The 129,086-nt window shown below is 39.8% G+C and overlaps 2 protein-coding genes and 1 pseudogene across 5 annotated transcripts; all 3 read right to left on the reverse strand.

Moving 5' to 3' along the window:
- Nucleotides 1-2,495: 2,495 nt before the first annotated feature.
- Nucleotides 2,496-64,140, reverse strand: QSER1 (glutamine and serine rich 1). 3 transcript variants are annotated; one of them, XM_080687171.1, is made up of 13 exons: nucleotides 63,631-64,140; nucleotides 51,204-51,316; nucleotides 50,662-50,724; nucleotides 42,585-46,295; nucleotides 31,984-32,312; nucleotides 30,932-31,048; nucleotides 29,863-29,996; nucleotides 27,076-27,275; nucleotides 17,852-17,989; nucleotides 13,336-13,433; nucleotides 8,705-8,857; nucleotides 7,595-7,690; nucleotides 2,496-5,902 (listed from the first exon to the last, which is right to left on the reverse strand). In XM_080687171.1, the coding sequence occupies exons 1-13, from the start codon at nucleotides 63,828-63,830 to the stop codon at nucleotides 5,762-5,764; spliced, it is 5,493 nt and encodes a 1,830-aa protein (XP_080543297.1). In that variant the 5' UTR covers nucleotides 63,831-64,140; the 3' UTR covers nucleotides 2,496-5,761. The 3 variants fall into 3 exon arrangements, with proteins under 3 accessions (XP_080543297.1, XP_080543296.1, XP_080543298.1); XM_080687170.1 differs by having other exon boundaries at nucleotides 50,662-50,823; nucleotides 63,631-64,133; XM_080687172.1 differs by lacking the exons at nucleotides 42,585-46,295; nucleotides 50,662-50,724 and having other exon boundaries at nucleotides 31,984-32,189; nucleotides 63,631-63,895.
- A 12,329-nt stretch (nucleotides 64,141-76,469) lies between these two features.
- On the reverse strand, nucleotides 76,470-87,096 carry PRRG4 (proline rich and Gla domain 4; the record flags this gene model as incomplete). The annotated part of the gene is made up of 5 exons (XM_080687953.1): nucleotides 76,470-76,704; nucleotides 81,694-81,826; nucleotides 82,690-82,738; nucleotides 84,117-84,280; nucleotides 86,994-87,096. 5 exons carry the CDS (start codon nucleotides 87,094-87,096, stop codon nucleotides 76,470-76,472), a joined length of 684 nt encoding a protein of 227 aa, XP_080544079.1.
- A 154-nt stretch (nucleotides 87,097-87,250) lies between these two features.
- On the reverse strand, nucleotides 87,251-91,101 carry LOC308233778 (serine palmitoyltransferase small subunit B-like; annotated as a pseudogene). Its single transcript has 2 exons — nucleotides 90,887-91,101; nucleotides 87,251-87,390 (listed from the first exon to the last, which is right to left on the reverse strand). The product of its transcript is annotated as a serine palmitoyltransferase small subunit B-like (transcript).
- Between the last annotated feature and the right edge of the window lie 37,985 nt (nucleotides 91,102-129,086).

Consider the following 129,086-nt stretch of genomic DNA (forward strand, 5'->3'; position numbering starts at 1 on the left):
TAACGGAAGTGATGTTAAAGTGAAATCTGAAGAACTAAGAGATGGAGGAAGAATAGTTCAGTTGAGGGAGCAGGAAGGACTGGCGGCAAGAAAAAGCGTATGCATTTAAGGAACTTAAAGTTTATTAAGCCTGGGCCACATAGAGGAAGGGCAGTAAGGAGGACGGTGCTTAAGGGCTTTATAAACTGTGATAGAGTTTGGGTTAAAGGCAATGAAAAAAGGCCATGGAAAGGTTGTGAAGGAGGGAAGGACAGGAAAAAAGTAATTTTGGCTACAATTTAAGAAAAAAATTTCTATTATGTCCATTATTTCCTACTCTATTTTAACTGATTTTCATTGTTGCCTTATTCTAAATACTTTAAGGAACGAAATTAAAAGAACACCTATATTTAGTTTGGGTATAAACAGTAAACTCTCCATGTATCACAGGTAAATTATATGTAAAACTTAAGTTATTTTTGCAGAGTAACTTCTTGACTCCAGATTAACATCACAAAATAGATAAGGTTTAACAATAGACTAACAGGTAATTGTATCTTCCTTTTATTTGAAACCAGTCAGTTCTAAATTATTCATTTTAACTGAAGAACAGATATGTACATAAACTAAAATGATCAATAATCTAGTTTCTATTCCACTTTGGAATGTCCTCTTTAATTTTCATTTAAACATGGTATCTCTAAAACCTAGGAATTTATTTAAAGCCACACTACAGAAAAGGACAAATCCATAAATACGTAATCTTGCGATTTATCCCCATATTGGGAACTGAAAGCGTGTGTTAGGCTGAGGTCACAGACCTAGTAGAGAATGGTTTGTAATTTTTTTACAAGTTCATTTTTCTTTGACTTTTAAGAACAAAAATTATCAGTATTTTTATTATTTTTCTGCTAATAAAAACATTTCCACATGGAAAACAAAGAGTAGCAGGATTCCCTTTCAAATCTTCCCTGAGTCAGGTTAAATAACTGATTTTCATTGATACAAAAAATTTTTAAAATGTTTTTATTGATTTCAGAGCGAGGAAAGGGAGGGATAGAAACAATGATGAGAACCATTGATTGGCTGCCTCCTGCATGCTCCCTCCTGGGGAATCAAGCCCTCAACTTGGGCATGTGCCCTGTCAGGGAGTCGAACCTGGACCTCCTGGTTCATGGGTCGATGCTTAACCACTGAACCACACCAGCCTGGCTACAAAGTGTTTTTAAAAATACTAATAAAAAGAATATAAGCGTTAGCTGGTTTGGCTCAGTGGATAGAGCGTTGGCCTGTGAACTGAAGAGTCCTGCGTTCGATTCCGGTCAGGGGCACATGCCCAGGTTGTGGGCTCAATCCCCAGTAGGGGTCGTGCAGGAGGAAGCTGATCAGTGATGTTTCTATCTCTCTCTCCCTCTCCCTTCCTCTCTGAAATCAATAAAAAAATATTTTTAAAAAAGAACTACAAGACATTAACAAAACAGTGTAGTATTTCTATAATTTAGTTTTGTATGTGAATATATAGTTTTGAATAGTGGCTGTATTCTAAAATATTTTGTGGAAAATACTAAAATGAACAGCAATGTCAGCAACCAAATGGAGATATGTTACAGAATTTTAAAATACTTTTTGATAGAGATCATTGATTACATTAAAGTTTTAGTTTTGAACTGTGTAAAATAAATCAGGGAATAAGTTCTTATATAACCGAAACTAAAACATAGCAAAAATGCTGACAATATTTTTGCTTGAAATACTTAGTATTTTAAAATATTATTTGAAGGTTAAGGCAGAATCTTATTCTGAAAATTAAAGGATCAGTCAGGACACATTTCTTTTTTTACCTTTTAATAGAGATAATAAAAATATCTTGAGGGTAGCAGTTACTTTTAGCTTTGCTTTATTTTCAAATAAAAAAATTGGGTGAATTAATGGACTCATACACCTTTAGAGGTAGAAAAGGGCTAAAGGAGTTCTACCTTAACACAAACTCAGTTATTTTCTGATATTGTCAGCTGAGGTAGTATATAATTAATCAATATCGAGTTAATTTTAGAAAATCATGGGTGGATCATATACCACCTAACCTATCTAATGAAATGGTAATATTCAAATTAACTGTCACTCCGTCACAAAGATGGCAGCACCCAGTCCTCTCAGCCCCGCCTGAGTCCCCCAGTCCCGGGGGGGGCGGCCTCTGAGAGTGTGAGCGGCCTGGAAGAACGCTTGCTTTGTTGCCGTGGCAATGAGGCAAGCTTTCTGCGCCTGGCCGCAGATGGGCCTCTGGGCCTTGGAGAGCCTCTGGGCAGCAGGCACGGAGCGGCCAGGCCCCGCAGAGAGCTACTGGCGCACAGATTTGTGTGCAGGGCTACTAGTACCTAATAACTTTGTTTAGGACTCTACATGATACGTGTTGTATGAGAAATCTGTAACATGATGATGCTTTTGTATAATACAATACTTGTTTTCAAATATTAAAAAAATAGACCAAACCCCAAAACATTCTGATTTTGTTGTTTAAAAAATTGTTTTCATTTTAATGATCTGAGTTAGTAACATACAAATATACAAAATTGTCTTTTCACATTTCCATACATTGTATTATGGACCGCTTAAAACTCTGGATTGCAAATGCAGGTTTCTTTGTATCCTTAACTTCAATTATTGCCACTTATAAAAAAAGGTGATTTACAAAAACATGCATTTGAGAACACAGATGCTAAAAGTTGCACATGGAAGTTAATGTACAACCAGTAGTGTACATTGTTCATTTGTGCAGTTTATGTGTCGAATGCAACTGGCACAGAAAGTTACCCTGGGATATTTCACTCTACTTAAAAAGCATTTTTGAGCAACAGATGAAACTACAGTTTAAAACAAAAACTGTATTCTACATATACAATAAAATTCACAACTTGTACAGCTGAAGAAACTTTTGGGACCCAAAGCTGATTTAATAACCCTGCTGCTACATTGGTATATCTCCACAGTCATAGATTGGAAAATAGCTGCTCTAATGAAAATAAGTATGTATAGTAAAAGGAAAGGGAGACTAAAAAATATGAGGAACACTTTAAATAGTAGTAATGTATGAGTCTTTTATAATTTTCATTTTTAAATTTCAGAAATTGGAAGGTATTTCCATCATACTGTTTTCTAGGCCACTTCCTCAACCACTAAATCTGCACTATAAATAAACACCAACATATGATTTTTTATATTAAATTGTTTCCAGATATCTGTAGGTAAAAAAATCAAATCTTTCTTAAACATGTTTTCCTAGGTTGTGGCAACATGTGCTTTACCCTCTTTAACTCAATCTACAACCTAAAGTTATTTCTCTATTATAAATTTTAAACTCCCTGGCAAGGAATGTGAATGCTACCCAGCTAGATCTTTATTCAGCTTCTTAAAGGACTTGTGTCCCATAATAATTGTCCCACTTTCCCCTAAGGCCCAAGTTTGATGTAATCTCATGTAATATGGATTACATGAGGAAAAAAATGGTACAAAACAATGGGATCTCCTCCAGGCAGTATTATAGACTTGGCCTCTGATGTTATTGAAAACACTTGTTTTATTAAAATGAATACAACTGCAAACAGTTTGAGGATAACTGCAGTTGAAAAGAAAATGGGTGATTTTCTATAGGAAACATCTGTTTTCCATGGGCCTTATGAAGAAAATGTGGCTAGTGATTTCAAACATGTACTTCAAGTTACCTAAATGCAACACAGCTTCTAAAAAAATATAAATCATCAGTGATTCAGGCAAGAAAGCTGGGGGAGTAAAGATGTATACTTAAACACTACATTAGGAGATGTAGTTACCTACTCTATACTTTGAAATGAAACAATCCAATTCTGTCCAGAGTCAGTACCAGAAAGAGATATGGCTGCTTCCTACTTTTCTATATAACAAAATTAATTTTATGATGCTTTCACTTGCGGATAGTCTCTTATTTGAACTATCAAAATGAATCTAGGTTATTTTTGTTTTCAAAATAAGCTGCCTAAACTGGTGTTGTTTTTATAAAACTTTCAGAAATGAAACATTTAACCCTTGAGAGAAACCTTGATATTGAGTATCTTGTCTAATGGCAGGTACAAAGATTGTTGAATTAAGTATTATTGCTTTAAAGATAACCATCAGAAATAAATATGTAAGGTTAACTCCAATACTCATTTTTCACGCAATGCTACAATGTTGTATTCTCAAATCAAGTCACATGTTACCTTCAATTCTTTGCCAGTTTACTTAGGTTTTTAATTATAAGAAGTTAGCCTGTTATCTCAAAATGAAGACAATAGCAATAGCTACATAAGCACGTCTTATTTGGGCATTGAGCAGTAACACTGCTTTACTGATAGGACTTAAGGCACTAAATGGTGGTAAAATAAACAAAAGTATGATGATTAATAACTTCTTTAGAATCCTAAAAAAGGAGATCATTTAGAAGGACACTATTAAATCTTTTTCTCAAACAAATAAGGCATCCTGTTGGCAAACACAAAAAACACAAGGTCATGTTGAACCTAATACATTCACTGTCTCTCAGCTAAAGTACTTGACAGATTGACAAATGAACTAGCTCCCACAGCATGTGTAAAGGTTGGAAAGGCACCAAAAGGAGAGCTCCACCACGTCCAGTTCTAACAGTCAGGTGAGCTGTGTTTAACACTGCATGCATGTGGTCTAATTATAAATTTCATTCTTTAAAATGTATAATGTGGTTAATTTTTGTTTCAACAAATCAGTTAATCAAATGCTAGTTTAGTAAGAAATTTATTTTCATGAATCAGAAAATTACAGCAGTGTCTAACACAACCCCATTATAAAGCTAAACTAATTCTGGTACTGAATGCATATTCTGGAAAACACCAAAGCAAATCTGTATAAAACAAAAAAGGTTACCTCAAGATAGAATTCACAATTGAAATTCAATATATAACTAAATAAGATTTACTGAAAATGAAAAGTGTAGTACAGATACATCAAACAATTATAATCACAACATTTTCCTTGTGAAAAATACAACTAGTAGTGAAATAAAATGTACAATTGAAATTTTTTCCAAAGGAAAAAAACAGTATAAAAGAAAATACTTTTCTTCGAGATAAGGAAAATAGTATGTCATTGTTTTTTTTTTTATCACAATATAATTTGACACAAAAAGCAGTCATAGAATTGCACCAATTCCACATCCAGTTTCCTGAACATGTTAAGAGTAAAAGGAGTTTGTAAAGCAGAATGCAGTTTCTGAATTTTATATTTTAAATTGATATTCTCATACAGAATGTCATAGCACACCAGATCTGTTTACACATGTATAATACTTTCTGTTTTGTAGCCAGACATGAATATAAACATATGATTTCTGCCACCTTTCTTTCATTCTGGTGTTTAGTCAAAGTCAGGAAAAAATAAGCTACTTAAGTGTTATCTAATAATAAAGAAAAATTGTATTTAGTGCATGCTTCATCATTTGTCAAAAAACATTTCTGAAAATAAAACTCAGTTACCAAATGGTTTATAAAATAGAAAAATCATTCACTAGGATAAAAATGTGGTGGGATGTAGGTCCATTTTCGAAGGACTGACTTCCTTGGCAGCACCACTGTCCTTCAGCAGAGGTCAGGATGCAAGCAAGTTCTATGGCCAGAGCAGGAGTGCCTGCAGGAGACCACTGCTTGACATTTGATTAGCCAAGGCTCTAGACCCACTTTGATCACTCCCTCCAACATTTCATTAGTGCTACAAAATAGACAAAAAATTTCTGGAAATGTTAGGAGCATTTCTGCTGTACATGATTTAGAAGTTCTCCAAATTTTTCAAATAGGTCTTCTACCCATTTTACATTTTTCATACAAAGTTGAACAATTTCTTCCTGTCCTAAATCTTCATTTTTCTTCTGCACTGAAGAGATCTAAAATAAAGAGAATTGCCACATTAGCTTATACTTATCTCTATATATAAAAAGCCAGCGACTGGACCGCGGTGATGACTGGAACGACCAGTCCCTATGATGCCCACTGCGGCCAGCTAACCGGCCCCATCAGAGGGTGGGGTCAGCCGGCCAACTTCTTGCAGCCCCTCCCCCAAGCTGGCCTTTCCCCTGAGCGGCCTCTCCCACCCCGATCGGGGTGAGGTGGCTGGCCAACCCCCTCCATGGCCCTTCCACCCCTGCCCCTGATTGCCCCCCCACCCCAAAGGGGGCAGGGCTGGCCACCCACAGCCCCCCCCCCCCCCCCCGCTAGCCCTACCCCCGATGGGCCCCCATCACCATGATCAGCCCACAGCCCCTCCTGCTGGCCAGCCCAGACCCTGATCACCTCCCCACACCAATCAGGGGTGGGGCTGGCTGGCCAACCTCCCATGACCCTTCCCCCAGCCACTGACCCCCCATCAGCCCCTCCACCCCAATTGGGGGCAGGGCCCTCGGGCCAAGTGCCCACGGCCCCTCCTCCCAGCTGGCCCATCCCTGATCAGACCCTGATTGGGGCAGGCCAGCCGGCCAACCTCCTGCTGTCTCCTCCTCCCGACAGGCCAGCTCCAATCCGCCCCAATTGGGGCTGGGCCAGCCAAACCCCACCCGTGCATGAATTCTTCGTGCCCTGGGCCTCTAGTCACTTTATAAGCTCTTCATAAGGACTTACTATTTCTCTATCCTGAAAAGAGGATTTATTAATTCACCTATAAGTACTGATTTTTAAAAAATCCTTCCACGGAGAATAATTATTTCATATACATTTGAATGAAGCCTAATCCTATCATTTTTGGCTCCATGGGAGGAGCAAGGAAGAAGGCCAGGAAAAGTGGTTCAAACTTTTTAAATTCCTTTCAGTTGTGTTTACAGCAGAATGACAAAATTTGAGGTCAATTCTTCCTTTAAGATACTGTAAAAATAGTCAACATAGTTTGCATGACCACCTTTAATTTCTCCTTTGCTAAACAGAGGTTAGATTTAGGACATCTTTCAAAACCAGACCATTATGAAATACATTACACGTAACTGTGAGTAAACTTAACCCTTTTTAATTAAAAACAAAAACAAAAAAACACCTGAAAGTACCGTCTACATTTCAACCCTGTGGGAATTAACCCTTTATCCCATCCACAAAGTGGTAATATCATCAGATATAATTTCTAAGCAACTTAAATTATGATACTCAAAAGCTACAATTAAATTTTAACTATCATTTCTTCATGCCAAGGAACAAAACCCTATTTCTCTATAATTGAAAAGGATAGGGTCATTCTAGTGATAAGGAAAACAGTGAGATATCATATGTGACTGAAGTATATTAAAACAGGATCATTATACATTATGAGAAGAAAATATAATAAAGTACCATTTATTATGGCAATGTAAATCAAGCACCCACAACCTAAAACATTACCTATAGCTCCTTTGAGCGGCAGTGAGCCTCAGGTTAATCTGAGCACAACACATAACAGGGAGGCTAGGAGCAATCTTCTAGCCATTATTTACATAAGAATATAGAGACATACATTTTAAAACTATTCTCTTTAACACATTAAAAATACTATAGTGACAGTATCCTTAAAGCATGGAAAAACATACATTTCTTTTTTAAATAAATGAAAAAATAATTACCTCATCTTTACATATCAGATAAACATGGTATTTATAATGATGGAGTGAATGATACAAAGAATATAGCTGTATTTTCTCTGGATCAACAGCAAACTCCTGTAACAAGAAAACAGCTTAGAGATATATTTATTTCATGGAGCATCTGAGCTAAGAATACTTTTACAAAAACACTAGACCAAAAGTTTCAAAGGAAATATTAAAAGTAACTTGTATGTCTAGATATTAGCTCATATTAATAAGCTGTTATTAATAAGAGGGTTATTCAAAATGAGAATTTAAATTGTATTTTTAAACCTTCACTTTTTTCCTGAACATAAATATAGACTATTCCAAAATATTTAACCATTATAGAAAAGTTTAAACAGTGAACATATAAGATGATTTATAAAGTAAAAGAATCCTATAATTTCTTGATTCAGAGATAAACAGGTTAACAAAATGTTATATATTTCCCATGTTTTCCTCCATGTATAACATATATTTCTATAACTTCTTTTCTAGCCTAACTAAAACATGGATATCTATTTATTACATACACCTCCCCCCATATAAATTAAATGGGGGCGGGGAATTTTGACCCTTTTTTCACTGTTGTATTCTTAGTACTTAGAACTGTATTTGGCATACTACAAGCACTAAACAAAACAAAAAAACAACTTCACTGAAAGAAAGAATGAATCTATCACTTCTTTTTCTGAATGGGCATTAATTTAGACCATGCTTGAAAATGAATCAATTTCAATTTTAACAGTTGCAGATATGTGGTCAACATTGAATCTTATTAAAGGTGTGCACATTCATTTATCTGTATGCATTTGTATCCAATGACAAAAAAACTGTATAAAATATACATACAAGCATGGTATGTTTCCTTGCTTACGAGGCTATTTAAAAATTTTTTGAGCACTTACTATATGCCAGATACTGTGCTAGGTAATGGAGAGAAAGAATAATACTGAATCCCTGCTCTTTAGGCCAGAGCGGCTCATTCCTACCTGAAAATAATTCAAACTTAACAACAATATAGTAAAATATTTGCTTGCCTCAATGTTTTAATTAGAATTATATTAACAACTGGAAGAGGTATAACATCAATCAATATACACTTACTTGTGCAGATTTAATGGTTGTTTTAGAAGTCCTTAGAGTTTTCTTATTATAAGCTTTGCCATTCATTTTGATTTTAGAAACAGCAGATCCCCCACTTTTTGCTTTAGAGTCTCGAGTAATTATTGTTAGTTCAGGAAAACGTTCCAAAGCATTCTTTAAAATAAAGCAAAAATAACTGACATTAGAAGAAAACTAATTTATACTAATAGCTACTCAAATTTATTTTAAAAAATATAGAAACGTTTACATACAAGTACATATACACACAAATATATATGTGGGGAACACTGATTAGGTGGTATATATAATATCAAATACACACATACGTGGAGTGTTAAACATGGCCAAATTCTTTGCAGCTCCTCCCATCAAGATGGGAATCTTAACTATATTTATTGTGATCATTTTGCAGTATAGACAAATATTGAATCATTGCTATACACCTGAAACTAATACAATGTTGTATGCAATTATACCTCAATGAAAAAAAATGTAGATTCTATTTCCCCATCCCTTGAATCTGGGTCAACCTTATGACATGCTTTTAAGCAATAGCACATGACACTGTGGGAACTCCAGAATGAGGCAGAGAGTTCTTTGCAATAATGCCTTTCTGGCTTCAGTGTAGGGGAAAGAGGGACATATACAAATGCTTTTAATTTATAATGGGGTTATATTCTGATAAACCCATGCTAAGTTGAAAATACTGTAAGCTGAAAATGCATTTACCACTGCGCTACCGAGAGAGCATTGTTATTTAACCTTGTGACCATGAGGCTAAGTGGAATTTGTGGGTCCCTGCTGCTTCCCAGCATTACAAGCGAGTATCATACCACATATTGTAGCCCAAGAAAAGATAAAAATTCAAATCTCCAAGTACAGCTTCTACTGAATTCATATATATTTTACACCACCTTAAAGTAAAAAAATTAAGTCATAGGTTTCTTCAAAGCTCTACCAATTGAACCACTGTTAACACTCTGAAACTTGGTCAAGTCCTGGATCATGGCGAGAAACAAGCATTGTAATGTTCCTCTGGCTTCACCATTTCTCTTGCTTCTTTCGACTATAGGAAACGCAGTTGTGAAATAAGAGTGTAAAATAGAGTTTGATGAGTTTTCTGACCACAACGATATAATAGTTACCACTGATAATTTAGTGGCCGCAGAACCAATTCTAGTCCATTCTTTAAGTCACTGGCATATTTATGCCCTTACCTACTTGGCAAATCATCCTAACATGAAAAGCTACAAACAATAATTGAAGCCTGGCCGCAGTGCACTCAGTGGTTGAGCATCGACCTATGAATCAGGAGGCCAGGGTTCGATTCTCAGTTATGGCACATGCCCGGGGTATGGGTTCAATCCCCAGTGTGAAGCGTGCAGGAGACAGCCAATCAATGGTTCTCAAAATTGATGTTTCTAGTTCTCTCTACCTCTCCCTTCCTCTCTGAAATAAAAAATAATTGAGTATTTATAGCTAAATTTAACTAGTTTGAATAGTTTTTAAAAATTGAGCTACTAGTATTGTTTCATATTTTGATACTAAAAGTGTTCACATTATCTTTATTTTCCCCATTATGTTTATTATATAAACTAGAGGCCTGGTGCACAAATTCATACATGGGTGGGGTCCCTCAGCCTGGCCAGTAATGGGGGCCAGCTGGCCAGGGGGAGGTACTGCAGGAGGTTGGCCAGCCGCAGGAGATTGGCTGTGGGAGCACACTGACTATCAGGGAGCAGCTCCTGCATTGAGCATATGCCCCTGGTGGTCAGTGCGTGTCATAGCATTGGTTGTTCGGTTGTTCCACCTTAATGGTCACTTAGGCTTTTATATATATAGATTGTACTTCTCATTTGATAAACTCAACTGTTTTATAAAGTCACAACCTTTAAGGCCACTCTTTTCAAACGCCGTGTGAGTTCCCAAACACCTGGTATTGTGACCCCAACAATGCATTTTTAAACAGAAAACCTAATGTTTTTATATATAAGTGTAGGAGGGAACTAAGTTTCATTTAATAGACACAATAGAATTTTTACTATTTCCTACCAGAGTGAGCTATCACTAATTTCTAGCTTCGTTTTCTTAGATTATTTGTGTTATTATATATTTTGGTGTCTTCCTTATAAAACATGCCCAGGCTTGAATTATTCTTTAAAACAAATGGAATTTAAAGACCAAAAACATAAAAATAAATGGATTTTACATTTGGGAACAATGACTAGGTCAGTGTGGAGATGAAAGGAGAAAACTTAAATGCTCTTTCTAATAAGCACAAGATGCTAAAGATGACTGGAAGTAAATAGAATTCAGAGGAAAATAGATCATTAACTTTAAAGCCTTTAGGATTCCTGAAATTACTGGGATCATCATGGGAAGTGGTATTAATTATGTCTAAAGAACAGAAAATATTTTATAAGCTACTGTTTGTAATAATTTAAATCAAATCATTCTAAATTTTAGTACTGTTTGTATATTGTAGCTTAGAATTGCAAATGGCTATAAATGAAAATTATCAAAATTAACTAATTTCAGAATTAAAAATTTTGTTTTTTTCTGTGAAAATAAGAGTATCAAAACTAATTTTTCACTTGTTTATCATAAACTATTACATAAGCTTTAGATATCTACTAAATCTATTAAATTCCAAGTGGTAGCTTTATTTTAATGCAACTTATTAGCGAACTGGTTTGATATTTAAAACATGGTTAGCTAAAACTGATCACTGTTAAGATTTAATAAATCTTTAGAAAACACACATCTAAGAATATTCTCTTGTCTCTAAAAATATGGTATTTCCCAAAGGATATTTCATTTGAAGAACAGTTAAGTGGAAAATACTTGACTAGGAGTCAGTAGACCAAATTCTTAGTAATGAGCTTCTTACCAGCTTCTGACATTTTTTTCCCTACAAGTACATGTCAGTGAAGAATATAGGACTACTGGTAGGGTTTGGTGTCAATTAATTTTGAACTCAGTGTCAGAGCCTTAATTTTCACCTAGCTAAAATAAAATCAATTTTCACTTTTATGTGGAGTTCAGATAAAACAGTGATGTGAAAAAGCTATACAAATTACCCAAAGAAATTGAAAATTTAAGTCCACACAAAAACCTGCACATGGATGTATATAGTAGCTTTATTGATAATTGCCAGGATTAGGAAGCAACCAAGGTATCACTCAGAAGGTGAACAAACTGGTACATTCAGACAATGGAATATTATTCAGTGCTAAAAAGAAACGAACTATTAAGTTATGAAAAGACATGGTAGTACCTTAAATGCATATTACTAAGTGAAAGAAGCCAATCTTAAAAGGCTATATACTATATGGCTTCAATAATATGACGTTCTGGAAAAGGTAAAAAGAGATAGTAAAAATATCAGTGGTTGTCAGAGGTTGTGGGGGAGAGTGACTTGACAGAGCTCAGAGGATTTTTAGGGCAGTGAAACTACTCTATATGATACTATAATAGTGGGTACACATCCAAACCCATAAAATGTGCGTAATGTCAACTATGGAGTTTGGGTTATAATGATATGTCAATGTAGGTTCATCAATAATAAGAAATGTATCGTTCTGGCAGGAGATGTTGATAACTGGGGAGGTTATGTGCGTGGGGGGGCACATGGAAACTCAATTTTGCGTGAAACTTTTATAAAAAATAAATTTAATAAAAAGCAAAGCTATACAAATATGCAAAAAATATTCTCTGAAGATAGACTCAAATGCTTTTAGATGTTGTATGTTATACTCTGAATAAGAAGAGCTGGAGAGTTTTTGACAACTGGGTAGCTTCTGTGATAAATTTTCTGAGTTTAGATTAACTTACTGTTGCTTTATATTTCTGATAACCCCAAAAACAAGATATATTAACAGATATAATTAGATATATCTCCTACCATTATGTGAGGATTAATCTTCCTCAGATATTGGCTAAATAAGGCAAGGAAAGGGAATTTTGATGATCATGCTAAGAAAATGCTAATTCTAACTATAGATGAAATGTGAAAAATTTTAGAAGTAAAAAAGATTGGTATACAGTGGCAGTTTAAAAGAAATATTTTTGAAACATTTGGGCGTTGTTTTATAGAAGGAATACTAGGTAAATATATAAGCCTAAAAAATTAATTTAAGCAAGGAAAAGCAAACAATTAACATTAAGAATATGTTTAATAGGAATATAATGAACAACATAAACTGATGAACAAAAATAGATCCAGAGATATAGAAGCATCAAACAGACCGTCAAACCTCAGAGGGAAGGTAGGGGAGGGTGGCGGGGGGTAAGAGATCAACCAAAGGACTTATATGCATGCATGTAAGCATAACCAATGGACACACATAGGGGATGAGGGCCTGTACTGGGGGGGGGGGGGTGGGAGCAGGCTGGGAGTGGTCAATGGGGGGAAAAAGGAGACATGTAATATTTTCAACAAGAAAGAATTTTTTAAAAAAAGAATATGCTTAATAATAAAGACAAGCTAAAGACTCAATGAATAAAAATCAAATTTTTATTGGGTAAGGAAATTTTATAAAATGGAAAATGACTGTCATAAATTTCCTTCCTATTGTATTTAAGACTACGATTCACACTGAGTTTGCTAATAAATCATCTGAAGAAAATACCTTGAATGATTGATCCAAATGAAGATTCAAAAGAAGTCTCTTTCGGTTATCATTCAGCATGCTATCTATTTTTTTCATATGAGGCAAAAGTAGCTCATCTAAAACAAGATAAAATTTTATTATAACAGGATAAACTATCAACACAAAAACTTGTTAAAATCCAACTTTTTTCAAATCATTAATATATTGACATTAAATTAATTGGCTTATATAAAGTAATGCTTTTGAAAATTAGGACATGAAGTTTTCTGAACAAAAGCGAACTTGAAAAATAGGTTTACAATAGCCAAGTGAGAAAAAGCATGATCCTAGTATGAAAGGATTAAAAGTCCTAGGTTTTACCCTTCTCTGCCACCAGAATTGATTGGTAGCAGTGATTTGACAAGTAGGCAAGCTGTCTGATTTCTCCAGACCTCATTTACCATCTGAACAATAATAGTATTATAATTATTGGAAATTTATCTAACACTAGAGGCCCTGCACCAGTGGGGTCCCTCGGCCTGGCCTGCAGGATTGGGCCGAAACCGGCTCTCTGACATCCCCCATGGGGTCCTGGATTTGAGAGAGCACAGGCCAGGCGATGGACCCACCGGTGCATGATCGGGGCTGGGAAGGGATGCGGGAGGTTGGCCAGCTGGGGAGGGATTATGGGAGGGCTCCAGGGCGTGTCTGGCCCGTCAAGCTAACCAGGACTGGGGTTAGCTTGCTCAGTCCCGATCTGCTGGACCCCAGCAGCAAGCTAACCTACTGGTCGGAGCATCTGCCCCCTGGTGGTCAGTGCACATCATAATGAGCAGTTGAGTGGCCTTAGCATATTATTAGCACATTATGCTTTGATTGGTTGAACGGCCAACTGACCAGCTGTTTAGCATATTGGGCTTTTATTATATAAGATTATAAAATTTTCTAAAATACTGAGTATGATATTCTTTTTTTTAAAATATATTTTATTGATTTCTTACAGAGAGGAAGGGAGAGGGATAGAGAGTTAGAAATATCGATGAGAAACATCCATCAGCTACCTCCTGCACACACCCCCACTGGGGATGTGCCCACAACCAAGGTACATGCCCTTGACCGGAATCGAACCTGGGACCCTTGAGTCCGCAGGCCAACGCTCTATCCACTGAGCCGAACCAGTTAGGGCTGAGTATGATATTCTTAATTCACTGTAGTTTGGGGCAAAGAAAAAGTAGGGAAAGGCCCTGTCTTGGTTCTTGGCTGGTTGGAGTGTCATCCTGTATACCAGAGGGTTGTGGGTTCAATCCCCAGTTAGAGCATGTGCAAGAGGCAACCCATCGATGTTTCTCTTGTTTCTCTTTCTCTCTCTCTCCCTTCACCACCCTCTCAATCAGTAAAAAAAGCATGTCCTCAGGTGAGGATTAAGATAATTAGTTAACTTAAAAAAAAGTAGGGGAAGAAAAATGATCGAAATCCAGTTTTAAAAACATAAGAGAAGAGTCAACATAGTTATTTTAAAAAAGGAGAGAGTAAAAGTATAACAAGGATTCCTATCCAAAACTTTTGGCTTTCTTCTTCACCCCTCTGAAATGTTAAGGTCTTTTAAGTAAGCACCTTCAGAATCTAAGTTTAATTACTTTTGGTGTTGTATTAAATATTTTAGGTTATTAGATTATTTCTTTTTCTTTCTTTGTTTTTTTTCCTCTTTCTAATCCTCATGTAAAGACATGTTTTTATTGATTTTTTTTTAGAGAGGAAGGGAGAGGGAAAAACATCAATGTGAGAGAAAAACATCAATCAGATGCCTCCTTTCAGCTCCAACTGGGGATTGAACCTGCAATCTTTAGGTGTACAGGATAATTAATGCTCCAGCCAACTAAGCCACTGGGACAGGGCTAGACGATGATGTTTTGTAACCTTTAATGACCTTTCTGAAAATGTATATATAATCCTCAGGATCTAGTTTCTAATTTCAGAGATGAATAAAACCACTCTCTATATATTTAAAACACAAACTCAAGCACAGTGACCAGTGAAAGAACACTTCCTCTAATTAAAGAACAAGTCCTTAGTGAGGAACACTTTTTTTTTTTTTAAATATATTTTATTGATATTTTACAGAGAGGAAGGGAGAGGGATAGAGAGCTAGAAACATCGATGAGAGAGAAACATCGATCAGCTGCCTCCTGCACACCTCCCACTGGGGATGTGCCCGCAACCAAGGTACATGCCCTTGACCAGAATCGAACCCGGGACCCTTCAGTCCGCAGGCCGACGCTCTATCCACTGAGCCAAACCGGTTTTGGCGAGGAACACTTTTTAAGGTCACACTATAACACACCTGGTAGTTTTCTTTTATCTGTCTAGTAGTGATTAATTCTATTCAAATACTATGAGAATTACATTAAACAAAAACAAGTTTTACATATTTGTGAATAATTTTTAAATATAACCATTAAAATCTTTCCCCCTCATATTAAATGGAGAAAAATAAGAAAATAAGCAATATTACAAAATCATTTAAAATACAACTGTTGAGAAATGACCACTGCCAAGAGATGTGTATTTTTATGATGCAAGAAGTTTTGAGAGAGAAAAACATTTAATGGCAAAAATGCCAACCCAGAAATTAACTACTGTTTTTTGTTTTTTTGTTAATCCTCATCCAAGGATCTTTTTCCATTGATTTTTAGAGAGTAGAAGGTGAGGGGCAGGGGGGCAAAGAGAGAGAAACATCTATGTGAGAGAGACACATTGATTGGTTGCCTCCCTCAGGGATTGAGCCTGCAACCAAGGTACATGACCTTGACCGAAATGGAACCCAGGACCCTTCAGTCCGTGGGCTGACAGTTTATCCACTGAGCCAAACCAGCTAGGGCAACTGTGGGGTTTTAATCATGGTTCATCTACCACTAACTTGTTAACTTTAGGAAATACATTTAATCTTTTTGAACCTTAGTCTACCAAATAAATATTTTTGACTAAACAATCTCTGACTCTAAAATGATGTACATATTATTTTATCAGATGGTCAAAAAAGCAATGGGCCAGAAATTAGAAGACTTTTGATCTTAATTCTTTGCCACTTGCAAGTGTGGGCCCTTAGGCAAGTCACTTAACAACTCTGAGCCTCACTGTCTTTATCCACCAAAATGGATGTCCGAGTTCTTCTGGGATTGAAATGGAATAGCGTGGCAAAGTATGTGGAAATACTAAAACAATATATATTATTAGGCATTACTGTTGAAATGTCTTTTAATCTTATACCCGTTCAGTTCATTTTGATATAAGGGTAATGAAAACTAGCTCATTAATCCTTTCATTCCTTCTTAAAAAAAAAAAAAAAAGTATTGATTTCCGAGAGAGGAAGGGAGAAGGAGAGAGAGAGAGAAACATCAATGATGAGAGAGAATCACTGACTGCCTCTGCACACCCCACACTGGAGATCGAGCCCACAACCCGAGCATGTGCCCTGACCGGGAATCGAACCATGACCTCCTGGTTCATGGGTTGATGCTCAACTACTGAGTCACACCAGCAGGGCTCATTCCTTTTTTTAGTTGTCCTGGTAAAAACTAAAGTAGCTGAAGGCTAAATATTAGTGAGCAACATTAGCTATGTGAATTACAAGTTTATTTCACATATAAATTTTATTCCTATTTTATTATAATAAAAAATTACTGAAGGAAAAGTATAAAGAAATATTAATGAATGTAACCCAATGCATATACAGTTTTATTACTAATAGATTAGAAAATAATTACTCTGTGATGTATCTTTTACTAGACACAAATATACAGTTTTAATTTTTATACCATTATCTGATTCATCTTTCCAATTATTATTGGTATCTGGATCTTTCATGATATACATGAAATATTATGAGGATGATAAAGATTCTACAGTTGAGCCCTAACCAGTTTGGCTCAGTGGATAGAGCGTCGGCCTGCAGACTGAAGGGTCCCAGGTTTGATTCTGGTCAAGGGCATGTACCTTGGTTGCGGGCACATCCCCAGTCGGAGGTGTGCAAGGAGGCAGCTGATCAATGTTTCTAACTCTCTGACCCTCTCCCTTCCTCTCTGTAAAAAAATCAATAAAATATATTAAAAAAATAAAAGATTCTACAGTTGAAAAAACTATTGGTTAGTTACGTAATTTTACCATGAGTAGAAATCAATAAAAGTGCATCCAATATAAAGTTGTTCAAATATTCAGAAAAGTCATGAAAAGATATTACCATTTTACAGAATAAATACATACCATGGATTTGATTTTTTTAAAAATTAGTAAATAATTTTTAAATTTATCTTTTTGTTGAAAGTATTACAGATGTCCTCCCCCTTTCTTTCTCATTGACCTCCTCCCACCCTGTACCTGCCCCTCCCAGGCCTTCACCACACTACTGTCTGTGTCCAAGGGGTATGCATCATATCATTGATTTGTTAACAAAGTATAGGTATGTTACAAAAACCATATATTAAACACATAACTAAAAGACAAGAATAAAATAGATCCATAAAGTACTACCAAAAAAGTACTACTTAGCAGACTGTACCATTGCTCTTCTCTAAGGCTTGCATTGTGTCAGGGTCCAAAGCAATGCTAACAAGCAATTCCATGTAACTCTTAAAGGTTTCCTTCATTGCTCTTGTGTTCAAAAAACGAGTGACAAAGGGAGCTGGAGGATCAAATTCTGGGAGGGAGAAAAGATGAAACATTAAATATTCTTTCCTGACAACTTTAAAAAACAGGTTTCTCTATAACAAGACTGTATAAACAGATGAAAGGTTGTAGATAAAATTTCTCAAATTAAAGTGGTTCTCCGACTCTGCCTTTAAAAACACCCAGGTGAGAGAATTTGAAAGCTGGTTTACACCTCAATCATTGGAGAGCTTTTAAAGTAAAACAACCCCCCCCACACACACACACACAGATTGCTAGACTTATTAAAACATGATCTTTTGACAAGGGATGGAAGTTGCAATGAAGCTTAATTATACTTTATAAAAGGTTCCTAGGTGACTGAAGCCCAACACCAGTCCAGGCTCATCAGAATCTGTTTCTTCTCCCTGGGCCCTACCACAGACAGGAGAAGTACATATCAAACGCTTCTGCTATGAAGTGTGATGGTTATCTCCAGGAAGATCATCTATATAACTGCTTGAGTCATAAAATAAACTAGACACTTTTTCCCTATGGGACATCATTATTAAAAAAAGAATAGTGTATGAATTTTTAGAGAGGGGAAGGGGGCGGGGGAAGGAGAGAGAAACATCAATGTGAGAGTGCAACATTAATTGGCTGCCTCCTGCATGACTCCTACTGGGGACAGAGCCCATAATCCTGACATATGCTCTGATCAGGAATAGAACCAGCAACCTCCTGGTGCATGGGATGATGCCCAACCAACTGAGCCACACCAGCCAAAGTGGGACACCATTTTTATCCAAAAGAATGACTGACAGACACAGCATGCCTATTCAGACTGCAGCAGACATTTTCTTAAAAATCAATGAGGTGGCCTTAGCTGGTTTGGCTCAGTGGATAGAGCATTAGCCTGTGGACTCGATTCTGGTCAAGGGCATGTTACCTCGGTTGCAGGCGGCAACCAATTGATGTGTCTCTCTCACATCAGTGTTTCTGTCTCTCCTTCTCCCTCCCTCCCTCTCTCTCTAAAAATCAACGGAAAAACATACTTGAGTGAGGATTAAAAAAAAAAAAAAAAAAAAGGAATGTAGTGAATCTATCATATCAAGGAAAACAACTAATGGTATTTATTGCCAAGAATAAAATTTGAGCCCTGACCAGTTTGGCTCCGTGGATAGAGCGTCAGCCTGCGGACTGAAAGGTCCCAGGTTCAATTCAGGTCAAGGGCATGTACCTTGGTTGCGGGCACATCCCCAGTAGTAGGTGTGCAGGAGGCAGCTGATCGATGTTTCTCTCTCATCGATGTTTCTAACTCTCTATCCCTCTCCCTTCCTCTCTGTAAAAAAAAATCAATAAAATATATTGAAAAATAAAATAAAATTTGAGGTTTCAAGTAAAAATTAGAATTCTGGAAAAATTATATCTACCACTGTCCCAATACTTAAAGACTTCATCAATGAGAACAGATTAATAAATGTTATTTTTGATACTATAAAAATATGACATAAATGTAAGAGGTAAAACCATAAAACTTTTAAGAAAATATAGGAATAAATATTCATGACCTGGGATTTGGTAAAGGATTCTAAATATAACACTGAAAGCAGGTATAATTAAAAAAAAATTGGCTTCATTAGAATTTCAAACTTTTGTGCATTAAAGGACATTATTTAAAAAGTGAAATGTTGCCCTATCTGGTTTGGCTCAGTGGATAGAGTGTTGGCCTGCAGACCGAAAGGTCCCAAGTTCGATATGGTCAAGGGCACATGCCTGGGTTGCAGGCTGGATCCAACGTGCAGGAGGCAGCCAATCAATGATTCTCTCTTATCATTGATGTTTCTATCTCTCTCTTCCTCTCCCTTCCTCTCTGAAATCAGTAATAATAAAAAAAAAGTGAAATGTCAACCTACAAATTGGAAGAAAATGTTTTTAAATCATATATCTGATAAGTGTTAAATATCTACATAAAAAACACCCACAACTCAAAAACAAAAGGAAAAATGACCCAATTTAAAAATGTTCAAAGGATTTGAATAGATATTTCTGCATAGATAAGCAAATGGCAAGTACATAAAAAGATGCTAAACACCATTAGAGGTTAGGAAAATAGAAATCAAAACCACAGTGAGTACCACTATAAATAACAATTGTTGGTAAGGATGTGAAGAAATTGGAACCCCCATGCATTGCTGGTAGGAATGTAAAATGGGGCAACCATAGTGAAAAACAGCTTGGCGATTTCTCAAAAAACTAAACATACAATTGGCACATGACTCAGCAACTCCACTCCTAGGTATATACCCAAAAGAATGGAAAACAATGACACAAACAGATATTTGTATGCCAGTGTTCACGCAGAGGGGCAAACAATCCAAGTGTCTATCAAGAGATTAATAAACAAAATGTATATACAGTAGATAAACTTACAATGGGATAGTATTGGACCATAAAAAGGAATGAAGTTCCATTACGTGCTATAATATGAACCTTGAAAACATTATGCTAAATGAATAAGCCAGGTACACTTATATGAGGTATTTAGAATAGGCAAATTCATGAAGACAGAAAGTAGATTAGAGATTACCAGCAGCTGAGGGAAGGGGAGTTAATGCTTATAGTTACAAAGCATCTGTTTGGGGTGATGAAAGTTTTGGAAATAGTTGTGATAGTTACATAATAATGTGAATATAATTAATGCTATTGATTTGTATACTTAAAAATGGTTAAAATGGCAAATTTTGTTCTATTTTACCACAACTTTTTAAAATATGATGAAAATGAAATAGAACATGTACATCAGTGAGCAAATAAATATCTTCACGTGACCAATAAAAGTTATAAAATCATTCATGGATGAAAGATATATTAAAAAAGTAAGATGAACCAATAGATCTTTTTTTTTTTTTAAATATATTTTATTGATTTTTTACAGAGGAAGGGAGAGGGATAGAGAGCTAGAAACATCGATGAGAGAGAAACATCGATCAGCCGCCTCCTGCACACCCCTCACTGGGGATGTGCCCACAACCAAGGTACGTGCCCCTGACCGGAATCGAACCCGGGACCCTTTAGTCCGCAGGCCGACGTTCTATCCACTGAGCCAAATCGGTTTCGGCTGAACCAATAGATCTTAATGTAATAGATTGAAAAGTTGAAGAAACTACTACTTCTCAAGTTTATCAAATAAAAAATTTCCTTGAGCCTAAACCGGTTCGGCTCAGTGAATAGAGCGTCGGCCTGCGGACTGAAGGGTCCCGGGTTCGATTCCGGTCAGGGGCATGTACCTTGGTTGTGGGCACATCCCCAGTGGGAGGTGTGCAGGAGGCAGCTGAGCTGATCGATGTTTCTCTCTCATCGATGTTTCTAGCTCTCTATCCCTCTCCCTTCCTCTCTGTAAAAAATCAATAAAATATATTTAAAAAAAAAAAAAATTTCTGCCCTAACCGGTTTGGCTCAGTGGATAGAGCATCGGCCTGCAGACTCAAGGGTCCCAGGTTCGATTCCAATCAATAAAAATCAATAAAATATATTAAAAAAAAATTTCCGGCCCTAACTGGTTTGGCTCAGTGGATAGAGCGTCAGCCTGCGGACTGAAGGGTCCCGGGTTCGATTCCGGTCAAGGGCATGTACCTTGGTTGCGGGCACATCCCCAGTGGGGGGTGTGCAGGAGGCAGCTGATCGATGTTCCTCTCTCATCGATGTTTCTAGCTCTCTATCCCTTTCCCTTTCTCTCTGTAAAATATCAATAAAATATATTTAAAAAAAAAATAAAAAAATAAAAAATCAATAAAATATATTTAAAAAAAAAAAATTTCCGCCCTAACCGGTTTGGCTCAGTGGATAGAGCGTCGGCCTGCGGACTCAAGAGTCCCAGGTTCGATTCCAATCAATAAAAATCAATAAAATATATTTAAAAAAAAAAATTTCCTTGAGTAACAAATAAAAATATCTATAATTATCTGAAAAGGTAATTAAAATACTCCTCCCTGTTCCAACTACTTATCTATGTGAAGCTGAGTTTTCTTCATATACTTTAACCAAAATAATCCTATATAATAAAGAGGTAATATGCAAATGGTCGTTATGCCATGACCGATCACCAGGAGGGTGGGACAACAAGCTAAGAGTGGTGGAGAGCTACAGGAGGGCGGGGCAGTGAGCTATGTGCAGCGGAGAGCTACAGCAGCGGTGGGCAGGGTGACCAGCTACCCGTGTGCAGGGCCACTAGTATATAATAACAATGTAGAAGCAAATATGAAAATGCTACTCTTCTAAATACTGTTAACTTAGGAAAATACAGTTGTTAAAAAACTTAAGTTAATATCTAATTGGTTTATTTTAAATATTTTTAAAATTTGTTTTAACTGATATTTGGTAAATATAAAACCTAAGTATTTTGGAATCCTCACTATATCTAAAGATTATTAAGAAGTTTTGAAATAAATTGGTTGGAATGAAAGTCTGTAAATTTACATTTATTGTTAATATTTGCCTTCTTGCCCTGGCCAGTTTGACTCAGTGGTTAGAGCAGGGGTGGGCAAACTTTTTGACTCGAGGGCCACAATGGGTTCTTAAACTGGACTGGAGGGCCGGAACAAAAGCATGGATGGAGTGTTTGTGTGAACTAATATAAATTCAAAGTAAACATCATTACATAAAAGGGTATGGTCTTTTTTTTATTTATTTCAATAGTTTTATTCATTTCAAACATTTTAACAAGAAGAATGTAAACACTAATTATTATAATTTGAAACTTCAAAAAATGGAGGAATCATAGCACAAACATACCTTATATTGAAGATGGCAAAGGCAAAATAAAATTGCCTAACAAAGGAAAGGTACAAAAGCCTTTCAAATTAAACTTAAATATAATAAAATAATTTAAAACTAAAACAAATAGAAAAGAACAAAATGTGTAAACAGTAAATTAAACATTTTCTTTAGTGCAACTTCCAAATTATGCCGGGACGTAGATGTAGATGGCAATGTAGACTGGGTTGAAAGGTTTTTGGTCTTTAAAACATCAACTTCAGTGGGAACAGTGTTGTTGGTCTCCTTTTTAGCTAATGCTCTGATACTGTGCTCTCCAGGGGCGTGTCTCCCTACATCACCACGATAACGTGTCTACGCATTCCCAGGGTGATGTCAGGGGACGCGTCCACGGGCATTACAAGGAGCCTCTGGAAGATTGAGAGGTTGTTCCTTCTACTGAATGGGCGGATATAAATCCGCCCACTCAGAAGAAGGAGCTGCGGCCGTGTTTCCCGACGTTGCCATGTTAACACTGCTGCTGGTGAAGGAGCGGAGGTGAGAGCAAGAGAACCCTCCGTTCTTTCGGCTCCGCGGGCCGGATCCGGCCCGCGGGCTGTAGTTTGCCCACGGCTGGGTTAGAGTGTTGCCCCACAGACTGAAGGGTCTTGAATTATCGGTCAAGGGCAGGTACCTGGGTTGCAGGTTCCCAGGCTCTATCTCTGGTTGGGGCGGGAGGCAACCAATAGATGTGTCTCTTTCACATCAACGTTTCTCTGTCTCTCCCCCTCCCTTATACCTCTAAAAAAAAAGTCAATGGGGAAAATATCCTCAGATGAGGACTAACTACATATATTTGCCTTCTTTTTAAGTAGTACTAAAAATGTTTGCCTAACTTTAAGTGACACCTAGTGGTTACTCAATGAAAGAAAAATTTTGTTGTGATTGTCTTTTGGCAAATTTAGTGTATGCTTAGAACCCAAACCTTTGTATTCTAAAGAGTAAGTAGGCCTGGCCAGTGGTGCTAAGTGGTTAGAGTATGTAAGATCACCAGCCCAGCTGGGAGCGTGCAGGAGGCAACCAATCAATGTGTCTCTCTCACATCAATGTTTCTCTCTTTTTCTCTCCCCCTTCCTCTCTCCCTCCCTTTCAATCTCTCTCTTAAAAAAAATCAATGGAAAAAATGTCTCCGGGGGAGCATTAACAACAACAAAAAAGTAAGTAGGAATGCTAACTGCAAAAATTATGTATGCCTTCCATACATACTCAAAGCACTGAATTCCTTTATAAATTCGGATATGCACACTTCTAAACAACCATTCCTAAGTAGCTTTTAAAAACAGTACATTTTAAGTCAACTTTTGCACTGAGAAAGAATTTTTATGATGATTCTATTTCAATTCAAATAATCTCTAAGATTAGCTCCCAAGCAATTATACTTATGTCAGAAACCATTCTGGACATCAAACAGTACCCTCCAATACCCAATTCATCATTCAAGTTCTGCCAAGATTACAAACTAAATTTCTCAAATGTATCCCCTCTCTTCCCTCCATCCCTGCTGCCACAACTTAGGTTCAGATTTTCAATTTATATCTAAACTATGATGTCTTATAATTCAGTTTCAAAGTTCTCATGTTGTTTCCTACTTAAATCCCTCTAAGGGCTCTCCTTTGTTTACAGGATCCCAAGTTTTTAGCTTCAGCATGGCATACATGGTGTTCCTTCAACCTTTCATCTTTTCCTTCCTACCTTCAACTTTATGCTCTAATCTAGAAGGATCAGCAAACCTTTTCTATAAAGGGCCAGATAGTGAATATTAAAGCTTTAATGGTCATATGCTCTCTGTAATAACTACTTAAATCTGTGGCTGGAAAGCAACGGTATGAAATATGCAAATGAATCAAGTCACCCATTCTAGTGTTACTTATAGAATAGGTTGCAGATCCTATTTGGCTCACTGTCCAGAGTTTGCTACCTCTGCTCTAGACTACTGAACCATTTGAAATTTCTTGCCTATCGTAATTATACAATAAGTTTGATGGCTAATGAAATGTGTACTGACATTTTCTTGTGTTTTACAACTACCTGAGGTTTTATTTCTAATAAAGTAAATATTTATGTATAACCTACATAAATGCCCTTTGGTGTCTCCAACAGTTTTTAAGAGTGTACAAGGGTTCTAAGGTAAAAAAAAATTTGATAACTGCTGATGTATTTCAATTGTTTCATGTTATACAAGAGAAGTAAAGCAGAGAGGTTACCTAGCTTAGCCATGGGCAACTGGTTGGCTGGTGGCAGTATGCATTATAGTTATATAATATACTAGAGGCCCAGTGCACAAAATTCGTGCATGGTGGAGGGTGGGGGGCTCCCTCAGCCCGGTCTGCACTCTCTCCAATCTGGGACCCCTTGGGGGATGTCGGACTGCCAGTTCAACACATTATGCAAAGGAACTTGGCCTTGGCAGCATGGCGGTACCTAATAGCATTCAATGTTTTCAGTAATGTCTGATAGTTTTTCTGAGAGTTCAATGTCAAACCAAATAGATCAATCAACACTGCTTCTGACATCCTTCAGTAACTGTACAAAGCTCTTCAAAGAAGACTTTTGTGCCCCTCCCCAAAGTCACCTGTAAAGAAATATTAGCATAAATAAGAATGCAAAATTTGATCAATCTTATAGTTACAACAGAAATATATGGCTGGGGGGAGGGGGAGAAGAATAGCATTAATATAAAAATGTGACCAAAATTGTAACTCTAGACCCCTCCCAGAAAAGTCAGAAAATTGTCATAAGAGAATCATGATAATTAAAGCAAAGCTATTTCTTAATTCATTTTCCAAAAGGATATGTACACCTTTCCAGAAAGGCAACAGTTCCTCTGTGTTTATTTTCATATAGGGAATTTTAAATAGGAATTTACCAGTTGACTCAGACAAAGTCCTGTTTTTTAACTACATGGTATCAATTGAAGTGATCTATCATTAAACCTGACGTGACTGCCATGTTAGGTCACATCCCTTCATAAGAAATACGGAGCCTTACATTCAGTATGTTAAATGGAGCTGCAGTTTTAAAATCCGGTTTCTAAGAGATAAAAGCCAAAATGACTTATACATTTCTCTCCAGGGTTTACACAATACTCCAGGCATGGCAATTCACAAAGCAACTGGGATTTGTGTGAGACATGCTTGCTGCCTGCTCCCTACTCTTTCCTGTCCACAGATCTTCTCACCTCAGCCCGTCCTCCCACCCAGGCGGGCGGTCAGTCTTTGGGGACCTGCTTCCATGACCCCCTGTGCCCCAGGCTTCCTCTCACCGCCACTCCTAATGTCCACTCCCTACCATACAGGACTCCTGCTCGGGTGCATCGCGCCAGTTTTGAAAATACTAAGCGAAGTGCGGGGTGACCGTAAAATTCCACAAAACACGTCTGTCACAGGCGGGTCCAGGCGGTACTGTGCCGGGCTTCCGGGCACTGTCTCCACCTGCCCGGACCTGCCCCGAGGGGACTTTCAGACAGGTGATGCCCTCTGCGGGCCACGCCCCTCCCCATCTCTAGCACTAAACCTCAGCTCGCACCCCCGCCCATGGCCTGAGGTGAGGCTTTGCCCCCACCCACCCCTCCCCACCCCGAGCCCAGCCCAGCGACACCCAGAAGCCGTGGGCAAGTCACCTGAAGTCTTAGTGCAGGTTTCGCCGCGGCCCACACACCTGCCTCACCCACCTCAGCGCGGAATCCGCTGGGCACTGCCTGCCTAGGGCCCTGCAGTCTGTGGATGGACTGCCGGGCAAGGTGAGTGGCAGGGAGGCCGGGGCGAGTGGGGAGGCAGCGGGCAGGGGAGTCAGCACTTCTGGGTGAAGGTGGCCCATCGAGCCTACTCCCCATCCCCGCTGTGGGTGCTGCCATCTGGTGACGGTGTGTGTGGTGGTCAATTTGCATATTCCCGCTTTATTAGATAGGATAGTATAGTAGTATGCATTATCTAATTGATAAACATTCCATATATATGAACATATATATATATATATATGTATATAAACTATATGGAGTTTCAGAGTTGCTGCTTCTTAGGCTTATTTTACTCTTCTAGCATAAACACAAACTCAAAAATTTAGAACTAGAGGATTCTTAGTAAATCATCTGAGAACTGGCATTACTAAGGTCTTCTTCAGTTCATTGCTTTTTCTACTTCACAAGGCTATATGGTATGTGTGGGCAAACTGCTCAGGGAAAGTGAATTTATTTTTATAAAAGTCTAATTAGGTAGCTAAACCCCCTAAAAGATACATAAATATTGAATCTTCAGCATCACGGCTTCTCCCCATTTATGTAGAAAATATAAAGTAATTAAGGTATTCATTTCATGGAGAACTCACCCTCATCATTACTGCTAGAATGGATCTCAGGAGATGATGAAAATTCTTCTTTCCATTTCTTCCGTTTCTTTGGTGGTGGCTCAGCCTTTACTTTTAGCTGTTTACCTTTGGGTTTCATGGAAGGGGCTTTTGTAGTCGTAGTTTTTGGTGTTGGAGGATCAGAAGTTTTACTGCTATTACTAGGCTTCGCCTGAACAGTTCTGTAATGTTATAAACAGACTTCATTTACACACTGAAATCTTGTCAAATTAAAATAAACTAGACCAAAAGAAAAACCAAAACCAAAAGAGAAAAACACTGGAGAAGAAAACTTTAACTTCCTCAACAATAGCTCCAAAATAAAACCCAAGTCCTATACCTCTCCAATGATGAATCCCCCAAATTCTCTTGAAATGCATTCTTTAACTACTGACATTCAATATTCAGTTACTAAGGGTCTATTAATTCAATCCCTATTTCTCTCTCTTCACTACCCCCTTCCTTTATGAACCCATTTCCCCAAATATGAGGCTGTATAGCAGGTGATAGTAGGCTTTGGGAAGTAATACATGATAAACCCTTCAAAGCCACATCTAGCTGTGAACATAAAAAACTCTCACATGTGGTGCAGGTTTTGATGTGGAGACCCAACTGCATCTGTCCTGGAGCCCCTTAAGAAGATCTGCTATAGCCCAAGCCGGTTTGGTTCAGTGGATAGAGCAACAGCCTGCGGACTGAAGGGTCCTGGGTTCGATTGTGGTCAAGGGCACATACCCGATCTGTGGGCTCGATCCCCAGTAGGGGGTATGTAGGAGGCAGCCAATCAATGATTCTCTCTCATCATTGATGTTTCAATCTCTCCCTCTCCCTTCCTCTCTGAAATCAATAAAAATATATTAAAAAGGAGATCTGCTTTTTAATGCTAGAGATTTGAATAGATCAAATTCCATTATAAAAATAAGGTGGGCTGTTTCCAATAAGTTGGAATTTTAATCAAACTAGACCCTTCTAACAGTAGATTGAGAATAACTAGTATATCTCCTTTCCCATACAGACCACAGGGAATGTGGCTAGGTCAATTTTCTTCCAGATTCATGCTGCTGACAACTCAGTTACATTAATATGACGATAATTCTATTGTACACTTGCTTAGTAATATATAGGGCTTAAAGGTCTTTTTTTTTTTTCAAAATTTATTTCATTTCAAATTTATTTACCATTATCATTATCACTTTATGTATACAAAAGATTGTCTTACTCTAGGTCACAAAATGCTGGACTCAAACCTTGACTACAAATTCTTTTTCTTCTCACTATATTAGGGTGACACCAAAAATACTCAGAGAAAGAAAAGGATACCCATCCCACCCCAAACAGCCATGAGCTTCACAATTCCTGTCTCATTACTTCAAAAAGAATCAATTATTCCCTAGGGCTGAATTTTTAGACTTGTATATAATGGGGGGGGGGGGGGGGAAATCAGTCTCTAATTGATATAATTCTTTGTACAAGACATCACTAATAATAAGCTCCCAATAATTACAGGCAGTCCTTGGGTTACGTCGGACTCGACTTATGTCACTTCGTAGTTACGTCACCAACTCCCATTTACAGTATTTACATAAAAAAAAAAGTTCCGTCATTTCGACGTATGTACATACGAGCTTTATGTTTTTTATTATTTATTTACCACAAGTAAAGGTCAGGAATTGTTATCTTTTAAATTTTTTTTACTGTTTCACTTCATTACTGCTGTGTATGTGCTCCATGTGAGTGACGTAGGTGCTTATGTAGGTGGGTTCCAACGTATGGTGAAAATCGAGTTATGTTGCGCCGTAGGAACGGATCTCCAACATAACCCGAGGACTGCCTGTACTACACAAACATCTATAATAATAAAAGTGTAATATGCTAATTAGATCGGACATCCTTCTGGACAACTTTCCAGATGAAGCCGGGGCTGCGAGGGAAGCCCAGGTCCCAGGTGCCTGCTGGCGGCCAGAGGGAAGCTGGTGCCGGCAGCTGGGGGAAGGAAGGCCTATTCTTGTACGAATTTTGTGCATTGGGCCTCTAGTCTCTATATATAAGAGGCTAATATGCAAAGTGTCCCTTCAGGAGTTCCATTGGGAGAATGGAAGTTCGGTCACTCACTATGACATGTGCTGACTACCAGGGGGTGGCGCGGAACATGGCAGGCGTCTGCGACACACTGCGATCTCTCGCCGGCTACCTGGGGGTGGAGGTGACTGAGATGGAGGTGTGGTGAGAATGCGGGGTGTCTGCTGAGCTCGCTCTCACTCCCCCTGCTACCCTCCCCTGGGACGCAAGGGCTCACATGCCGGGGAAGCCCCTGTGCTCAGGTGCTGGGGACCCACGAGGAGCCTGCCTGGCACCTGTGCAGCGTCTTCCAGGTGAGCTGGGCTGCAGCCACCGGGACCACAAGGGCCAGTTGGGCTCCCCGTGGGTTCGCGCAGGAGCCAGTCTGCGAGGCTGACCAGGAGAGAGCGTGCTGCCCGCACGGTTTATGTGTGGCGCCGCTGGGTGGCCCAGAGGCCCACGCTATGCCCTGGCCCATGGCGTCTGGCCATATTCACCGCATTGCTGCATGGGGACTCGGGCACCGTGACTCAGGTGGAGTGGAGCGTGTGGGGAGCCCCGGGGCCAGGTGCTGCCCAGGGCCCAGAGGTCAGCTGGGACCTCCCTTCCACGCTGGACTCTTGTGTTTCGATTGCTGGCCAGGCCTAGGACTGTATCCACGCACAAATTTCGTGCACTGGGCCTCTAGTATTACGTAAAAAAAATAAATACCTGCTAGTTTGTGAAGGCTTACTTCTTGGCTTTTTGGAACACACTCTGACATATTCCTTTTTGTTTGTGTTTTCAATGAACTTCACATATATCCTTTTGTATTTACTCTTTGCATCTCCAAAATATCCAAGGTACTAAGGAAAAAAACCCAAAACACTTTGAATTACATAATTACACATTCTGTACATAGAATATTACTTTGTCAGCTTGAATGTCACATAACCATCCTTCATGTTTTTCAAAATGCAGCTCTGGGTAGGCTAATTTCACCCTCAATAAAAATGATCGTAGGCAAAATTTTTAACTGCAGGCTCATACATAGAAGCAATTTCATTTGGTTAATTATTACATGTTTACTAACTCAATGCTATTTATTAAACAAGTACTCATAAGTACAAAAGAATAACCTCTGTAAATCTTCTGGTAAAGTGGGCTAATCAACATTAGGAGACTCTGAGCCCATCTGAACTCTTAACTTCCACCAGCAAAAAAGATTATGACTCACTTTATTGTGGTGTTCTGAAACCAAAGCTGCAATATCTCCGAGGTATGCCTGTACTCTGTTATTCAAATTTTATGCAATCCTATATAATAAAAGGCTAATATGCAAATTGACCAAATGGTGGAACGACCAGTCGCTATGACGTGCACTGACCACGAGGGGGCAGACACTTAATGCAGGAGCTGCCCCCTGGTGGTCAGTGCGTTTCCACAGGGGGAAGTGCAGCTCAGCCAGAAGTCCTGAGCCAGGCTCACAGCTGGTGAGTACAGTGGCGATGGCAGGAGCCTCTCCCACCGCCGCAGCAGCACTAAGGATGTCTGACTGCCCCACGGGGAGTGGGCCTAAGCTGTCAGTTGGACATCCCCTGCAGGCTCCCGGACTGCGAGAGGGCACAGGCTGGGCTGAGGGACCCCCTCCCCCCAGTGCACAAATTTTGTGCACCTGGCCTCTAGTTTTATATTATACATGCTCAATATAAAATACGTTTAAATTTAAATCATTCTATATTTTCCACAGGATCACTGTCAAAAAAATAGGAAGGCTAATATAAACAAACATTTTGCTTACACTATTTGTAGCAGCAAATTCTCTTTGCCCAACTCGAATTTCAGGAACAAACTTCTGTAATAAAGCTTTTTGTACTTTCCAAATAGCTGGCGGTTCTTTTCCTGTTTTTAAAGCCTCCTATAATAAGCAGAATTAATTACATTTACAAACACTAGCAACATATTCTAGACTTATAGAATCTTAGTGCTAAAAAGAATCTTAAAAACCTATCTAGCTCAATCTTTTATCTTTTACCTAGATGAACTTTTATAATTCTTATAAGCTGGCTATTCAGTCTCTGCTTAAATTCTTCCAGATATAGGGAGCACACCAACATGCAAAGTAGCCCATTACCCTTTTGTATAGCTATTGGAAAATTTTTCTCTGGTGATATTTTCATATATTACTTATGCAATTTTATAACAGTAGATACATATTCAAAAAGACAATAAACAAATATGCTGAAATATTAACAGCAGTTAATTTTGAATGGAGATCATTTGAATTTTGTACTCAATGTACTTTTTAATGCTATTCCTTTCCACCCCAATTAAAAAATAAAACCAAAACAAACAAACATAAGTTTTCTTAAACATAGATAAAGTTTTCTTGTGTGAAATTGTAAAGTTCTACTCATGGTTCTATAATTTGAAATTATAAAAGTAAGTCTTCTAATTCTACTTTTACATGATATTCCTGTTATTTTCTTTAAACTTTAAAATTAGATAACCATTTTCTCAACCTCCTAATAGTATACAATTTGTTGAGAACCTTGAAAAAAAATTAACATTTCAAAATTGCTCTAATCGCTAGTACATAAATGTAACATATTGACTAGTCAGAAATACATAAGACTCAGATATAAGTTAAAATTATTTTAACTTATTTTCCTTTATACAATATCTGGTATATACTAGTGATCTTATTATTGAACAATTATAAAGAATAATTGTGAAAATATAACTTAAAGCATTTCAAGCTAGATGCATACTATTGAAGTCATCATGAAGGCTATCATAGTACATTCCCACTAAACTATACATAGTCTTTATACCTGTGAACATTCACATCACCTTAAAAGTCTCTATGTCTTCTATCTTTACCACAAACTCATCACGCTCTCTGTATTGGCCTTCTCCTCCACTTTCTGTGTTCTCATCATCTGTAAAACCTTCTATGGCAATAGTGTCTTGTCCTTTTGCAAATTGGTTTGAAGGAAGACCATCAAGTTCGATGGGCTTTGAGAGTTCTGTAGAGCCTTTATTTTCCAGGATATTTACTGCAGATGAAGTAGAGTAGAGAGGTTCTTGCTTAATTGTACCCACAGAGGTGGAGGAAGTAGTAGCAGTACCAGTAGTATTGGCAGTTAGGCTAGTAGTTACCACCTGTAGGGCTTCTGAAACTAGATTAAGCAAATACAAATAAATAATACAAATAATTAAACATAACAGTTTAAAAAGAAACAATTATTTTTGCCATTAAATTATTTGTAACGCCCGGCCTGTGTGGCTCAGTGATTGAGCATCTACCTATGAATCAGGAAGTCAAGGTTCCATTCCCGGTGGGGGCACATTTCCGGGTTGTGAGCTCAATCCCCAGTAGGGGACATGCATGAGGCAGCTGATCAATGATTCTCTCATTATTGATGTTTCCATCTCTCCCTCTCCCTTCCTCTCTGAAATCAATAAAAAATATATTAAAAAAATTACTTGAAACAATCAAAAACTGCAGTAAGAAATTAAAGAATGGTTGTTAATTTTCAATAATCAAAGTGGTGACCATTACAGACTGAGAACCTCCATTGACCTACAATGACCCTAAGTCCACTTAAGTAACATAAAGATATTTTAAAAAGAATAGAGACACAAAAGTGATGCAAGTTTAGTAAGGGTCAGCTGACCAAAGCTGTGAAATATTCCTAGAACAGCCAATTGTATGTAGGAAAGGAAAACACCACCCCAAAGTATTCTGAATCAGCACTAGAAGCTATAAAACAAAAAGGATTACAATGTAGTATGAAAAATCGTATGCTAACAAATAATTTACATGAAATGGACACATTTCCTAGAAAGACACAAACTACCAAAATAGAATCAAGAAAAAACTGAACATCTGGATAGAACAGTGATTTTCAACTACTGTGCCATAAGAATTCTGAAAACACGCCGTATTTAGTCAGGGGCACTGACCTCTTTTCCCTTAGATTATCAAATTTAAAAATGACAACAGCTGCACTAGCCAGTGTTACTCAGCGGTTGAGCTTCGCCCCATACACGAGACTCGATTCCAATAATTACAGGCTGTTGTTCCTTGTGATTAAGCCCCTATCCCAGTGGTCGGCAAACTCATTAGTCAACAGAGCGGCAAACTGCGGCTCACGAGCCGCAGTTTGCCGACCACTGCACTAAGAGGTCACCAGTTTGATGCCTAGGTTGCGGGCTTGATCCCTAGTAGAGGGCATGCAGGAGGTAGCCAATCAATGTTGATGTTTTCCCGCTCTCCCTCTCAAATTAATAAAAACGTTTTTTAAAATGACAACAGCCATCGGTGTGAACAAATCAAAATTATACCTATTTTTTTTGTCAGATCAGCAAGAAATATACTTTTTGGTGTGCCGCAGAATTTTAGTAATTAGTTTATGTATGCAATGAGATGAAAAAGGTTGAAAATTGCTGGAAGACCAATAACAAATAAAGAGAATAAAAGAAATTTTAAAACACCCTACAAAGAGCTCTGGCCCGTTTGGCTCAGTGGATAGAGCATCGGCCTGCAGACTAAAGGGTCCTAGGTTCGATTCCAGTCAAGGGTATGTACCTTGGTTGCGGGCACATCCCCAGTAGGGGGTGTGCAGGAGGCAGCTGATCGATGTTTCTCTCTCATCTGATTTTTCTGGCTCTATCCCTCCCTCTTCCTCTCTGTAAAAAAAATCAATAAAATATACTTTTAAAAAAATACCTTACAAAGATAAAGATAAGCACATGCCTAAATGGGTTCACCCAACAGTTAATAAGAATACTAATCCCTGCTAAACTCCAAAAAAATAGGAAGTACTTCCAGACTCATTTTATGAGACTGGTATTATTCCAATACCTAAACCAGACAAAAATACCATGAAAAAAAAAAAAAAAAAAACACTATAGATCAGTATCCCTCATGAAAGATCCCCCCAAAAAACTATGAGAAAATCTACCAACATAAAAAAGAATGACCCAAGTGGGTTTAATCCTAGGAAGGAATGCATGCTTAGTTTAACATCTGAAAATCAATCAATCATCATATTACTATAACAAAGTACAAAAACCAAGGATCATCTCAATGAGCACAGAAAAAGCATTTGACAAAATTCAGTATCATGAATAAACACTTTCATGATACAAATACTCACAACCTAAAATAAAAAATAGAAGGGAACGTCTTCAACCTGATAAAGGGTATCTATCTATAAAAAACCCAGTTGCCCTAGCTGGTTTGGCTCAGTGGATAGAGCGTTGGCCTGTGGACTGAAGGGTCCTGGGTTCCATTTCCGGTCAAGGCCACATGCCCATGTTGTGGGCTTGATCCCCAGTAGGGGGCGTGCAGGAGGCAGGCAATGGATGATTCTCTCTTATCATTGATGTTTCTATCTCTCTCTCCCTTCCCCTTCCTCTCTGAAATCAATAAAAATATTAAAAAAAAAAACACACCCAGTTAACATCACGCTTATTGGTAAAGGAATAATTCTGACTTTCAGTCTTATTATTTAAGACTGGCTGGTATGGCTCAGTTGGTTGATACATAAATTGGTTTCTTTATATGAAGTTTTAAAACAAGTCAAAACAAAAGTATAGTGTTTAGGGATGCATACACAGGTGGTAAAATGATAGAAGAAAAGCAAGGAAGTGATTGCCATCCAACTCAGTGATTAAGTCTAGAGGTTATTTTTTTAAAAATATATTTTATTGCCAAAACCGGTTTGGCTCAGTGGATAGAGCGTCGGCCTGCGGACTGGGAGGTCCCGGGTTCGATTCCGGTCAAGGGCATGTAACTTGGTTGCGGGCACATCCCCAGTAGGGGGTGTGCAAGAGGCAGCTGATCGATGTTTCTCTCTCATCGATGTTTCTGACTATCTATCCCTCTTCCTTCCTCTCTGTAAAAAATCAATAAAAATATATTAAAAAAATAATAATAATAAAAATAAAAATATATTTTATTGATATTATACAGAGAGGAAGGGAGAGGGATAGAGAGCTAGAAACATTGATGAGAGATCAGCTGCCTCCTGCACACCTCCCACTGGGGATGTGCCCGCAACCAAGGTACATGCCCTTGACCGGAATCGAACCCGGGACCCTTCAGTCCGCAGGCTGATGCTCTATCCACTGAGCCAAACTGGTTTCGGCAAGTCTAGAGGTTATGAGTTGGGTTTAATTTAATACTCAATTTATTTTTGTACTTTATGTGTAGAATTTAACATTATAAGTTTTCTTCTTTGCTCCACATTCTTGGTACATCCCATTGGTTTTAAAATACAATGCTCCACAGTCCTTTCTAAGTGGTTTGTCACTTCAGTTCTGGTTTCCTTTTTAAGCCTTTTAGAAGTTATAACAAATTATTTAGAAATTTTTAAATAAAAACTTATTTTTATTTCTTTATATCTTTCTTTTTTCTTTCTGCCTGGCCGATATGGTTCAGCTGATTGATACATAAATTGGTTTAATTATGCCAATCACTGTACTTTTGTTTATGTTTGAAAATTTCCATAATTAAAAGTTAAGCAAATTATTTTTTAAAAGAATGTATAACTTCCAAATTAGTTGAGGGAAAAATATACAATACTGTACAATGAAATTACTGCGTATGGTCAAGGAAATATGGCTTAAATAATGTCTGCTTAAAATAATTTAAAATTTTCAAATTTATGGAAATTCTTATTTGTGTTTTCCCTTTGTGTGTTATAGTCCATATGTGAGTTTTATTTCATAAGAAAAATGTTCTGAAAGAAAGAAAACAGAGATATGGAAAAATACACTAAATATGCTACCAATAACAATAAAATTAGTACGGCAATATTAAAAACAGAAATGGGAAATTAAATGGGGAAAAGAGATTTTATTATGATAAAAGAAATTTAACTATAGTAAAATTGTATGCACCTGATTACATAGGTTCAAAACATATCAAGTCAACAGTATTAGATAAATAATTAAATGTCGTTGGAAACTTTAACACACCTTTTTCAGGAATCAACAGATCAAGCAATCTAAAAACAAATAAGGATAGGGAAGATTTTAAAAAACGTTTTTATTATTAAACATTTCAAACATACACAAAAGTAGAGAATACAAACCCTCATGTTACCATAACTCAGTGGTAACAACCATGAACATTTTGGTATACTTCTTTCATCTACCCATTCATCACACATTTAATATGTGCTGGGATACTTTAAGGTAAGTTCTAGACCTGTCATTTACCTCCAACATATACACTTTCTTATAGAACCTAATGTCATTTATTACATTAAGTGAAAAATAAGATATAAAGGATTTAATGAAACCTATTACCACTTGTTACTCATGGAATTTATAAAAATTGACCATTTAATTTACCCAGCTACTAATAAAATTTCCATACATTTAAAGATGCAGACATTATTTAAGCCATATTTCCTTGATGACAATACAACAGGGCCACAAATTAGTAACAAAGAAATACCACCAACAACAACAAACACCAAAACCTACTAGGAAACAGGCGAAAACCACTATTCTTAATAACTTTTGGGTTAAAAAGGAAATCAAAACTGTAATGACAAACCATTTAGAAGGGACAGTGAGAGCATTACAAATTGAAACCAGAGGGATACAGTCAGAGTGTTGTACAAAGAAGAAAACTAACACTTTAATGCCAATAGTTAGAAAGTGAGCAAATACAAACATAAAGTAAGTATTATACTCAAGAAGCCAAAGAGCGAATATTAAATTGAACCCAGGGAACATAGGGGAAAAGAAATGATAAAAGCAAAAAATTAAGAAAAAGTGAGTAAAAAATGATAACAGAATAAAAAAAGTATTTAGGTTTCTTGAAAAGACTCATTAAATAGGTAAACTTTTCATAGACTGATCAACAAAAAGATTCAAATAATCTTTTGGAGCAAAAAAGAACATAATTACAGAAATAGAGGAGAATAAAAATTTATGAGGGAAGACCTGGCTAGGTTGCTCAGTAGGTTAGAGCTTTGTCCTAACACACCAAGGTTGTGGGTTTGAGCCCCAGTCAGAGCACATATAAGAAGAAATCAATGAATGCATAAACAAATGGAACAACAAATCGATGTTTCTATCTCTCTCTAAAAATCAATAAATAAAATTAAAAAAAAAATGGATGAGGGCCCAGCTGGCGTGGCTCAGTGGATAGAGCGTCGGCCTGTGGACTGAAGGGTCCCGGGTTCGATTCCGGTCAAGGGCATGTACCTTTGGTTGCAGGCACATCCCGAGTGGGAGGTGTGCAGGAGGCAGCTGATCGATGTTTCTCTCTCATCGATGTTTCTAGCTCTCTATCCTTCTCCCTTCCTCTCTGTAAAATATCAATAAAATCTATTAAAAAAAAAATTAAGTGAAAGGGATGATTTTACCAGAAAATATACCTTTCTTAAATTGACCCAGATAGATCAAACTACCTCAGGAAAATGGAAAGTCCCAGATATATTCTTAGAAAGTTTAACCAAATCCCTATATGTGGTAAACTTCAAAATATTCCTGAATACAAACAAGAATAAGACAAAAGAAAACCAATACAAACTAATTTCATTTATGAATCTAGGTTTAAAATCTATAATAATAAAAGCATAATATGCTAATTAGACCGGACGAAGCCAGGGCTGTGAGGGAAGCCCAGGTCCTGGGTGCGTGCCAGCAGCCGGAGGGAAGCTGGGGTCCGGTGCCTGCCAGTGGCCCGAGAGAAGCCCGGTTCCCGGGTGCCTGAGGGAAGCCGGTGCTGGCAGCCGGGGGAAGGAAGGCCTACTCTTGCACGAATTTCGTGCATCAGGCCTCTATTACCAAATAAAATACTAGCAACTTAAATCTTACAATGGGTTAAAAAAATTTCATCATAACCAAGTAGAGTAAATGGTAGAATTTTTTTTAAAAAAGGATTTAGCATTAAGAAATCAACTGAGCCCTAGCTGGTTTGTCTCAGTGGATAGTGTTGGACTGTGGACTGAAGGATCCTGGGTTCCATTCCAGTCAAGGGCACATACCTCAGTTGCAGGCTCTATCCCCAGCCCTTGGTCTGGGTGTGTGCGGGAGGCAACCAATCCATGTGTCTCTTTCACATCAATGTTTTTCTCTGTCTATATGCCCCTCCCTTCCACTCTGAGGATTAACCAAAAAAAAAAGGGAAAAAGGAATAAACTGAATTCATAGTTAAAAACTTTGTGACGAAGAAAACTCCAGGTCTAGATGGCTTCACTAGCAAATTCAGCCAAACATTTGTGGAAGAAATAATACTACCAAATCTTTTACAGAAAATACAAAAGAAGGGAACACTACCCAATTCATTTATGAAGTCAGCAATAACCAGATACCAAAACCAGACAAAGGTATTACAAAAAGGAAACTATATACTAATATCGATTGCAAACATAGATGCAAAAAAAATTAGAAAGTTGAACCCATTAATGTATTAAAAAAAGGTAAAAGTCAGTAGGGTTTATCCTGGGAATGCAAGGCCACGAATATATTTTAAAATCAATGTAACTCCCCATATTTGACAGACTAAATAAGAAAATTGCATGAAGTCCTGGCCTGGTAGCACAGTTGTTTAGAGCAGCAGTTGTCAACCTTTCGAACCTCATGGACCACCAGTGATCCGCGGACTACCGGTTGGTGATCGCTGGTTTAGAGGATGGTCCTAATACTCCAAGATTGCAGGTTTGATTGCTGGTCAGGGCACATATAAGTATCAACCAATGAATGCATATATAAGTGAAACAACAAATCGATGTTTCTCTCTCTAAAATCAATCAATAGAAGTATTTTAAAAGAATTTTAAAACAAGAAAATTGCACGATCATTTCAACAGATGAAAAAGTATTTGACAAAATTCAACCTTCATTCATTGTAAAAACTGTCAGCAATCTAAGAAATATATGGAACTTCTTTAATGTGATAAAAGACATACGGTTAACATCATATTTAATGGTGAGATTGAGTCCTTTCTGCCAAAGATTAAGAACATGATCAAGATGTCCAACTCGCCACTCTCATTAAACATTGTATAAGAAATCCTAGCATGTATGTTAAGACAGGGATAAAAAGGGCATAAGATTGGAAAAGGAAAAATAAATTATCTCTATTTGCAGATGCCATCATTTTCTACATAGAAAATCCTATGGAATAAAAAAATCCTAGAATAAATGAGTTGTGCATATTCACAGGATTTAAAATCTACACTGAGTGGCCAGATTATTTTGATCTCTGAATGCATAATAATCTGGCCACTTGTGTATATCCTATATAATAAAAGGCTAATATGCACATTGTCCCCTGGACCAGGAGTTCGACCAGCAGGCAGACCGGCCAACCGCCCATGTCCCTTGCCCCTGGCCAGGCTGGCCGGACCCCACCCATGCACAAATTCATGCACCGGGCCTCTAAAATACACACGCGTGCTCTCTCTCTCTCTCTCTCTCTCTCTCACTCTCTCTCTTTCTCTCTCTCTCTGAGTGGCCAGATTATTATGCATTCAGAGACCATAATAATCTGGCCACTCAGTGTAGAATAATAAAAGTGTAATATGCAAATCAATCGAACAACCGAACAGCAGAACTACCATCCAGACGACCTTCTGGATGAGCAGGCTATGACATGCACTGGCGCCAGGCCAGCCAAGGAGGGTGCAATGCGATTGGTCAGGGGGCCCTGCCATCACCCCATGATCGCCCCGCAGAGGGAGGCCCAGGCCAGCCAAGCAATCACACCCCACGCCTGTCACCCACAGAGTGAGGTGACTAGTGGCGGGGGGTGGGGGGTAGTGCCACATAGATGGCAAGCAGTGACAGCAGCGGGGGTGGGACCAGCTGTGGGCAGCCAGGGGAAGGAAAGCCCCAATAGGCCCTGATCGCTGGCCAGGCCTAGGGACCCTAACTGAGGGGTCCCAGATTGTGAAAGGGTGCAGGCCAGGCTGAGGGACACCCCCCTGTACGAATTTCGTGCACCGGGCCTCTAGTTAACATATAGAAGGCAACTGTATTTTTATGATCTACCAAGAATAACTGGAATTTGAAAACTTTTAAAAGTATAGTTTATAATAAATAGCACCCCAAAAAACATCCAGAATAAATCTAACAAAGCATGTACAGGATCTATATGCCAAAAACTATAAAAAAAGACTACTGAAAGAAATTTAAAAATGTTCATAAATTGTTAAAACTCAATAAATTGTTAACAGTTCTTTTCCTCAAAATGCTACAGATTCAAGGAAATCAAAATCAAAATCTCGGCAGGAGTAACTGTTGTAGATGCCAACAGTTAATTTGAAAATTTATGTGGAAAAGGAAAGGAACTAAAATAGTCAAAACAATTTTGTAAAAGACAAGTTTGGAGGACTCACACTGCTTTACAATAAAGCTACAATTAAAATAGTGTGGTATTGGTGAAACCATAAATACATAGGTCAATGTAACAGAACTGAGTCCAGAAATAGATTCATATAAATATGACCAATTGATTTTGACAAAGGTGCAAAAACAATCAATGGAGAAAGGATTGTCTTTTCAACAAATGGTATTGGAAACACTGGACTTCTATATGTAAAAAAAAAAAAAATTAACTTTGCCCTGACTGGTTTGGCTCAGCAGATAGAGCATCGGCCTGCGGACTGAAGGGTCCCAGGTTCGATTCTGGTCAAGGGCATGTACCGTGGTTGCGGGCACATCCCCAGTAGGAGGTGTGCAGGAGGCAGTTGATCGATGTTTCTCTCCCATCGATGTTTCTAACTCTCTATCCCTCTCCCTTCCTCTCTGTAAACAATCAATAAAAATATATTTTAAAAAATTAACTTCAACCCATATTTCATATCTTACACAAAAATATAATCAAAAGGCATCATAGTCCTAAATGTAAAATGCAAAACTTTCGAACTTCTAGAAGAAAACAGGTGAAAATTTCTGTAACCATGGGCTAGGCCAGTGGTAGGCAAACTCATTAGTCAACAGAGCCAAATATCAACAGTACAACGATTGAAATTTCTTTTGAGAGCCAAATGTTTTAAACTTAAACTTCTTCTAATGCCACTTCTTCAAAATAGACTCTCCCAGGCCGTGGTATTTTGTGGAAGAGCCACACTCAAGAAGCCAAAGAGCCGCATGTGGCTCGCGAGCTGCAGTTTGCCAACCACTGGGCCACTAGGCAAAAAGCATAAATCATAAAGGAAAAAGTGGATTTATTAGACCTCATCACAATTTAAAATGCCTGTCCTTCAGAATTATTTAAGGGCTGTGGGAATTTAGAAGACAGGAGCACTTATTCTGCCTGCAGTAACTTCCACAATGTGACTTTGAGAATGGTCTTCAAAGATAACCAAGTGTCTGCTGGGCTAAAAATGGAGAGGAGGTAGAAGAAAACCTGTTCAGACTCACAGGTCTAAGGAACAATGAGAAGTTCAGTTGTTACAGAAGAGGGAACATGGGAAGAATGGGGCAAGAGAGTAACATATGGAAAAGGAGAATTTTTACATATTATTTGTCTTTCTTCCCATTAAGCACCAACTAAGAAATCTTTAGAAATATACTACCAGATAGCTATGCTAATAGATTATGTGGGATAACATTTGTTTCATGTCACTTTAGTAGTTAAAGGCAGTTTCAAGTCTGGAAAGAAGCTAAGACACCACCACAAAACAAGGTTTAACGCTTGAAGCACCACTGTTTATACAAAAGAGCTAGACTAGAACTAGGCAACCTTGAGTTCAGATTCCAGCTCTGCCACTTACTAGCTGCATGAACCTGGGCAGTTCATTTACTCTGTTATATTATCAGTCTATTGGAGGTAACAATGCATAGCTCCCACCAGTGTTACTAGGTTCCTGGCACAGAGGTGGGAGCTATTTTACTATTTTAAATATTTTTTCCTTAGTATATTCTTTAAGATAGTAGTATTTATACTCATCAATTATTTACATAAGATAGTGTTTCTTAAAATAGTTCTTCTAAATGTTCCCTTAAAGTGATTTGGACATAGTTTGGAGCCAGCTGAAAAACTTCTTATATTAATTGTACATCCTGCATACAATATAACCATATTTAATAGTAAAATGTTAATCTTCAGGTAAAATTGGCATACCAAAAAAATGTCAGTTTATACTACAACAGGGCCCTCAATACAACGCCTCATATTCATAAGCCCACCTCAAGGTATCTCACATTAGACAAGTCTGGATAGCATACCATGTAAGTTAAGTTGCATGTGGTAAAAAGTCAAGGAAAAAACAAAACTACTCCATCAGAAATCTAGAAATTCCTACAGTCAAGGAACACTGGAAAAAAAAAAGTCCTTAAGGTACCTACCTGTGCATTTTGTCCTGAAAATTAATTTGCAGACCTGCTTCAAGCAAATAAAGCTTCAAAGCCAGTCTTACAGCCAGAAAAATAACAGAGTAAAGCCATAATTATAAAATCTAAATTTTAAAATTTTACCTGTTTCCTTTTTTTTATCAGAAGTAGCATCCAAAGTATTTAAGGTAGTAGAGGTGCTTTTATAAATATCATGACTGCATGCTCCAGAATCATCTTCATCAGATGAGAATGAAGATAAATGTTCTAAGTTTTTAAGTTCATTATCAACTTTTTCTGATGGACTGTTACCCCCCGTTTCAGACACTAAAGGTGTGGGTATTGTAGAAGAAGTCTTTGGAAATGGTGGGGGACAAAATGTACGAACAATCTGGGTCCCTGGTCGTCTAGTCCTGTTAGGCATTCGTACAGCAAGAGTGGAAAACTGCTGCTTGGGCCCAGATTTCAGAAAATCTAAGAAAGAGGCAATAAATCCTGTTTTGACTTCTGGCTGTTTTTCCTCTACTTCTTTGATCTTCTGTCTCATTTTTTCTTGATGCTGATAAACATCATGGCAGCCTTCTGAGGGAGGAGGAGGAGTATATGGCAAATATATATCTGTTCCCCTTGAATTTTGGCGTTTGCCTTGGATAGGTCTTTTCAGCTGTTTCAGATTACTGTTCTCTTCCTCTTTAGTTTGCCCTTTCCCTTTAGACTTTTTCTTCTGAAGGTTAAAATGCATTAAATCTTGGTTTTCTTCTTCAATCTTAACACTAATTGCCTCCCCAGGTTGGGCCATAGCCAATAGTGCAAGTGCACTCCTTGTCAGATTCACTGACACACCACTGTCATCACCCCCTAAGGTGAATTCACTCTCCGATGTAGCACTCTCTCCACTTATACTTCTACTACTGGAAACGAACTCTTGGTTTCTGTTATTATTTAATGAACTATCAACAGGGACTTCACAATCATCTTCAAAGTCATGACTGGTAGCAGGCTGTTTCTTGAATGGGCCAGACCTTTGCTCCTGGACTTCATGACTTGGTCCAGTCACTGGTGAAGTTAGTTTAGATGCTTTATTTTGACCTGGTGTTTCAATGTGCTGTTGATCAAGAGTCATTTTCGACTGAAGGGTAGGTACTGGTGAAAGGTTTACCGTAACTTGACTTCCATTTAAGGAAATATCATTTATATTCTGTGGCTTTCCTACTGTAGCTGTTATAGAGTTAAAATCTGAACTTACATGCCCAACATCTAATGACTGCTGAAAATGAGATTTAGAATCAGCATCTTCAACAGTTGGAATGGTTTCATTTGAAGTTGACTTGGAAAAATCAGAAGGTGTAACCCCACAAGCTGCTGCTGTAGCTGCTAAGATATCATCCACATTTGATAAAATATTTCTTTCATCATTGAGAAGAATTGCCTCTGGGAAACATATTGATCCAAGGGAAACAAAATGATTCTTTGAATCATGTTGATTTGTTTCATTAAAATGGCCCTTTGTTGTTAGATGTTGTTGTAAAGGTTTTGAAGACTCAGAGAGGTCCATTTTCATAATTTCAGAATTTTGAGTATGGAGTTGCTGCTGAGTATGATCACCATTGCTCTGAATAATATGACTATCCATTTGAAGAAAAGGATGCACTATTTGTTGAGGACTTGGAACATGATGTACTTGTAAAGATGCCTTTACCTGTCCTAAACCTGCCTGCAGCATTGACTGCTGAAGAATTTGTAAATCACAGGTAGAATCTAAAAGGATCTGTGTATTAGGAAGAGATGCCTGATGGCCCTGCCCTAAAGTATGATTTGGAATTTGAATCTGAGATGATGCATTAATTATTTGATCATGCTGCTCCTGAACTTTGACATCATGTACCTTATGTATAAGAGAATGCTGCTGAGAGACCTGCTGGTTTAGGTCTTTAGTACTCAATGTTATTTGTGGAGTTTGCATTAAATCAGTTGCCTTCTTAATATCAAGGGCTGCTGCACTACCGACTTGGCCAATTTGTTGGTTAAGTTGTGTCACCGAACCAACCATACTTTCTTCTTTTTTTGAACTTTGTAGAGCAATCCCAACAATGTGATCTTCAAGATGGGAGTTACTTCTGATTACGCTCTGAGAGTATCTGTCATCTGCCTTTGACACCTTATAAGTTGATTCTTGAACATTAATTTCCCCATCAGATAAGCTTTGGGTTGATGACTCAAGAGATACTTGTGGCTGTAATACCTGTAATTCTTGCATTGGAAAATCTTCTTTTTGCTTTGAAGATGTATACACATTTGAGTCAAGTTTCCTTTCAGCATAAGACTTTGGATCAGGGGAAGGTATGCTATTCTGTAATGTCTGACAATGAGTAGAGGATGTAAAAGATGATGACTGGATGGCAGGCAAAAACTTTTGGGACTGGGGAGATGATGACCCTGGAGCTTGAGCATTTTGGGAAGAGTGCATAGAAATAAAATTCTGGGTTGTGCTAGATTCTGGCAAACTCTGAGCCCGAGAGGCGGAAGAATAAGAAAGAGAAGGAGCTGTTAATGTTAGGGACTGCCCCGACGCATAGCTTTCTGAAGGACTAACAACTGACAAACCTTGTGATTGAGATGAATAATTAACCTGTGTCTGGCTAGCTGGTGATAAACCCTGAGAATGACCAGATGAATAACTTTGAGACTGGCTAACTGAAGATAGATCTCTTGTTTGAGCAGGGTAATTCTCATTTGTAACTGAGGATAACACCTCTTGCTGATTAGAAGAATAATTAAGTGTCTGATTTTCAGAAGTTACAGTCTGAGATGAACCAGAAAAAGTCAATGTTTTATACAAGGATGGCAACTTTTCAACTTTGCTGGATCTATAAACCTGTGAATGAACAATAGATGGCACATTATGTGGTTGTACTAAACCATAATTTTGGGATTGACTAACTGATAAAAGGCTTGGTAGTTGTGCTGTAGAATAAATTTGTGCTTGACCTGATATTACAGAACTCTGGTTATGTAAAGGTTTGGAATAGCTTAGTGTTTGCACAGGAGGAATTATACTTTGAGGTTTGGGGGTCTTAGTTGATGTGAGTGGTTGCTTTGCAGAACAGCTTTTTACTATTATAGTGGAAGGAGGATACCCTGATGATGGAATTACAGATGAATAAGATTGAGCAAGTTCCACTGATACCTGGGAGGTCTTCTGCTGCAGTCCTCCATTGCTCACCTGAGTGGACTCTCCAATTGGGCTACAGGATAAAGATGACTGCCTGCTTGTTTCCTGAAAATTAACTACATTTGCATTTGATAGATAATTATGTAAGGAATGCTGTGAACCAGTCAGTTGTGCCTGAATAGACTGGGTACCTGAAGGCCGCTGATGGTGTTTAATAACACTACATTCTCGAAGAGCTCTTTCAATGGAAGCAGTAGAATTAGTAAAAAGAGTTGAACTGTAGGCTTGAGGCATTTGCTGGGTTCCCCCAAGTGCTGAAGGCAACAAACTGAACTGAGGTTGTAAAAGATGGGGTGCAGACTCTTGAGCTGAGCGATATGTTGAGGACTGAGGTGGTACGCTATTACATAACACAGAACTGCCCAGGCGCTCAAATGCCAAAGCAGTTGGAACAGTTCCCTGGGAAGTTTTGATTTGTAGCAAAGGGTCATGAGGATTTAGAATTCCATTTGATGTAGTGTTAAAACTTGAATCCTGAAGCACCAAAGGTGAGGTGGTAGCAAAGTTTCTATTGTTGAAGGTGGTGGGATGCTGATAAGCAGAGAGGGCAGAAGGTGAAAGTGTTCCAGTGGTTGGCAAAGGTCCAGTAACGAACAGTTCAGTTGCTGCTGAGGAATGCATACCTATGTAGAGAATACGTGAAGATATTTATGCAATTACTACAAAAATACACTTATATTTATGTTTTCATAGTAGATACATATATAACATTTGCTCACTAAAAAGCATGTAAACAATACAAGGGTTTATAAAATGGAAAGTGATGGTTTCTAACTACAGTCCTACTTTTTAGAGAAGATTCTGAAAATTACATTTTCAAATAGCTAGCTTTCTTAAAGCAAAAGCAAAATTACAGTTATCAGCAAATCATACCTATAATTGTTATATAAATGTGATTATAAATAGTTAGACAAGGCCAATTAAGAAACCAGTAGCCCTAGCTGGTCTGGCTCAGTGGATAGAGCGTCGGCCTCCAGACTGAAGGGTCCCAGGTTCGATTCCGGTCAAGGGCACATACTTGGGTTGCGGGCTTGGTCCCCAGTTAGGGGCATGCAGGAGGCAGCCAATCAATGATTCTCTCTCATCATTGATGTTTCTATCTCTCAATCCCTCGCCCATCCTCTCTGAAATTAATAAAAACATATTTAAAAAAAAAAAAAGAAACCAGTAAAAATAAGTCCTGGCTAGGTGGCTCAATTGGTTAGAGCATCATCCCAATATGCCAAGGTTGTAGGTATGATCCCCAGTCAGGGCACATACAGGAACCAATGAATGCATAAATAAGTGGAACAACAAATCGATCTCCCCACCCCCTCCTTTTCACAATCTCTAAAAATCAATGGAAAAAAAAAAAACCCTTCAGGATTAACAAAAACAAACTAAAAATGCACAATCTCTAGTGATCAGTTTACCCAATGCAAAATAACAATGGACAAACTAAAATATTCATAACATTAAAATTGAAACTAAATTATCTACATTTAACATGATAAATAAATCTCACAATTACAGTAAGGTTAATACTGCAAAGTTTCTCTTATCAAAAAATATGCACTTTAAAAATCCCTTGCAATTCAAGTTTTTATGCCCTATGAACAATTTCTAATAACAACAGATGCATGTTTATCATAAAAGGCTAATCAGAAATTAATAAAGTACTGTCAAGAAGAAATTGTTAACATTTCAGGACAGCATTTTAGCCATACACAGCTAAAGTAAAAAAGTGTATGCCCTTCTCATCCAAAAGTTCCACTTCTAGAAATTTATCCTATAGAAATAAGTGGACACAAAGAAATTTGTACAAGATATTCATTACAGTTACTGTACATAATGAGTAGAAACAACCTAAATGTCCATCAATAGGGGATTGATCAAATAATGATGGCATATCCCAATAATATTATTGCTGTAAACATTGATAGGTGGATATATGTTTTGATATACAAAGATATAAAAAAGGGTAAATACCAAACTGTTAAATCTTCTCTAAAACGTGGTATTGTTGTTAGAAACTATCACTTTCCATTTTATATATCCTTGCATTGTTTACATGCTTTTCAGTAAGCTTCCATTAAAAGTATTTTTTTCCACTTTGGAAAAATTGGGGAAAACAGATTCTCTAGCCCTTTCAAAAACATTCTTCTCTTACTTCTTTCCATTAAATGTCAAAAAAGTATTATTACTACAAGGACAAAATATCTAGTTACACTTAAAAGAATAAATAACACTTAGAATTAGTGGTTAAAATAATATTATCATAGTAACTAGAAAGACTAACTGAATATGTAAAGTTATTCCAGGAAGCAAAAGATGAAGCTATTGTGTTTTTTAATATTCTGTTTTATTTTACACTAAACATTACCTCCTTGGAAGCAGAAAAGACATTGCTGAGGCATCTTAAGAAGCTCTATTAATGTAATTTACATCAGAATAAAATATAGTTTCCTATAGCTATCCTTTACAAATGTTTTCTCAAATATGCTATGACATTTCTTATTCTTTAAAATAAAACTTTAAAAACTAACCTTCCTGTTATCCTGCAAAAAATAAAACCATACAAATAACTGGGGGTGAGAAACAGTTGAAAAATAAAATTATGAAAATAAAATTTAAAAGTACCTATAAACGAACACAATACAGAGTGGGGCAAAAGTAGGTTTATAGTTGTATGTGAACGTTTATTCTTGTATTATTATTTACTAGAGGCCTGGTTCATGAAATTTGTGCACTGGGGGTTGGGGGTGGGGTCCCCTCAGCCCAGCCTGCACCCTCTCCAATTTGGGACCCCTTCGGGGATGTCTGATTGCCAGTTTAGGCCCAATCCCGGCAGTCAGATATCCCTCTCACAATCCGAACCACGGGCTCCTAACTGCTCAACTGCCTGCCTTTCTGCCCCTAACTGCCGCCCGCCGCCAGCCTGGTCGCCCCCAACTGCCCCCCCCCCGCTGGCCTGGTCACCCCTTACTGCCCCCCCCCGCCAGCCTGGTCGCCCCAAACTACCCCCCAATGGCCTGGTCGCCCCCAACTGCCCCCCTGGTCGCCCCTAACTGCCCCCCCACCCCCCCGCCGACCTGGTCGCCCCACGCAGCCTGCTGTTCAGTCGTCCTTCTGGTCGTTTAGGTCGTGATGGCCCCTGGCTTTTTATATATTAGGATTAATTATTGTATTATTTTCCATACAATTATAATACCTACTTTTGCCCCACTTTGTATAATGATTTTTATTAAATAGTGATTCAATCTGTTAAATTAAGAATAAATTTATATAACTTTAATGATGAAATCAGTCCTATGATTTTATTCTATCATATCAGCTACCCAGCTTGCAGTTGCTGACATAAGTGAAATTTAATCTTTCACCAAAAAATAAAAAGAAAAAGTGGTGAATGTAAATTTACTAAATGAGGGAGAATTCATTCACAATGTAAACATATATAAAATCATTACAAGGTATATTTTCAATATCTTATAATTTTATATTCAATAAAGCTAGAATTAAAAAAAGAAATCTAATCTCTGCTCCTCTCAAGTAGACAAGAACTACTGTTAGCCCTTAGACCAGGGGTGGGCAAACTTTTTGACTCGAGGGCCACAATGGGTTCTTAAACTGGACTGGAGGGCCGGAACAAAAGCATGGATGGAGTGTTTGTGTGAACTAATATAAATTCAAAGTAAAGGAGCGGAGGGGAGAGCAAGAGAACCGGATAGAACAGCCGGATCCGGCCCGCGGGCTGTAGTTTGCCCACAGCTGCCTTTGACACACAGGTTTGAACTACATGGGTTCACTTACATAAGATTTTTAAAAATAAATACTGTAAATGTATTTTCTCTTCCTTATGATTTTTCTTAATAACATCTTTTCTCTAGCTTACTTTCTTTTAATGTACCACATAATACATATAAACATATAAAATGTTAATCGACTGCTTACTTTATTGGTATAGCTTCCAGTCCACAGTAGGTTGTTAAAAGTTAGATTTTAGGGGAATCAAAAGTTTTTGCATGCCCAGCTGATATAGCTCAATGGTTGAACGTCCACCTATGAACCAGGAAGTCATGGTTCAATTCCCAGTCAGGGAACATGCCTGGGTGGACCAATCCACAGTGGGGAACCTGTAGGAGGCACCTGATTGACGATTCTCTCTCATCATTGATGTTTCAATCTCTCTTTCCCTCTCCCCTTCTGTCTGAAATCAATAAAAATATATATTTTTAAAAGTTATTTGCGCCCTAGCCGGTTTGGCTTGGTGGATAGAGCGTCAGCCTGCGGACTGAAGGGTCCCAGGTTTGATTCCGGCCAAGGGCACATGCCTGGGTTGCAGGCTTGATCCCCGGTGGGGGGTGTGCAGGAGGCAGCTGATCAATGATTCTCATTATTGATGTTCCTATCTCTCTATCCCTCTCCCTTCCTCTCTAAAATCAATAAAAAATATATATAAAAAAAAGTTATTTGCAACATGGCAAATATAATGAATATTGTAATAACTATGTATGATGCCAGGTGAGCACTAGAATTTTTAAAGTGATCACTTTGCAAATTATATAAATGTCTAATCACATGTTGTACTCTTGAAACTAATATACTATAATATTGAATGTCAACTGTAATTGGGAAAAAAAGTAAATTTTGCTCTTATAAAAAAGTTATATGTGGACTTTCAACTATGCAGGGGGTCAACACACCCTTAACACCCATTTTTCAAGGGTCAACTGTACTTAAGTTGCCAGATAAAAACTTTACTTCTAGGGTTTATCTTTAATAATTACCTTCTTTCTTCAACTTGTTGGTTTTTATCAGAGTGCTAAAACTGAATTTCTGCTAGTAAAATTTATTGAATTTTGTCCACCTTAAACCTGTGAAAAATTCCAGGTTTTAAAGTTCACTGGAAAATCAATAATTAACTTCACTCTCAGCCACACTACCATAATGACAAGGTCCATACAAAGTATATTTTTACAAGACTTAAAAATTCTGAAAACAAAGAATCACCTGTCTGCCAGGATGGAGCCCTGAATTGTGGTAAAAGAGTAGTTCCTGAAGAAGCAGCCTGAGCTGTTTGAGATTCAACAGAAGAGAGAAAGTTCATTACTGAAGATTCCTTAGTGTTAGTGCTGGCACTGTTCACACCAGTATCAAATATTCCAGAAAGACCTACATTTGAAGATAAAATATATCCCAAAGTAAAGATATTATTAATATAAAATTATATTTCTGATCATATTTTAAAAAGGACTCTGAAATTTGAGGCCAAAAGTTCTACAATCCTAAACTGTTTTATTTTGAAATAGCAAACAAATATTAATTTGACTACGCATAGTTATAATTTAAAATCTATAAAGATGCATGAAAAAGATCTCCCAACTAATTAGTTATGTTTATATTCCTTATCAATAAAAGACAAAGCTTTTAATCTCATTTTTATTTTAAAATTTCCTATGTACATATTCATAACCCAACATGTGAAAACTGACTTTTTTCTTATTCACTAAATGTACCCAGATTCATGTTATATTTCACAAGAGAGTTTTTACCGGTTGGCTGAGGTGTGGTAGGATATCCAGGAAGTTGATGAGAGGCTGCAAAAGTCTGTCTCTGAAGGCGATTTGTTTCAGAGAGTGAGGGATGTCCTTCTTCATAGCTTAAACTAGAGGATAATAAAAATAAGTGACCAAAAACACAATGCTCAAACCATATGATCAAAAAATTTCTAGAAAAAAAATTTCTAAAAGAGCAATTGTCAAAGGTAGCAGAAGTCTTTGACTATAAATTCCTGATCTATAGACCAAAGAGATCAAGCACAGTCTGACAATAATGTCAAAATGGGGAAAGCACATTGAAGATATACAAGAAAGAAAAATGACACATAATATTTTCTTTAATTCAGCTTTTACCTCCTACAAAGTCCTTTTACAGGGAGAGGTAAAATATGGAAGAGCAATATCCTGGAAAACAGGACAGCTGAATTCATTGTCCAAGCTCTACTACTGGCTTGCAGTGTGATTTCAACAAGTGATTCAATTACTGTCAGACTAATCTTATCTGTATGACTAAGGGACTAGACAAGATAATTTCCAAGGTCCCTCTAATTTTAACATTCTATGTAATATCAGATCATTCAAATAAATTGATCATTAATATTATTTCCCAAAAGCTTGAAATTACATTTTGAGTCATTCAGAAAAAGATGTTTTCTTCCCTTGATTTTTATTTTGAATATTTTAAACCCAGAGAAAAAATTAAAATAGTATAATGAATAACCCACACACCTGTCACCTAAGATTCAACAACTGTTAACATTTTATCTTTCACTATATATATATATATATATATACACACACACACACACTAATTTATTTTTTAGTTAACCACTTGAAAATAACTTGCAGACATCACACTACATCCTTAATTCCTTCAGTTGTATCTCCTAGGAATAGAATATTCTCCTATATAACCAGTATTAGACTTGAAGAACTTTAACATTAAGTCAATAATAGCATGTAATACAGAGGTCATAATTCAATTTCCCCTAATTATTAGCAAAATATTTGGAAATTTTAAAGCTCTTTCAATGTAGGATGAAATCAAATTCAAGAATGGCATTTGGTTGTGTCTCTTTATTTAGTTTTTAAAAATATATATATATACTAGAGGCCCAGTGCACAGGGGTCCCTCAGCCCAGCCTGTGCCCTCTCGCAGTCCATGAGCCCTCGGGGGATGTCCAACTGATGGCTTAGGCCCTAAGCCGGCAGTCGGACATCCTTAGTGCTGCTGCGGAGGCGGGAAGAGGCTCCTGCCACCACTGCTGTGCTCACCAAGGAACAGCTCCTGCGTTGAGCATCTGCCCCCGGTGGTCAGTGTGCATCATAGCAACCAGTCATTCCGCTGTTTGGTCGATTTGCATATTAGCGTTTGATAAGATTTTTTTATTGATTTTAGAGGGAGAAACATCAATGATGAGAATCACTGATTGGCTGACTCCTGTACGACCCCTATTGGGGATCAAGCCTGCAACCTGGGTATTTGCCCTGACCTGGAATCAAACTGTGACCTCCTGGTTCATAGGTTGATGCTCAACCACTGAGCCAAGCTGGCTGGGCATGTCTCTTTAAATTTAGACAGTGCCTTACCCTGTCCTTAATCCCAGATCCCGCTGTCTTAATTTCATGACACAGAAATTGTGTCTTAAACTGTCTTAATTTCTTGAACTGTATGCTATCCCAAATTCTGGATTGGTCTGATTGCTACCTCATGAGAAGTACATAGTGATGTTTCTTAATTATCGAATAACATGAGAACACACACAATGTCAATTTGTCTCATTATAAGTGATGCTAAACTGAAAGGTACTGTCAGATCTCTCCATGATATGCAATTTTTTTTTTTTTTATTGATTTTCTACAGAGAGGAAGGAAGAGGGATAGAGAGTTAGAAACATCGATGAGAGAGAAACATCGATCAGCTGCCTCTTGCACACCTCCTACTGGGGATGTGCCCGCAACCAAGTTACATGCCCTTGACCGGAATCGAACCTGGGACCTTTCAGTCTGCAGGCTGACGCTCTATCCACTGAGCCAAACCGGTCTTGGCCATGATATGCAATTTTGAGGTATTATTTTAAGGCTGTGTAAATATCTTGATCCCAACAGCAATGGTTTAGATATCATTCACTCAAGATCTTTAACTCAATTATTGCATTGAAAATTAGAAATGGTAGGTTTCTAATTATACCATTATTTCACATTTAAAAGTTAGCATTCTTCGTAAAATAAAAATGAGCCTTTTCTGCCCAGTCAGCATGGCTCAATGTTTGAGCATCAACCTATGAACCAGGAGGTCATGGTTCCATTCCCGGTCAGGTTGTAGGCTTGATCCCCAGTGGGGGGGCATGCAGGAGGCACCAATGATTTTCTCTCATCATTGATGTTATCTCTCTCTCTCTCCCTCCCCTCTCCCTTCCTCTCTGAAGTCAATACAAATATATATATATATATATATATATATATATATATATATATTTTTTTTTTTTTTTTTTTTTTTTTAAATGAGCCTTTTCTGGATAGCAGAGGTTCACTGGAGAAAGAGGTCCTCTGCAATGTGGGAGAATGACTCAGCACAGGAAACCGGGGTGGTTGCCCTCCAAGCTCCAACCCCAGACCCTCCAAACCTGTCTTCTTATTAACACAGTCCCAGTCCACTCTGCCCAGGCCCAAGGGACAATGGACTCTCCGTGGAGCCAGATCCCACTGACAGGTGGGAGCCTGGATCTCAAAGAGGCACAACAGCGGACACTGCGGTTTCGACTGTTCCAGAAGAAACCTGCTTCTGTTGCCGGAGACAGAACACACCCAGCCCTTTCTCAGAAGCAGAGTCACAGAAGAAGAGGTTTCACAATGTATAGTGTGGGCTCATCACTGAGGAATCTGAGCCTTGCTTTTCATATATCAGGTGGAAGGAAGGCCTGCTGTGGGAAGAGGATACTCTCAATGGGGAGGACTTCCTGGAGAGGGAGGAGAATCAGGAGACTCCCAGGGTCATGCCCTTTGCTCCCTCTGGCTCTTCTGAGAAAACCAGGATGGAGACTTGAGCTTTCAGCACTTGTGGACCTGGCATGAATCAAAGAGAGACAGCCAACCCAAGTCAAGTGAGTGAGTGGTGAGTGGTAGTGAAAGGACTCGTGAGCATCAAGGATGTATTTCACAGAATTGCAGGGAGGACTTAAGTCAGGTCTTCAGGACAAATAGATTCCTAACGTCTTTCTCTTTGTAAAAGTGCTGTATTATTTCACAAGGAATTAGAAGATTTTCAGTGTTTTGAAAAGAACCTTTACAAAGCCCTAGCAAAATCTCCAATGAAGTGGTATTTCTTATCCATGAGAGTGAGTATTCTCCAGACGAGGGACACTGGTGAGTTTTATTACACAGACAGAAACTGAAGCCAAGCATCACTGTTTTGATCCTGACATTGATCTGTAATCAGAATGGGCACACCATCAAGCCATGTGCCTCTGACTCAGTACCAGCAAGAAATTCTCTGTCCCATGCACCTGTAGGCCTGTTAGAAGGTTGCAGTGGGAGCCACTGAGTTAACACTGTCAAGGGGGCTTTCCATCTCTTCAACCTGATGGCAGCTCTGAGGAAGCAGGATTCTTGCCTTAGAATAGTTTGGTTTTCCTGAGCATAAAATCAGGATCATTTTACCATTCCTTCCTTAGAGAGGTCAATGGGGCCACCTCCTGTTGCAGACCTGTGGGCTGCCCACTAGGGAACCATTTCCTCCTCGCTACCTGGGTGGCAGAGCCTTGATTGGGTTGCCCTCTTCTTAGGGCTATGTCCTTTTTAGGACCGTGGGCTCCACCCAGCTCCAAAGGGTGACTCTTTGCTAGTATAGGCCATTGTGGGGGCCTCATCTTACCTGGAGATTGTTAAGTGTGGGTGGGTTGTGCTGATTCTGGCCAATGAAACCTGGGAGACATCTGATGAGGGACATGAGACAGGATACTGTGAGCAAACGGGAATGGCAGAGAGAAAATGGAGAGAACCTGAGTCCTCAATGACATTTTTCAGCTGCTCATGTAAGTAATCTTGGATCACCTCTACTTTGGAAGCTCTTACTGTGAGAGGGAATGATTTGTCCCTGTTGCCCAGGGCCACTTGGTTGGGTTGCTGTTATTGAATCCTGCTAACAGGCAAATGAATCTCCTCTTCGGCATCTATACTTGCCTTCCTGCTGGGAGAGCACTTGGGAGAAGGTATTACCAAGCAAAGGCCCCCTCAGAGGGCAGATCTTAAACCAGAGCCTTTCAAACCAGGACATGAGGTAGGGCGGAGGAGAGGCAACCCCACTTCCCCATAGGACTGAGGCACAGGGACTAGCCACCACCCAAGGAGCTGAAATACACTTGACTTCCCATCTTCAACTCTGGAATTCATGGGAACTTTTCATTCTATTTCCTAACGTTTTTTTTCTTCACATATAACTGATATTTCTGTTATTTTTCCTACTTTCTAGTTAAATGATTTAACCCCACCCCCACTTAGCACGTTGTTCACATAAAGCAGTTGTGCACGGAACCCGGCTGCATGCCACAGGTAATCCCAGAGTGTGTGGATAGCACCTGCCAGGTCCACACAGTGATTGTTGCAAACAGAAAGGGGACAGAGCAGTAGAAAGCACCTTGGGTGGATGTAGCAACTTTCACTTGCCCTGAATCCTCGGCCTGGAAAGTCTGGGCAGGTGGTAGTGACAGAAGCCCAGCACAGACCACATTCCTGCCTCAGGTGAGGTCTGTGTAGGTGAATTCCCAGGTTGCATGAAAGGGCCCAGTCATCACAGCTGAGAGCTCAAACTTGCCCCAGGCCATTGTTCAACAGCAGGGACAGTGTCCCTTCCACTGGGCTTCAGTAACCTTGGCTGGCTGTGGTTCAAAGCAAAAGGATGAATTACTGACCTTATCTTGGGTGATTCTTCCTGTCTCTCCTCACCCAAACTGGCCCCTCTGTGGTGATCTCCTTTCGTCAAAGTCCCTAGAATGTCAGCTTGGGGAGGCCAGGACTTTGCCTGTCCTGGTCCCTGCTGGCTTCCCAGTGCCCAGAACTGTCTGGCGCCTGGTGTGTGTTTCATAAGTATTTCTGAATGACTAACTGATGTGTTTGGATTAGGGATGCTTTAAAGGCCACACTACAGTGGGAAAGAGGAAAGTGCCCAGTGCATCTGGACTCTGAACAGAGTTTAAACGGCAGGAATAGAGAGAATAAATGAAGATGGAGCCTTGGAGGGTGGCAGGAAGGAGCTGCTGAAAAAGGCAGGGGGCCCCACTCAAGTTCTCAAGAACCATGTGGGAGAACACAACTCATCTTTACTGGCGTGGGAACTTCTGCTGGCTTGGGTCCAGGGTCCAGGGTCCAGGCCAGGCAATACTCTGTGGGCCCAGAACAGCACTGGGCTCCATCCCCTTAGCACCCTACTCATGGCCTGGCCAGGACTGAATCTGATGACAAGATTGTCCTTGGTCCCTGTTCAATTACCCGAAAATCTCCAGGGGTAGTGTCCAGATCCTGGAGGAGTGGTTGTGAGTTATTCCCAGAGAATGGAGGTGGTGGGAGGTACTCTGTTAGGCTCAAACACATCCTTCTAGCACAAGAAGTTTTAGGCGCACCTTGTTATTTTTCCTGTACCAGACCTGAAATCAATCATTTCTACTGGGAGCCCTTTTAGTGGGCATTGGCATTTAGAAACCAAGATCTGGGTGTAAGGTGTGTTTGATGCCTGAGGTTTCATTTGCTTTTAGGCCCTTTTGGTGGACAATCTAGTCTTTTAAAATACATGAGCTCATACTGACAACTCTCATTCAAATCTAATATAGTATTCCTCATCTTCCCTGATTTCACACATGTATCTCCCTTTTCCTAAGGTTGGAATCCTAATTCACAGCTACATCAATATATTTCTCATTAGCTCTATTTGAAAATACTATAATATAACCTCTACCAAAAACAAATCTAAGTAAAGGTCAATATTTCTTCACAATGCTTTCTGTCCCAAGATTATATCCCGCTAAGTGTATACAGTTAGAATACTGATTCAAAAGTAATATATTATTGTTACGGTTACTTTATTAATTACTTGTAGGAATTACATTTTGTTTGTTTGAAGTTTCAATTTTAGGATTATTTTTAAATCTTTTTTGTTGTTGTTAATCATCACCCGAGGATATTTTCCCCTTTATTTTTAGAGTGTAAGGGAAGAGGAGAGACAGTGAGAGAAGCATCAATGTGAGAGAAACACATCAATTGGTTGCCTCCCACATGCGCCCTTGACCAGAATCGAACTCAGGACCCTGTAAGCCAACACTTTATCCACTGAGCCAAACCAGCTAGGGCATAAAAATCTTTTTTTAACTTTAAAAATAAATTTTATTAAGGTATAATTTACACACAATCAAGTACACCATTTTTTAAAATCTTCACCTGAGGATATGTTTTTATTGATTTTAGAGAGAGGAAGGGGAAAGGAGAGAGACACACTGATGTGAGAAACATCCATAGATCGGCTGCCTCCTGTACCCCCGACCTAGGTATGTGCCCTGACCAGAATCGAACCCACAACCTTTTAGTGTATGGGTGATGCTCTAACTGAGCCACCTGACCAGGGCAAGTACACCCATTTTAAGTGCACAGTTCACTTATTTTGATAAATATATACACCAATATAATCACAATCCTAACCAACTTTTCCTTCACAACAAAAGGTTTCTCATGACTATTTGCAATCAATACCATTTTCATCTCATCCCCAGACAGCCACTGATAAACCTAATGCCTATATTCTTTTGTGTCTGGCTCTTTTCATTCAACATGTTTTTGAGATAAATTCATGGTGTTGCATACATGAATAATTCATTCCTTTTCAATGAGTTGTATGAATACTAGTATATCATAACATGTTTATCTAGTCACCTGATGGACATTTGGGTTGTTTCCAGTTAGGGACTACTATGAATAAACAAACCTGCTTTGAACATTTGTATACAAGTTTTTTGTGGACATACGTTTTCGTTTCTCTAAGTTAAATATTTGGAGTGGGATTACTAGGTGAGAAGGTAAGTGCATGTACTATTTATTTCACATTACCATTAATAATGAATGATGAATGAATATTCCATTTCTGTTTATATTCTTTTGACCATTTGAACTTTTCAGTCTTTTTTTTTTTTAATTGGGTTGGCAAGATCTTTTTTTAAAAATATATATACTTTATTGATTTTTTTATAGAGAGGAAGGGAGAGTGATGGGAGAGTTAGAAACATCGATAAGAGAGAAACATCTTTCAACTGCCTCCTGCACACCCCCTACTGGGGATGTGCCCGCAACCAAAGTACATGCCCTTGACCAGAATCGAACCTGGAACCCTTCAGTCCGCAGGCCAACGCTCTATCCACTGAGCCAAACCAGTTAGGGCCAGTCTTCTTAATTTTAGACATTTTAAGTAGGTAGAGGTATCTCATTGTGGTTTAATTTGCATTTCCCTAATAACAAATGATGAGGAGCATATTTTTATATTTTTATAGGCTATTCTTTTAGTTTCCCTTGTGAAGTTTGTTTAAATTGTTTGCCCTAAAAAAAAAAAAAAAAAAAAAAAAAAAGTGGTAGTTAGCTTTTATTGGTTTGTAAGAGGTGTGTAGGTGTATTATATAAAGTCCATGACAAGGACTTGAGATTTTCCTCTGGAGAAACATTGGAAGGTTTTAAGCAGAGTAATGACATCACCTGATTTATATTTTGAAATATTAAATCTGACTGTTGCATGCTTAATAAACTCTAGAAAAGCTAAGGTGGAAGCAAGAAAAGCAAAAGGAGGCAATTGAAACAGTCCATGCAGGAAACCATGGACATGGAGATCACATCAGCAGGATTTACTAAGGGAGTGGATACGGAGGGAAAGAAATGAATCATAGATGGCTCCCACCTTTTAGGCCTGAGATGCAATAAAAGGTGATATTACTTACTGAGGTGGGAAAGATTAGAGAACCAGGTTGGTGGTTAGGGTGATATCCATGTTTTGGACACATTTGTTTGAAATACCTCTTCAATATTCATGTGGAGATAATAGTAAGCAACTAGGTATGAATCTAGAGGTATAAATTTGAAAGTCATTTGCTATACAGGTTAGCTTCACTTAGGATGACTTAGGAGGCTACCATAGTTATCCAAGTGAAAAATAACAGTACCTTGAATCAGGGTGGAGTGGGAACAGAAAAAAAGTAGACAATTTCAATATATATTTAAGAGATAAAAAAGTAGTAGCACACACAACTCCCAGGTTCTGGCCTGAGCAACGAGGTGGAGAGAGGTGTGACTGAGATGGACCTCACTATACAAACAAGAGGTGGGGTGGGTGGGGGAAGCATGAGCTCTTTACTAAATGCCCATTACATACTCAAGTAAAAGCTCAGAGAGAGGTAACTGGATATGGACTGGGTGCTCAGAAGAGGTCTGGGCTTGAGCCACATGTATCCCCAGAGATGATATTTAAAGCCATAAGCACGGATGTTATGTCCTTAGGAGAAAGCATAGAATGAACAAGAAATCGTATCAGTCCCAAGTCCTGAGAAAATGACAACATGTAGAGATTAAAATAGCCAGGACTAACGAAGAACAGGGAAAAGCAGTGGGCCAGGAGGAAAATACAGTGCTATGGAAGTGAAAGGAAGCTTGTTTCAATTGGGGCGGGTGGGGGGGGGGGGGGGAGGTAATGGTGACAAAGAACAGCGAAGTAAATATATTAATAATGGTTAGGTTTCCAGGCCAGCTACAAAAGCTCATTTAACCCATAATATAGGTAGATGTATCTTACCATGAAGTAATTAAGTACAGTAATTAAACATGCAGACTCCATATCCACAATGCCCAGGTTTAAATCCCAGCTCCACTACTTACTAGCTATGTGTCTCTAAGTATATTAATGTCTCTATGCCTCGGCTTCTATTTTCACTAAAAGAAAGTAAAAATAATACGTACCTCAAAAGATTGCTGGAGGATTAAATTGTGTGCATGTGTGTACTAGTACATCATTTAAAACAGTCAGTAGCTAGCACACATTAGTTGCTCAGTAAATGATAGTTACTATTACTTACAACATTATTTCTATGGGAAAACACTTTCTGAACAACAGAAGTATATTTAAAATAACCTTAGTAATTTGGGATTGTCCTTACTCCTCATAAATTGTGAATCTTACAAGGTCTTTTTTAAAAGCCTTGAGGGAAACTCTAGCTTTAAAACTTACTCAAAAAGTCCTTAATATAGTAGCTGACCATTTTTAGAGAAGCTAATCATTATCACACTCATTAAACATGCTATAATCAGAAAGAACTTATTAGGAAATTCTAAAAACTGGTGGCAAAAAAAACCCCGGACTGTTTCAAGTTAGAAAGGCAAAAAAAAACACAAATATAAATCATTGTAAAACAAAATATTTCCATTTAGTCACTTTCTGGTGCATATTCAAATACAAACATCTATCATCACCATGATAAAACTGCTATCTCTTCCTGTTCAGTACAAAATATAAATAATAGAGAAAAGGCAGCAGCAGGCTTGCAGCTTCCTGATGTCATCTTATTTCCAAAAGCATGCGAAGGTATTTACAGTATCTAAAATAGTCCCACAAAAAATATTTCCAATTCCATAGTGATAGGCAAAAATATGCTCATTTGGTCCCTAAAACCAACTGAGAAAAGCACAAATAAATGGAGACTAATATGACCAGTTCTTACCCCTGAACTTCCATGTACCTAGCCTGTATTGTTTTAGAAATATTCAGAAATCTCTATTTACACCCTATTTTAAGGTAAAATGCTGGTGTTTCCCATAAGCTCTTTATTTTTCAATGGTTAAAACAACAGAAATACCTATGTCTGATGGAGCCGCTATATCAAAAAAGCATTACTTTAAACTCATGAAAAATTATTTACCATGCTTTTCCCTATCAGTGATGAAAATGTTCCATTTCAGGACCAAGCAGACAGAAAGTAGGATGTTAGATCCCATGCCAGTAACAACTGAATGTCATTATCATCTGTAAGCCTCCGAATAGGTTACTGGAAACAAGGTGACAGACAAGCTAATTCTTCATGGATATGTATCCATATTACATCATCACAACTAGTACTCATTTGCACCTTCAGGAAGAAAGTGCCACAAAGGGAAACAAAAACATTCAACTGATAACCTGAATTATGAAAAAGCTCTTTAAAATGTTATAAAAATATGAACAGGCTTCAGAAAATACAGAATACTGAAAGACTTAAGGGCATTATTTCAGATTTAGTATTTTCTATATAACTGAAATGAAAAAGGGCATTGCACAGTTTGAGGAATAAAACGAGGTACAATGAAGAAGTGTGTGTAGCCCTGTACAGATGGCCTGATCCTAACACAAGATGTTAACAAAGCAAGTTGGTGGGGGAGGGGGAAAGCCTGCATCTTCTATGCTGTAATTTTGCTGACCCCATCCCCAAAATATATTTTAAGGGGGGGACTTAGCATTTAAAAATCAGTAACTTCCAATAAACAGAAAATAAATTTATTTTAGATTATGTGTTCCAAATGAATCTACTTACTGTTTTCAAATGTGTTTGGGAAGTCATTCTTTGTTATTTTGATAAACAACATTTGGAAAATATGACAAGTAGATTTAGTTTCTTGCCTCAGAAGTATTCTGCTAAAAGAAATAACAAAAATAACTAGGTAGCATTTACCTAATAAAACATTTTTTCATTTAAAACATAAAAAATGCTGCACAAATACCTATCATTGCTGTTCACTGAAGAGAAAGTAATTTTAATTTGTAAATTATCATTTTCAATGCAAAAGCTACTTGAAAAATGATAGTCAAATTACCACCAAAATAATAGTAATGGGAAAGGTACCAAACATCTTCCATAAAACTCTTTAAAATGGTTTAATTGTATATAATACAAAGTTATGACTGCTTATGACTATTTATTTCAGCATTTAAGTATTTATCTCCAAATTGGCACATCACTTTTTTTAAAAAAATCTCAGTTCTTTTAAGCAAAGGCCCTAAAATTTTCTAAGGAAGCTTATTTCCCTTTTCTTGAACCAGATTTTTCTCAATTTCTCATAATCATCCCAAGGTACTATCTAAAGACAAAGATCAGCTGATCTTCAGACCTATTTTCCAAATCGTGAACGTGGAATTTTCATAAAAACAAAGATAACCTAGAACACTGTAATATGTAAAGTTAAAAAAAAAAAAAGTTCACTTCTGTCTTGACAATAATGAAGAAATCTGATGAGACAAAGCCACGAAGCTTCCTGTCGGTAGTTGAGGATGAAGTCATTAGCAACCCAGGATTCCCGATCCTGGTTATCAGAAGCTTCACCTACCTACCAGATTCAGCATTGTTCAGCAGAGGTGGTTTTAAAACACCCCGCTCACGAATCATCCGAACCAGACCACGCCTTCCAGTTATCATTCAAATGACCGTTTCACAAAGTGGCACTACAACGCGTCTCCCGTGAGCTCAAATATCTAATAAGAGTCAGTATCTTAGATTCCCTTGGTTATGCTAGAGCAAAGATGAACTCTTGAACCCCACGCTACAATAATGACCAGAGCTCCAGAAGCCGAAATGGAGAAGCATGCTCCTGTTCTTCAACCTTTATGGCCTGCACTGAAGCCCCCCTCCAATTTCTTCCCAACTTTTGGTCTCCCCAAGACACAAGAGAGATTCCTTACTTCTGCTGTTGTTGAAAGGGAAGAAGACCGAAGAGTAACTCTGAACGCGTGGAAGAGAAAGAGCTTGATCTTGGCCAGCACTGCAAACATATGTCACCCAGCTCCGCGCAGCGTTCGCGCGCCACCAGGACCCCTCCTGGGGCCCCACGCCCCAGGGGTTCTCCCGCAGCCCAACCCTCCTGGGTCCCCCAATGTCAGCGACCCGGCTCGGCGCCTCTTGCTCTCCGGTCTCCCCCACCCTCACACTGCCAGGCCCCCCAAGGCCACATTGTCGGTTCTAATACAATGGAATGTCACAGCCCCGAACTCCTCGGAGCCCCCTTTACCCCCTCACCCCGGAGGCACTCTCGGGTCTCCGTGAGAGCCGAGTTCAGCCACGAACCCAAACTTCACCATGTGAGAGCCCAGGACCCGGGAGGTGACGGAACCCACGAATCCCGACTAGCCCTCCCTTTTACCCACCGTCCCCCACTAGTCCCAGGCGCGAATCCCGCACTGGGCGCCCCCGCCCACCCCAAGACCACCGCAGAAGAGGCCTCAGCCGCCTCTTCGGCGGGGGTGAGGGTGGGGAGACCAGTGGAGGGCTCCCCACCCGGCCCGGACCCTTGGGAGGTGCTGCAAAGGGGCGAAGGCCCCAAACGCATCCCCGGCCTTTCCTGGCCCACCAATACCCCGCCGCCCACCCTCCCTCCCTACCTGGCCTTGAGGCTGGGGCTGCTGCAACTGCTGCCGCTGCTGCTGGCGGCGGCCGCCGCGGCTCGGGGTTCGTAGGCCCAGGCAGGGGCGGGGGGTTGTGCGGTGGCGCTGGAAGCGGCGGCGGCGGCGGGGGCAGCGGGGGGCGCGGGCGGCGGCGGCGGCGGGTCGGCGAAGCCGGAGGTCGCGTAGTTCCTGTCCATCGTGAGGGTGGCGTAGGAAGGGCGGGCAGCAGTGGGGGCTCCTCTAGGGCCCCGTGTGAGGGGAGTGGGAGGGGTGGAGGGGGTGGGGGAGGAAGAAGAGAGGGAGGAGGCGGCGGAGGGAGCTGCCCCCTCACATGGCCCCGGCGGCGGACGGGCGGAGGTCGCGCTGGCCAGTTTGTGCCTGGGGATCCTGGGCCGCGGCGCGCGGCGAGGCCCCCGCGGGGTGTCAGGGAAGCGGCGGCATCCGCGGCCCGGGCTGGCGGCGGCGACGGCGGCGGCTTCGCCCCATGTTGGTGGATTTCCCAGGATGCATCTCCCGCCCCTCCGCCCCGCCTCCCCTCTCGGGCGCCCCGCGCTCGCAGCTCTCGGCCGAGCGGCCTGCCCGCGAGGCCTCTGCCGCCACCGGCCGCCTCTCGATGGCTAGCGTGGGGGTGAAGGCTCGAGGCCTCCCTAGCCCAGCCAGCTCTGGGGGGCCCGGAGGGGCGCCCGCGGGCCGCGAACTTCCCGCCGTCGGCTGCTCCAGGGAAAGCTGTCCGCCCGCCGCGCCCCGCGTGGGAAGGGGCCGCGCCTGATGTTCGCGCTGCGCGAGGGAGGGGGAATTGAGTGGAAACAGGGTAGGAGGCTGCAAAGGGGGGGAACTGGTCACGCGTTGCCTGGAGTTCGTTGTTTGACCCTTCGAATTATTTTGAGCGACCGGAATACTCAGTTCCCACATCGCGCCTTCTTTCTCTGCCCCAGTCCCAGACCAGAAACAGCTGAGTGGGCTGTTCTGCAGTTCCGTTTACTCCCTTCCTGCCCCAAGCTTGCTGGGTTAGGGGACCCTTTTCCTGCTGTTAGGGGGAGATTTCTATTTAAAGAGATTCAAATTCAAATGTATTATTTATTTTCAATCCTCGATGAAAGGACCTTTCCCAGGGGTTCTTATTAACTGTCCCTACCCCCCACCTAGGGGATTTTCTCATTCTGGGTTTTAGAATCTTCTATCCCAAGATAAATAGTGCCTCTTCATTAATTAATCCAGCTACCTTCTGGATGACTTTAATTACAATGAATTTAAACTCACTATGCACATTTTGTGTTGAAGTTTTTTGTCTGAGACTTGGAACCTCAGCAGGACTCTTTACCCCAACATTTACTATATGTTTGGTGCACGGTAATTTAATTATTATTTGAGGTTTGTCTATTGTACATGAGTTGTGTTTCTTCTATCCTAATAGTGAGATTTAGGGAACATAGAAAACATCGTTCGGTAGTGAAGGCATAAAGTAAAAGTTAAAAATAAGAGTAAAGTTTATGTTTATTGGCCATCGCCCTTAAAAATCAATACTAGTTTAACACCTATTATGTGTTTAGCACAGAAATCTATCCCCAGGATAAGCCTAGCATAAAAGTTTAAGCAAATCAGGCAGGCATAGTAGAAGACCCAATAAACTTGATACACTATCTCTGATCACCATTTTAAAGGCAGTTTAAACTTTGGTAATACCGGTATTGGATTAGCTATTTCTTTTGAGATTAATTTTGTCCTGAGAGATTGTTTTCCTCCTGGCGCCTACATCCCTTTGTTCCTATTCATTCCTTTTTGTAAGTCTTTAGGCACTTGTGATGCTCGGAGTCCTGTCCTGGGGTGGGGAAGCAAGGAAGTGACTAGTGGTTATTTACAAATGAATTCAAACGTGCAATTTTATGTTAATTCCAGTATGCATGTTACTGAGGATATCTTTGAAAAGTGGTTTTCCTTGGGGAAGGAATTTGCCAGAAAATCTGAGATCCTGCTGAGAAGTAAATCTTCCTTGCAACATTTATTTTTCTTACTGCATACTGGAGGTCTGTAATCTAAATAAACCAAAAAAGTTTTCACTATTACGTTTATGTGTATTTTTCTGAGCACTAAAGTGTTGTCTCTGTGGAGAAGGTCTAGGAAGTGGAGAGGCATGCTATAAATGTTTTATGGCACTTAGTTTGAGATACCCACAACTGTTACTCAGAGTGAGTTATGCAGTCAATACCAAACAAGTGGCAATAAAATCTTTATAGTCCCTCCTACCATTATGTAGTTTGTTTATATCACATAAATCAGAGGAAAGAAATTAAGCAAAATTTTCAGTGAGTATTTTAAAAATAATATTACTCTGTCACCATATGTGATGTTCCTTTGCTCATTAAGTGAAATTTCCTTAGTTTACTTTAAACTAATACACGTATATTTTCAATGTTACATGTCTACAAATAACATCACTAAATCTTTTTTATTAAATGGATATCTGAAGAATGTCTTCTTCCCTACTGGAAATATACTCCCAATGCTGCAAACTTTTCATGATATCTTTTAAATAATCCGCAACTAAGCTGCTTTAAGTCTGAGCTAGATAATGTCAAAAGAGAGCCTTGTTCTTGCTTTAAATAAAAATGGTCATTCCATTCTTTGCCTGTGGAACTTTTACTCATTGTTCAAGAATCCAGATCAAACATTCTGTCCTCCATGACATTCCCCCAACTTTCCAAAGCAAAACCAATTGCTTCCTTTTCAGTTGCCCAGTGGTGCTTATTATATTACATTTAACACTGTCATGTTCATTACAATTGTATCTGCCACTTTCCCTCACAGATGAGTTCCTTAAGGGCACTCATCTTTGACTGGCTGCCTGCCATCCCCCCAGGGAAACAGCAGTGGAGTCCCAAGAGCTGGGTGTAAGCTTGCTTCTTTGGAAGCCACAGTCTCACTGGGAAGTGTCAATGGAAGACGGTGCTGAGATACTCCTCCCAGTGAGCAGAGCTTCAAGAAGCATATGTGGTCATCAGTTTTGTATATAGAAGGAGTGGTCTGAGCTATAGATATGGATAGACTTCAGGGCTCTGGTGAATGGCTTAGCTGATCGGTGCTCTGGAAGGAACAAGGTTGAATGATTGGACCAGGAGGCCTGGGAATGAAACATAATCTAAGTAGTAGCTGTAAAGATAGGGGGTGGCCTGATCGTAAAGTCTTTCAATGAGTATAGCTTTTATCTCTCTGGAACTTAAAAAATATTATTTTAGTTTATTTAAGGGAGAGAGAGAGAAACATCCATTTGTTGTTCCACTTAGTCATGCATTCATTGGTTGATTCTTGTATGTATCCTGACCCAGGATCGAACCTGCAACCTTGGAGTATTGGGATGACACTAACCTAGTGGTCGGCAAACTCTTTAGTCAACAGAGCCAAATATCAACAGTACAACGATTGAAATTTCTTTTGAGAGCCAAATTTTTTAAACTTAAACTTCTAACACCACTTCTTCAAAATTAGACTCGCCCAAGCTGTGGTATTTTGTGGAAGAGCCACACTCAAGGGGCCAAAGAGCCGCATGTGGCTCGTTAGCCACAGTTTGCCGACCACTGCTCTAACCAATTGGGCCACCTGACCAGGGCATATTACAGGAACTTTAAACTTCATTCTGTAGATGATAGCTATTCTCATCAGAACAACCAATATGTATTTTAATACATATGTGCTGGATCCTGTGTTATGGGCTTTACATGGATTCTCATTTAATCCTCAAAATGTCCTTAAGATATGGGTATTGGTGATTAATATTTCCATTTTATAGAAAATTGAGGCTTAATGAAATTAAGTAACTCCTAAAATCATTTGAGCTAATATAAATTGATGATAATGCAGGTAGAACTTCAAACCAGCTATGTTTGACTCAAACCCAATAAGTTTCAGCAATAAGGACTATTGCCTACTTTCTCCACTGAGGAGTTACTATATTTTTCCTTATAATGAGTACGAATTTTTGGGTACTTTAATAATTTGTAAATTCCTGAGGCATCCCTCTTTTTACCAATGGTTTTAGCATCTGTATTAGTTTCCTGTGGCTGCTGCAACAAATTCTTACAAACTGGATGGCTTAAAAAAAAACAGAATTTATTGTCAGTTCTGGAGGCCAGAAGTCTGAAGTCAAGATGTCTGCAGGGCTGTGTTTTCCCTGGAGACTCCAGGGGAGAATTCTTCCTTGCCTATTCCAGCTTCCGGTGGCATTCGTTGGTTTGTGGCCACATTAATCTCTGCTCTGTCTGTCTCACATTACCTTCTCTTCTGTATATCTGTCTGCTACTCTGTCTTTTATAAGAGAAAAACATTAAGTATCTCTTAACAGTCATTGGATTTAGGACCCACCTAGGTAATTCATGATGATCTCATCTCAAGGTACTTAATTTAATTGCATCTTGCAAAGACCCTTTTTCCAAGTAAAGTCACATTCCCCTGTTCTGAAAATTAGAACATGGACATACCTTTTGGGCAACCACTAATCAACTCACTAGAGCATCCATTAATAATTATTGCTTGAAGTAAGTATTATCATGGTAACCAAATAGTGATTTTTCTAATCCATTATCCCTCCTATAATCATTCCTGGACAAGAGGGAACTTTTTCTTATCTATCTATCTATTTATTTATTTCAATATAGACTCATGGATTCTTATTCAGTGGGTTTGTGCTGAAAGATTAACTCAGCATATACAGGTTGTCCAAACCCTGTACATTCCAAAGAAAGGTTTGTCCCTTGCCAGACTCCAGGACAGTAAGTTTTAAGTACTTTGAATATCGTTCCTGTTAAGGGTATCTTTGTTTACCTGAGGCCTTGGCCCACACCAGATAGTTTATGTTAACATGGTGATTTATGGGGAGGGTTTTGGACCACACAGTATCTTTTGACCTCTAAAGAAGCTAGAGAATTAAGTTCAGCCACCAGGGCAGTCAGCCATGCCTATGTGACTGACCACCAATAAAAGCCCCGGACACCGAAACTGAGGTGAGCTTCCCTGGTTGGCAGTACTTCACATGATCAGTGTCCACGGGACTCCACTGGGAGAGGACAGCTGCAAACTTGCCCTGGTTTTCCATATTCTCTACACTGTGTGCCTTTTTCCATTGCTGATTTTGATCTGTATTCTTTCCCGGTAACAAACAGTAATCCCCAGCACAACTTCCTTAACCTGTAGGTCTTTATAGCAAATCATTGAAAGTGAGAGTGGCATTGGGGGTCCTTGAACACAGGATTATAATCCATTACCGTAATTATTTATTTTGATGTGCACATAGTCCATATTTGGCCTGATATCCACACATTTGATTACTTTAGTATACGTCCTCCCAATAAGGAGCCAGGAGAATCTTTAAAGCAGGGATTGACATGATCAAAGCCATGGAAAACATTCCCTTGCCCATCCTAATGTTCCACTGTAGTCTACATCTTCAGCCTGGATAGAACATTGGTGTACCCACCTGAGAAGCACAGTTCCTTCACAGGTTTACACACACACACACACACACACACACACACCACCAACACCAACAATAACAACAAGAAAAGAAAAAAACAGGCCCTGGCTGGGTATGGGTAGCTCAGTTGATTAGAGCATCATTCCAATTATAGGTTCAATCTCCAGTCAGGCTAAGTGTCTGTCCGTCCAACTGGTAGTTGTGATGCACACTGGCCACCATGGGGCAGACGCTCAATGCTGGAGCTGCCATGACGTACACTGGCCATCCTATCTAATAAAAGAGTAATATGCAAATTGACCATCACTCCAACACACAAGATGGCTGCCCCATGTGGACACAAGATGGCCACCACAAGATGGCCGGCAGGGGAGGGCAGTTGTGGTTGATCAGGCCAGCATGGGAGGGCAGTTAGGGGTGACCGGGCTGGCAGAGGAGGACATTTGGGGGAAACCAGGCCTGCAGGGGGGGGGCAGTTGGGGGCCACCAGGCCTGCAGGGGAAGGCAGTTGGGGGCAACCGGGCCAGCAGGGGAGGCCAGTTAGGGGTGACCTGGTCTGCAGGGGAGAGCAGTTGGCAGGGACCAGGCCAGCAGGGGAGAGCAGTTAGGGGCAACCAGGCTGGCAGGGGAGGACAGTTTGGGGTGACCAGGCCTGCAGGGGAAGGCAGTTGGGGTTGACCAGGCCAGCAGGGGAGGGCAGGTAGGGGCAACCAGGCTGGCGAGGGCAATTAGGGATGACCGGGCCAGCAGGGGAGGACAGTTAGGGACGACCAGGCTGGCAGGCAGGTGAGCAATTGGAAGCCAGCAGTCCTGGATTGTGAGAGGGCAGTCGGACATCCCTCGAGGGGTCCCAGATTGGAGAGGGTGCAGGCTGGGCTAACGACACACACCTCCATGCACGAATTTCGTGCACCAGGCCTCTAGTTTAAAAATAAACAGCACCATGGACCTGGCCCCAACAAACCAACACTTGGCTTCCCCCAAGTGGGACACAGGCCTCACCACCACTCCAGAGTGACACCCCACCAAATCTGCCAACACTGCCAAGACTTCATGGTGCAAAATGCGGCCCACAGCCCAGCCCAGCCCAGAAACGGTCACTATGGGTGCTGGGTAATTACTTCACGTAGCACACCAGGCTTCCGTAGCAATGCCTGGCTTCCTCTCCCTAGGACTAGCCTCCTTGCAGTTTCTTCAGCCCAGGAACACAACTTGCTTTATAGCCAGGTGGAAACAATTTACACTTTAACCAAATGTCTGTGAAGCATTTTCACATGCCTCATCTCATTTGATCCTCACAGAAGTCCTGGAGCAGGTAGATAATAGAATCCTATTTTCTTTTCATTAGCAAGACAACAGAGATTTAGAAAGTTTACAAACTTGACCCGACTGAAAAGAAGAAATGGTGGAACTTGAAAATGACTTCAGGTTTTCTCACTGTGCAGAATATAGTCAAACACTGCTACAGTTAAATATTTTACCCTTTGTTCTCCCTGAATGATCTACAATAATAATCTACTTCGTGTTGATATTTACTGCTGTGTTGCTGACAATTACCTGAAAGAGAAGTTGGGGTGCTTCACTATGCTGGAAAAAGTTTAGCTACATCAGAAAGCAGGTCTAATTAAGCAAGTTTATTCTGTATATATAAAAGGCTGACTTGCGCATGCACGATACATATAAAGCTCTCGCTGGTGCCAATCGCATGCATGTGTTTCAATCTGTCATTGTCGATCATGAATTTGGTTGACACTTCTATTATAGAGAAAAGGCGAATAGCGATATTAAAATATTTCTTCTAATTAATTTCCTTTCAATGTGCATGAATCCGTGCACTGGGAAAAATAAATAGATAAATAAACAAATACCGTCTAAACGCCTCACTAAACTTTGGGGAAAAAACACACCAAAAAAATACAAACATTTCACTATTGAGGAAAATCACATTAGTCCTGGTTACTTGCAAACACTTGAAGCAAATATTTTGCATTGGTTTTGCTGCTGGAGGACTGAACCTCAAACTAAGGGTGATAGAGCATGTGTTCTGAGCCTCTAGCTTCTCCCAGCTACGGCCTAGGGGTAAGGCACTCTGCTGGTAAATATCCTCTCCTTTCTCTTATTTCTCTTTATCCCAAAACCCCAGATATGGCCTCGGTAAAGGAAGCTTGTTGGAAAAGATTTAGGCTTCCCCTAATGAGTGTCCATGTTAATGTTATAAATATATTAAGTACTAAGCATGTCATGAATTGGTATTAGATTCAGTTTTGTCATATGGGATTTCTTAGTTTCTTAAGTTCAGGATAAGGTAGTCTCAAACATCTTGTGAAAGTAAAAAAAACAACAACAACAAAAAAAAAAAACCCTCTCCCAAATTTCTGCAAACTCTGGAGAAACTTAGTCTCTTGCTCAACATGTCTTCAAGTTTCTCCGGCTTCCAGGAGTGCTTTCTCTTTTCAGGAGAGAAGCTGAAATTCAGACTCTTCATAGAGTTCCACACACAAAACCCACACATATGGAACATTTATGAAAGTAACAACGTAAGCACTGGACTATTCATTATACCAGTTTTATTATATTTACATATATTCATTTCTCTGCTGCTCACTCAGAACTTGAGGAACTCGAGGAAACATTGCTTGTGTCAGGTGGTAGCACACCCCTTTGCTGCCCACATCCCACCCCCTGGTTTACCTGCGAGGCAGTTCTGACTGACTTCGATGTTCTGGGTCTTTCTGCGCTCTGCTTTCTGTGACTCCCCAGAAGCTCCCGGAAACTCAAGGGAGTTTGCATTTCCCCGTCAGGAGAAACCCTCATCCAGCAGAGAAGGGAAGTCAGTGGGTAAACACTCCAGCCTCCTAGCTTCCAGGTGGGTTGCTATGGAAGGCATTAGCACCTCTTTCAGTGGTCCTCACAGAAGTGAGCCCTTGTTGCCAACAACTTTGATTGATAAAATACCCTTTGCCTTGTCCTCCTGCCTTGTCTTTGGTGAGGTGTCCAGATCTTTTGCCCATTTTAAAAATGGGGTTGTTTTCTTATTGTTGAGTTTTAAGAGTTCCTTGTGTAATTTGGGCAACAGGCCTTCTTTATCAGATATCTTTTGCAAATATTTTCTCTTAGTCACTAGCTTGTTTTCTCATTCCCTTGATTAAAGTAATTTTATATGCATAACTGTATTGGATCCAAAAAAACTTAAGGTAATTTAAATGTATAACATGAAGTAATATTTAATAATAATCAGGGTTTATTCTTTGTGATTGGTACCTAGTATTACTTAATGTATTTCTCTTAAGCTAGAAGTACTTCTATGCTATAATTTATCTTTTATCTTTTTGCTACACTATAATTTAGTGTAACATTTCTATAGTCTCTTTTGATTTTTAAATTATGTATAGACATAGGCCACAGAAATAAATTCAGTTTTAAGGAGTAATATAGAATAAAATGGCCTCAAACAATAAATTAAATATTAAAACCATGTTAAAGGGAATAGCACTTTCACAACTGCAACTAAATTGTTTAACAGAATGCTGGCCCCACTGGGCGAAAGATACATACAGCAACACCATGCTGTAAACGTTGTTTTGAAAACGTGCATTGTGTTGTTCACAGTTAATTTATATAGTTATATGCCATCAAGTGAGAAAAGTATATTTAATTGAAACAAGCAATAAATATTTACTTAGTATAAAGTTCATTCACATGTTTGAAAAGTGTCTGTAACATAATGAAGGCTGTGGGGAAAATGTTCATTAAAAAATGGATTTCTTGCCCTAACCGGTTTGGCTCAGTGGATAGAGCGTCGGCCTGCGGACTGAAGGGTCCCGGGTTCGATTCCGGTCAAGGGCATGTACCTGGGTTGCAGGCACATCCCCAGTAGGGGGCGTGCAGGAGGCAGCTGATCGATGTCTCTCTCTCATCGATGTTTCTAACTCTCTATCCCTCTCTCTTCCTCTCTGTAAAAAATCAATAAAATATATTTAAAAAAAAAATGGATTTCTTTTTCCAGATAATGAAAATACTGATACATTTGTACTGGGTTGCCTTAAGTTCTTAACCTATAGGAAAACATTTTTAAACAACAAAAAATGGTGGAGAAATCACACAATTCAGAAGATTGAAGGCATCAATATGTCATACCTGTTCCAAAATGGCATACTGGCAATCTACAAAATAATCTAGTTAAAAAAATACAGAAATTCTAGACACTCTTTTAATAGTATAAGCACTATATGCAACATTTCAAATCAAGCTCATAACAATTAATTCACATTCCATTAGATCAAAAACAATATGAATGATATAAAATTGAGGTTTTGAACAGCACTAATAAACCTTTTCTCGTTAAAGATTCTCTTGTACATACAGGAAAAGTGTACACACACAGAAAGTATCTGATAAATAGAAAAAAATGATTAGAATTTTACAGGCAAAGGGGAAACCAAAGACACAGAGGACACTTTTGTTCTACTTCTTAATTGTTCTGAGAGTTTTCACCCACCCTGTTTTCACACAGAGGGAATATTATTAACAGATGTAAAACTTTCACATAGTCAGATTTTGTGCTCTCTTTAATTTTTTTCATTTTGAAAAGAGAATATTCCATGTAGAATTATCTATCTACTGAAGGTATAACATTATAAATGTGTATTTCTCTTTTTCTAGTCCAATTTCCTTTTTTATACCCATATTCCATTCATTTCCTGATTGGAATAGAGGGGAAAACACCTAATTAAACATAAAACTTTGTGTCAAAGTGGATTTAATGGTTAACACTAATCGGTTACCTAGGGAAGAAGCACAAACAAAACAAATTAATCAAACAAACAAAAATACCCACCAAAAATACAACAGGAATAGAAAAGGGTGGTATATGTCAAAAATATATGTCAATAATTTTACATTGAGATATTTTCCTTTCAAACATTATAAGCATTTGTCAATTGTGGCCGATGCTGTATCCACTGAGCCAAACCAGATAAGGCTCATATACTAGTATATACTTTTATATATAGGTACATATATTACATATGACAAATGCTTATAAATTCCTCATACAAATTTAGAATTAAGCAACAAGATCCCTGGATTTCATAATTTGAGACAGTCTAATTCTATAGTCACAAGTTGGGCCTAGAAAAGTGTGCTTGCTCATTCTAAACCTAGCTCTCACCAATATGTTAGATTTTGGGCAAGTTAGCCTATGCCTTAGTCTGACTGTTACAAAGTGAGCAAAAAGTAGAGTTTGCCTCTGACCTGTTAAAATAAGTGCAAAGTGCAAGGTGCAAAGTTACATGAGAAAAAGTGCTTATTTGTAAAAGCCAAGTTATGACTAATAGTGAAATTTTTGTAGGTAATATAGGAGGCTCTGTAAGGACCACTTTTCCTAATTATATGTAAATATTACTACTAGATTATTTCTTTGTGACAGACAAGCCAACAAAGAGACACAAGAATCTAAAAAGGATAATTAATGCCTTTGGTAGTCTGTAATGGTGAAGGTATTGCTTTTATGTGCCTTAAGATCATGCTGTCTTAAAGGAGAGACACATACACATATGGCAACATGACTTATACTTTCTAAACATTCAGTTTGGAAGGCATTATCAAAGTCATGTGAGTTTTAGTCTCACCTCTGTAAAAATTATAAAACAAAATATAATTTTACAAATGACCTTTAATAGAAACGTGCAATGCCTGGTAAAAACATGAACAGAATTTTCTATTTCTCAGGAGTATGTTATATTTCTTTTCTTTGTCTTTCTTTTGTGTGTGTTTGATTCTGGATCTCTTTATTACATGTAATAGTTGTATTTCTTGAGCTCCTGCAAGGAGGAAACAAATTACACATACATACACACCCACCTACATACATTTGTGCACACAGATTCACTCCAGAGGTTTATAGCTTATACTCTACCACATTCTTTTTTGTTTGTTAATCCTCACCCAAGGATTTTTTTTTTTATTGATTTTTAGAGAGTGGGAGGGGAAAAGAAAGACAGAAACATTGATGTGAAAGAGACACATCAATTGGTTGCCTCCTGCTGCACGCACCCCGACCAGGGCTGGGGTTGAGCCTGCAACCGAAGTACATGCCCTTGATTGGAATCAAACTTGGGACCCGTCAGTCTTCGGGCCAACACTCTAACCACTAAGCCAAACCGGCTGGGGCAACTCTACTACATTCTTAAGGAGAGACTGGTCACAAATAGGATTAGAAGGAGAGATAAAGTATAAGTTAAAATGGTTACTGATGGTGTTTTGTGTCCGGACATTAAGAGATACAAGGGGTTGCTGGTAAGTTTAACCAGTATTGTATTTTAATAGCAGAAAAGTAAAGTACTTTTTCTAGGTTCTCAAGCTATTATTTAGAAAAATCAACACATTTTCAAGATAAATAATTATATATAGTTATATATACATAATCCTATATAATAAAAGCATAGTATGCAAATTGTCCCCTCAACCGGAGTTCTTCTGGGAGTTTGACCAGGGGGAGGGCCGGCCAGGGGAAGGGAGGGAGGCCCCGGCTGGCAGCGGGCAGCTGCTAGGGACCCTACCAGTGTGCAAATTTCGTGCACTGGGCCTCTAGTTTAACAATAAAATAGGTTAGTTATCTACTTAGTAATATGGGCAACTTTATCAAATTCTAGCCACTCCTAGATTTGAGGCCTGTTTATTTATTTGTTAGTATAACAACTCTTGCAAATCCTTGCTATTACAATCCTCTAAAGATCTAACTCCCTACCAAGTGTTTTTGTTTTTTTTAGAGCGAATTACTGATCCCACTCATAATGAAACATGACTGATAGCAAGAATTAACAACTAAAACCGGCAAAATATGGTGAATGCCATTTTATAATTTAAAATATAAAACCAAGTGATTATAATAAGGCCATTAATTTATAATGAAATATCAAATTCTTTGAAGTTTTGCAACCAACAAGAAAGCCTAATAAAGAGTGGGCCCAATATTATGACAAGATAATCTAATGATTACCAACTCTTTTAAAATATTCAACACAAAAAAAGTCTACAACCTTTATCTACACAAAAGATACAGATATTTCATCAGTTCTACTTATGACATCCATACTACAAATTTCTTTTGGAACCATTAAAATAAACAAGAAAAAAAGTGCTCTCTTCTTAACTGCAAAGATATGGAGTCCAAGCTTCTTATCAGGTCGATAATGACCAGGTTCAGGTTCAAGATGCCAACAGAACTTGTATGGGGAGTACTCATGCTTATTCCTCCTTTACTTCTTGCAGTTTGTCATAAAGGGCTGAACTGACGTGTCTTTATGGTTCGGGAAAAATGAACCATTCAAATAACATGAATCTCCTATACCACCAAGATGGCAAAGTGAGCTTAGTGAGACGGGAGTGACAGAGACTTTTTAAACACCCTAAACCCTTTTGTTGGCCCAGGATATGGCGGTGGTGGCGAAATATTGTGTTTTCTGGTCAGTGCCACTGCCTGTTCATAAGAAGGTAATCCTGTGTCTTCCACCGGAGGTGGTGATGGAAAAAAGACAGCCTCCTCAGGTCTTCTGAAAATGATGGAGGGAGTCTGCCTTCCTCTTCTTACGTAGGTGGCTGAAGAGCTAAACAGAGATACAGCATTTATGTCTAGAAAAGGCAGCAGCTTTAGTTTAAGATGGCAATATTTAAAAATTCAACTGACTAATTTTATAAAAGTTGAACCTAATCCTAACATATAAAGAGCCAGGGTCCATAACGTCCAAAACGATCGGGGACAACCCAACGCCAGGCTGCCCGTGCAGCAGGCTTGGGTGGGAGGGGACTGGCGAGAGGGCTGAACTGCTGACCTCTCGGTCCCTCCTGGGTCACAGGCGCTACAACGACCCAGCACTGACTGCCGCCACCAAGGCGGGTGTGATGCGATTGGTCGGGGGGCCCTGCCATTGCCCCACGATCGCCCCGCAGAAGGAGGCCCAGGCCACCGGCCGGGAGCTCTGCGACTGCCCCAAAGAGGGAGGCCCACGCTACCCAGCCAGCGGTGGTGGGCGGGGCCTCCCACTGTGGGGCGATCAATCGCGGGGCTCCTGGACTGCAAGAGGGCGCAGGCCAGGCTAAAGGACCCCCACCCGAGTGCATGAATTTCGTGCACTGGGCCTCTAGTTTATTAATATAACAACAGGTTTCTAACAGCAGAAAGAGTCTTTCTTGGTCTAGTGCAGTGGTCAGCAAACTCATTAGTCAACAGAGCCAAATATCAACAGTATAACGATTGAAATTTCTTTTGGCCCTAACCGGTTTGGCTCAGTGGATAGAGCGTCAGCCTGCGGACTGAAAGGTCCCAGGTTCGATTCCGGTCAAGGGCATGTACCTTGGTTGCGGGCACATCCCCAGTAGGAGGTGTGCAGGAGGCAGCTGATCGATGTTTCTCTCTCATCGATGTTTCTAACTCTCTATCTCTCTCCCTTCCTCTCTGTGAAAAATCAATAAAATATATATATATAAAAAAAAGAAATTTCTTTTGAGAGCCAAATTTTTTAAACTTAAACTTCTTCTAATGCCACTTCTTCAAAATAGACTCGCCCAGGCCGTGGTATTTTGTGGAAGAGCCACACTCAAGGGGCCAAAGAACCGCATGTGGCTCGCGAGCCGCAGTTTGCCAACCACTGGTCTAGTGGAAAGATCAAGAGCTTTAAAGTCAGACATGGGGATGAAGCTGGATCCTGTCATTTCTTAGTCATGTGACCAAAGGCAAGTTAACCTAACTCAGTTTCCTCCTCTGTAAAGGGGGAATAATAATAGCTACCTCTACGTAAGGACTCAAAATATGCTAATTTCCCTGGTTGAAAACTTTCTCAAAGTATGGTGTGAAACCAAACCCAGGTTTTGTTAAAAGGCAGCTCAACGCCAAGTCAAGGAAACCAATGCCACCGATAATCACAACAGCTGATGTCTGTCTCTCTCCTTTGTCCCCCTCCCGCAGTCCTGCTGCCTGATGGGTAGGTCCCTTCTAAACAGTTCTTTCATCGCATCACTCTTCTCTGCGAAAGTCTAACCTGCAGCCTTCTTCCCGTTGAATCGAGTTCTAACATAAGTGCCTCCTTTTCAAAGCCTCCCTTATTCTGGCCTCGTCCTGTTTTTTAGAGCTCTCTGCTCTTGCCAAGGGAGCCTCTTTCACACTGCTCAGTATGTGCAATGAATTCTGTCCCATCTCTGTGCTTTCACTGGTATGGTTCCCTTCCTCAGATTATGTCTTTTTCCCACTCCATTAATCTAAGCCCAACAATTAAAAAATATATATATATGGCCTAGTTCTAGTCCCACCATTTTCACAAAACTTTTGTCAGCTACACCAGCCAATGAAAATTGAAATGCAATATGGTCCTGATGTTTTGAACCTACCTTTTCCCTCCTCACTTGTAAATTACAAAATGATAATTTAAACATTAGTAAATGGATCTGTTTAGACTGTGAAGCTGGCTAATCTATGCATAAATTAACCTCCTACAGTTATGGCTAACAAGATAATTAAAATTCATAGGTAATCTCCAACCTCTAGTCAATATTTACAATATCCTTCCCAATGAGACAGTTTAGCAGACTCAAAATTCTGTAAACTTTTCCAAACTAAGTAAGTCAATCTGCACCTTAAAACACCCTTTCCTTCAGAGTTAAGAATGAGATCTGAAATTGGAGGGAAGGAGAGAAGAAAAAGATCTGTGTAAATCTAGGAACTGGATAACCAGCCCTTCAATAATTGAGAGGTGACTGAGATCATTACACGTTTACTTAGAGGGCTAAACACAATTCCTCCTCTGTCAGAAATCTGGAATGTTTTCATGGTAGGCTAGTCACTTGCCACATTCGCTAGCTTGTAACGAAAAGTTCTATTTGTCTGCTTATAAGGACCAGAGGTTTTATTTGAACAAATAAATTTTTCCACGTCAACTTTCAAAACTTGAGATATAGAAACAATATAGTAACTGCATCAAAGCCATTAAATATCTACACAGCTATTTCTTACATACATCTTAGATGAGTGAAATCAGAAAGTGCACCAATAACATCTCAAATAAATGGACATCATATCACACCTATTTTACTCCATAAAATAAGAAACTAAGAAATGAAAAGATCTTGTTTCCAATTTCTTGGCATGTTTTTACAGAGGAATGAGACAAACTTTTCTGACAAGGATCTTATTTTTCACTCCTTTCTTTTTCAAATATTTCCTCACCCTTCCCCCATTTCAGACTTGCAAAATATAGAAAGAAAACAAATAACTCTGCTGGAAGAGTTTCTTGGGACAACAGATGAAACGTACTTTAGTAAGTGTCTGAAAGTTAATCCCAACAAAGGAGAATACTTGGTAAACCTAAAATTTAGTCCCCTACAATGCAAAGGGTCGCTGTGAGGGTTAAAGTGAGACAATAGATGTAAAAATGATCTGTGAACTGTACAGCACTATACTGAACTAACATTAAGTGTAACTATTTTTTTTTAAAAGCTGACATTTGTGAGCCTTCTTGTATTCTTTTGAAGGACCAGGGTTTTCAATTTTTAATTTTAATACTTGGAAATACTTTCTGTCTGTTAAATAAGGGAAATTAATAGATGTCATACAGCATAAAAGATAGTGGCTTAAGAAAAATTAAACCAATTCTCCTTACATTCTCTCACTGCTCAGATATTTGCAGGATTTACAGAAATCTGACACACTCCTTAGTCCAGCCCACAGGTCCCATGCCTCAGGGAGCTTTTTGGGAAGTCCAGTTTGGGGACAGAATTACAATTTATGTTGCCCCTGTCCTCTGCCCTCTTTGCTGGCATGTCTCCTGTCCGCACCCTTTCTGTGGGCATCCTTACAGGCCCAGTCCTTTGCCTTCTGTTCTTTCATCTCACTCAGAACTTGCCTATTCTCATGGCTTCAGCTTTTATCCTCCAACAGATGAATCCTAATTCTACATCTGTTGTCCTAAACTCTGACCTTAACAATACAGGAAAAAATTTTATTGTGATAAAATACATATAACTTAAAATTTGCTATATTAGCCATTTTTACCTATACAATTCAGCAGTATTAATTATATTCACAGTGTTCTGTATCATCACCATTATCTAATATCCATAACCTTTTCATCACCTGGTCACCATCATGCGTTTGTTCACTTAACTTGTAAGTTTAAATAGGGATATGTAAGCACCAATTTTGAATAGTTTGTTTAGTATCTGGTGCTTTTTAAATTAACATTATTCTATGCTTACTCATCTATATTTACTGAGAAGATAATATAGAAGCTAGTAACTTTTTATTCCTATAAGTACGTTGAGGTTCTATTATGTAAACAAGTACTGCTTTTATGAATATTCATGAAACTTTATTAATGTGCTATTATCTTCAAGTGGTAACCATTTTATTTTATTAATTTGTATTTGATTTAAAGTATTAGTAAAAATAATTGAATTTAAAAGCTAGTTATTCTTTTTCTATTTGGGTAGCCACATGGCTAGATCTGATTATCACTGTGACTCAGAGTAAACTATGGGACTTCTTGCCTCCGGAAAGAATGTGGGGACACTGGTATCTGCCTCCTGCTCAAGAAGGCAACATGGCCCGGCCCACAGCGTGGTTCAGGGGTTGAGCATCCACCTATGGAGGTCAGGGTTTGATTCCTGGTCAGGGCACATGCCCAGGATGCGGGCTCGATCCCCAGTGTGGGGTGTGCAGGAGGTAATCGATCAATAATTCTCTCTTATCATTGATGTTTCTATCCCTGTCTTCCTCTCTAAAATCAAGTAAAATATTTTTTTTTTAAAAAAAGGAAACATTGAAAATTTAAGCTGACATTTGTGAATCTTCTTGTATTCTTTTGAAGGACCTTAGACACAGCATTTTAAAGTTTTTTATTTGAGTTAAATTAGGCAACCAAACAGCTATCATATACTATCATATACAGAGGAAACTGGGGACACATGACAAGGAAATGCAATGTACTATCTTGATTGGCTCCTAGAGCAAAAAGAGGACAATAATGGAAAAATTGGTGAAATCTAAAGAAGGTCTGGAATTTAGTTAATATTAATGTACCAATGTTGTTTTTTTAAACTTTTATTTTTATTTTGTTAATGCTCACCCAAAGATATTTTTATATTGATCTTTTAGAGAGAGTGGAATAGAGAAGGAAAGACAGAGAGAAACATCGAAGTGAGAGAAGCACATCAATTAGTTCCCTCCTGCACGTGCCCCAACCCGGGCCCAGGCCAGGAAGGAACCTGCATCCTGCATCTGAGGTACGTGCCCTTGACCAGAATCAAACCCGGGACCCTTTGGTCTGCAGGCCGATGCTCTATCCACTGAGCCAATCCGGCCAGGGCCCAATGCTGTTTTATTAGTTTTACAAATGTACTATGATAACGTAAGCTGTTAACAATGAGGGGAACTGGGTGAAAGATATATGGTACTTCTTTGAACTACCTTTGTCACTCTCCTGTATATCTAAAATTATTCCAAAATAAAAAGTTTATTTAAAAAACAGGCAGCCATTTTAAATCCACTCAAAAATAACAGTACAGAATGTGTAATAGTGAATTAAATATTTTCACTTGGTACTTACCCTGGATGCTCTTGCCGGTTACACTTAGTGATACAAAGATAGTAACCAAGTAATCCAAAAATAACCAAAAATACTCCAGCAGCAATTAGTCCAGTCAGAAGGCCCAAAACGTCAATTTTCTCTCTGTTACCACCTTAAGAAAAATCATTAAAATAACATAAATATAACACCTGAAAAGCCCTAGTTGTGATTTCAATAAATTTAACCCTGGGTCTAAGCACAGTATTAAGCATCAATAATTAATATTAATTTAAAAAAAATCTTTGTGCTAAAGATATGACCTAAAGAATTTTAAACAACACTTCCTGAAAGCCCTAGTTATGGTTTTGTTTATTTTAAATAGGTCATATTACATGAATAATATTCAAGACTAGGCGGGATAAACTTTGTTCCACTAGGCACACTTTGATATTAACTCTAAGATAAATGTATTGAGCAACTCTAGTGTAGCTGTGTAATATAGTCTCCCTATAAGCTTGGGCCCTACGCAAGAGGAATGAAAGAATAGCTGGCAAAAAACCTACCTGACTAAAAGTCAACTAGAGATGATCAATATACTAGTAGGTAAAGACAGGATGGTCCCTCTCTAGAAGTTACTTCATTTTACCTAACCATCTTAACTTACCTAGTAACATAGGATTTCCATTCACTTGTAATGGTTAAAAATAAAAAGACAAAACAATTAAAACAGTTTAACTACCTGAAAGCAATGGAGTACAACTTTTATTCTGTGCAAGTCTTGACTTAGCTGAGCTGTTTAAAGCAGCTTTAAGCCTATTATCTCATTTCCCGAGTATCTCACCAAACTTGATTTTCATTGTATAAATAGATGAATGGGGCCTTTCTATCTTAGATAGCCCAGTGTATAATTGAGAAATTTTCCTTGAATTTACAAGGTAAGTATGTTGAGCAACAACCAAACTCAAATAATGAAACTAAATGTATTATAAAAGAAAGGGTGTGGGAAAAACATTATTTAATCAATTCTTGTCTTACCTGATTTTGTGGTTGGTCCTTTAACTGAATAGTCCTGCCAAAATGCCAGCTAAGAGAAAGATAAATTTCCAAGTCAATTTCATGTCATTGTCATTTTATTTGGTCCCCAATGACCTAGACTAGGGGCCGTAAATTTTTGGCAGATATACCACAGGTAGGATACCAGTTCATTCAAGCTAAAGGGTGTGATTCACTCTAATTAAAGCACTACCATGCATTAAATGGTCAGGGGATTTTTGCCAGTTCCACCTCTCCACCACTATACCCTGCTATTCTCCCTTCACCTGCCCAGAGCTCCCACTCAGGCATCAGGGAAACTATTGCATTGCAGAGTCGGTGAAAGTACCAGAGGTAGAAGCTGAGGCAGGAGACTAATTTTTGAAAAGGAGTCTGAATTTTTCGATGCTAAGTGGGCCCTGGGTTTGCTAGATTTTATTGCAAGGTATTTAATGATTTAGAAAGACATCCCCAAGGCTGTTTAAGTTCAGTGTTACTTGAGAGAATGGGAGCGATTTTAAGGAACCATCATAAAATTACAAAATGGGTTTGTCAAAAACAGAATAAAATCTCAACAGGCACCCTTACAAAGTGTAGACTTTGTTTTCCTTCTCTAATACAGGCGGCGGATATTAGCCCGGAGGCTGGGCACAGTTTGGGGGAAAAAGAACTACATTCCATTAAAACCTGCATTTGAAGGATACCAAGTGAGGTTCTTATTGACCAAAGAGTAAAATGGAACTTTTGAGGAAGGGAAAAAGGAGCTGGGGTTATTTAATCTACAAAAGTAAAGAATCTGGGTCATTTAACATTCTTCAAGAATATGCCAGATTATAACAAGGCCAGTGCTGTCTCTGTTTTGTGCCTTTACAAGATTAACAGACAGGATTTAATTATATTTTAAGGGAGAACGTCTGAAAGTTTCGCCCTTAAATTTACACAGTCATGCCAAACAACAAACTCCTGAGTGCGGGGACTGTCTATTTTGTACCTTCAGGCTCTCGCAGAGCACTTGGCACGTGGTAGATTGCCAATACTTGGAATATAAATACAGTCATCCGAAAGGTGAGGCCACTGTCAGAAAACCCTGCTCAGAGTCTTGGATTAAAGCCTGTGTCAGAGAACTAACTCAAATTATATCCTGAAGTTTAATTCATTCTGCTTCATGATTGTTTTTGAAGATAATAAACATCAAACACACAAAATGACAGCATAATCGATCGTCTGCTGATTACTCTAAGCCCAGTTAATTAAGCATAAAGCCAAGTCTAAAGTAAAAGCTAACTCGCTTTTTAAGAAAGTAGAAAAGAGATAACAGGTATAGAATCCTAATTTTATTTAAAGCATTACATCTCTAATGACTGCAAGTGCCATTTTCTGAAGTACGACTTAATACGTTTCCAGACAATTAACATCATTAACCGAATTACCGTTTTATCTTCATCCACAAAAATCTCTCTGGCTTCTTCATAATTGCAGAGTTCTTCATTGCACTCTCTCTCTAGGTCACCTGGCGTGAAGAGCTCCAAATCAAACTTATTATATAGCAGGTGTCTATGTATGAAAGAGTTTGCTTCTTCTTTTGATGTAAATACTAATAAAGAAATAGAAAGATTTCAAATACTGATAACAATAAAAAAGAAAGTTCCTATTTAAATTATGAAAAGAGTGAATAGTTCTCTTGATGTAGCTAAATTACACCAAACTTTCTTGTGTGGTTTTCAAAGTTGCCAAAAAGAAATATCAGTAAAAATAAGTCTATCAGTTGAAGCAATTGGTAGATATAGTCTGGTGTTACTCAGCTTGACATGGGTTTAAAATACTAAACCAGTAATACAGTACCTCAAAGCCTGCCTAACTTAGCTATAGCTACATGAAATCTAATTTCGGAAAGGAGAATCAGAAATCTGCTTCTGTATTGCTACTTCTCAGATTTGCCCAGATCTTCACATTTTATTGACTAGAAAGCGGTGCCAAATTTCTCGCTGTCGGTCTTCTGTTCGAATAGGTTATCTGAGTTATAGAAATATCCCTACCTTCCGCATGGCACTCAGTAAGGCTACTTTCAACTTGAAAGGAATACAAGAGAGGCATAAACATGTTTTATTGTTCCTGAAGTGATATTTATGCCAGTACAAATCCTCACCCAGAGGCTGCTTGCCACTTCCCTGAGTGTGAAAGTTCCAATTCGATCAGTGCCTTATCAAACTTTTCCCTGCCTCCCTTACAGTCTTAGGAGCAATACTGCCTTTTATTGTTTGGGTTCTAAGTAACCCTGAAAGTGCTTATATTTGAAAGAAGCAAACTTCCTTGCTCTGGATCATCCTGAACTTCCACAAGAGATTCTGTTTTCCCTCTGGTCTTTGCACTTTGGATCTGCCTCCTCGGATTCTCTATCCATCTCCATTTATCCTGCCTTCTAGGAGGCTCTCTGTGCATTTCACCATTTCAGACCCACCAATCCAAATATTTCATTCTCTTCCTCTCTCCTGTCTCCCCATGTTTTCTAAGTAAATTCCTTTTAAGTCACTGGCCTTTATCAGAATTTAGCTGTAGGTTTTCCTAGTTACTTTTCATATTCCCATTTATTATATATCTTTTCATATATCTTATTTGCATATAGAGAGCATTGGCTTCTGTGCCATACAATTCTCCTAAGACAGAGTTACTGCTACACACTTTCCTCTGCAGGTCTCCGGTACTACCTCTGAGTTTATGGAGACTTCCTGTTTACACCCTGTCCCCTAGATCAATGAAGAGACAGGCCCTCCAAGGCAAGGATTACACAGCTATTATGAAAATTACAATCTTTCATTTCTACATCTCCAGTACCTAGCATAGGGCCTGGCACAGAGTATGTGTTAACGAAGTGGTTAATAACGGATCAAGTTGGCTTTTTAAACATAGAGGATTCCTCTTTTACATTTCCCACAGATATCACCAGCCTTTTGCATTCAAGTATGATCTCTAAATTCCGTCCAGAGTTCGTGATATTTTTGATAGTGTCTTTTTGACTGTTATTGTGTGCATAGATGGATACATTCACAAGGCTTCTGGGGATCAGCATCTGGTCCCACGGAGAATGGATCATCAACCTCATATATGAGTGAACTTACCAGTACATATATGGTACAACTTGGGAGATACCAAGAAGGATCTCCTTCCAAAATCTGTCCTTTTACCACGAGCTAGCCTATCCAATTGCCTAGAATTCTGTCATCAGGGTTCTCTCTCTCTCTCTCCCTCTCCCCGTCCCCTCCCCCGCCCCTGCCCCAGACGGTTTAACACACTAAGCTGTATTAATCATTAATAAGTCATCCAGGAGTATTAGTGTAACAGATCCTTCCCAAATGAAAATGAGCTGAGAGTAGGATCTGATGAGAAGGGAGAAGGGACAGGAATGTGTGAGGAAGTACATCCAAGGTACTAGTGCTGGGTAGGGAAGCACAATGACAAGGCAGGGAGAAGGATGCTGAGAGCCAAAGCATCCCCCCCCCCTTTTCTGTTTTGTTTGTTTGTTTGTTTGTTTGTTTTTCTGTTAGACTCTTAAGACATGGGCAGGAACCAGTCTATTTATGACCTGGAACCCACAAGGTGTGAAAATATAGGTTAGGAAGCCCGAAACCTAATCTCACAACCATCCGACTATATCCAGAGATTTGAAAATCAAAAAGCACCTCAGAGATCATTCCACTCCTCACCCCCATGACTTTACAGATGAAGAAATTCAAGCCAACAGGCATCAAGTTACTTGCCTAGGGTCTCAACAAATCCAGACCAGATCTTGGACTCTCTATCTTTCCAGGAAGAACAACTCATTATGCTCATTATAATTACCACATAGCCTCATGTAATAAAAAAAGAAAGAAAGAAGAAAGAAAGAAAGGAAGAAAGAAAGAAAGAAAGAAAGAAAGAAAGAAAGAGAAAGAGAGAAAGAAAGAAAGAAGTCGCTCACTGATTTTAGAACTTGAAATAGGTTCCCCATTCAGGTTAACCACAAACCAGATCTTAAATGTGTGTGTGTGTGTGTGTGTGTGTGTGTGTGTGTGTGTGTGTGAGATTATATATATATATATATATATATATATATATATATAATCAAAAGTAACTCAAAATCAGTTTGTATACATTGTATTTAACAAACCACAACATTACCAAATAAACCACAAATTAAACTAAAGAATATTTTAGTGCTCCTATGACTGACGAGGGCATGTAATTTCAAATACTGCGCTTTCTAATTTGAGATCTGTAATAGGCAGCTTGGGTTCCAAGAGGGTTTTCTGGGAAACTGAAGCCATGCTCACCTTCTGCCCCCGCATGCCCAGACTCCTCTGGACCTCTTGTACAGAGAGGAAACGCGATGGTAGCTACGGGCAGTTGGCTGAGTAGAATCAGAAGCGTAAACATAGTCCAGCAACGGTCAAACAAACTAAAACAGAAACGAACAGAAAAACACGTCGAAAAAGCCCCTGCCTCAGCATTTTGAGTTTCTGTAGGACCTGAGTCACGGACCTGTTGTGCTCAAAGCCACCGGACAATTGTGCCCCGCGCGCGGTTTCGATCACCCGGGTCCAATCCGCGCCCTGAAAGCGGCCGCGAAAGTGCCTGGGGACAAACGCCGCGCCCCGAACTCGGCCGACGCCCGGGCAGGCACCTGCCGCCACGGGCGACCCTCCGCCTCGAGTTGCAATTGGACCCGATCTGCGGAGTGGCCGCTCCGAGAAACCCATCCCTCCCCCGGGCCAGGCACCTGCAGCTCCGGGCGCATGTTCCCGCAGCTCCCGGCCGGAGCCCCGTCGTAGGGTAGTGTCTGCGGCCGCCAGACCCTCCGTCTCTGCGCGCCCCCCAAATCTTGGCAATGCTCTCTGCAGGACGGGGTGGCCCTAGCGCTTGGGCCAAGGAAGCGCCTGGGGTCCGCGAAGAAGTGCCCTGACCGGCACGGGGACGCGCGCGACGGAACTTCCTGCCTGGATCCCGGGAGGCCGCGAAGCCGATCTGTGGGAAAGGAAGGCGGCGGCTACCTGGGGAGCACCTGGCGGCGCCGCTCCTCCCCCCCGGCGGCGGGCGGCCAATTGGCGGGCGTCTCCCGGGAGCTCGCGCTGCGCTTTCTTAGTCGTGAACCTTCTGTCCTGAGCCCTCGGCGAGCCTGGCCTTAGCCTCCGGTTCTAGATCCGGCTTTTTCTGAGACTTCAGCGGGAGGGGGGAAGGGGGGGCGGGGGGAGGTAAGGGGGGGGTGGTATTTTCAGTTCTCAGTGGTCAGCGGAGCGCCCTCGGGGCGTCCGGAGGTTTTCGGGTTTGGGTTCCACTAGGCTGGGGCGGGGGACGGGGGGCGGGGGGGGGGTCTTGTGGTTACCTTGACTCAACATTTCTAAAAGGGTGATCTGGGAACAAGAACAAAATATGCATCAGAGAAAATTCACTTTATTAATAATATGAAATGGGAAGTGACATTGAAATTATTCGATGGTATTTGTTCACCAACTCGCTAGATCTGGGACGCCTCCAAGATCTTTTCAAGGACTCTCCGAGATCAAAACTATTTACAATAGAATAATAAGACAATTTGCCTTTTTCATTTTCTTAATTTATAAAATTAAGCTTAATTTTATTTTGCAAAAAATCAACAAATATGTGTTCATCTGGTTTGTCTTCAAACCACGTGTTTGTTTTTTTTTTACAAACATGCCAGTTTTTTGGCATGCCAAACTTCAAGTTTTACTAACATTAGTATTCATTGAGAGGAAAGAAAAACTGCATTGCTTGATCTTTGGTAATTAGCAGTATAATTAAAAACTTGTAATTGTTTTTAAGATAAACACTTTGAAGGAAATTTAATAAGTCTTGTTTTTGCTCTTCAAAGGAGCAACTATACCAAAGCATTTACCTGGATCTATCAAGTTCCTGCTGGTAGAATATTACTTCCAACCTATTTATTAGCTTTTCTTCTTGTAGTCCCATATATGCTCCCCTCCCTCCACTGAATGAAAGTACAGAAAAAAAGCAATTTATTTCTTCTTCCCTCCCCACTCCTAGAATCATTCAAGGGAAGACAACATCACAAGTCACAACATCTGAATTTACTTTGATTATATTTTACTTCTTATACTTAAAACTAGAGGCCCGGTGCATGAAATTTGTGCACAGGGGTGTGTGTGTTTCCCTTAGCCCAGCCTGCACCCTTTCCAATCTGGGACCCCTCGAGGGATGTCCGACTGCCTGCTTAGGCCCAATCCCATCCCTCTCACAATCTAGGACTGCTGGCACCCAACTGCTCGCCTGCCTGCCTGCTTGATTGCCCCTAACTGCTTCTGCCTGCCAGCCTGATCACCCCCTAACCACTCCCCTGCCAGCCTAATCGATGCCTAACTGCTCCCCTGCTGGCCCGATTGCCCCTAACTGCCCTTCCCTGTCGGCCTGGTCACCCCTAACTGCCTTCCCCTGCAGGCCTGGTTGCCTCCAACTGCCTTCCCCTGTAGGCCTGGTCCCCCCCAACTGCCCTCCCCTGCAGGCCTGGTCCCTCCCAACTGCCCTCCCCTGCTGGCCCAGTCACCCCTAACTGCCCTCCCCTGCTGGCCTGGTCTCCCCAACTGCCCTCCCCTGCAGACCTGATTGCCCCCAACTGCCCTCACCTGCAGGCCTGGTCACCCCCAACTGCCCTCCCCTGCAGGCCTGATCTCCCACAACTGCCCTCCCCTGCAGGCCTGATTGCCCACAGCTGCCCTCCCCTGCTGGCCATCTTGTGTCCACATGGGGCGGCCATCTTTGACCACATCAGGGCAGCCATCTTGTGTTGGAGTGATGGTCAATTTGGATATTACCTCTTTATTATATAGGATTATTTTGTATTATAATACTGGGTTATCTAAAACCAACATTGATGGTATTAAATTGTTATAAAACCAGAGTTTTAGAGGCATTTGAAACAATTCAGGAACCATGTCTGAAAGGAGATAATTGCCTCAAAGTAAAAGAATTTTAGGTGTCAGTAGTTGAATAAGAAACAAAACTTTAGGGGGCCCATATTTTTTATTCACATCTTTACATTATTAACAAGGATATGATACTTTTGACAGCCTACAAAAAGTTTTTAAAAATATATCCTTTTTAAAAAATATATATTTTATTGATTTTTTTACAGAAAGGAAGGGAGAGGGATAGAGAGTTAGAAACATCGATGAGAGAGAAACATCGATCAACTGCCTCCTGCACACTCCCTACTGGGGATGTGCCCACAACCAAGGTACATGCCCTTGACCGGAATCGAACCTGGGACCCTTCAGTGCATAGGCCAAGAGCCAAACCGGTCAGGGCTAAAATATATTCTTTAGTATAGAATAGGGATCAAGGGAGCATTTTATTTTATTTCATTTTTAAATATTTTTTATTGATTTTAGAAAGAGAGGAAAGAGAAGGGAGAGAGAGAGAGAGAGAACCATTAATGTGAGAGAGAAACATCTACAGAGAGAAACATCTGCACAACCCCTACTGGGGATCAAGCCTGCAACCTGGGCATGTGCCCTGACCTGGAATTGAACCAGCAAACTTTGTGCATGGAATGATGCTCAACCAACTGAGCCACACTGATCAAAACAAGGGATCATTTTAAACATGATTCTGGTAAGTCTCTTATGAGCCTACTTTCCAGAAAAAGTTTATATGAAATTTCCTGATTTAAAAAAATCTAAAGTCATATATTTAAGTTGAGAAAATATGCTATGTGAGGTTAAGGTCATTGTATTATCTATGAGCTGATGCACAGTGTAAGATGTATAAAAGAACCTAAACAGACATCTATCTCAAATTTCAGGCAGGATATAAGAGTGCATAGAGAAGTGAGAGCTTTTTAGATCAGATAGTGAAAGAAGACACAGTATTCATCTCAAACAATAAGTTGTAAGCAACATATACGTATACAATGCCAATTCATAGAATGTAAACAACATCCATTAAAAAGTGTACTGTGAGCCAAAACCGGTTTGGCTCAGTGGATAGAGCGTCGGCCTGCGGACTGAAGGGTCCCGGGTTCGATTCCGGTCAAGGGCATGTACCTTGGTTGTGGGCGCATCCCCAGTGGGGGGTGTGCATGAGGCAGCTGATCGATGTTTCTCTCTCATCGATGTTTCTAACTCTCTATCCCTCTTCCTTCCTCTCTGTGAAAAATCAATAAAATATATTTAAAAAAAAAAAAAAAGTGTACTGTGATAGCCACACATTTTACAGAAAGATTCCCAAGCCAGGCAGATGTGGATTGAGATAAAAACATAGGCAATATAGACCATCATAACAAAGACGGTTAGTAAGATGGTATTGAACTTGGATCGCTCCCGCGGCTCCACGGCTGCGCAGCAGCTGATGATTTGGTATTGGTAGTAGAAGCCAGGAGAAAGAGTCCTTAACACACCTGAAATCCATGGTTGGCTATTCAAGCTGCAGAAAGTCTGTCTTGCCCAGAAGGGTCCAGGTTTGGATTCTTGTCCTTGTTTCTGCACAGACTGATCCTGGGTTACTTTTCCTCTCTGAGTTGCTGTTGTGTTTTGTTTTTTTTTAAATATATTTTATTGATTTTTTACAGAGAGGAGGGGAGAGGGAGAGTTAGAAACATCAATGGGAGAGAAACATCGATCAGCTGCCTCCTGCACACCCCCTACTGGGGATGTGCCCGCAACCAAGGTACATGCCCTTGACCGGAATCGAACCTGGGACCCTTCAGTCCGCAGGCCGACGCTCTATCCACTGAGCCAAACCGGTCAGGGCTGAGTTGCTGTTTCTTTGTCTCCTGGTTGGGTATATCTTCTTGCGCCTTAGGTGAGCACCCACACTTTGGCGCCTCTCCAGATGCTGTGAACTACCCACTGTGCTGGGCACCTCAGAGTTTCCTAGAGTTGGGTGTTAGACCCTGCTGTCTGCACCATTGCTAAAACCACCATTCTGCTGGACTGATTCCTGTAATCAATTAGTGACAAAAGGAAAACACTCCCCCACAAACTTATGTCCAACAGCACTTTTCCCAGTGATCCTTCCAGTTCATTTTCATTCTCTCCAGAGGCCATTTGACGTGTAATGATGTCATCATTCTGCTAACTAATAGAATGTCTGCATGTGTATTCTTTTTTTTTTTAAAATATATTTTATTGATTTTTTTACAGAGAGGAAGGGAGAGGGAGAGAGAGCCAGAAACATCGATGAGAGAGAAACATCCATCAGTTGCCTCCTGCACACCCCCCACTGGGGATGCGCCCACAACCAAGGTACATGCCCTTGACCAGAATCAAACCTGGGACCCTTGAGTCCGCAGGCCGACGCTCTATCCACTGAGCCAAACGGGTCAGGGCTGCATGTGTATTCTTGTGTTTTCTAGTATTTTCTAGGGTAGTTGATTTAAGGATCAATATGTATATATTTCTAAATAATAGAAATTTGTAAAGATTAATAAAATGTTTTACCTCAGTATTTCTGTAATTTTATTAGCTAACCTTGGTCTGATCTGTCAGGATAGCTATAACCTCATTATTCTCAAATAAATGGTTATGTTAAAATCTTGAACTTTTCTTTGAGTCTATAGAGAAACACAACAAAAAGTAAGTACTCGTTGTTGCCTTGATTTGAAATAATATTTTGAAATTTTCTGTTTTAACATGTAATAGAAATACCGTTAGATGGCATTCACATAAGTGAAAGCTCTTTGGGGCCCTTGTTAATGTTAAAGATTATATAAAGTTCCCAAGATAAAAGTGTTTGAGAACTGCTGCCATAAGTAATGAAGGCAGCAGGTGGACAAAGGACCTCTGGCCGGTGCTTTTCTCATCCTTCTTTGTCCAAACAACGTGCTCAGCAATTCTTTGGAACATCATTTAAGGTTCCATGCTTTGGTCCAAGTGGCTTGGCACTTGCTGGAAGCCAACGGAAATATTCTCCCCCACCCCTTCTAATCTTTGGTTAAGTCAATTTCCACTAAATTTTCTCTTTTTTTCTCCCCACAAAGACTACTATTGTCTATTTTACCTTAATTTGTTAGAATCCACTGTATTCTTCTTTAATCTTCTACAGAAAATTTGTTTTCACTGATTCCTTTAGACCAGGTATGGGGAACGTCCGGCCTGCGGACCATATAAGGCCCGCAAAATCATCTGGTCTGGCCCTGCCAAGGCATTAGGGGTGAGTTAATTAAATATTTGACCAAATATAGCAGGCTAATTTTTAAATTGATAATTTTGTATGGCCCATGAATGATGTTAAAAATATCCAAATGGCCCTTGGCAGAAAAAGGTTCCCCACCCCTGCTTTACAAGTTCCAACTCCTGTTCGCCTTGTTCTCTAACCTGGTCCTATCATAGATCCTTCTTCTTTCACCCTTCAATTCTTTTATTGCCCTTAAGCAAATGGGATCAGACTAAAGAGGCTAGAAATGATTTCTTGCTGGTTGACATCCTATAACAAAAAAATGTCTTCATTAAAATACCCATTCTTCTGTTAATTCACTCATTTAGCCAAACCATGACACTAACACCTAAGGATGGAGAGATAATCACTGTCCTTATTTTTGAGAAGAATGTAATCTAAGATCTATAAGAATGTGGGCCTATACATTTTTTATCAAGAGCAAGAACTGACTTATTCAGCTTTATATTCTATACAGTACCCAGCAGAGTGCTTTCTATGTTGTTTGTGCTCAATATATTTTTTTTGGGTGGAAGCCATTTCTTTTCAGGTGGGAAAAGAACTTCACACTATTTTGGGAGTGGCAAATGGTCAGATGCCTCATGCTGGGGAATCAGCAGATATGAACTTCAATGACATTCCTCGGTAGAAGGCATCCACCCACATATCTGGATATTTGGACCAAAATAAATGAGGCTTTGTGTTTATGTGAAATATCAGAGTTTATAGTCTGAGAGGGGAGGCAGATATAGAAATGAGTCTGTTCCTCAGTAGTGAAGTACATCCTGAATGTTTCCCTGTAATATTGGATCCTACAGAATATTATAGCATTTGGCAATATGCACATAAACATCAGCCACTATGGAACTGCAAGTAGATATCATTGAGAGTAGATAGCAAAGAGAAGAACATAGTCAGAAACAACATTGTCCAAGATGGTTGATTTCTTCTATTTACTAGCAGTATTTATTTTCTTATCTTGTACCATTTGCTTGTTAAAGTCACAATATTCTCATGCCTTTCTTCCAAAGCATTTTAAGTGCTCATATTCTGGCCATCTGTGGAGTTGGGCCAGATATTATGATTCTTACTTTACAAAGAGAGAGCATGAAATAAAAGGTCTTGGATGGTCATTGGCCAAGTAGGAGCCTGGCTCTTGACTCTTTTCAGTACTTTTTTTGAGTTATTACCAAGCAATGGAGGGCACTAGGTAAAGAATTATTTAATTTAAAAAGAAATAAGAAAAAAAAAAACCCAGAGCAATGAGATTAAAATATGTGGGTTAATGTGATAATGCATCTTTGAGTTTGAGCACATAACCCGCCCACTTACCTGTGTGAATTCAACACTGAAACGGAAACTTGCTTTACTTTTCATGCCTACTGTGGGCATGAGGGTTGACTCAAGGGCTGTGACAGGAAATGTTAAGGTTGTGGCCATGAAGCTCTTACAGCATGAGATCACATTCACATTCTTAAAGACACAGTGATGACTGTACCGTTCAACTACTTGGAACAGGAGATGCAACTTTCCTGGACTTGATATTTCTGTGACATTTTAGCCTTGACATTTCAACATCAATTGTTTGCAATTTTAATTTATTCTAGTAAAATCAGCAGGTGGAAAAGGAAAGACTCCTAGTGTTCAAGGGTGATTATATGCTCGTCTACAGGAATTTTCAGATTCAACAAACAGGTAAATGTTTATTTTAAACATTTGGTTAAAGTCCACTAAAGGAATTTTTGACTAGAGTTCATATTTACTTCTCTCATTTAAGAACAATGACTGTTAATAACAAAGCAAATAATATCAAGAACAGTGTGAGGGGTCATCTGGTTTCATGTGACACTGGGTAATAAGAACTACGTGTCATGCTTTTAAAAATGAGTAATCCTTAAAATCCTTACACAGCATATAAGAATCACCGTGGTTCTGAGATGCCCACAGGGGCCTGTGACAGGGACTCGTGTCACAACTGGTCACAAAACTCTCACTCTTTGTTCAGGCCTTGGCATTTTTACAACTATAATTAATTCTTTGACTCACAGACTCATTTTATCATCATAGTCTTACTGTCTGATTGCCACACATTTTTTGGTCTCTATTTTGGAAACTCATGTTCAGGTGTTCTAAGAAAACATAGACATTATTTTCATACATAAGTTTATTTGGCATCAATTGCAAAACTATACTTTCTATCCACAACGTGAGAAAGGGGGGTTTAAAAAATCATGCATTTTGTTAATTCTGCATGCAAGAAGGATAATAACGCGGTGTGTTGCTATTACTGATATGATTAAAGGCACACATTTCGTGGGAGAACTGTTAGGAAGTCTATACGCCAGGCTTCCATTCATCCTTCTTTGGCAGACAAGTCTCCTTTGTTATTTTATGTATCACTCTGGTGTGAAGCTCTCAAATAAGGGTTCTCGAAACATGAGTTTTGAAATATAAAATGTGGGGTTTTAAGCATTGTTTCTCTTACTGATGTACTCTAACGGCTTTAGTAAAATTTATGGCGCTCCTTTACCCACTTTCAACAATGCCTCCATGACATTTCCAGAGAGCCAGGAACAAAATCTACCAGTCTTCAAATCTCACCTGGCACATGGCAAGATTTCCTAAGTGAATGCAAGAATTAATAAATCCTAGTCCTGAGTCTGCTTCTCTCCAGCTAGATGACTTTGAACAAATCACTTCTCTGAACTCTGTCGTCCTCTTCTGAGATATTGAGGGCTTGGTCTGAATAAACCACAAGATTCCTTCCTATGCTAAAATTCTATGCTTCTTTGACCATCCTTAATAATAGAAGAGTAAAGATACTCTACTTAAATAAATTTCTGATTATTTTTTCCTGTCTGGGTAGTCTTAGATTACTTGCTATTATATAATTTATTAGAGGCCCAGTGCACGTGGGGTCCCTCGGCCTGGCCTGCACCCTCTCACAATCCAGGACCCCTTAGGGCAGTGGTTCTCAACCTTCCTAATGCCCCGACCCTTTAATACAGTTCCTCATGTTGTGGTGACCCCCAACCATAAAATTATTTTCGTTGCTACTTCATAACTGTAATTATGCTACTGTTATGAATCGTAATGTAAACATCTGGTATGCAGGATGTATTTTTATTGTTGCAAATTGAACATAATTAAAGCATAGTGATGAATCACAAAAACAATATGTAATTATATATCTTGAAATATTTATTTCTAATTACAAATAAATGAAATTTTGTCTTGAAGCATGGTGTAGCATGGGTAACAGTCTTAATATAACAACAGTAAACTACATTGCTACATTTTGCGACAGTATGCGTAAAAAGCCAACATCAGTGCGAAGGTTGAGATTGCTTCTTTCTCACCAGATCAGAAATTCTCGGGGCAGTCTTTGCAAGAGCACAACGAAGATCATCTTCCACAACAAGTCTACTTCTGTATTTAGACTTGATAACCAACGAGCTGGCAAACCCTATTTCACAAAGATATGTTGTTGGAAATGAAAGAAGGCGCAAAACAGTCTCAGACAGAACAGGATATGACTGCAAACACTTGATCCAGAATTTTGTAACTGGCATTGTAGAGAAATCAGTTCTTGCTGCATCGCTGTTAATAAGTTCAATGAACTCCTCTTGTGCTGTCTTAGGAACATCTTCAACTTTGACTGTGAATGGGCTTCTGGCAAGTGCAAATGGGGTGTCAGGTAGATTTGGAAAGTACAATGAAATTTCATCTGCAAGCATGAGCAAGTGTTCTTTCACAGAAATTATCATCGTAATCCTTTTGCCTGGTTCAATATCATGTTCCTCAAAGAAAGCAGATAAGGTAGGCAACATGTAAATTTTATTTTCATCCAATTTTTTTTGCCAAAGCTGAAGTTTCATTTGCAATGATTGGATCTTTTCAGACAAATCGAGGCATGTTGCATTTGGTCCTTGCAGTGATAAATTTAACTCATTCAAGATGGCAAAGATGGCAACCAAGTAAGCTATTTTCTGCAGTTCACTTTTATCACTAAGAAGAAGTGCTTCAAACTGCGGTCTTGCTTTCTGATTAAAAAACGTTTTGAGTTCATCACAAAGCTCAAAAACACGTTTTAAAACTTTTCCTCTTGACAGCCATCTCACTTCAGTGTGAAATAGCAGAGCATTGTTTGGCGCATCCAACTCGTTGCACAGTTGCGAAAACAGTCGACTGTTTAAAGTGCTCACCTTTACAAAATTGACAGAACTATGACGCTTTTCATTACTTCTTGTAACTCTTGTGGCAGCGTCTTTGTTGCTAATATTTGCCAATGAATCATACAGTGAGTTCCAATGACTTTTGGTGACTCATTCAGTACCAAACGTTGAAATCCAGATCAACATCCTAGCATAGCTGGAGCACCATCTGTGCAAACACCACAAACCTTTTCCCAAGAGATCTTATGCTCTTTCAGAAATGAACCAACTGCATCAAATACATCACGTGCAGTAGTTCTCGTTTCAAGAGGTTTGCAAAAAAGAAACTCATCTTTAAAGTCGCCATCATTAATATACCTCACGTAAACCAGTAACTGTGAACAGTTTGCAATGTCTGTAGATTCATCAAGCTGGATACTAAATATTGGAAGTAGAGCAGATTTAATTTCCTGGATTACCTGATCAAGAATATCAGCAGACATGTCATCTATTCTTCTGCAGACAGTGTCGTTAGATAAGGAAATTGCACTCAATTTTGTAACAAATTCGTCTCCGATCCTAACTCGAACAATGTCTTTGGCAGCTGGCAACAGTATATCCTCAGCAATGGTGTGAGGTTTCATAGCTCTGGCGATTCTGAGTGCCACCAAATATGAAGCTTCAACGGCTGCTATGTTTTGTTTGTGGTACTTGCCACCAGTGTCAAGTCTGGGTTTCTTGAGTCCATCAGCTTTGCTTCTAAAATAGTTGGTATCCTTGCCGGCAAAGCTCGGATGCTTGCTATCAAAATGGCGTTTTAGTTTGTTTGGCTTCATAGGTTCGGCTGATAGAACTTCACAACAAATAACACATTGCGGTTTCTCAATTCCTGCTGTAATTATTGAGGTAAAACCATACTGTAAAAAATCCTCACTATATTTTCTTTTCTTAATGTTCTTCTCTACACAATCCATTGTCATGGGATGGTTTGCTAATGAAAATAATATATAACAATAACTTTAATAATACAAAAGATGATACATGGCATAGTTTAGTCAATACAGTTCGTAAAAGTTTCCTATGATTTACTATTCTGTGTTGTTGTTTTTACATACCTGTTACTATCACAAGGGGGCAGTATTCACATCAACCACAGCTGAATATAAAAAGACCGAACAGCATCCAGATTAAGTTCCCATGGTACAGATTTTTTTTTTTTGCAGTAGTTGATGATTTTACAGTACACGATTTTACATTTACCCAGTAATTATAATTCATGAAGTGTCGTTTTACCTTCAATACTGCTGCTTTCAATACAGTAGCTGCTTTTAACAGAGTAGCTGCTTTCAACACAGCAGCTGCTTTCTATACAGTAGCTGCTCTCTACACAGTAGCTGCTCTCTACACATGTGTGACTATTCCGCATAAGTACATTATGGCGCCAACCCTGTCATATACACCTGTATTTGTACGGGGTGTATGTGATGGGGTTGGCATGATGATGTCATCACGCCGGGTACTCGTATATGGGCATATCTGCATGTGGGTGGACCCACCTGGAGATGGATAGAGGAGTGGTGTCTCAGTTCCTAAGACCATCGGAAATATGTGTTTTCCTACGGTCTTAGGCAGCCCCTGTGAAAGGGTTGTTCGACCCCCAAAGGGGTCGCAACCCACAGGTTGAGAACTGCTGCCTTAGGGGATGTCAGAGAGCTGGTTTTGGCCCGATCCCCACAAGCCAGGCTGAGGGACCCTACCCGTGCACAAATCTGTGCACCAGGCCTCTAGTATGCATATAAGATCTTTGGTTAATCTCTTCCCGCCCTCCCCCCTCCCCCTTCTCCCTTACCCCTTCCCTCTGAGATTCATCAGTCTGTTCCATGTTTCCATGCCTGTGGTTTCTGCTCCTGCGTTAAGCATCTGCCCCCTGGTGGTCAATGCACGTCATAGCTATTGGCTGGTCAGCCTGTCAGCCAGTTGTGTAAGCTTTTCTATATATAGATGTTAATTAAAAGGAAATTTGTCATATCAAAATATAAATTAAAAAATGTAAATTTTAGAATTTGTCTGTATACACAAATTATGTGTTTTATAATTTGTTCAGCCACAATTATTCAACATGGGAAATTAATAAAATTTTATATGTCACAAAAGATATATTAAACATTTTTAGATTTACCTTTATTGGCCTCTCTACTCTGATAACTTGATGTATACTTTTCATTCTTGTGTCAGTGACATTGCTGGAAAATCTTTTTTCTGTTATTAGGACTCTATTTCTTTCCATCTTTACTATCTTCTTGGATTTGGGTTGAATTTATATATATAAATGTGCTGCTATTTACCCTGTTTTAGCTCTCCCATTGCTTCATTATTTTTTTTTCTCTTTTATCCTCAGAATTTAAAAATATAGGAAACATTGATCTGTCTTTCATCTTTAAGGAGAATAAAATTTTTTTTTTCTTTTGAGGCACATATTGTGCCTACTATTAAATTATCTATATAGTGTTGGACATTCAATAAATACTGTATGAATTACATTAATTATTAATACTTTATTAGTTTTTATGTTTTTATTGTTCAATTTTTGTTCATATGGTCCCTTCCCCCATTTTCCAGTTCTAGCTTTTTGTTTTCCTTTTATTCCATCTTATTTCTTCTAAGTTATCATTTTGGAAATTTTTGTGTGTTTTTTTCATGATTCTCAACTCTTTTATTTCTTTTCCTGCTCTAAGGAATTTCTGTAATTTTCTTAGGTTGGACTATAAGAAATTGCCATTTTTGTAAGTCAAAAATACTTAACTATTAGCAATTTCATATGGTTCAACCTGACAATTTTCCTCAGTGTTTAGCAGCACAGCACCTGGCAGATGCTCAATTAATATTGTTGAATATATAAATAAATACTCCTTTTCATTGGTTTCTCTGAGGGCCTTGATAACATTAGGCAGATAGCTTTTTATAAATTGTGGACTCAGAAGTCTTTAATCATCATTGACCATACCAGATTTGCTCATTGCCTGATTCTATAACTCCTTTTCATCAATGTGCTAAAGATAAACCTGAGGATATGCTTGTGAGCAAGCATGTGATTACCCACATCAATGTTATTATTATATGTACTAGAGGCCCGATGCACGAATTCGTTCACTGATGGGATCCCTCTGGGTGGCCTGCAGGGATCGGGCCGAAACCCACAGTCCAACGCTGCCTGCAGCTCCTACCTGCCACTCCCACTCATCCCGGCCCCACTGTGCCTGCCTTGGGCTTGCCCCCAATCAGTCCCAATCAGGAGAGGCTCAAGCTGCCGCAATAGCCCTCGCCAGTCATGAGCCCTGCATCTGGCACCCTCCCAAGGGGAGTGGCCTGTGGGATCGGGCTGAAACGGGCTCTCTGACATCCCCCGAGGGGTCCCAGATTGTGAGAGGGTGCAGGACAGGCTGAGGGACTGTGCGAGGGCTCCAGGGCGTGTCTGGCCCATCTCGCTCAGTCTCGATTGGCCTGATCCCAGCAGCAAGCTAACCTACCAGTTGGAGCATCTGCCCCCTGGTGGTCAGTGAATGTCATAGCGACTGGTCAACCAGTTGACTGTCTGCCCCCTCGTGGTCAGTGCACATCATAGCAAGTGGTTGAGCAGCATTAGCATATCCTATCTAATAAAAGAGTAATATGCAAATTGACAGTCACTCCAACACACAAGATGGCCACCCCCATGTGCTCAAAGATGGCTGCCCCCATGTGGACACAAGATGGCTGCCACAAGATGGCCGGCAGGGAAGGGCAGTTGGGAGAGACCAGGCCTGCAAGGGAGGGCAGTTAGGGGTGACCAGGCCAGCAGAGGAGGGAGATTGGGGGAGACCAGGCCAGCAGGGGAGGGCAATTGTGGGGGAACAGGCCTGCAGTGGAGGGCAGTTGGGGGGGACCAGGCCTGCAGGGGAGGACAGTTAGGGGTGACCAGGCCTGCAGGGGAGGGCAGTTGGGGGCGATCAGGCCTGCAGGGGAGGACAGTTAAGGGCGACCAGGCCAACAGGGGAGGGCAGTTAGGGGTGACCAGGCCAGCAGGGAGGACAGTTAGGCATCAACCAGGCTGGTAGGGGAGTGGTTAGGGGGTGATCAGGCTGACAGGCAGAAGTGGTTAGGGGCAATCAGGCAGGCAGGCAAGTGAGCGGTTGGGAGCCAGCAGTCCTGGATTGTGAGAGGGATGTCTGACTGCCCGTTTAGGCCCACCCAGATTGGAGAGGGTGTAGGCTGGGTTGAGGGACCCCCCCCCCCCCCCGTACAAATTTCATGCACCGGGACTCTAGTCATTAACATAATACGCTTTGATTGGTTGTTCAGTTGTTCTGCCGTTTGGTCTATTTGCATATAACCCTTTTATTATATAGGATATTTGTATGGATGTTAGGAAACAAATTTATGGAGCATGCATCTTTTTGAGAATATCATCTCAAAAAGCTGAAATATGTTAAAAGGGAAATAGTTTGTTCAGAAATAGAAGGAAGGTTAGGTTTCTTAAAACACATTACTATTTCAGCGTTATTAGCATTAATGTGAAATATCTGTTATCTCCCAAATGGTCACCTCCAATATTCTACCTTCAATGGGCCTATGAGAATTTATGCACACTGAAATAACAGACGAGCCTTGGAGAGGAGACTTATAATTGTGGAAACATTTTAGGCTTCCTGAATTGCTGATGACTAGAATTGCTGACACTGTCCATGAAGATTTTTAGTTCAAGCTGCTTTTAATACTTCAATATGTTATCACATAAGCCCATTTTTTTCTAACAACTAAGATCTTTGTTTAATGCATTGACAAATAGGTACAGAATTTTAAGCAATTTATCTCATGAAATTTAGTAAGCAAATCAGGGAATCAGGAGGAACATTAAAACTAGGATTTCTGGTTTCTACCCAATAGGATTTCCACTTCATCCCACTGGCATTAGACTTCCATTTAGTCATTCAGTAATTGCACTTATGATTCACACCCCATGAGTTATGAAGAGTTTCTTTTGTTTTCTTTTAATCATGAAAAGGTGAAGTTCAAGATCTGACTCTGACGTGGTATCAACCTCTCATGCAAGGAAGGACATACTTTTTCTTTTTTTTTTTTAAGATAAAATTATAATTACTTAATAGTAAAGCAATACATATTTTTTTGTAAAACATCCAAATAACACAGAATTTAGTTAGTGAAAAAACACCTTTTACAAAAGAAAGGTATTAAAATAAGTTTCCACACAGCCCAGTCCTTTAATGAACTCTGAACTGTTTAAATACTTATATCATAGTAAATTTTGTTGTGCTGTAATGACTCTTTGGACACATTTAATATTACAAATGTTTTCTTTGCACAAAAGAGGAAATACAAACAGCCAATAAATAAGCCTCAGAATTCTTCAGTTTCACTAATCATCAAAGATATGAAAAGTAAAATGAGGTTCATTTTTTGCTCAGTACATGTAGTACTATGAAGGGGGTGGTAAAAAGGGCATTCTCTATTCACTACAGTAATAACCATTTTAAAAGGCATTTTAGCAATTCGCGTTAATAAGTGTGAAGATTCTGTTCTTAAACATTACTCACGAGTATTGCCCAATCCATTTTTATTTACCTAACTATTGCACTTTTGCACTGCTGATTTGTAAAGATACTATCTCATGAGTCAATCTCATGATCATGATCTCATGTGTCATTCTCTAATTGCAGATGTAATGTCTCCTCAGTTATTTCTATATTTTATCTATTTATCACTTTCTAGATATGCCACTAAGAAGCTCAATCAAATTCTAGTTTATTCATATAAGCTTTTTAAAAAATTAATAAGTTGACTTCAACAAAGTGAACTGACTCCCCTTGCCTTCACGAAATCCTTATGTTTATTGAAAAATTTAAGGGACAAGAACAAGGAAGAAAAATACCTAATTCCACTTCCAAGTATACCGCTTGGAGTATATCATCCCAGGCTTTTTGTCTAGAGTAGACATAAACATATGTATATATTATACATGCTATCAAATTAACCTCCAGAAAGGGTTATAAATGTATATGCCCACCTATATAAAATGGACAATGACAAGCAAGACTATAATTTCTCCTTGTCAACAATGGGTATTAACATTTTAAAAATGTTTTAAAAATACCCTCTTGTTTTAACTAGCTTTCTTTATTTACATACTAAATGAATATTGATAGTTCTTCCTTTTTGAGTTCTCTATTAGCATTTTTTTGTTGGAGTGTATTTTAGCCAAGAGTAATCCCAAGATTGTTGGAACTGTTTTGTTTCAATTAGGCTTAGTCTGTTCTTGGAGTTTCTATGGGACATTACATTACCATTTATCTGGTTTGTTCTGCATGCAAATTGTAATCACTATAATTTATAGAAGTTATCGAATCATTTCACTTTTGCAGTTAAGGCCATATTAAATGTCTTTCCCTTTAAAAAATCATTTCTTGTTGTTGTTGTTGTTGTTGTTAATCTTCACCCGAGGATATTTTTCAATTGGTTTTTAGAGAGAATGGCAGAGACAGGGAAAGACAGAGAAAAGCATTGATGTTTCCCTCACATTGATTGGTTGCCCCCTGCAACGGGGCTGGGTGGGGAAGGAGCCTGCAACCAAGGTACAAGCCCTTTACCAGGGACTCTTTGGTTCGCAGGCCAACGCTCTACCCTCTGAGCAAAACCGGCTAAGCCCATTGTGAAATTTTAAAAAACTGACTTAGTGCCCTAACTGGTTTGGCTCAGTGGATAGAGCATTGGCTCGTGGACTGAAGAAGGGTTCCAGGTTCGATTCCGGTCAAGAGCATGTACCTTGGTTGCAGGCTCGATCCCCAGTAAGGAGTGTGCAGGAGGCAGCTGATCGATGTTTCTCTCTCATCGATGCTTCTAACTATCCTTCTCCCTTCCTCTCTGTAAAAATCAACAAAAATATATTTAATAAAAAACAACAACAAAGAAACTGACTTAGAAAAGTTGTTTCAAGCCACATTTGGCCAGAATATGAATTTGTTAAATAAATCTGATCAGAAGAATTTTCTTCAGAAAATTGCTTCAAGTTGGCCTTGTGTTTTATATTTTTATTTAATTTAGATCCACATTTTTATTTTGTTTTTGTTGTGTTTTTTTTTTTATAAATATATTTTATTGATTTTACACAGAGAGGAAGGGAAAGGGATAGAGAGTTAGAAACATCAATGAGAGAGAAACATCGATCAGCTGCCTCCCGCACACCTCCCACTGGGGATGTGCCCGCAACCAAGGTACATGCCCTTGACCGGAATTGAACCTGGGACCCTTCAGTCCACAGGCCGACGCTCTATCCACTGAGCCAAACCGGTTAGGGCTAGATCCACATTTTTGGATACAGTTTCTTACACTTGATTTGACTTACTGAACTCTATGAATAAAGGAGCCCAACAAACATTTGAGTATATTTTATAGAGCTCTTTTATCCTTTTCCTACTTATGTGGAATTCCTATTAATGTCAGAGGGTTTTACTGTGATTGAAATAAAGGGAGTCTGTGTCCTTGAAAAGTTTGTAAGCAGGCTTTAGGTATATAAATGGTATTATGCTAATATGCTAAGTGTCTGACCGCCCAACCAGTTGCTATGATATGCACTGACCACCAGGGCCAGACGCTCATCACAGGAGCTGCCGTGATGTGCACTGGTCATTTACAGAGAAATGAACACCATGGACCTGGCAAACAAACCAACACTTGGCTTCCCCCAAGTGGGACACAGGCCCTGCCACCACCCCGGAGCAACACCCCACCAAATTGCAGCCAATGCTGCCGAGACCCCATGGGACAAAATGCAGCCCACAACCCAGCCCAGCCTGGAAATGGTGGCTGTGGGTGCTGGGTAATGATGCCACGTAGCAATGCCCGGCTTCCTCTCCCTAGGACTAGCCTCCTTGCAGTTTCTTCAGCCCAGGAACACGACTTGCTTTATAGCCAGGTGCAAACATTTTACACTTTAACCAAATGTCTGTGAAGTGCTTTCCCGTTCCTCATCTCATTTGATCCTCACAGAAGTCCTGGAGTAGGTAGATAGGAGACTTGGTGGAATCCTATTTTCTTTTCATTAGCCAGAAAATGGAGATTTAGAAAGCTTACAAACTTGACCCGACTGAAAAGAAGTAAGAAATGGTGCACCTTGACAATGACTTCAGGTTTTCTCACTGTGCAGAATATAGTCAAACACTGCTACAGTTAAATATTTTACCCTTTGGCCGAAACCGGTTTGGCTCAGTGGATAGAGCATCGGCCTGTGGACTGGAGGGTCCCGGGTTCGATTCCGGTCAAGGGCATGTACCTTGGTTGCGGGCACATCCCCGGTGGGAGGTGTGCAGGAGGCGGCTGATCGATGTTTCTCTCTCATCGATGTTTCTGGCTCTCTATCCCTCTCCCTTCCTCTCTGTAAAATATCAATAAAATATATTTTAAAAAAAAATATTTTACCCTTTGTTCTCCCTGAATGATCTACAATAATAATCTACTTCGTGTTGATATTTACTGCTATGTTGCTGACAATTAGCTGAAAGAGAAGTTGGGGTGCTTCACTGGGCTGGAAAAAGTTTAGGTAAATCAGAAAGCAGGTCTAATTAAGTAAGTTTATTCTATATATATAAAAGGCTAAGTTGACTCGCGCATGTGTGATACATATAAAGCTCTCACTGGTGCCAGTCGCATGTGTGTGTTTCGATCTGTCATTGTCAATAGTGAATTTGGTTGACACTTCTATTACAGAGAAAGGGCAAATAGTGATATTAAAATATTTCTTCTAATTAATTTCCTTTCAATGTGCATGAATTCATGCACTGGGCCACTAGTCTATAATAACAGCATAACCTAACTAAAGAGGTCAGAAAGAGGATCTGGCTGAGGAGGCAAAGAAGATAAATTTTATAAACTTGCTGAGATTGTCTTCTTGCTTTTCATTAAGATTCAAATAGAAAGTTAAAAGAAAAACCCAGTATATTAGGGAAAAATAAAAGTCTTAGAAAGAATATGTTTACTGCACATTTTAGAGAGATTTCTACCATAATTTGTGGCACAATCAACTACTACATGAAACTCTTTGAGTTATATGCAACTTTGACTTTAATTTTTTTGTTTTGTTAATCCTCACCCAAGGATATTTTTCCATTGATTTTTTGGAATAGTGGAAGAGAAAGGGAAAGACAGAGAGAAACATCGATGTAAGAGAAATGCACATTGATTGGTTGCCTCCTGCATGAACTTCCCCCCCACCACTACCACCAGGGCCTGGGCTGGAGGAGCCTGCAATCTGGGCATGTGCCCTTGACCAGATTGAACCTGGGACTTCTGGTTCGCAGGCCAACTCTCTATCCACTGAGCCAAACCGGCTAGGGCTATAACTTTGACTTTAAATTTAAGTATATATCCATAAATATTTAGTAAATGTATATCATGTGCCAAGCACAGTGCTGAGGTTGCAGATATAAATATGAATAAGATATAATCTCTTTTGACAAGCATGGAAACTAATAACCATAATGAAATGTGATAAGTACTATGATTGTAACAAGTTATAAGCACTTGTTTTCCTATAGCATTAACGTACGCTGTGGAAACCTGTTCATTTACTTTATGCATATAACATTATTCTTCAATGTAGATATTATCTTCTGTTATTCTCCTAGGGAGTCATTGTGCTTATTCATGACAAATTCTAAGTAGCTCCAGGCCTATTAATATAGGATGTGAAAACTGGATTGCAGAGAACTTAGTTTGGGAGACATGTAAATATGCTCACGCCCTTAACTACTGGTATAATAAGTAAAAATGGCATACTTTCATTCTATGGCAATTATGGCTACAGTTGGATTAAGACATTCTGAGGCCCTAGCTGGTTTGGCTCAATGGATAGAGAGTCAGTCTGCGGACAGAAAGGTCCCAGGTTCTTTTTTTTTTTTTTTTTTTTCTTTTTTCCTCCTTTTTTTTTTTTTAAATAAATCTTTATTGTTCAGATTATTACAGGTGTTCCTCTTTTTTTTCCCCCATAGCTTCCCTCCACCTGATTCCCCACCCCACCCCATGCCCTTACCCCCCGCCACTGTCTTCATCCATAGGTGTAAGCTTTTTTCCAATCTCTTCCCGCACCCCTCACACCCCCTCCCCACTGAGAATTGTCAGTCCACTCCCTTTCTATGTCCCTGATTCTATTATATTCACCAGTCCATTCTGTTCTTCAGATTTTTTATTCACTTGATTTTTAGATTCACTTGTTGGTAGGTATGTATTTGATGTCACTTTGTTGTTCATAATTTTTATCTTTACCTTTTTCTTCTTCTTCCTCTTCTTAAAGAACACCCTTCAGCATTTCATGCAATCCTGGTTTGGTGGTGATGAACTCCTTTAGCTTTTTCTTGTCTGTGAAGCTCTTTATCTGACCTTCAACTCTGAATGATAGCTTTGCTGGGTAGAGTAATCTTGGTTGTAGGTTCTTGCTGTTCATCACTTTGAATATTTCTTGCCACTCCCTTCTGGCCTGCATAGTTTCTGCCGAGAAATCAGCTGACAGTCGTATGGGTGCTCCCTTGTAGGTAACTAAACCATTTTTCTCTGGCTGCTTTCAAGATTCTCTCTTTGTCTTTTGCCCTTGGCATTTTAATTATGATGTGTCTTGGTGTGGTCCTCTTTGGATTCCTCTTGTATGGGGTTCTGTGCGCTTCCTGGACTTGCAAGTCTATTTCTTTCACCAGGTAGGGAAAGTTTTCTGTCATTATTTCTTCTAATAGGTTTTCAATATTTTGCTCTCTCTCTTCTTCTGGCACCCCAAAAATTCGGATGTTGGTACGCTTAAAGTTGTCCCAGAGGCTCCTTACACTTTCTTCATATTTTTGGATTCTTTTTTCTTTTTGTTTTTCTGGTTGGGTGTTTTTTGTTTCCTCATATTTCAGATCTTTGGTTTGATTCTTGGGGTACGTTGATCTACAGTTGAGTTTCTGTATATTCTTTATTTCAGACAGTGTATGCTTAATTTCTGACTGGTCCTTTTCCATTTTTTTGGTATTCTCATTAAGATCCTTAAAGGTCTCACTAAGTTCCTCAGCGGTTTTTAGAAGATTCTTGAGTAACCTTATAAATGTGGTTCGGAACTCTATGTCATCCAGTAGTTTGCTTTCCTCCATTTCTCTCATTCGTGACATGTTTCTTGGTCTCCGCATTTTGCTGCTTCCTTGTGTTGATGGAGTGGCTTTGTGACCTATAGGGGCCAGTAGCTCAGCCTCCCCAATCACTTGAGGTGGACGCCTTTGGTACACCCCTTTGTGGGCTGAGTGCAAAGTCTTGGTGTAGTTAAGCCTTGATTGCTGTTGGTACACTGGGAGGAATTGACCTCCAGGCCAATTGGCTGTGAGGACCCGCTGTGTCTATAATGGAAGAACTGCTGCGCTGGAGACATGCTTATGGTGCAGGACTTGTTTCAGTGGGGCTTTGGTGCTCACTGAGTCTGCCTCTTGAATGTGTCACTTATGGATGTGAGGAGTTGAAATCTGGTGTCTCACACTGACCACTAGGTACACTGGCTTCTGGATCTCCAATGGGGTGCAGGTCAGCTACTGTCTGAGGCCACAGGTCCCAGGTTCTATTCCAGCCAAGGGCACATGCCTGGGTTGCAGGTTCGATCCCCAGTAGGGGGCGTGCAAGAGGCAGCCAATCAATGATTCTCTCTCATCATTGATGTTTCTCTCTCTCCCTCTCCCTTCCTCAATAAAATATATTTTAAAAAAAGACATTCTGAGGCCTTAACCTAAGTCAAATGTAAAAATGATTCCACATTATAATAAAAATTCATAATCTATTCGTAAAAAAGAACACACACTTCATAGTGAGGAAAGCCTTTACTTTGCATACATGTAAAGTTAAACCAGATTAACTGAGAGGAGACAATGAGGACAGAACTGACAGAAAAACAGAGTGCAGAGAAAGAGGAAAAACTTCCCATCAACTGGGCTTGGACTTAGATGCCTGATAGCCACCTAACATATAGCTCACTCATTCGTTAATTCATTCAATTAATTAATACTTGAGTTCTTAAAAATAACAGTCACAACAACAATAATAATAACAATCCTATATAATAAAAGGGTAATATGAAAATTGACCCTAATGGCTGAATGACGCGCTATGATGCGCCCTGACCACCAGGGGACAGATGCTCAACGCAGGAGCTGCCCCCTGGTGGTCAGTGCACTCCCACAGGGGGAGCTCTGCTCAGCCACAGCTGGGCTGATGGCTGCAAGCACAGCTGTGGTGGCCGGAGCCTCTCCCACCTCTTCAACAGCGCTAAGGATGTCCCACTGATGGCTTAGGCCCGCTCCCCACTGGGCCTAAGCCATCAGTTGGATATCCCCTGAGGGCTTCTGGACTGCAAGGGAGTGCAGGTCGGGCTGAGGGACCCCCCTCCAGTGCACGAATTTTTGTGCACTGGGCCTCTAGTAAATAATAACAGTCATCACACATTGAATGCTTACTACCTGTCAGGCACAGTAGTAAGCACTTCATGCATCTTATTAATTTTTAGATAGCGCATGACTCTATTAACAATATATTAAAAGACAAAATAGCCAAACCATTCAATTAGATTTCACTATAAAATGTACCAACTTTTGATACAAACTTTTAAAATTAAAGAACTTACCCAACCATTGTTTTCACTTTGGGGATATCACTTTTAGGCCACTGTACATATGGACATTTAAAAAAATATAATTTCCATCTTATTATGCAGCATTACAGTGTCTTTTAGGTATTTGGACATAGATATCTGGACCAGGTAGTTTCTATATGGCTACTGGAATAAAAATTCTGGTGTTCAGAGAGGAAAACATATCTTACAGAACAAGAATGAAGTCTTAAGGCTTCTACCTGTGAGGTACTTGAGAGAAAATCTCTACTTGGGGGAAGGTGTTTAGCTAAAAAATGAATCCTGACGTAGGTCCTCTAAGTTTAACAGGCCCTTCCATAAAAAGTCCTGGGCTGGGGTCAGATGGGTAGAATAAAGCTCTCCTTTAGTATTTTCCCCTTTTAGTCTTTAGGCTTTCTTTAACCTCTTCCCCACATCATTGACTAACACCATGAATTAGATCAGTGACAGATACAGAGGAGTGGGTAGCATTGTTTCTAGTGTGAGTCCATTATGTAATCATATGTTAGTCAGGTAATTAAGTAATTATGGTGATCATATGATAAATACAAATTATATACAATAACAATGTTATTATTACAATAAAAAGAGGTTTGTTCCCTCACAATAATTTTTCAATTACTTTTTGTGTAATCTTCAAAATGCCAGTTGAGTGCACTGTAATTTACTCAATCATTTTATTTTATTTAAAAATTTTTTTATTAATTTCAGAGAGGAAGGGAGAGGGAGAGAGAGATTGAACATCAATGATGAGAGATCAATCATTGATCGGCTGCCTCCTGCATTCCCCCTACTGGGGATCAAGCCCACAACCCAGGTATGTGCCCTTGACTGGAATTGAACCTGGGACCCTTCAGTCTGCCGGCCGATGCTTTACTCTCTGAGCCAAACCGGCTAGGGCTCTTCTTTGATTTTTACATTTAGATGATTTCTAATATCATTCTATTATAGAATGTGATAAATATCTTAGTATACATAAATTTTTTTCCTCATGTTATTTCCTTTGTACAAATTTCCTAGAGCCAGAGGGGAAAAATAACATTTTCATAGTTTTTTTGTGTGTGTTACCCTATTGTTTTCCAAAAAGGTTGTATCAATTATAAAGGCACCAGAAGTTGTATCAGTTATAAAAACACCAGAGCATTACAATTCAGCAACAAAAAAAAATAGTGCTTATATAATTGGAGCAGAATAGTACTTCAAGTTTATTTTGATTTGCAATCCTTTGAGGAACTACAAGGATAGTCATTTCTATGGGTTCTGTCATTGTATGTAAAAGAAAATTTCAACTTTGGCTTAAAGCAAGTCTACATAGTTATAACTTAAAGGAATAAGGCATTAGAACTTATCACATTTTATTAAATACCTTCATAATGAAAAAGGAATTCTATGAATTTAAATGAAGTTACATTGTGATAAAGTTTTCTATGAGCCTTTTCAGAATTCAAAGATATATTTAGTTTCAATTGGCGTACCCATTTTTGGGTCCTATCTTTTTCATTTGAAAGTGCATTTTTATTCATTGAAACAGAATACTTATTTTTAAAAGGTTATAAAGGGTATGAATTTATTGATATACTATGTTGTTTTCTACATATCCAACTACTTTTGGATGATTATTTAAAATTTTTTCATTACTATAAATAGCACTGCTATAAATACCTTTGTACAAATTGTTATTCTTCCTTCTGTCTCCATTTGATCATTCCTCTTGGAATGCTCTTTCAAAAATGAAATTATGGAGTCAAATGATCCATTTAATTTCACTGTTCTTGTTAACATAATGATGATGTTATTGTGATGAACTAAACTCTTATTGTAAAATATTTTCAATTGAAACCAAGGTGTTTTCCATTGAACAACAAATACCTACTGTGAATATATTAGAAAAGGAGAATAGCAAAAAAATTCTAGAAATTATTTCAAATAACACTTCTAGGAATAACTTACCTATATATATTAAAGGCTAATGTGCTAAGTGTTCATCCAACCGGTAGCTATGACGCGCACTGACCACCAGGGGAAAGACGCTCAACATAGGAGCTGCCGTGACATGCACTGGCCATTTACAGAGAAACGGCACCGTGGACCTGGCGCCCACAAAGCAACACTCGGCTTCCCCCAAGTCGGACACAGGTCCTGCCACCACCCAGGAACAACACCCCACCAAATCGCAGCCGATGCTGCCGAGACCCCATGGTGCAAAATGTGGCTCGCAGCCCAGCCCAGCCCAGAAATGTGGCTGTGGGTGCCAGGTAATGATGTCACATAACAAATACATGTAAAACACTTAGGTCATTGTCTGACACAAGTAAATAATCAGTAAATATTAGTCATTATTACAGTATAGCTGTTATAGTTAGCATATACCAAATTGAAAGGTCATATTCCACCCATTCATTTATTTAGCATTTAAATGCTACAATTTGGTGTGCAAAAGTGAAAAAAGTTGTTTCTGCCTTCATGGAGCTTACGTTCTATGATATAGACAATAAATAAATATATCATGTGTGGGAACCATGACAGAGTCCCTGGATGGTCAAGGCTAATTAGAGTGTGGAGGCCTTGTTGATAGTATGCCGGATGGCCAAGGCCGCTCTGAACATGGGAATCTTAATCAAATGTTCAAGGCTGAGATACATTAAGCAGATGCAAGGCTACAGCGACCTGATGGTACGATGTGTCCTTCTATAGCCAAATGATTGATGTCATTGTTGGCAACTAGCCTTCTTTGTCTAAGGAGTAGAATACGTGTTGTTAACCAGCCAGTGGGCTAGAGGGAGAAAAGGCTAGAGAGCTCAGAGGAGCCGAGAGCTGGTTCTGCTACGATGTAAGGCTAAGAGCACATAGAGAGCTCAGATAGAGCTACCATGTTGACCAGCCAGTGTGCTGGGCAGAGGAGTGTGTAGAGAGGCGGTAGGCACAAAGGATGTAGCTACCGGAGACACGGGAGACAGGTGAAGCTGCTGAGCCAGAGAGCTCAGGTGCCGCTACTATGTGAGGTGGTAAGTTTAGGGGGCAGTGTGCGGCTGCTCAAATAATAACTGTGGGTACAGAGACTGCTAGTACTGTGTGAGAAAGGTATGTATTTACCAGCCGGTGTTCGGCTGCCTGTATGGATTTTGTTGTAAAGGACTGTTTTGTTTGACAGCTATATGGCCATCGGCTTCTGCAATAAAGACTCATTCTTATACATCCACAACCTCTCATGGCTTCTCCATCTAAGACCCAGAGTCCAAGAAGTTCCAGTCCCTAGGCAGAGGGCCTCGGACCCAACAGAACAGTAGGCAGGGTTTTGACAAAGGAACCTGCCCTGTGCTTGGCGTAGTTAAATGGGAGAATTTAGAAGAATATATGGACTCAAATCAACTCAGAGCAGCAGTGCTGTGCCGGGCTCTGGTTGTGATCTGACATCATGTTAGATGGTGATTGTGTTATGGAGAATAAAGCAAAATCCGTAAAGGAGAGTATGTATGTGGGTATTACTATTGTATATATGGCAGTCAGGGAAGGTCTCACTAACTTGGTAACATTTGGGCAAAGACTTGTAAAAAAGAGTTAAAAGAGAGACTTTTACTCGGAAATATGGTTAAACTTTTTTTCATTGTTGTTAATCCTCACCTGAGGATTTTTTCCATTCATTTACAGAGAGAGTGAAAGGAAAGGAGTGAGACAGAGTGAGAAACTTCAATGTGAGAGAGACACATCAATTGGTTGCCTCCTGCACACTCCCGGACCAACCGGGGCCTGGATGGAGCCTGCAATTGAGGTACATGTCCTTGACCAGAATCGAACCCGAGACCCTTCAGTCTGTGGGTTGATGCTCTAACCACTGAGAAAAACAGGCCATGGCAGGTTAAACTTTTGAGTACAGGGACCAATTCTTTGAGATTTGATAACACAGCCAAAACTATATAGGAGACCTGAAATATATTGCATTCTACATTAGGTGTTGGAATAGGTGTGGCCATCAGTATGATTATAGCTACAGTTTCCTCTTTATTATTTATTTCACTTAAAAATCACTATTTACTTTTTTGCATGGATAACACCTTTACATGATTCAAACATAAAAAAGTGTAAATGGGTAGAGAAGTTTCTCTGTCCTGTCCTCATCTATACAGTTTGCATTGCTCCCAACAAACAGGTAACACATTCAGATTTTTTAAAAGTATTTTAAAATTATTATTATTTTTTTATTGATTGATTTTAGAGAGAGAGGGAGAAAGGGAGAGGGGGAGAGAGAGAAACATTGATTTGTTGTTCTACTTATTGATATATTCATTGGTTGAATCTTGTGAGTGCCCTGACCAGGATGGAACCTGCTACCTTAGTCTATGGGAGGACGCTGTAACCAACTGAACTACCGGGCCAGGGCCCCAAAGATTACAACACACACACACACACACACACACACACACACACACACACACACACAGATATGCAGGCCAATAAATGTTTTACTTAAAAGAAAACCACCCAACATCCAGAGACAGCTTTCCAGAAGCCTGTATCTTTACTTCTGTATTCGAAGGAACCGCTGAGCTAAAGCCAGCCCCAGGAGCCTGTATCTTTAAAAAAGTCAATTACATTTTGCCCCAGCTGCCCAAGATTGCCCACCCACGCTCAGCTAGCGCTCTGAAGGCCCGGAAACCGGAAACGGCCTAGGGTGGCTTAAGGTGAACCGGAAATCCTCCCGGGGGAGCCACAGAGGCCCCAGGCTGAGGTACCTGAGCAGGTGGTAGCTCGAGGGCCGGCTGTTTAGAAGCGGTCCTAATCTTTTCCGCCCAGGTCCATTTAGGGTTTAACCTGCGGCTGGGGTTGCCTGACCTTCCCCTTCCTCGCTCTGGCTGCTGAGCGGTTTCCTTGCCCAGGAGGCTCCTGACGGTTGCATTGGGGTGTCTAGAACCTTCCACCCGCCTGAGCGGGAGAAGCCATCGCCCTCACGCCTCTCTCTGGTTGGGCTTCTCCTCGGGGCTGTCGAGGCTGCTGATTAGTAAGGTCAGTCTTGTCTGTTCATTATGGAGAAACACAGTTCGGGAAAAGCATAGATGCTGTCTCTACTTTTTTTTAAAGGTTTTATTTTGAAACTTCACGTTTTCGTTACGAATACAAGGCAATAATGTTGGTCATTCTTGTGAAAAATTTCAAACGAGTCTGGCGCTCCAAAATTGCAACGTTTTGAACTGTGAGTGTGCATCTGGACGTTTTTTGTTGGATCTTAATTCGCAGAGTGTTTCAAGTATAAGGCAGAGAGTCTTCTAGAGCCGTGGTCGGCAAACAGCGGCTCGCGAGCCATATGCCGCTCTTTGGCCCCTTGAGTGTGGCTCTTCCACAAAATACCACGGCCTGGGCGAGTCTATTTTGAAGAAGTGGCGTTAGAAGAAGTTTAAGTTTAAAATTAAATTTGGCTCTCAAAAGAAATTTCAATCGTTGTACCGTTGGTATTTGGCTCTGTTGACTAATGAGTTTGCCGACCACTGCTCTAGAGCAAGGAGCAGTTGCGGAAGTGTGCAAATCCCCAAGGAAAATTTCTCGTTTTCTTTATTATGGTAATTTTATTCCTTTTGAAGTGCCCTGCACCAGCAAACTGGAATGGAATTTCCCGCCAAGTCTGATAACGCCGAATTAGAGGTTTCAGTTATTCCTGTCATGGTTTTAATCTCCCGCTTAGCTTTTGGGAACAGTTGGAGGACTCTCAAGGCATTGATGGGAGCCTTTCAGGGGTGGGGAACCTATTTTCTGCCCAGGGCCACTTGAATATTTACAACATCATTTGCCGGCCATACAAGATTATCAACTTAAAAATTAGCTTGCTACATTTGGTCAGACATTTAATTAAGTCACCCCGAATGCCTTGGCAGGGCCAGGCCCAATGATTTTTCGCAGGCCTAACGGGACATTCCCCACCCCTGCAGAGGTACCGCGGAGCTGTGGGGGTTTGGTGCCGGACTTCTGCAGGAAAGCGAGTGGTGATCTTTCTGCAGGCGGAGGGTCTTGCCTTCAATTTATAAAAAACTGCAACATCTGTGAAATACAATAAAACAAAAGTCAATTAAATGAGGTGTGCCTGTAATAGATATACTCCATTTAGAAAGAAAATGTGAAGATTCCACTATGAAGGCCTTTAACTTTGAATTATTTGCTATTTTGCCTTAGTTGTGATAAATGCCTGTGGCTGTGTTTATGTTGTACTTTTTTTTTAAGGAAAAACCCTTACTGAAACAGTAGTCTAACGGTTAGACTACTGTTTCAGTAAGGGTTTTTCCTTAAAAAAAAAAAAAAAGACTCTAACCTATGTGAGTGAAATTGTTTCTGCAGCCCCTCACAGTTTTCTTCTCTACCCTTTTTTTTAAAAATATATTTTATTGATTTTTTACAGAGAGGAAGAGAGAGGGATAGAGAGTTAGAAATATCGATGAGAGAGAAACATCAATCAGCTGCCTCCTGCACGCCCCCTACTGGGGATGTGCCCGCAACCCAGGTACATGCCCTTGACCGGAATCGAACCTGGGACCCTTCAGTCTGCAGGCCGACGCTCTATCCACTGAGCCAAACCGGTTAGGGCTCTACCCATTTTTTAAATCAATTTTAGTGTTTATGATAATCCTTCCTGGTTTCAGGGTTGGATTAGAGTAGTATTATTTAATTATAAACGTTATATTCACTATTTTGATGATTTATAAATTGTGCTGATGTAACTGGAGAAAATGTTTTTGTTTTTATACGGCTTCATACCAAAATATCAGGAAGGATCCTACTATCAATTTTTATATCATAGGGCCCACTGGGTGGCAGCATAGTGTTTTTAGTTTCTTTAGCTTTCACTGGATTTCATAATTACTGATGCTGTAACAGTGTTATTCTGATAGCAATCAATATCTATCGAATGTTGAATGCTTATTACATGCCAGGTGCTGGACCAACTCCTTTATGTGTATTTTCACATTCAATTCTAAATAAATCTGCAAACCTGTGACTTAAATATTCCTATTATTCTTTTTATACCATACTAGAGGCCCAGTGCATGAAAACTCATGCACTGGAGGGTGGGGGGTCCCTCAGCCTGGCCTGCCCCCCTCTCTCCGTCAGGGAGCCCTCAGGGGCGGGAGACAACCCAGCGATCAGGGGAAGGCGATGCCCCCATCACACCTCTGTTGCTGCCACTACCGGCAGCGCAAGCCTCAGCTGGCCCTGGTTACCTGAGCCTCAGGTGATCCTGGGTGGCTGGGCAGCTGCCATTCAAGGCTTGCCTGCGCCTTGGGCTGGCCCTGGGCGGCTGGGGGGCTGAGGGGACTGGGGGACTCTGGAAGCAGGCGTGCGGAGTGGCCGGACCTGGCGGGGCTGAAGGGACTGGGCGCTGCCATCTTTGAGGGCATGACAGACAATTAGCATATTTCCTCCTTATTGGCTGTGGGTGTTGCCATCTATGTGAGGGTGTGATGGTCAATTAGCATATTCCCTCTTTATTAGATAGGATGAGGAAGCTGTGGGAAAGAGAATAAATAATAATGCAAAGCCAATAAGCCAATAAGTGATAGAGCCAGAACTAAAACACAGGTGCTAACTACTTCGTGCTAATCAAATTAAAGCCATTGTAAATTTGACCAATTAGTGAAGAACCAGCAGTTAATATGAGAAATCTGGGGATATTCTTAAAGAAGTGAAAATTTATATTGGTTTTACATAATGTGCCTCAAAACAGTAGGGGGTGCATGGTTTACAAAAGGCAGTATTTCTTTTTTTTTATTTTTAATATATTTTATTGATATTTTACAGAGAGGAAGGGAGAGGGATAGAGAGCCAGAAACATCGATGAGAGAGAAACATCGATCAGCTGCCTCCTGCACACCTCCCACTGGGGATGTGCCCGCAACCAAGGTACATGCCCTTGACCGGAATCGAACCTGGGACCCTTCAGTCCGCAGGCTGACGCTCTATCCACTGAGCCAAACCGGTTTCGGCAAGGCAGTATTTCTTAAATTGTGTTCCAAGAACTACTAGGCCTGTGAGATGCTTCAATAAAAAAAGGTTCCTTTGGTTACAAGTGCTCTTGATGATTCATTAAAGCCTCTAAGAAGTCCTGCAGTAAAGGAGCCTGTTTAACCCAACTTTTTTTGAACTCATAGCATTAAGGTTTTTTTAATCCTCACCCAAAGATATGTTTATTGATTTTAGAAAGAAAGGGGGAGGGAGGGAGGAGGGGAAGTAGAGAATGAGAGAGAGAGAGAGAGCACGAGAGAGAGAGAGGGAGAGAGAGAGAGAGAGAGAGAGAGAGAGCATGAGAGAGAGAAAGAAAAAAAGATCGATGTAAGAGAGAAACATCGATTGGTTGCCACCCATACCCACCCTGACCAGGGATTTAACCGGTATCTTGACCAGGAATCAAATCAGCAGCCTTTGGTGTTCAGGGCCAATGCTCTAACCAACTGAGCCACCGGCTAGGGTGCATTCTTAAGTTTTATGATTACACCCATGTTAAGAAATGCATTTTACATGCAGACTAATGTAAATATATGTATATACAACTTAAATAAAATACACATGAGGCAGTACTTACCTTCATACTACTCTTATGTTTTCTATTTTATGTTTTTCTAGCCTAGCCTTCCATTTAATTTTTTCTATTGGTTTTAGAGAGAAAGAAACATCGATTTGTTATTCCACTCATTCATGCATTCATTGGTTGCTTCTTTTAAAATATATATATTTTTATTGGTTTTAGAGAGGAAGGAAGAAGGAGAGAGAGATAGAAACATCAAAGATGCGAGAGAATCATTGATTAGCTGCCTTTTGCATACCCCCAATTGGGGATCAAGCCTGCAACCCGGGCATGTGCCCCGACCGGGAATTGAACCGTGACCTTCTGGTTCATAGGTCGACGCTCAATCGCTGAACCACACCAGCTGGGCATTGGTTGCTTCTTGTATGTGCCATGACCAGAGATCCAACCAGGATGACTAACTGTAACTAACTGAGCTATCCAGTCAGGGCTAGCCTGGCCTTTCATTTTAAAAAAGTCTTTAAAAATAAAAGATCTTTTACATTGATTTCTTGGCCCATAAATGGATCACTAATTTCTAATTTTACTGCACTAGGCCTTGGGTCCTATTTCTTTTTAAATACATATTTTTATTGATTACAGAGAGGAAGGGAGAGGGGGAAAGAAACATCAATGATGAGAGAGAATCATTGATCAGCTGCCTCCTGCCTCCTGCACTTGAGCCTATAATCCGAGCATGTGCCCTGACCAGGAATTGAACCTAGACCTCCTGGTTCATAGGTCAACGTTCAACCACTGAGCCACACCAGCAGGGCTTGGGTCCTATTTTTTATTTGAAGCACATATTAATGGAATACACTGAGGTAAATGTATAAGACTATGGGTGAAGGAAGTGATTGATGTAATGGTAAATATATTTGATGAAGTTAATATTCTTTTATTAGTCTGGTAATAGTTGAATGGAGATAGTGTTTCTTTTTTTTAAGTTATTTTATTTTATTTTATTTATTTATTCTTTTCAGAGAGGAAGGGAGAGGGATAGAGAGATAGGAACATCAACAATGAGAGAGAATCATTGATCGGCTGCCTCCTGCATGCCCCTCACTGGGAATTGAGCCCGAAACCCGGGCATGTGCCCTTGCCCGGAATCGAACCTGGGACCCTTCAGTCCGCAGGCCGACACTCTATTCACTGAGCCAAACCAGCTAGGGCGAGATAGTGTTTCTTATTGGGAAATTATTTTTCATAAATCAGGCCACTAGCAAAGTGAGAACACCTTAACAGTTACAGATTAGAATTTTCAGATTACATTCTTTGGAACACATGTTCCTGAGAGTATTAGATTGCGTTATGAATTTTTTAAAAAGTGTTCCATGGTCAAGATCAACTTGGGAAATTTGGGTTAAAGTTAAACAGCTTCTAACTATGCTGATGGTACTGTTAATCTCTAAAATGGGGAGTTAGTGTGAAGCATTTTCCAGATTTATTTGACCAGGGAACCTGTTTTTAGAGATGTACCTTGTGGACCTTGTGCCCTTTATTTATTTTTTAAATATATTTTTATTGATTACAGAGGGGAAGGGAAAGAGAGAGAAACATCAATGATGAGAGAGAGTCATTGATTGGCTGCCTCCTGCACACCCCACACTCGGGGTTGAGCCCTCAACCCAGGCATGTGTCCTTGACCGGAATCGAACCAGGGATCTTTCAGTCCGCAGGCTGACGCTCTATCCACTGAGCCAAACCAGAGAGGGCACCTTGTGCCCTTTAGAATACACTTTGGGAAATGATTATGTAGATAATTAAAATTCTTTTGTTATAATATGAATATTTTAGGTGAAAATGTTTATTGTAAATTATTCATGTAATTTTCATAATTCATTTATTCTATTTGCTAATATCGACATGATAGAGAATGTCAGGAAGCCATTCAGCATTCTTAGTTTTTGTATGACCAATGAAAACTCTCTGTTAATAAAGAAAATCCTTGCCCTAGCCAGTTTGGCTCAGTGTATAGAGCATCAGGCTGTGGACTCAAGGGTGCCAGGTTCGATTCCGGTCAGGTGCACATGCTCAGGTTGGGGGCTCAGTCCCCAGTTGGGGGCATGCAGGAGGCAGCCAATCAATGATTCCCTCTCATCATTGATGTTTCTGTCTCTCTCTTCCTCTCCCTTTCTCTCTGAATTCAATAAAAATATATTTCAAAAAAATGTTTTTTTAAAAAAAGAAAATCCTTTCTGAACTTTCTCTGGCACTGATTAATTTCATATAAAACTAAAACTATTGCCCTAGCCAGTTTGGCTCAGTGGATAGAGTGTTGGCCTGCAGACTGAAGGGTCCCAGGTTCGATTCCAGCCAAGGGCACATGCCTGGGTTGCGGGCTCAATCCCCAGTAGGGGGCGTGCAGGAGGCAGCTGATCAATGATTCTCTCTCATCATTGATGTTTCTATCTATCCTTCTCCCTTCCTCTCTGAAATCAATAAAGAAATATATTTTAAAAAAACCACAACTAAAACTATTACTTTTAATTTAAGTTCAATAAGCAACAAATACCAGCTGTTTTAGAATCAGCCTGAAAAGTTTGGAGTTTAGCTTAAAGGTTATTACTGTTTTAAGAAATATTTAAAGGATTTTCCTACATTTTATTTATAAGGTGGCCAAAATTAGTGTTTATATACTTGATCCAAAGATCTCTCTTGTATTGCTTTAGATTAGTTAAATTTAAAATACCATTAATAGTTTATTTCATGTTCCATAATGATCCTTATGAAAGAATTTCCACTTCTCTCATTTCCTTCACATGTCTCAGACCATTCATTTTTAGAATTAAATATTTCTAAATTTAGAAATTTGTATACGAAATCCCTATTCCCTTTTTTAAAACGAGAAATTGGGCAAAGATTTTATTGTGAATAGAGAATATTTTACTCATAATAGTATAAAATATTTTCTTTCAAGAAACTCAATGTTTTAATAATTTTGTATAATTTATAATAATTTAGTACAATATTTATCATGTTCCCAAAGCATATTTTCCACTGCAGCTTAATTAACCTTCTACAAACATGAAACAGTAAATGAAAAAATTATTAATGGCAGCACTATAAATTGATGTAAAAAGCACAAAAGTATGTGTAATCTACACTAATAAAAGTAATGCAAATTAACCATCACTCGGCTACACCCTCAAGCCACACCCACCAGCCAATCAGGAGTGAGCATGCAAATTAACCCAACCAAGATGGCCACTGGCCACTGAGCGAGCAGGAGGCTTGGGTTTCCCCGGCGATGGAGGAAGCCAAACTTTCCACCCACTCTGGCTGGCCCTGGGCTCTGCTCAAGGCTACAAAGTTTCAATTATAGAAGATAAATAAATCCCAGATCCCAGGGCCTCCACTTGGGTCGCCGGGGGGCATGGCCGGCCTGCAAAGCACCACAGGCCCCTTGCCCAGGCCACCCCACACCCCAAGGGAACCCCCACCCTGATCCAGGAGACCCTTCAGGGCAAACCAGCCAGCTCTCCACCTGTGCACCAGGCCTCTATCCTATCTAATAAAAGAGTAATATGCAAATTGACCATCACTCCAACACACAAGATGGCTGCTCCTATGTGGTCAAAGATCCTGCCCCCATGTGGATGTAAGATGGCCACCACAAGATGGCCAGCAGGGGAGGGCAGTTGGGAGGGACCAGGCCTGCAAGGGAGAGCAGTTGTGGGCGATCAGGCCAGCAGGGGAGGGCAGTTAGGAGGGACCAGTCCTGCCAGGGAGGGCAGTTGGGAGTGATCAAGCCTGCAGGGGAGGGCAGTTAGGGGTGACCAGGCCGGCAGAGGAGGGAAGTTGGGGGCGACCGGGCCTGCAGGGAAGGGCAGTTGGGGGGGACCCAGGACTGCAGGGGAGAGCAGTTGGGGGAGACCAGGCCTGCAGGGGAGGGCAGTTGTCAGGCCTGCAGGGGAGGGCAGTTAGGGGTGACCAGGACTGCAGGGGAGGGCAGTTAGGTATCAATCAGGCTGTCAGGGGAGTGGTTAGGGCAGCCGTGGGCAAACTATGGCCCGCGGGCCGGATCCGGCCCGTTCGGCTGTTCTATCCGGCCCGCGGAGCCGAAAGAGCGGAGGGTTCTCTTGCTCTCCCCTCCGCTCCTTCACCAGCAGCAGTGTTAACATGGCAACGTCAGGAAACATGGCCGCAGCTCCTTCTTCTGAGTGGGCGTGTCTACACCCACTAGAAGGAACAACCTCTCAATCTTCCAGAGCTGGGGTGGGCAAACTTTTTGACTCGAGGGCCACAATGGGTTCTTAAACTGGACCGGAGGGCCGGAACAAAAGCATGGATGGAGTGTTTGTGTGAACTAATATAAATTCAAATTAAAGGAGCAGAGGGGAGAGCAAGAGAACCCTCCGCTCTTTCGGCTCCGCGGGCCGGATAGAACAGCCAAACGGGCCGGATCCAGCCCACAGGCCGTAGTTTGCCCACGGCTGTTCCAGAGGCTCCTTGTAATGCCCGCGGACGCGTCCCCCGACATCACCCTGGGAATGCGTAGACATGTTATCGTGGTGATGTAGGGAGACACGCCCCTGGAGAGCACAGTATCAGACATTAGCTAAAAAGGAGACCAACAACACTGTTCCCACTGAAGTTGATGTTTTAAAGACCAAAAACCTTTCAACCCAGTCTACATTGCCATCTACATCTACGTCCCGGGCATAATTTGGAAGTTGCACTAAAGAAAATGTTTAATTTACTGTTTACACATTTTGTTCTTTTCTATTTGTTTTAGTTTTAAATTATTTTATTATATTTAAGTTTAATTTGAAAGGCTTTTGTACCTTTCCTTTGTTAGGCAATTTTATTTTGCCTTTGCCATCTTCAATATAAGGTATGTTATTGTGCTATGATTCCTCCATTTTTTGAAGTTTCAAATTATAATAATTAGTGTTTACATTCTTCTTGTTAAAATGTTTGAAATGAATAAAACTATTGAAATAAATAAAAAAAAAAAAGACCGTACCCTTTTATGTAATGATGTTTACTTTGAATTTATATTAGTTTACACAAACACTGCATCCATGCTTTTGTTCCGGCCCTCTGGTCCAGTTTAAGAACCCATTGTGGCCCTCGAGTCAAAAAGTTTGCCCACCCCTGGGTTAGGGGGTGATCAGGCTGGCAGGCAGAAGCAGTTAGGGACAATCAGGAAGGCAGGCAGGCGAGCAGTTGGGAGCCAGCAGTCCTGGATTGTGAGAGGGATGTCCAACTGCCTGTCGGACATCCCTTGAGGGGTCCCAGATTGGAGAGGGTGCAGGCTGGGCTGAAGGACACCCCCCCTCCCCCCGTGCACGAATTTCGTGCACCTGGCCTCTGGTCCTATTAATAAAAGCCTATGTGGTTGTCACGCCCTCACACTGTGACACCCTCATGCCACAATGAGCGATCACCAGGAGGCTGTGTGCACAGTGGGTGTGTGCAGGTGGGTGGGGCTGCGTGCATGCGCCGGTGGGCGGGGCCTTGACGCTGTGTCTGCGGAGGCAGGGCTCGTGGCTCTGTGGTGAGGCCTGGGGATTCCGCAGCTCTGCACGGAGGCGGGACCCCTGGCTCTGGCCTACCTCTTTGGGGCAATCCATTGAGGAGCCCCAGATGGGTGGGTGGGGCCTACCTCTTTGGGGCAATCGATCGTGGGGCTCTCGCACTGTGAGAAGCCACAGGCCAGGCTCGGGGGATCCCCCTGCCCGTGAGTGCATGAATTTTGTAGACAATAAGAGAATGGGGCAATAAACACATTAAAGTGCTGATCATATGGTACAGGCAACAAGTACAGTCCAGAAAAGGAGAAATTGGTGTGAGCTGGATTCATAAGAACTTCACAGAGAAGATGGAATTTGATCTGATTTTTAAATAAGTTTAAACAAAGATAGAGGAAGGCATTCTATATGAGAGAGCAGAATGTACCAGTATAAGTATTAACTAGTTCAAGCTCTTTAATGTGGCATTACAGATTCTCAAGACCTGCCTGCTTCTTGAGCTCCATCACATCTTCTCCCAACCTTTGTTTAGACTTTAGTCTCAAACTGTTTTCAATTCCTCATTTAAAATGTTGTTTTTTCCATCTGTGCCTTTGCTTATGCTATTTTTCTACTCTAAAATATGCTTACCTAATTTTTCGGTTTGCTAACTTCTTAACTTTTAAGAGTTTTAGCCCAGAAGTCACTTTCTCCGGGTAGTTGCTAACCTTGCTGGATTAGAAGGCCCTTCTTTTTCCTACCATAATACTCTCTGGGATCTCTACCACTGCACATCGTATACAATAAAAGCCTAATATGCTAAGTGTACAGTCATCTGTTCAACCAATCAAAGCGTAATATGCTAATGATAAGCTAAGGCTGCTCAACCACTTGCTATGACGTGCACTTACCACCAGGGGGCAGACAGTCGACCAGTCGCTATGACGTGCACCGACCACCAGGGGGCAGATGCTCCGACTGGTAGGTTAGCTTGCTGCTGGGATCCAGCTGATTGGGACTGAGCAAGATGGGCCAGACATGCCCTGGAGCCCTCCACAGTTCCTCCCTGGCTGGCCACCCTCACGCATCCCTCCCTGGCTCTGATTGTGCACTGGTGGGTTGATGTTATAAAAAGGAATAGAATATTATAAAATCAAGTGTAAACCTGATATTAAATAAATTTCAAAATACCAGAACTAAGGAGAGTCTGAAAATATTATTGTAAATAAATAAACCAAAAAATTTTTCATTCATCTAACAAACATTTGTTGAGCCCTTCTATATTCAAAACGTAATGATTTTTTAAAAAAGAGACCTTGTCCTCAAGGAACTATGGTAGAAAGAGATACAAATATATAAAGATAATTATAATACAACTAGAGGCCTGGTGCACGAATTCATGCACCAGTGGGGTCCCTCGGCCTGGCCTGCGGAATCGGGCCAAAACTGGCTCTCTGACATCCCCAGAGGGGTCCCAGATTGCGAGAGGGCACAGGCCAGGCCGAGGGACCTCACCAGGCCTCTAGTTGTATTATAATTATCTTTATATATTTGTATCTCTTTCTACCATAGTTCCTTGAGGACAAGGTCTCTTTTTTAAAAAAATCATTACGTTTTGAATATAGAAGGGCTCAACAAATGTTAGTTAAATGAATGAAAAAAATTTTGGTTTATTTATTTACAATAATATTTTCAGACTCTCCTTAGTTCTGGTATTTTGAAATTTATTTAATATCAGGTTTACACTTGATTTTATAATATTCTATTCCTTTTTATAACATCAACAATCTTTGTACATTGGCCCTATCACCTTATTCTTCACTCTACTTTCTAAGAAAGAAAAGAGTGTGTTCTTTCCTTTTTTTCCTAAGGTTAATCATTCAACAATGTTTCTGCTCTACCTAACTCCAAGACCTCACTTCTTCAGTTACCCCTCTTTTCATATTTAATTACTTGATCTTTACTAGCTTCTTAATGTTTCCATTTCTCTCTTACCTCCTACCTTTCCTTGATTTTTAACCTTAAACTACTACCTATATTTCATTTCATATCTCATTTTGTGAGAACTGCTCATCAGGGATCTCTTACTTTCCAGGTCAATTTGTGTCAATAAGAACTACCATGTTATCCTTCTGCCAAATTCAATATCCCCTTGAACTATTTCTTGAATACTCCATAGCCTAAGAATTCTTCTTCATAGCTCAATTAGATCAGAATTATACTGCTACAAGTAGCCTTGATACCGTTTATTCCAATTTGCTATTGCACTTATAACTATTTCAGTTAATGAGCTTATTTACAAATTAACAAATAAAAATTTAAACTTAGTTTACCATTCTTATTTTATAGATAACATAAATGAGGCTTTGGCACTGTGTACTTTGAACTCTCTGAACACTTAGAGCCCCCTTTTAAATCTGTGGTGTGTTTTTAAAAAATGATTTTAGAGAAAGAGGAAGGGAGAGGGATAGAGAGAGGAAAACATTGAGGAAACATTGATTGGCTGCTCCCTACATGCCCCTTTCTGGGGATTGAGCCCGAAAGCTGGGCTTGTGCCCTTACCGGGAATGGAACCAGTGGCCTCTCAGTGTATGGCATGATGGTCAACCAACTGAGCCACACTATCCAGGGCTAGCTAGGATGTGTTTTATATCATGCTTAGTGTTATCATGTCTGGGGTTACACTTATTTTGAATAAATGCTTTATTCATCTTTCCAAACCTTGAAGGTCATTAACTCAAATTTGTGTCACCTCAGTTTCTAGAACAGAGAGATTTATTAAATTATGTCACTCTCTTTTTTACTGTCTCTATACAATAAGTCTAATTTAAAAAATTCATATGTGGCCTGGCCAGCGTGGCTCAGTGGTTGAGTGTTGACTTGTGAACCAGGAGGTTGTGGTTCAATTCCTGTTTGGGGCACATGCCTGGGTTGCAGATTCCATTCCCAATGTGGGGCATGCAGGAGGCAGCCAATCAGTGATTCTTTCTCATCATTGATATTTCTATCTCTCTCCCTCTCCCTTTCCCTCTGAAATCAATAAAAATATATTTTTAAAAATTAATATGTGGATGCTTTTCCATTTTCCCTCATTAGATAATTATTATTCTCTAGGTCTTTTCTAGTATTGTGATATCTATCAAAGTTTATCTTATCACAGGTACAGGAAACACTCTGATTACACATGTGCCTTTATTTGACTCAGTTTCCCAGTATCCTACTCCCCACCTTTCCAGAGTATACAAGTGATCTGTTAAATTCAGTGCAGCAAATATTGAGTGCCCGACTTTTGTAAATTATTGTATTGGGCAGTGTGAGGATATAAAAGTGAGTGAGATTTGGACACTAATTAAGGAACTTACAATATAATGGTTAACAAACCATTGCTAATACAAGATAGAATATGATTATGTTTTGGTAATTTTTTTCTCAGTCTTTTAAAGTAATATATACACTAGCTTGTATACATATAATACTTTTAAAATACATTTACACAGTTTTAAAACATATACATATATACACGAGCTTACATATACATTAATACAATTTTCACACAAGGATTCACTATTTGTGACAAATGTCACTCATATTTTACATCTAAATTTTATATTTATAATTACTTGTGAAGGAGATATGCTTATAAGACTGATTTAGCATTTAGTTCAAGATTTAAGAGTATTCCTGAGAATAAAGTAATATGATGATACTAACTTATAGGCTATTAAAAAAAAAGGAAACTTGGAAGTTATAGCTCTTTAACAATTTTTGAGGAAAATATTTTAGTCACTAAAAAATAAAATTTTTTTGTATTTGTAAAGCTGTTGTTGATTTTGTTTATACTCTTTGAATGTTTTAGCTAATGTCAAAGCTCACCAATTGTTATGTGAAATGATAGTGTGAAATTGATGCTGTTATAGTATAACAATAAGGACCTGACTCATGTATTTTATGTACATACGCATTCAACTGTAGTTAGAAATGGCTTCGTGCTGTGTGATTAAATGCATATTAGCGTTTGTCCTAGGTTTGCTTATTACTGTCTTTACTTCATTACATCACCACACTATATAGCCATATAGTTTATAAGGTAATACACACATAACTTTGTTGCTGATAGGAATTATTCTGTTTTATGGATGGTGTCCTTTAATTTTGCCTTTCATGGATTATAAAATTGGTTAATATCTGCTGAAGTGAATCACTGAAGAAGCAAATAAAGATGCTGGCCTCAGGACATGGTGTCATTTGTGACACTGGCAAAATCTTACAGGCTCATTTATCCCTGTACATGATTGATAACATCGTGGGTTAAATGGAGAAAGCTTTGCTTCTATTAAGGGACCATCATGAATGAAGACCTCCCACTTAATAGTCAGGCATAAAAGAAGTGCTGTTCTCAGAATGTCCACAAGAGGGCGCCATTGTAATGAATCCTCTGGAAGATCTATCCAGTGAAGTCAGTGAGGTGCTAAAGTCTGCTACTAGAACTATTGTTGATCTCTCCCCTAAAAGTCCTCAAGCATATTTTTTTATATATTTAGGTGCGCCTATATTAGGTGCATATATGTTTACCAGGATTATATCCTCTTGTTGGATGGATCCCTTTAGCATTATGTAGTGTCCTTTATTGTTTCTTGTGATGGCCCTCATTTTAAAGTCTGTTTTGTCAGATATGAGTATTGCTACACCAGGGTTGTTTTTTTTTTCGCCTCCATTTGCATGGAAAAATTTTTTTCCATCCCTTCACTCATCCTGTGTGAGTCTTTTGTTCTGAGGTGAGACTCTTGTAGATAGCATACTGTTGTGTCATGTTTTTGTATTCATTAAGCCATGTCTTTTGATTGGAGCATTTAATCCATTTACATTTAAAGTTATTATTGATAGATACTTATTTATTTGTCATTTTATTTTTTTAGAAAGAATTTTCTTTTTTTAAATATTTTTTTATTGATTTCAGAGAGGAAGGGAGAGGGAGAGAGATATAGAAACATCAATGATGAGAGAGAATCATTGATCGGCTGCCTCCTGCATGCCCCCTACCGGGCATATGCCCTTGACCAGAATCGAACCCAAGACCCTTCAGTCCTCAGGCTGACACTCTATCCACTGAGCCAAACTGGCTAGGGCACTATTTTAATTATGTATGCCTCGGTTTCTTGATCTATTTCTTCTTTTCATTACAGCAGTCCCTTTAGCATTTTTTACAATGCTGGCAATAAACTCCTTTAGCCTTTTTTTTTTTGTCTGCAAAGCTCTTTATTTCACCATCTGTTTTGAATGATAGCCTTGCTGGATATAGTAATCTTGGTTTCAGATCCTTGCTTTTCATTACCTTGAGTACTTAATTCCAATCCCTTCTGGCCTATAGAGTTTTGGATGAGAAATCAGCTGATAGCCTATGGTAG

The sequence above is a fragment of the Plecotus auritus genome (assembly GCF_963455305.1).
Source record: "Plecotus auritus genome assembly, chromosome: 9".
In the NCBI taxonomy this organism is placed as follows: Eukaryota; Metazoa; Chordata; class Mammalia; order Chiroptera; family Vespertilionidae; genus Plecotus; species Plecotus auritus.

Coding starts and splice junctions, on each gene's coding strand:
- QSER1 (XM_080687170.1), bottom strand. CDS start 63,830: ATGGACAGGAACTACGCGACCTCCGGCTTCGCCGACCCGCCGCCGCCG. Junction 46,296..50,661: donor GGCTCCATCCTGGCAGACAG/GTGATTCTTTGT, acceptor TTCTCTACATAG/GTATGCATTCCTCAGCAGCA. Junction 8,858..13,335: donor ATTTGGATCAATCATTCAAG/GTATTTTCTTCA, acceptor TTTATTTTAAAG/AATGCTTTGGAACGTTTTCC.